Raw genomic sequence first — 144,179 nt, 5'->3', positions numbered from 1 at the left:
GGGTCTTTTTTTTTGCTAGTACCATGCTGTTTTTATCACAGTAGCTTTATAGTATAATTACAGGTCAGGGATTGTGATGCCTCCTGTCATAGTTTATGTTGTTGGCCCCCAGGCATCATGTGTTTGCATTATGCATTTGTGATTGTCTAATGCTTGGATTGATGGTGTCAGTGCTACACGCACCTAGGGATAGAGCCAGCATACAATGCAATGGCAGGAAGAAGGTGTGTCTAGCTCTTCTGCAGGTTTCACCTTGCTGTTTGCAGCTGCCACAAACTGAGGTCCCTCCTTGCCACCCTGCCTTGGAGCCAACTGAATATGGACTGAAACCTCCAAAAACTGTAAGAAATAAACCTTTCCTTTCCCAACTTTGGACATCAGGTATTTTGTCTCAGCCATGAGTAAAAAATAACTAAGACACCTCCTGTCTTGCCTTTGTTGCCTCGGATCACTTTTGCTATTCTAGGTCTCTTCTGGTTCCATATGAAGTGGAGACCAGTTGAGGAAAACATGTGCTGAAAACTAGGTGTCTGTGGCAGTGGATATATAGTAATACCAACCCTCCAGCCCTGCAATGTGCACTCTGGGTTCAGAATTCCTTGGCTGTTATTTACATCATCAAATGATAAGAATTGAAATTGTTTTCAAAATTCTGTATTTTTATTAATACACATTTGCAGTACATAAAGTTTACATTCATAATGGGAGTCGAGACAGGTACACAACACGTATTTTTTTGTATCCCCTGTCACTCTGAAATCCTGTGCATGCGCGTGCGTGTGTGTGTGTGTGTGTGTGTATTTAGTTAGGAGGGTCTTGCATGTAGTTCAGGTGGGCCTTGAACTCACTGTGTAGTCCAGGCTGGCCCCCAACTCCTAACAATCCTCCTGCTTCAGCCTTCCTGAGTGTTTACTTTGACTTCAATCCTCAGCTCATAGAGTTCACTGAGAAGCTGCCTGTGCACAAGCAGACTCACACACAGGCTCACACGTGCATAAACACCTCCAGGGGCACCGATGGGCCCATCATAAAGCTCCATCTCCCAGCCTAGGGTCCCTCCCAAGTCTGCAGGTGCGAAGACTGGGGATGAGGTCCTGGGGGCGGTGATGAGGGGCTCTGGTGGAACTAGGCAGCGGCGCAGAGACCCCAGATACGCATGGAACCAGGCCCACTGGGCACCACTCTCGAGTCCCCAAAAGGCCTAGAAAAGCTCCCCAGAGGCAGCGTCTTCTGCATTGCGGTTTGCAGGCCCGGGCGGAGGTGCTTGCGTAGAAGGACTGAGCCCGGAGGTAAAGGCCCAAGCGATAGTAAACGGATCAGTTCAGGGGTGGCGCTTTGGTTTCTGCCGCGCGAGGACTCCGCCCGGTGGTCCTGCTGCGGGCTCACGGCGCCCCCTGCTGGGTGCCAGTCGCGCTGCAGAGCTGCGCGAGGCCCCACCCCAGTTCCTGCCCACCTGCCCAGCGCTGCAATTCAAGCACAGCCACACCCGAGGGCGCCGCTTCCACGCACGCTGGGGAACCCTGGCTTGGACTCCCTGGAGGCTCGTCTTCCATCCCTAGAACCACAGAAAAGAACACGATGCATGCGTGTGCACACATTTTTAAAACAAGCATCTGCAAGGATAATACACTCAAAAATTGAGTATTGGTATTAAAGATGATTTTTATTTATACTTTTCCGTATTTCCAAATAATCCTACACAGTGAATGCACATAGTTATGTGATTTTTGTTTGCTTTGTTTTGTTTTGGAGGTTTTGTCGTTGTTGTTGGTTTTGATATTTTTGAGACAGGGCCTCACTATGTAGTCCAGGCTCGAATTTGCAGCGATCCTCCTGCCTTGGCCTCCTGAGTGCTGGGATTACAGGCATGAGCCACCGTGCCCAGCCAATTTTTTTTTCTTTTTAAAGCCAGAAAAGCTTTCTTAACCACCCAGGCAGGAAGGACAGAGAGGCTTAGAGGGTTGGCTCGAGATAGTAAGCAAGGAAGGAAGGACATCCACAGGAATCAGTCCTGGTGCTAATACATATCACATAACAGCGATAATACATTTTCCATGGTGTTGGCAATAGCAAGTTAACAGCGTGACCTTACCGGAGAAGCACAGGTTTGGACATGCATCAGGAGAACTGGTAGGAAACTGCTCCCTGTTCCCTACTCAGATAGACTGCAGTGGGTAATATAACGGGAAGATGTGCCAGGGTTTTCTTGCAAAAAGTTAGCAAATATGCAGTAACCGTGTGGTTTCCATCCTGTACCAACTCTATGCTAGCCGGTGGGGGCTCACGGACAAAGTTCCAAACCCATAGCCCCACTGCAGCAGCAGCAACAGCAGCAGCAGGAAAGGTCCTTGTCTCACGGGCCTGGCAGTCAGCTGTGGGCTCTCAGCGGCTCCCGGTGAGGTCATGAAGCCAGCAGGCTAACACATTCCACAGTGGCAAAGCACCAGGGATCTAGTCCCTCAGGTTCTCCCAGGCATGGAGCAGCACCGGAAACTGCCTGTGACTCTTTTGCCTTCTGAAACTTGGCAGAGTGGACTTTGCTAAGAAGCAAGCAGTGCAACCTGTTTTTAATTTCATTCTCAAAAAAAAAAAAAAAAAAAAAAAAAAGAATGAAAGAAAGAAAAAAAAAACTAACTTTCATCGTGACCCCCACCCCTTTTATCTTCTGGGAAATTAACTTTACAGTATAACTTTAAACATACATCGTTTTTGGTGTGACGATATAATCTATTTGCTAAACTATATTCTCAGTGATGTATTATCTGCTTTTTATTTTTGAAGTTCTTTAGTGTTCTAAACAGCAGCATAGAGCCAAAAACTAAGAAAAAAAATGTCTTATAAATTCAACGTGAGAACAGATTCAATGGGAAAAAAACTCTACATGCAGCAGATTGCAACGAATTACAAAGTTCCTTCAAAGTATGACTTAGAAGTAAATCATTAGCGGTATTAATTCATTAGGGGGAAAACTATAAACATGGATGGGGAGGAAGAGATGTTGTAGTCACTTCCCTTGTTGCTGGTACAAAATATTTGATACTCACAATTTAAGGAATCAGAGGTTTATTTTGGCTCATGTTTCAACTCATAGTGGTGACTACAAGGTAAGTGGCACGGCAGAGGGCCTGGCGGAAGACAGCTGCTCAGGGCATAGTGGACCGGAACAAGGAGGGACAAGAGGATGTGACACGCCCTCTGGGCTGCACCACTCTGGGCCACGCCCCCAGCCAGCCACCCCTCCCACCAGCCTCTACTTCCTAATTTGACTTTTAGCGTAAACTAAATGTGAGGGAGACAAATCCATTGGTGAGTGCCACACCCTTATGATCCAATCTCTTGGGGTCATCTAGATATAAACCCGTAAGTCTCCATAGCAGAGTTCTAGGACTGAGCAGGGCAGCACATAGGAAGACACAGGTGTGTGTCCTTATGCTCTCTGGTTTCTCCCTCTTTTTACAAAGCCACCAGAATTCAACTATGGGGTTTCCAAGATCCACCATGGTGGCACACGCCTGTAATTCCAGCATTTGGGAGGCTGAGGCAGGAGGATCCCTGTGAGTTCAAGGCCAGCCTGGTCCACATAAGCAAGTTCAAGGCCCACCCGGACTACATAGTGAGACCTGTCTCACAAACAAAAACCAAAACAAAACAAATCATAGGGACATTACCTTGCTGAATTTATCTAATCCTGAATGCCTCCCAAAATTTTTCCTTTAAATACCACAGTTGGATCCCTTTTTCCCTCTCTTCATACTTGACAGAGGAGATTAAATTTCAGCACAAAAACCCAGAGATCATACTCCAACCAAATCCAAACCACTGCAAACAGCCAGTCTCAAAAGATCACACCACTGCATGTTTCTATTTGTAGCATTCTCACAGCGACAAAATTATAAAGCTGGAAAGCAGATTAGTAGTTGCCAGAAGGGTAGGGATGGTGGAAGGCAGAGGTGTGTGTGACTAAAAGAGGTGGCCCTGGGGAGACCCAGGGGCAGCTCAGTACCTGCTGTGAGTGGTGGCTAAAACATATCGAGTTGTACCAATGATAATTTACTGGTTTTGATGTTCCCCAGTGATTGTGTAACACATAGGCAACAGGAGAAACTAGGGGAAGGGTACTTGGGCTCTCTCTGCACAATTTTTGCATCTTCCTATGAGTCCATATTTTGAAATATAGTAAAAAGTGTTCTTTAAAAAGTGATGCATAATTAATAAACAGCAATTTAGATTAATCACAAGTCAATTGTCCTGAGCACAAGAAGACAAATTAAAGAAGAATATAAACCAGGAGTGTTGGTGTATGTCTGTAATCCTAGAAGTCTGAGAGGTTGAGGCAGGAGGATCACGAGTTCAAGTGTGTCTTGGGCAACTTAGTGGCTTAGCAAGGCTCCATGCCAAAATTTTAAAAATAAATAAAAAAGACTGAGCATGTAGCTCAGAGTGAAGGTCTTAGGTTCAATTTCCTGTACTGAAAAAAGATAAAAATAAAAAGCACACAAGTGTGTAACTCCATTTGCTTAAAACTTTGGAAAGTGTAAATTGATCTGGAGTGACAGAAAGCAGCCCACTGATCACCTTGGTATAGGGGTAAGGAGCTGTTTGGGCAGAAAGGTTATGAGAAAATTTTGGGGGGGATGATGAACATGTTTGTTATCTTGACTGTAGTAAAAAAGTGGTCTCAAGGTATGCACATATATTAAATTTATAATTTTGTACATTTTAAACATTATGCAGTTTATTGTATGTCCATTTTTTCTCAAGGAAAGTACTGAAAATATTAAGTGCCCAAACCTATTAAAGATGTTTAAGGTCTTTACACATAAAAGTCTAATATGTGATTGTAAGACATGTAGGCAGACCTGAATAAGTGGGGCTCTCCTGGTTGTAGATTGGACAACCAGTATTATAAAGATGTCCATTCTCCTCCAAACTGTTCAAGATTTTTGGGGTCATTGTTTTGTTGATACAAGATCTCCCTACATAAGTCAGGCTGGCCTTGAACTCACTATATAGCCCAGGCTGGCCTTAAACTTGTGGTGATCCTCCTGTCTCAGCCTCCTGATGTGTGCACAGGTGTGCACCACTACACCGGGCCTTTTCTTTTTTTAGATAAGTCTATTTAAAAAATGTATATAGGAAGGAAAAAAGAGCCAAAAATAAGGCAAAATAATGTACATATTACCAGATATCAATTGAAACCATTAGGTCTCAATGAGATAAACAAATAGAACATGCAAACAATCTGCATCATCTACCATCCAGACACCCCCAGTTTCCACACATAGCCTTCTGTGAGACAACACTGGATCTCAGAGGCTGAGAGCTCAGTCCTACAGTACTGTCCCCGCTCAAGACCTGGTCACAACCCTAGCCTCCTAGAAATTCTAACCAACAGCTACAAATTAGGACTCCCAGGTATCCCATCTCAGTTTTGACTGACTTGTGAGAGCGGCTTACAGAACTCAGAGAAGCACTATCCTTACCTTTACCAATGTCTTATATGGGATTTTGTTGTTTCTGTGCAGGATTTCACTATGTAGCCCAGGCTGGACTTGAACTGTTGGTGAGCCTCCTGCTTTGGCTTCCCAAGTGCTGGGATTACAATGTCCTTTTGGTGTTTATTTGCTTGTCGGTTGGTTAAGACAGTCTTGGTATGTAGCCTATGCTGGCTTTGAACTCACAGGGATCCTCCTGCTTCAGCCTCCAGTACTGGGGACATAGGCATGCACCACCACATCCAATTCCTTTTGGGTTTTCACAATGACATGGGCATGACTGAAGTGTGCACAACTGTAGTGAGTAGGGTTGGACAAAGACTCTGGTCTAATGCTAGAACAGAACAAGGAACCCCAGCAAGGCCTGTAAGTTCAGATTCTTCAGCCCTCCTTCCAGAGGACACGGGGCCTCACTGCTTCTGAAATGAGGTCTTATCATTTACTATCAGGTGAGATGGATCACAGAACTCATCTATGGCCAATGGCTTCAAAGCTGGAGAATACTGGGATTTCTATCAACTGCCTTGAAAAAGAGAAATTCTATTTCCTGTGGCTTGTTGCAGGGAGGAGTATTGAAAGGAGACAGAGTGAAAAACCGACAGATAGACTGACTGACAGACCTTGCTTTCTGAAGCTTGCTCCTGAGGCTGCAGGGCTCTAACATTATTCTAGTCTTTGGAGATAATGAGGGCTGTAGCACTAATGAGCCAGAAGTGTGGAAAGAAATAAGAACTTTATCTATAGGTCATAGCACAAGACACTGTGCTAGGTTTTCCGAAGATACTGCTGCTTCCCATGACCATATTGTAAAGTGGGAATTATTTTCCAGGTATAGAAACTGAGGGGCCAAAAAATCACATGACTTGGCTGGACACAGTGGTGCATGCCTGTAGTCCCTGCACTTGGGAGGCTGAGGCAGGAGGATTGCTGCAAATTCAAGGCCGGCCTGGGCTACAAAGTGAGTTCAAGGCCAGCCCAAATTGCATAGTAAAATCTGTCTCAAAAAGACAAAAATGTTAAATGACTTGAAAAATTAAATGATTTACCTGAGGCCACACAGTGGGTGGCAGAAGTAGAGATTTGAAACCAATTCTTGAAGCCGTAACTTATTTGAAGTATGAATTACTGATTGCCCTGCAACAATCATTCACTCCTCTCCTGTCTTTCACAACCCTGGTTTTGTTAGGATGTCCCCAGCCTCTGTGCTATCTCACCACGGATGGCAAAGCAAAAGGGCTTCCTTCTGCTGGTGGTCTGGCAGCAGATTCTGGAACATCTAGAGGGTACCAAGCAGGGAGCACAGCTTCGCCCATCCCCTCTTTTATTTGTCCCAAGGGGCTCATGGGTTCTGTGCCCCTGCATTCTCAGGCTCAGCACTTCCTCCTGGTGCACAGCCAATGTGGCAAACCAGGGTCAGGGTGCTGTCACATCCCACAAGTTAAGAAGGGCCTTCCTCCCAATCTGTGCAGGAATTCTTGTTCCTATCAAGGGACTCTCAGGGCCTTCTCAATGTTTTGTTGCATATGTTCCCGTCACCCAGCTTTGAGACAGGCTTCAAGACTCCCCAGGAGTACTTTCAATATCATCATGCTCCTTCAACAGTTCTAGGTGACTTCCCCTATACTGTCTGGTGGTGCCATCATGCTGTAGGATAAGTCCTCATAACACCACTTTTGGATGACACGTTTTGCCCATTTGTGGTGACCTTGAGTACACAGCAGACTGAGCTGTGGAGCCCTAGGCCTCTGTTCATGGATTTTTCTCATTCTCACAGCACTTCCTCTGCACCTCCAAAACTTGACTTTGGAAACATTTTTTAAAAGGAGAATATATTTATTGGGGAAAGACAGCATTGGTCTCGGACAAAGGGAATCCTGAGTGGGTTGCTGAGGACCCTGCCTTTTCTAGGGATTTTTATAGAGCAAATCCACGAGGTAAGCCAGGTCCAAGGTGGAGGAAAATGAGAAATTAGAAGGTGTGCACGAGGTGGGACAGAGCTATGGTCAACCAATAAGATTACAAGCAAAATTGCTCAGGTAATATTGACTGAATGGGAAGCGAGTCACATAACAAGCGGGCATGAAACAGAACAGGAGCTCTTCCAGATGGGATGCCCTGGAAACATGCTTAAGGAGCCCTAGTTGACCTCCTACCTCATGTGACTATGCAGGTCCACAGCGCAAAACAATTAATGCAAACACCAGGCAGTAGGTTCAGATTCTCAGCAGAAACAGGCTGAACGAGTCAACAAAGTTGGGACCCCATCAGTCTTCTCTCCTGGCGGGGAATCCTGATAACCAAAGGCCATGATTAGGAGCTTGGGTAACTCTAAGTACATTTCTCTCTAGGAAAGGCAAAGCAGCGCAGCTGTCAACTTCACACCAACTCTGGGCTCCTGGGTTCTTCTTTCCCAAGAAAGCCCAAGTCTCTTCCTGTACAGACCTCTCCTTGTAAAGGGGTACCAGGGTCAGGTGGGCTGGGTGGGGTGAACTAGGGAAGGTAAGTGACCAGGATGGGGATGCATTGTGTGGGGGCCCTGAGGAGAATAAAGACTCATGAGGAAGATCAAGCCAGGGAAATAAAAGCCTGACTGCCAAGTCCAAAGCCAAGTGGAAATGCAGTGCACAGCCAAAGTCAGGAACCGGTAGAAGTGAAAAACTGGAAAGAGGCCAGGACACAGGAACAGGCAGGGCACGGGAGCTGCTGAGAACGGACTGGAGAGGGCTCGCTTCAGTGGCTCTTACCCTGCACTGCCACACAGAGGGTCACGACGAGGGGACGGAGTTGGGTTTAAGTAACAGCACCAAGTGGGAATAAGAGAAATCAGGGTTTCTCAACCCAGAACCATTTTACACAAGATCATGTGCCTTTATGCACTTCTCTTAGCTCGGCAAGGGGAACAGCACCAGCAAAGAGGAGATTTTAAGGCTTGAACGTTGAATCGGGCTGCCCTCGGTTTCCAGCGACGCCCAGAGGGGCTGAGAGCCTCGGCCACCAGAGGGCGAAGGACCCCTGCCTCGCGCGTGCGAGCTCCCGCAGAGGCTGAGCCTGGAAGCGGCGGCTTAGGAAACCGTGGAGGATGGGCCGGGCCGAGGGGGATTAACAAGACGAGTGCGACTCTTGGCAATCGCTGGACGACTGATCAAATGTCAACGCGAGGTCTGCCGGCTCCGTCACGATCTGCCTGTTTCGTTTCAATGGGGGAAGCACTCCTGTTCCTGCCCCACTATTTTTTTAAATGCAAAGAGATGGATCAACACTTGCGTCTTTATTCTATTTCGTTCAGGGCCGCGGAACCGCGACGAAGCACTCCCGCCCCATGACGTCATCGACACGCCCACCGCCCCGCCCCCTGCGGGGCACGGCGCGCCGATGTGACGTAACGCGCGTGTCAGCGTCAGCTCGCGTGGAGCCCGGAAAAGGCGCGGACTGTGAGCTGGTACTACGCTGCGGTGCGGCGCCTCCGTACCCATGGCGCTGTGGCGCGGCTCCGCCTGTGCGGGCTTCCTGGCGCTGGCCGTGGGCTGCATCTTCCTGCTGGAGCCGGAGCTGCCGGGTTCGGCGCTGCGCTCCCTGTGGAGCTCGCTACGGCTGGGACCCGCGCCACCGGGACCACTGTCCCCCGAGAGCCGCCTAGCGGCCGCCTGGGACACCCTCATCGTGCAGCCAGCCCGGCGCTGGCGCCGTGTGGCCGTAGGGTGAGTGCCCACGGGGCCTGGATCTCTGGGCCTTCAGGGTCAGCTTTGCAGGTCGGGCGGCTGTGCGGTCGAGAGGTCGAGACCCACGGGGTTCCGGCGTCCCCGGGAGGCATAGAACGTCTGGGATGACGCTGTCATCTCTGCTGCAGGGACCCAGCAGACTGCCAGTCCACCCCTCTGGCCCCGGTTCCTTGTCACCTTTGTGGGATCAGCATACGTAATCTCTTGCGGTTCTTTTCATGCCACCGTTCTGCTCGTACTTCCTGTCCCCAGCCTTCAACCCCTGCCCCTTGGTGACTGTTCTTGGCAGAGGTGCTTCATTTTCACATTTTGACGCATTTTTTCATTTGCTTCTGAACTTTTTGAAGATGAATGGCCTCTACCTTTACCGACTTCCTTCATGTCTTCCATTTCCATTGTTTTCCATTTCCATGCTGGGATGACAAGAGTGCGCCTGGCTGGTGTGTTTGGTCAAAGCCTTTCTTCTACCTGTCCAGGGCGGAGATCACCACTCTATTGAAATTCCTGAGTTTCAAATTCAACCTTTTAGTCTGCATATTCTGCTTTCTGCAGCCTTCTACGCGTTTAACACATCCTTTTTGAAATGGTTTTCTTCCACTTAAGTGACATTGCATATTTAAGGTTCTTGCAAATCACAGTGCTCCTGTCTTTGTACTCTTTTGTAATTATTTCCTTTTCACTAACTTTTGCCCCTGTCTCGATACCACTTGACTTTCGTGGCTGATTTCAAGAGCATTGTGCAAGAGCAGACGTGGCAAATACCCTCCGACTTTGTGGGAGTGTTGGAGCCAGGAGGGATCAGACAGAGCAGTTACTTTGCAGACTGAATGAAATAAGCCATGTTCTCTAACTAGCATGATGTCTGCTTTTGAAAGCCCTCAAATGTTATCAGTACATGCATTAGTCAAGGTGCGTCTCCTTTTGCCACTTTCAAATTCAGGCTGTTTTCACTCACCTTATTAGATCAGTTACCTTCCTTGTCATTATATGAGTACACTTAACGAATACCCATCAGCTGCGTGGTTCACTTAGGTCTGTGCTAGCTTCTGAGGACACAGATACAGGGAAGCAAGGTCCCTGCCTCATTTACTAGGAAACAGATACTGTATATGTGTTATTGAAGTAATCATCTTGCTGCTAGAACAATACGACAGGCTGATGACGTCAACAATAGAGATTTATTTTCTTTCAGTTCCAGAGGCCCATAATCCAAAGTTAGGGTGCTAGTGTGTTTGGGCTTTTCGCTTTTGTTTTTGTTTTATTTTGCTCACTAGCCCATTATGACCTTGGACTTAGCAGTCCCCCTTGCCTTAGCCTCCAGAATGCTGGGATAACAGAGAGTATGCCACCCTGCCTGGCTGGTGTGTTTCTTCTATTTGCAGTCTACCAGCTTCTCAGTGGCCTTTAGTCGTGCATGTGCCCCTCCCATGTCTCTTCCTCCTACGTGGACACTGGTCCTGACCTCATTTAACCTTCCTTACTTCTGTATCCAGATATAGTCACATTGAGGGTTAGGGTTTCAAAATAGGACTTTCTGATGGGGCAAGAGGGTACCAGTGTCTGTTACGAAGTTTGAAAAGTGCTTTACTGAACTGGTGGTAAAACAAAGGTGTCATGCTGACCCAAAGAAGGGTAACAGTTCTTCCCAGAATAGGACATTAGAAAATGCCCCAGAAAGTCACTATTGCTCTGGAGTGAATCAGCCCCAAAATTTAGTAGCCTAAAACAGTAACCATTTTGTGATCTTTTGTTGTTCAGTTTTTTGTTTCTTTGTTTTTGTAGTACTGTAGATTGCTAGGCAGGTCCTCTACCACTGAGAGCTGTATCTCCAGCCCTTTTTAAAATTTTATTTTAAGACGGGATCTGGCCTAGCTGCCTGCTCAGGAGGTTGGTTTGACTCACCAGAGCTGTAGTATCCTTTAGAGAGGTTCCCTCATGTCCTGGGTCCTTGTTGACCTCGGAAGACCAGGGACAAAATATTGGTTGTTTTCTTAGCCCAGTTACCTTTTTAGGTTTGGCCCCTAAGCCTTAGTTATTGAACACCCAGAAGGTCAGTTACACCAGTATCCAAGCAGGAGCCAGAGGTTTAACTGTCTTATCTGAATATTGAGCATCTTGGCTGAGTGTGGAGATGCATGCCTGTGATCCCTGCACTCAGGAGGCTGAGGCCGAAGGATTGTTGCAGGTTCAAAACCAGCCTGGGCTACAAAGTACACTGAAGGTCAGCCTGAACTGTATAGCAAGACTCTGTCTCACAAAGACAAAGAGGGGAAAAAAAAAAAAAAAAGAACATTGAGCATCTTGAAATTCAAAACATGGCCAGAGAACTTATTTTTTTTAATCAATCATGATTGTCTTAGTCAAATTTTTGTAGAATGCTAATGTAACAGTTGTAAAGTTTTACTAGAACAGGTTTTGGGAATTTTTTGTTTGTTTGTTTGTTTTTGCTTTTGTACCAGGGATCTAACTGCTAAACTTGAGTTTGCCAGGCAGGTGCTTGTACCACTGAGCTAAACCCCTGGCCTAGAACAGTTTAAAAGATAGTATTTTAGCATAACAATTACGGTGATATATTGGAACCATTGGGGTTTTTAAAACTATATTTAGATTAGCATTTTAGTAAAAGATAACCTTTTAATCACCTTTATCCAATTATATAAACAAACTTTATCCTTGTTTTTTTTTTTGGTACTGGAGATTGAACTCATGACCTGGCGCTTAATCAGGCACGCGGTTGTGCCACTAAGTAAATCCCCAGCCCGCCTTGTTACTTTTTCAAAAACAAAGAATCTTTTTAAGTAAGAGTGTACTTATTTACAGATACACTTAATGGATAACTACTGCCCAGTCTTTAATTTTTAGACTGACATTGTGTGGATTGGATATCATGTAGGCACATTTAATCCATCCACATAGCACTCCTTTGCCCATAAACCTGAAAAAGTCCATCACAAACAACTTTAGTGTGGAGGTCATCAATATAATAAGGTATCTTTTCAAGTTCTGCGTCTTAGAAGACCCATACACTTGGAAACATCAGTGTATTTAATATATCATGATGTTAGCAGTAATTATTATCACAGCTGTGCAGGCATCTTCATATATTTAATTTTTACTCTCAAGGAAAAATTTAAATTGTTTAAAAACAGGTGTATTGTGTATAATCACATTGATAAGAATTAAAATTAGGCTATTTACAAGTTTAGGAAATAGTGTCATCACAAATTTATTACATATGTAAGTACATCCCATTTATACAGTAACAAATTGTTTGTTTAATTAACTTCAATACATATATATCAAGATTTTTTGTTTTGTTTTTTGGTGGTACTGGGGATTAACCCAAGACGTGTGCATGCAAGTCAAGAGCTCTACCACTGAACCACATTGTCAGCCCTAGATCAAGTTTTAAATGGCATGCAAACTTAAAGAGATGCCAGAATTTTTCATCATTTTACATATCTAAGGTCTAGGTATCTATTGTACAACAGAATACTTATTAGTTACTTTACATGTACTAAAGTTATATGGTCTTAACTGTCAACTTAATAGCTTAGATTCACTGTACATTTTGTTTTTATTTGTTTTATTTTAGCTTACACACACACTAAAATTGATGTATTTAATCTTCAGTGAACACCCATTCAGCGGCCTGTGATAGATACGGCTTTTAGCCCTTTTTCCAGATTTCTGCTCGTACAGTATTTTGGGAACACAGAATATTTTGATTTTTAGATGTGTCTCTAGTCCCAGATATACTGTATAAGTCAAGTCATTATCTTTTAACTATGACAGTAGTTATTCATTTAACCAGTCACAAACAGATTACTGAAAACATTTTACAAGCCAACACTTAAATAATCTAACTCTTAAAACTCAGTTTTTAGTAACCAAAAGCTTAACAGTGGAAAACAGAAGATCTTAGTAAACATAGAACCTTTTTTTAATCTGGTTTTATAAATTTAACCAAGGATATCTTAATATGTTAACCTTTATTTAATAATTTATGAAAACACATAAAATACCAATTATTTTATAAACCTTGAGCTTATAAATACTTGTAATACTTGAATTTACATTAGCAGTTGATGACTTAGATGTTATTAACATAAGCATTAATTTTATTTGTACTTATTTAACTTATACATTATTTTGGATGACTCATGAGAACCAAAACATAGTACTGTTGATGTTTTTAAGCAATATAGTTTAATGTTTTGAACCAAGAAAAAATTATTGTACATTGACAACAATAGAAAATTGTATTTCTTTTTGTTTTGGTTTTTTTCTGAGATAAGGTCTCACTATGCAGTACAGGCCGGCCTTGAACTTGCTTATGTAGCCCAAACTAGCCTTGCACTCACAGTAATCCTCCTGCTTCAGCCTCCCATTGCTGGGATTACAGGGAGGTGGTACCATGCTCAGTGATGCATACATTTTTTATGGAATATATATTATATATAGTATTTCATATATATATGAAAGCTAACACAGAAACACATGCACCTAAATCATGTATGAACTTTATGCTATGAAATTTTAAGGTCTTTATTGTAAGTTTTATGTAAAACTCAAGCTAATCCTGCAATATTTTCAGTTTGAAAACCAATACTACAAGTGGTTTTCCACGGAAAGCCCAAAAAAGCTTATAAGGGAAAAGAAAATTGTTCAGCTGAACAAAAGACTTTTTTTAAAACTGAAGAACCTGCATGTTATTTTAACTAACTATTAAAACAGATTAACAGACAAGAAAACATACATACATAATATATTGGCCATGCCCAATTACAATAATATGTTATAGCTGTAGGTTTATAACTAGAAGTAGTCATTTAGAATCCCCTGAGGGGGGCTCAGCTCTCCTTTTTCTCCATGAACCACAATAGGATTGAATACTTTAAGCTATCTGAGGACCTCTGTCAGGTAACACTGGAGACCTGCAACCAGAAGTCAGGTGTCCAGGTGCTTTTTATCTTGTTTTCTCTACCCCTAGAGCTCCCAGCCACTGTGTCTAGACTTCCTGAAACATATTAATGAGTCTAATTATGCAGAGTAATGCTGGGCATGCAGTTGCCGTGGGAAAAGCTCTGGGGAAGGGGCAAGCTTGTGGAGGAAGTTACAGTTATGCTGGGTTTCAGAGGCAGGGACGTGGGCATTTTTGCAGGGTTTCCCACAAAGCTGCAGGGTCAAATGCTGAGAGTGAAGTGAAGTATAGCATCTGGAGAGCTGGGCTACAGATAGGGAGGTGGGCAGCACTTTGTCAAAGCCCACTTAGCATCTCCAGCACTGAGGACCCCTCCTCTGTTCCACTTTGCTCTCTGCTCCCTGCACGGATCCCAGGAAGCCCTTTCCTGAGCTCCTGCCTGGCAGTCCCTCCCTGCCTGCCTTCCCAGTTTCAGCCAGATCAGCGCTCTTAAAAGGCATGCAAGCCCGAGGTTAATCTGCAACTCTGCCCCTACGCTGATTTGGCTATCAGATAAACCTGAGTTGCGTTTAGGCTCCTTCAGTCTGTGGCTCCAGCATCCCTTTCTCAGTAGAAAGCAATGTGGGTGATTCCCCGTCAGCTGCTGTTCAGACTAATGTCTGAAAAGTCTGCCCGCAGTCACCTTTCTTGGTGCTGAACCCCCATCCAGGGTGGCAGTGCCCTGCTGCTCCAGACTCTTTGATTTCCCTATGGTTTTGAACCTTTTTCAGTCATTCCAATAATTTTTTATTTTGATCTTGTTAAACTGTGGACTCCAAAAGAAAGCCGGAGGCTTTCGAGCCCATGCCCCTCAGCCCATCCCTCTGCACTCCCTTCCTATCAGTCCGAGGCAGGCTCACAGGAGCCAGGTCCCCAGCAGCCACATGGTGGCCAAGCAGCAAGATCAACCTTATCGGCAAGATGCAGACCCGATACCAGGGCATCCTGTGTGCCATCAACACTGACAGCTGCACTGTGAGGCTGGCAAAAGTGAGGTCCTTGTCACTGAAGGCTGTCCCACAGCTCACCCCGACGGAAGGTCTGGGAGTTCATCACCTTTCAGGGCTGTGATACTGAGGATCTCACTGTGTGTGAGCTCCCTAGCCCTTGCCCACACTCCCTCAGGACACAGGGCTATGCCCAGGGGTGTAGCCCAGTGATCCCAACCCCCCCAACAGCAAGAGGCAGTGGCCAGGGGACTGCATAGCAGGGAATGGCTCCAGAGGACAAAACCAGCGGACTGATGTCAAGGAAACACAATCAGGGTTTTAGAAGACTTGAATTTTGAGAGTGCAAATGCCCAGTTCAACAGAGGAGCTTGATGAAGAATTCAAGATGAAACTATTTTAAAGAGGGCAGGAGGAGGGCCAGGCTGTGGTGATTCAGAGTGATGAGACCCCTGCAGAGGAAGATCTGGGGCCCAGCTGCTGTTGAGACAAGTCCAAATTATTCTTTGACAACACCTTTTCTGAATTCAAGAGCAGTTCTTGCTGGGTGACATGGGGTGAAGACAGGAAGCTGACATGGAGACCTTGGGGATCCAGGGAGGCTCCTATGTGGCAGATTCCAAACTGGCAGGGTTTTGATACACAGCCTGGATTCCTGCTGAAGAGGCACAGGTAATGCTGGGTACATAGGGACATAAGGAGATGCTGCACAGAAGCGGGTCCCCTTGTCTGCTGAATTCAGCAAATTCTATACTACACTTACGTTGGGACTTCACCGACCATGGACATGGTCTAAGTTAGAGCCACTTGTTTGGGGGATATTCATGGTAACCTTCTCCAGGTGTCTTGTCTTACGTTCCTTTTGAGTTATTCATAGCCTAATTCTAAGGTTTTTGCAAAGATGCTCCTATGATATTGGCTTGGTCTTTACTTTGTGACTGTGTCTTTTTTGAGTTTTCACTTTGAAAGCAGAATCAGCCCTCCTTTGGCACATGTGACAGCTGGGTGCATCTCTGGAACCTTTCGGTTCCCGGTGCTGCTGGCCTGGCATGCTCCTTGCTGAGGTTGGGATCTCAGGGGGCTGGGTGTGGGAGCTAGGTGGGCTAAGAGTAACCTATGGATCGTGTTGTGTGACGTTGTGACTCAGGGTTGGGACAGGCAGAATGCAGGTGGCCTCAGGAGTTGTGGAAGGGATGTACCAGCTAACTGTCCCGTGGAGCCTGGTTCTGTCCATAGGCACTGAGGCTGTCTGACCACGCTGGTCAGTGCTGGACTCTGGAGACCACGCCAGCAGACTTATCCATTGGAAATGAGCCAGAGTTTTTTTTTTGTTTGTTTGTTTTGTTTTATTTTTTCTTGGCAAGGTTCAGTGGACTTTATTTCCTCTTGACTAAATAGTGTGGTTTTGTTTTAAGATGAGTGGAAGGAGAGTGAGAAACACAAAGCTGTTGCATGAATCAATGGGTCAGACCTCCAAATATAGGCCTGCATCCTCTGACGGGGTTATTTTATTTAAAATTCCAAATTCCTTTAAGTAGCTTAAAAAAAAAAAAAAAAAAAAGCTTTCAGTTCCGTACTGATTAAACTGCTGTAAAAGTTTGGGTTTGTTTTTAATATGACTTTATGGTTGCAAACTAAAACGTAGCATGGGGTTGCTGTGTTGGAGAAATGAAAATTGTGTGGAAACCTTTTGGGGAGCGAGGAGCTAAATACAAAAATAAGCTACCAAGTGGACTGGAGATGTAGCTCATGGTACAGTGCTTGCCTGCGTAGTCAGGGCCCTGGGTTCAGTACCCAGTACCAAGCGGTAGAAAGGTAATTTTCCTTTGTAAGACTGTCTTTCTGCCCCAGTATTCCTAATGAAGTGAGGGGTAAAAATGTTTCCTCTGGTAATTGCATTTTTATTTTAACTTAAAACTAGTTCCACTGAGATTTATTTTTTTGTGTTGCCAAACATGGTGAACTTGGTTCCTTTTGTTTTCTGTGTGAATTTTGCAAACTGATTTTCCCCCTTCTCCTCTTGAAGAGCCAAATGTTGAAGATTTTAGCACATCTAGAGAAGTGGATAGTTTTTAGTTTTTGGAGCAGCAACATAAAAGTAACCCATGCTTGTAAAAACTAGAAAAGGGTCTAGTTAGAATTCTTTCTCTATCTCAATTGCATTCCTATTCTCAATGTGACTAGGTATATTAATTTCCAAACCAAGAGCCTTTGGAAAAGGACTAGATGGGAAACATTGTAAGCATGTGTTCTATGCTAAAATCCAGCCCCTTGGGCTTCTTTATTAATGAACTGTAACTCTGCCTCCCAGCCACCTCCCAGCTGCCTCTTGGGTAGCCTGCTGGGACCCTGTTCTTCTCAGAGGCCAGGAGCTAGCTGCCTATGGGGTTATCACCACAGTAGCAGAGTGACTTCTGTGGGCAGAGGTAAAGGTAACCAGTGGTGGGGACTCTTCCATCTAGCTGCGTTTGTTTAGCCTCTCAGTTTAAAGGAGGGCTGATGGTAGCAGAGAAACAGAACTTGATACAAGCACAAATCGCAGGTGATTCTTTAGTGACAGCTGTCGCTGTTCACTGTGGAGTTGGCCAAGTGCCACTGAGCTGCTGCTTTCTTATCAGAGTTTTAAGGTTCTGACTTGGGTGGGTCCTGGGGACGCCTGTCTACTGCTCAGCTGCTGCGAGCTCCACTCCACGAGGGTTCAAACATTGAGTGTCTGGGGCATCTTCCCACTGTCCTCTTCCATGGAGGGAACGTAGCTGATACTTAGCTTTTGGCCAGAATGACTGTTCAGCTTACTTTGCCTCAATTTCTAAATATACATTCATTCACTTCGTCTTCATAGCAGCTCTGCAAGTCGGGTGCTCCTATCAGGCTCATTTTAGACACAGGAAAACTAAGACTCAGGAATTAAAATGACTTGCCCAAGTCACACATCCAAAAAGTTTGACTCTGCAGCATTTTGTCAGAAATGCTACACTTTTTGTGGTCTGTTTTTTGAGACAAGGTCTCTGTGTGTAGTTCAGACTGGCCTTGAACTTACTATGTATCCCAGGAATTACAGGTGTGTGCACTGTGCCCAGCTCACCATATAATTTTGACCGGCTGTAAATTCCTCATGAGGCCCAGGCTCACAGTGATCCTCCTACCTCAGCCTCCTTAGTGCTGGGATTACAAAGGAGCATCACCGTGCCTGGCCAGAACGCTAAGTCTTTGTCACCATGATAGTGTCATCATGAAATGCTAGGCACCTATCTTTTCCCTTTGTAACTAGGAAAGTTCTGCAAACCCCTTAAGAGTCCCGTGCTCCGACCCTAATTGTATCTGCATAAAGTCATGTTTCTTCGCATGCGCTCTTTGTTTCTGGTGTGTTTGGTGTGGCTCTTCGAGGCTTCTCCCTACTCCCACAATCTTTCACTTGTGTGCTCCTCCCCCAACAGAGTCAATGCGTGTGTTGATGTGGTGCTCTCGGGAGTGAAGCTCCTGCAGGCCCTGGGCCTGAGTCCCAGGAGTGGGCGGGACCATGCCATTCTGCGCTCCAGGAATGACCTGGAAGAAGCCTTCGTCCACTTCATGCGACAAGGAGCAGCTGCTGAGCGCTTCTTCAGTGACGGGGAAACCTTTCATGACATTGCCCACGTCGCGTCTGAGCTGCCTGGAGCCCAGGTATGTCTGCCACCCGCAGGGAATAGGAATAGGTGGCAAAGGAGGCCTTGTTTGTCATTCTCCAGACAGCTTTTCCATAATGTGCCCTGCACGGTGATTATGGGAAATCCAATTCTGTGGTGTTACACCTTTTTTGTAAAACTGTATGTGATGTCTTCTTAACTCTGCCATTTCTAGTCAGTTTAATTCAGACAGCAACATTAAGCATATTTACTGAAACTTTGGTTTTGGCAAACTCTGTATCTCCTTTGATGGTGCCTGCCTGTCATCCCAGCGCTGGGGAAGCAGAGGTAAAAGGATTGTGGCAGGTTCAAGGGCAGTGTGGAATGTATACAGTGCCCTTTCAAAAGCCTCAGTAAAGTTCCCCATTTCTTCATGACGCCCAGGGAGCTGTAGACTCTTAACCTGCTGGACTTGTAGCACTTGCTTGTGATGACTTACAGTTGCCTTAATGTGGCAAGTCCTCTAGATCAGCCTTTGTGTGGGAAAGGGCAGGGTAGGGCCTTGTCATTCTCTGCTGGCCCAAGCACATGAGCAGGTTTGTGAGCAGGGCTCTGGTTGCCTTGTGGAATGGCCGGTACTGTGGCCAAGGCTGTCCTGGGCGGCAAGGACATTCAGCAGCCCTCCAGCCCTTTTCCCCAGCCGTGATGTCACTGCCCAGCATACCCTGTCTCTGGATAGAACAGGGGAGAGGAACAGAATCTGCCCTGGTTGGTGGACGGGCCACGCAGACTCCTGTGTGCGCTGTTGGAGGCCAGCTCAGAAGGTACTGGAGGGGAACCAGAATCCACCTGTCCAGCAGGCTCCAGGCTCTAGGGACTCTGCCGTAGCATCCTGAGAACCCCTGGAGTGTAGGGTGGAGCTGCCTAGGGGCGATGGGAGGGATATCAGCAGTCCTTAGCTCCCCTGCTAGATATAAACACGCCCTGGAGCCTAGATGGTCCAGGCACTTCCTGTAGGCTCACTGAGGCACAGCACTGTGGACTGGGTGAAATGCCTTTTATTCAGCTGCCTAGCTGCTCCTGTGGCCCCAGCCGCTGTATACTGCCAGATGTTCTTGGCTCCTAGCTGCTGATCTCAACAGCAACCCTGGGCCACTTAGCCCCCAGAGCCTGCGGGGTTTACTTCGTATGCCAGAGGCCACAGTAGTGTCCACATGTGCCTGTCTGGCCTTGGCTGTGTCAGGTGTTTTCACCGGCCAGCATCGTCATGGGTTATATCAGTTGTATACGCCGAACAAGGAGGTGCGCTTGCACTGAAATCTTGCTGATTTGGACTTAGTATCTACTGGCAGTCACCTCCCCCCAGCTTGAACCACATGCAACCATTTTAAGCTTCATTTTTCATAGAGCTGGGTAGAAACCCAGCTGTGGCTCTTCTGTGTCTCCCAGCATGCCCCTGCTGCCACTCCGGCTCCTCCTCCTGCCACTGCTGCATATGCCCCCAGCCTTCTTTGAGCTGACTTTCTGTTGGTTGGTTAAGCATTCCCACCTCAGCTTCTGTCTATCCCTAGTTGTGTTTTTATTTATTTTTTTTAATTTTATTTAAATTTTGAGGCAAGGTCTCACTTTGTAGTTCAGGCTGGCCTTGAACTTACTACATAGCCCGGGTTGGCCTTGAACTCTAGGCAATCCTTCTTTGTCAGCCTCCTTAGGCTTGGGATTATGGGTATGTCCCACCACGCCTGGCTAACAGGAGGGAGTCTTGATAGTGGGGACACGATGTGTCTGCTGGGCAGAATCTCTGTGATCGTGGTATTGCTTTCCTTTCTCAGATTCTCCTTTGTTTCATAATGAAATTAAAATTCTGCAGGAACCTTGTCATTTCTTAACATTCATAAAATCCCACAGTGTGTTAGTATACTATCTACTATCTACATTGCAGTTTGATACTTTTTCAAACGCCCTTAAGCAAAGGCAGGTGACCTGATAAATGACAGTCAGTGACCATTATAGGAAAAATCTGGTGTACATTTTGCAGCTGTCTTCATATTTCCCCCGAGAGCTTTTGGTAAATTTGTCTAGTCATCATAGTTAAATCATATAGCTTGCCACGTTAAGGGCCGAATCTCAGCCTTGCTATCATAGAACATTACTTATTTGTCTATAGAAAGATGCCCTTGTTCCACCTGACCCAGGAGGCTGTCTGTCAACCCCTGGGGGGAGGGTGCTGCCTTGTCTGTGCCCGCTCCTGGGTAAGGACTGGGAGGTGGTGTTTGCCCAGGCTTATTTTAGAATCCACAGTAACCTTGCTGCCTGCTGTAGGTCCCCAGAGCACTGCCCCCCCTCCCCCAACAACTGAACAGCAGGGTGCTTAGAGCCCTTTCCCCTTGAGGATTCTCTCCACTGAAAGCCTATGCATTTCCCAGCACATCAGCACTGTTTCTTCCTTTCTTCAAATGCATCAGACAGCGCCTGCTCCAAGGAGCCAGTCACCAATCCAAACAGAGGTCAAGAGCTCCAGCAAAGAAGGAGTAATTAGAGGCTTGTTTGGTTAGGGGTTCAGCAGGGACCATCTTCCTGCCTGAAAAGGGTGCTGTAGTAGCCAAGAGGTAGTGGGGAGGAGAGAGAAAGCAGCTGCACCTGGTGTGAGGAGGGGGTGTCCTGGGGTGGGCTGTAAGTGTGGTAAGCAGGAAGAGGCCTGGGCCAGGTGTGGAGGTGCCAGGAGATAGAAATAGAAAGAAAATCTTGAGTCCAGTGAAGAAAGGCCTTGTGAGGCCTCATTTTTAAGCAGGTACAGTCGCATGCATCTATAATCCTAGAAGGCTAAGGCAAGAAATGGCCACAAGTTGGAGGCCAATTTGGGCTGCATAGCAAGACCTTATTTCAAAAAAAATTTTAAAAGATATTTGAGCTGGGATGTAGTCTCATTGTAGAGCATGTGCCTAGCATGTGCAAGGTTCGATTTGATCCACAGAGAGTTTATCTGTTGAATGATTTTCAGGAGAGTAACCAGTTGTACACTCAATTTGGAAGATGAGACCTGACCCTCCCTTTCATTCTTTCTCTACTCTTCTGGTTGCCTGGAAGCTCCGCCAGATGTGGTCTGCAGAGAAGGGATCCTACTGATTTCCTACTTAGCATATTTCTTTTGTTTCTTTTTTTTTTTTTTTTTTTCTGACTTTTTGAGACAGGTCTTGCTATATAGTCCAGGCTGGCCTTGAACTCATTTTGTAGTCCAGGCTGGCCTCAAACTTGAAGTGATCCTCCTGCCTCAGCCTCCTGAGTTCTGGGATTATAGGCATGCACCACCACAGCTGGTCTTTTCTTCACCTTATGACTCAGTGCTTGCTTCTGTGTCTTACTAATGTCCCGATAAAAATGAAAAAGACAAAAAAAAACAAAACAAAACAAAAAAAAAACCTTAGGGGCTAGGGGATTTAACTCAGCGGCATAAGCACTTGCCTTGCAAGCAGGCGGTCGTGAGTTCGATCCCTGGTACAGATAAAAATGAAAAAGACAAAAAAAAAAAAAAAACCAACTAATGTCTGTGTCCTTTGTTGAAAGTCACCTCCAAATTATTTTTAGGGGGGAAATGGACTGTACCATTAAAAAGCCTGGCTAATGAAATTGTTGAAATTATCGGCTAATAGGCTTGAACTATTTTACAGCACTATGTAGGAGGAAATGCAGCTTTAATTGGACAGAAATTTGCAGCCAACTCAGACTTGAAGGTAAGTTACATTCCCTGATTAAAATCTGCACCTTTTGTGTTTTAATAATGTTAGAAGCAAAATTGAATATTTGTTTGCTTTAGTTTCTGGATCACCTGCTGAATGGTTCCCTGTCAGGAAGTAGCATGGGGTTAGCAGGAGGCGGACAGAAGAGCACTTTGTGACTGTCCCTTGTGTGTGTCTGACACTGAATGACCCTTGCAGCAGCCTGTTAGGCCACTGGGCACTGTAGGTGGCACTGTTGCTGTCCTGCCTTGAGGTGCAGAGACATTGGTCAGAGCTGGTAGGACTGGGGACCTGGCTCTGGCCAGCTGTGGGCTGATGGGCACAGGGTGAGTTTACAGCCAGTGTGTTGGTGACCCTGGATCCCTGGGGTGGAGACGAGAGCCAGTCTGAGTGGAATTAAAGCTGACTGCTACTTTGGAGATAAAAACTGAGTGAGCCAGTGGGGGCAAACCAGTGGCACGCGTGCAGCAACAGATATACAAAGCCCTCTATTAGCAGAGGAGCCACCTCACACCCACAGCCAAGCATGGGTAACAGCGTTTTCCTAAAGTAAAATCTCAGGGTTCGGGTTTAATTGCAGTGTTGGCATTTGGTGATAAGTAAGCGGGTTTCAAGTTGGAGTCTGGGCACCAGCCTAAATTACAAAGCAAGGCCTTGTCTCTTAAAAAAAAGAAGAAAATATAAACCAAGGATTTAGGTTTACTAAGGTAACCATTTCTACATGTTTTTGTTTTTTGAGATAAGTCTCACTTACCCTATGTAATTCAGACTGCTGTTGAACTTACTGTGTAGCCTAGGCTGGCCTTCAACTCACAGCAAGTGATCCTCCTGCCACAGCCTCCCAAGTGCAGGCACTGCAGGTGTGCACCACCATGCCAACCCTGATATGTGTTGTTAATCCTCGTTTGCACTCTTAGCCTATATTGACACTCTTATTTTGAAATGTTGTATTGTAAAAATTAAATATTTCAAACAAAAGGAAAAGAGAGAAAAGAAAGTAGTGGGGGGAGGATTTTCAGAAAAGGGAGAGGGGTGTGTTTTTACCCTGATGCTGGGATGTCTTAATTAGGTTTCTGTAGGGACCAAAGCAGTTCACAAGCAGGTGGCTCATTAGCATGAAAAATGCTCTCTGAAGTCCCTGGGTAGGCACATAGGACCTGAATACTAGTGACTGTTTCTGGGACTTCTGTTTCAGTCCTCTCCTAGACCCTCATTAATTAGGGAGTTTGAGTCCTGGCCCTGGTCCTGAGGGACACAGAAGCAGCAGCTTCTTACTGAGACTTCAGGGTAGCAGCTAAGGTGAAATAGCTTCTAGGAGTGGCCAGGGAGAGAGCCAGCTTGGAGCTGAAGAGCGAGTTTGGAAAGGAACTCGTTGATTTTCCTGGCCGGAGGTCTGTGTAGTCCCTGTAATGGTTAAGTAAAGAAGGGTGCTTGATCTCACAGAGTAGTCATCTGGTGACCTAGAAGCGCACATCTGTGCCTATCAGATTCAGAAAGCTGTTTCCATCGGGCAGCTGAGGAAAGCAGCAGCTCAGGACTGCTGCCTACACCAGGTGTCTTGGTCATTTTCCCACCTGTGACTGATTTGGGCTCTGGTTTCCGTCAGTAGTCAGCTGGCTCTAAGGTGACACAGGATGACAGAGGATCCTGGCAGAAAAAAAGGCACTCACTCCATGATGGTCAGAAAGCAGAGAGATAGGAGTGGGGACAAGAACACACCTTTCAGGGCCCCACCGCCAGCCAGGCCCTGTGGTCAGCCAGGCCCCACCTCCTTGCAGCAGGTTGAGCCGGAAACTCATTCATGGGTGAATCCACTGAGGGGTATGATGCCCATTATCCAGCCTACTTCCACATCCGAGAGGATCTGGGGACAGTTGAGATCTAAACGGTAACATGGGGTGTGAAGAAAAAGATACTATAGTAATAAAATAGAATGTCCTTGGACTGCCTGTGCTGTTATAGTAACAAATACCATTAACTGGGTGATTTAAATAGTTCTGGAGCCTGGAAATCTAAAACTGAGATTACATCAAGGTTAGTTTCTGGTAAGGGTTCTTTTCCTGGCAGGCATCACCTTGTCACAATGGTTGCCTTGGCCTTTCCCTGGGGTGTGTGTGTGTGTGTGTGTGTGCGCGAGAGAGAAAGAGAGAGAAAGAAAGTGTGTGTGAGAGAGAGAGATATCTTTCTCCCTTTCTTAGGACCACACTCAATCTTTAAATTTCCTAAAAGCTCCATCTCCAGATACCATTAGAGTGGAGGAGAGTCAGTGTGTAAATTCCAGGGGACAGTAACATTCTGCAACAGGGAGCATGGACCACAGCCCTTGCATTAGTACCGACTGTCTCTTTGGTCTTGTGTTCTCCCCTTTCCGAGTACTTGTGGCCATGCCCTCCAGACACCCCTTTGTTGCACATCTCTAAACCAAAAGCTTTTGACATGAAACTGGACTCCAGCAATTTTGTAATGAACAGAACTGGCCCAAAGGTAGTTGACCAGCTACTCTTCAGACTCTGGGGAAAGGCAGATTTCCTGGTACACTTACTTCCTACTGCTCATCTGCAGGTTCTCCTTTGTGGTCCAGTTGGTCCAAAGCTCCACGAGCTTCTTGATGACAATGTATTTGTCCCACCAGAGTCACTGCAGGAAGTGGATGAGTTCCACCTCATTCTGGAGTATCAGGCAGGTAAGGGAGGTGTGGAGCTGCCACGAGAGGGGGGTTTTGTGTGCTCAGCCTGGAGGTGACTGCCAGACACTGATCCTTGCGAGTTTGCAGGATCCTGTTTGCTTCCGGCCTGCTCCTCTCAGAGCTGCTGTTGCCACAGGGAGAGGCTTGGAAGCTTTACAACCCTGATGAAAACTCAGGAAACAGAGCTGGCCTGAACCTATGGAAAATTAGGCTGCAGAAAAGCAGACGTCTTGCATAAAAGGAAATGTGTGAAATGTACATTTATAAAGTTGTCCTTTATGATTTCAGAAAAGAGCCAGGCAAGGTAGTGTTTGTTTAACACTGCCCTGGGCTTCTCTGGCCTAGTTCCCCACGCTGTTAATGACTGGTTCCAGGTCTCTGGTGAGCATTCTTGGGATGCTTTATTTTTGCCTTGGACTGTGAACAGGAACGTCTTGTATTTAACATCACTAATGTTATTTTCCATTACGTATATTCCAATGTTTATAAACCCAGTGCCTTCACCCCAGCCCTCCCCAGTAGATTCTCTGTTTCAAAGACCAGGAGTCTGATTTCTGCAAGACTCTACAAATGTCCTTCTTGCTTTATCTTCCCCCTGCTGTGAACTCAGAGTCTTGAGTTTCTGATTCAGCACATTATTAATTTGTGTTAAAGTGTACACCATACAAACAGAATAATTGATAACCTGATACTTGTGGGTGAACTGCTTCCAGATGCGATGATTAAGAGAAGCTCACCTGCCGAAATAAGTAACTGTCATGTCAGGTGGGAAAGTGGAGCAGCTTGAAAGTGATACCGTTTTGCAGTGCAGAAATGAACTGTGGTTTGCTTCCATTTCTCCTTTGGGTGCTCTTAGCACATGGGAATTCAGGACAGGCAGGGTTTGCCCATCAGAGGCTGAAGGCTGTTCATACTGCACAGCACATGAAGGCTGAGCTCTTCTGCTGAAGCTCTGCCTCCTGGGAAATAGGAGCGCTGGTTTCCTTCCCCCTGTGTGTGGCAGTGAGGTGAGGGTTGGGCCCTGTGAGCGAGCAGCTGGATGAGCCTTCTTGCCTCTTTCTGCCGCGTGCCTCAGCATCCATAGCATGAGCCAGCTACCTTTGCGGTTTTTGGTTTCTTCGCTTCCCATGATGATTGCCCAATGGAGAGGCATGTGTCTTCAAGAAGAATTTGCTGCTGTAGTTTTGTTTTTGTTTATTTGAGACAGAGTCTCTCTATTCCAGGCTGGCCAAGAACTCACTATGTAGGTTAGGCTGGCCTCAACTTCACAGGGATCCTCCTGCGTCAGCCCTCCAGGTGCTGGGATTACAGGCGTGCCCACTACACCCAACTTTTTCACTGTGGGATTTGTAAGCTGGCCCCTTTCTGGATTTATAAACCTTGCATTCAGATTTTCTTCACTGTGTCCTGGCTTTCTTTGTACAAGACAGTAGGCTTTCATTAGGCTTTAGGCAAGGTGACATTTTTATGGGGGCGCATAGTCTGGTGGCAGCAGCTTTAGGTGAGCTCTTTTACATCACTCTGTCCCCAGCCTCTCTGACTTGGAGAGGTGCTTTCAAACAGGCTTTGTCAACTTGTTTCTGTGCCTCCCACAGCTCACCCCAGAAGCAGCTTGCTCACAGGCTGGGGCTGGGGACGCAGGCAGTGGCTACCCAGGTCTCACTGACCAAGCCAAGGGAAGGGCAGGATGCTAAACTGAGAGGAGAGGCTGCGCAGCAGTGCTCACAAAGCCCTGTGGGCAGAGGGCACTGTTCTGGGACAGGTTCCAACCTACTTGTTTCTCGGGCGACTCCAGTCCTGACTCCAGTCCTGCCTCCAGTAGATCCAGTGAGCAGCTCACTGTGGCCCCTCTTGAACTTGCCTTGTGGAAACCTGTTGATTTCCACCTGTCTCTCCTTGAAGCAGTCAGCCCTTCTTGGAGGTTGTGTAGCGCATTCCCCTGGCCTTGTGGGCTGCGTTTCCATGTCTTGCTGTGGCGAGGGGACCCACGTGTGCACTTTCCCATCGCACTGTCCTGTCCAATTGAGAGCTGTGGGGTTCAGAGTGCACAGCTCTGTTCATTGTTGTCACAGTTGTTGAGGTCCTCAGTCTGTGCCATTTGTGCCTTTGCTGGCCATTCACGCAGCTGTTGCCAATGCCAATGAGTTCGGAAGGATGGAAGCAGAAAATGCTATGGGCTGCATCCTCAGCTTGGGGCCCTTGAATGAATCAGTGTGTGCCAAGCGCCTCCCGGGTGCCACGGGGCCTGGGAAGGAAGCAGCCAGGCTGTCTGGGAAAGGCTGAGCATTTGAGGAGGCAGCCTTGGCTCTGGGCTTGGCAGCTGGAAATCACCAGGGACAATGTGAAGGCATCCTGCCCAGATTCCAACTAAATAGGAGTGCCATGGGGGACTGTGTTTCCACAGAGGCATTGTCACCCATGGGGGTGTGATTGGGGTGTGATGGTGTTCTCTGCCTGAGAGCTCGGCAGACTGCAGGGCTGCCTGCTCAGAACCATGGCTCCCTTCTGCTGCGATACTGAACACCTCTTCCTTTTCTTCCCATTGTGTTGACCGGGCTCTTGAAGGGGAGGAGTGGGGCCAGTTTAAAGCCCCCCATGCCAACCGCTTCATCTTCTCCCATGACATCTCCAATGGGGCCATGAACGCGCTGGAGGTATTCATGTCTAGCCTGGAGGAGTTCCAGCCTGACCTGGTGGTCCTCTCTGGCTTGCACATGATGGAGGGACAGAGCAGCGACATCCAGAGGAAGAGGCTCTTGGAGGTAATGACACCATCGGGGACTCTCAGGCTCCTACCTCATCCTCTATGACTTGGTCTGCCATAGGTTCCATTTCTCGGGGGAGGGAGGACAGCATCTCGGCCATGCCTCTGCCTCCTGCAAGCTGCAGGCACTGTGGTGTGTGTCTTCTATGTTACCTGTCCCATCGAGCTGCACTGTGGGGCCTGCACATCTGTCCAGCAGTTGGAGCAGCTGCTCAGTAGACCACAGGATGGGCCAGCAGCTCATACAGTTACAGCCGTTTGTTCAGCCTCTGACCCTGTGACCCGATGGTTCTCTGCAGAGTGTGCTTCCCTGCTGGGAAAGTGTCTGTGGCCTGCAGGTAGAGGACCTGCAGGTAGAGCACCTGCAGTTCTTGCAACTCAATGAGGATGCCGAGAAGGCAGTCATGAGGGGCCCCAGACCGTTCAGGACCTCCCCTTTTCTTCCTTCCTGTCTAGCTTTCTCCTATCCTGATGGCAGTCCTGTCCTCTTCCCTTTGTAGGTTGTCACTTCCATTGCTGACATCCCCACGGGGGTTCCAGTTCACCTAGAGCTGGCCAGCATGACAAACAGGGAGCTCATGAGCAGCATCATGCAGCAGGTAACCCCACTGGCCCGGCTCTGGCCGGCTGGCAAGGCCTGAATGGCTCCCTGAGGTGTGGGTATTGTGCCTCCAGACTGAGGGCCCAAGGGAGCCAGACAAGGCCCTACACCTGTCCCGAGCATGGAAGTGCAGCTGAGTGTGGGGCTGTGGGTCACATTCCTTCTTCTGGAATGGGGAGGTTGAGGTGAATGGCAGAACTCAAACAGGAAATCAAAAGCCCAGCTGAGTTGCCTTCACTTAAATCTTAGGGAGCAGAGAGTCAGGAAACTTCGGGTAACCGTGTGTGGCTCACAAGTGGGTACCCTGCCTCTGCACAGCAGCATGTTTGGGACGAATCTGAGTGGAGCACAGGATACCAGTGCTAGCACACCAGCTCTGCTCACCCACGTTATGACTCAGTTTACCTCTCCTTTCACTGTTATTTAACCTATTCACTGGCAACGTATGGCTCAAAAAACAAAGGTTAAAAAAACAGAAAAGATGCCCACTGGAGTCTCCCTCCTCCCCCTCATCTGCCCTTCTCCCTCCGGTACCCACCCATGGCCTCCTTACCAGCTGCATCTGGCTCTCTCCAGTTAATCTTGATGTGGATAAGAAACTGTAGGAACGTGTCCTTTCCACATGTGCCTCTGTACCTGGAGAGCATGCTCACCACCCTCACCAGCAGAGCCGCAGAGGGCTTCCCCCATGGCGAGCAGGTGTGGATGTTGCCCGTACTGTTTGCCCTGGGCCTCCCGGGGGAGTATTTTGGATGTCACTTCCTTTGCCTTCCACAGGGTGCTGCAGGGAATACTTTTGACATTGTTCTGGTTCACCTGTAGGTGAGCACAGACGTAGGGCCTGGTCTCAGAAGCCGAAGCACTGAGTGGAAGCCTAAGCGTTGGGGATTACACTCTCTAGGGAGCTCAGCAGTTCCCGTCCCACTGGCAAAACTGCCTGGCACTGGTGTCCTCATAGCCCTGCCCTGGAATGGGCCCAACATTTGTATGGGGGCAGAACACAGAATGTATTTGTGTTCATTGGCAGGTGAAAAATGGCAGTTTTGGTTTTGTTAAGTTTACTGGTGCAGCTCAGGCCTGCTACTGATCACTCTCAGTGCAGGGACACTGGGGCAGGATGCATCTTGATTCCTCTTTTTTCCCCCATCCCCTCCCCTCTACCCCTCCCCCCTCATTTGCAAAGCTTTGTTTCCATTTATCCTCTTTTTTATTGTTTTTTTCTTTTCCGCTTTCCCCCTGGCTAGTTTCCCTTTCTTTTGTGCCATTTCTTCCTGTTTCCCAATGCCTATTACACGTTTTGGTCCTTGGGTGTGGTACACTCAAGGTTTCTCACACCAGAGAAACAATGTGATATTTACACATGTGGCTGGTTTTTGCTTTGTCTCTTTTTTGCAGTGCTGGGGTACTGGGAGTTGAACTCAGGGCCTTGGACATGCTAAAGCAAGCGCTCTACCACTGAGCTGTATGCCTAGTTCACCCCCCCACACACCTTATTTGAAACCGATTTTATTTTGGGGGACAGTTTTTCCCCACAGGGTTGAGGGTTGAGACTGCAGAGCGGCCTCTGCCTGCTGTCAACACCTGTCACCATCACTGGGGAGGGCACCTTATCACCAGCAGCCCCACCCTGGCCTGTCCTTATCACTCGGTGTCCCCAACTGACCCTTGGGTTCATTTTCAGTGTTTCTCAGTGTAGTTCATATTTCTTTTTTGAGGCTAAGCATCTTCACTTTTTACAAATGAGCCATGGTTATTTCGTTGTCTTTGGAACTCTCCCTACCCTTTCTGAGAGTCCACCATGGGCAGGGGCTGAACCTGGCTGTCATGGAGGACACGCAGAACCCTCTGCCCTTTCTTACCAAGCCCTAGGTGTGAAACAGTATTGCCACAGCCTTGCAGTGAGCCCAGAGGTGGCTGTGGTGAGAGGCAGATTGAGGAACGATGCCCGCTGTCCCTGTCCAGTGGTCAGCGGCTGTGTCCTGAGCTCTCAGATGGGGGTGACCACCAGTGAGAGACCTGTCCTTGTTTCTGTTAGCAGGTCTTTCCTGCAGTGACTTCCCTAGGGCTGAACGAACAGGAGCTGCTGTTCCTCAGCCAGGCAGCGTCGGGACCTCACGCCTCGCTGCGTTCTTGGAATGGTGTTCCCGATGTGGGCATGGTCAGTGACATCCTCTTCTGGATCCTGCAGGAACACGGGAGGAGCAAAGGCCGAGCCTCGGACCTCACCAGAATCCATTTTCACACTCTAGTCTACCACATTCTGGCCACAGTGGACGGGCACTGGGCCAACCAGCTGGCAGCCGTGGCGGCTGGAGCGCGTGTGGCCGGGACCCAGGCCTGTGCTACCGAAACCATTGATGCCAGCCGCGTGTCTCTGAGGGCACCCCGAGAGTTCACAACTTCCCATTCGGAGGGGGGCTCTAGGGTTGTGCTAAACCCAAACAAGCCTGTGGCTGAGTGGCACCGTGGGGGTGTGTCCTTCTACTTCACACCGGTGCTAGTGTGCAAGGACCCAGTTCGAACCGTGGGCCTTGGGGATGCCATCTCAGCTGAAGGCCTCTTCTACTCAGAGGTCCCCTCTCTGGCCTAGGAGGGCAGTGGGGAATCCTGTCAGGCTGAGCACTGGCCAACCAAGGGACTGCAGGAGGCAGGCAGCTTGGAAAACAGGATCCAGGGTCAAGTCCAGACCTAACTGGAAGACAGCCAAAGAAACAGCCGCAGCTTCCGCTGTGCAGATACATTCCAGCCTGCAGGCAGGCCCGTCGGAGCATGTCGGGTTTGAACCAAGATTTAGCTCTTTCTTACTAAGACTGGGATTTCGTTTATGTTGTATGTTGTAGGAGTGAAAGCTTCAATTCCCAAATCTCCACCTTTGCAGTGTCACCCAGTATTTTAAGCCAAACTTCTTCTCCTGGGAGAGCTGTCAGGCAGAGAAAGTACCCTGCACACTGGGAAGCACTCGGTACCTCCCCAGTGCACAAGGCTTCCACTGAACAGGATAGCGACAATATTTAGTGAGCACACCTCTGTGGTCTTTTGCTCTCAGACCTAGGTCATGGCCATAAGTACAGAGAGGACAGTCCCTCCCTCCCATGCTTTGATGCAGAAGAAACAGGACCTCTGTGGAGCCTCCGAGCTGGTCACCTTGCAGGTGTCTATAAGTCTGAGTGCCACTTCGAGCTGAGGGATGGGACTTTCCTGCTTCGGCTCCCTGGATCAGAGGCTGCTGAGTCTCCCCACCCAGCTTGGCTGTGCTTTCTGCAACAGAAGCCTGATACCACATCTTTCTGAGCCTCGAAGGAGTTTGCTTTTACAACTGGAACGTACATCTGTGTGTAACAGACCATGTATGTTTCACTGTTTCAGCTTGTCATTGATGCACCCATTAAAGTTTGACCTCAAAAGAGCTCTGGGATCATGAATAACTGTCATGGTATATATTTATTTTTTTAAAAGTCAAGACTTCTGTGTGCTTTTAAAAATATTAAAAACAATGTACATTTCACAACTCCTAAGTCTGCCTGTAATTATTTTTTTGCACCTCACTCTGCTCTTGTGACTGCTGTGTCACTGATCTTCTTTGTCACTGGGTCAGGCTGTCCCTCATACTGAGCCTGCTGAGCAGGCCAGTCCCCTGAGGGTAAGGGTGATTGAGGCCACCAGGATGCAGTAGCTGAATTGAAGCTGGGCAGGAACCCAGCAGGTTCAAAGCACACTGAGCTGTGGTTTGTTCAGAGGGCAACATGGCCGTGGCAGTTAGTAATGGTTTGGTGGCAGGCCAGGCTTGTGGAGGGCCACACAGCAGCTCCTGGAATGTGACAGCTACCTCAGGCTTTTTATTTATGACTTTCGTTCTGCACAGGATGAAAAAATTTGATTTCTCTTTTTCCAGAGAAAATTAAACCTAGAGAATAGCACACCTTGCCTTTAAAAGTAAGTAACTCAATGAGGAAAACCCTGGTTATCAGCTCTCCCTTCTCTGCCTCCAAATTTAAAAAACAAACAAACAAAAAAAAAAAAACTAAGCACCAACTTTCTAGCCTAGTTGTATTAAAAAGGATTAAGAGATTACTGTTTTCCTAAGAACTGGAGTTCATCATTTCTAAATCTTCTAAACCTGTAACTGTTAATCGTTCTAAATTAGTACTCTAGTTTCTGTAATGTCAGTAAAGACCAGCTAAGAAAATGAGCTTTAGAGTCAGTATGTAGCCCTGCAGTGTTAGGTTTTTGGTTTGGTGTGGCTTTTGTAGTATGTGGGATTGAACCCACGGGCCTCGAGACATACCACACCAGCTCCCTGCCACTGAACTCCACCTCTAACCCCGGAGTGGTCTTTCTCAGATGAGCTTTGAGCAGTTAATAGTAGTAGCAGTTTCTAATCCAATTTGATGGTTGTCGCCAAAATACCTGAATGCATTGTATGCTGTAAGCAGCACAGAGGATCGTTGGTCAGATGTTAAATGTACATCTGGACGTGTGAGGACTGAGCATGCAAACCTCACTTTGCGGAGTGTCCCGCCTTCTCACCAGGTGAGCTAAGCATGGCTGGAGCTGTTCCTGAGGCCAGAGTTGGCAGAAGCCGTGGAAGGCATGGCAAGTTGAACAGGGCACTTTTGAGCCTCCATCCTGCACTTTAAGCTGCCGTTCCAGAAAGCTTGCCACCTGTGATTTTATGTAAAGCTGAGAAGTTGGAATACCCCTGGCTGAGACCTGGTGAGAAGCTGATCTTCTACATCATACCACGACCCAGAACGGGCGGGTTCAGTGCCCAGGTTTTCTCTCGTTTTGTCCCATTTGAGCAGGGTGGGGGAACTCCAGTAGGACACACAGAGGTCCATATAAGGTTTTGAGATGGCAAGCACTGTCCAGTTCTGGACAAGTGGCCCTTGATCAGTCTTCCTGTCTCTGTAAGTGGGCTCCTGTGGTGCCCAGCCCCCAGGCTGCTAGCTATGGGAAACAGATGCACAAAGTGTTCAGAACAGCAGGAATGTGCCATATAGTTATTGCTGAGCTGTGCAGAGGGTGCCTAGGTCCTCTTTAGGTGCTGCCTTCAATCATCTGAAAGCTACTGTAATTTCTATTGTAGTAATTTAACATTTCTGGTCTTTTCTAGATAAAATTTTTATACAGTGAAACAGCACACTTGGTAAGCTCTGACACGTGTTTTTCTCCAACTCAAGGCAGACTCTTACACGCCACAAACTTCTCTGCTCTTCCAAGTCATCCCAACTGCCATTTTTCTCATCATAAGTAAGCAGTGTCAGTTCTGAGAATAGTATCTTTCAGCATGTGGTTCTTTCATTCTGTGTTTTAGAGGTTAACCCACATTACATGTAGTTCACTGTTTCCTATGGATAAATAGTATTCTGCTCTATAGAAATTTCTACTTGAATGCTTTTAGGGATAAAGCTGTTATCAATAAGTGTATAGAGTTTTCTGCATAAAAATCTAGAGAATCTAGATAAAAATTTGGCCCTTTTCCCAGAACTGTTGGGCCACCTGACACTGCTGTCAAATGGTATATGATAGTTATGGTTATGTCATTCTTGCCAGAGTTTGGTGCTGTCATGGTTTAATTGAGGCCATTTTGGATTTCATGGTTTTATTTCCCATGTGACAGATGAATGCTTTTGTGCAGACTGCCCACGCATGTCTTTGTGAAGTACCCAAATCTTCGCCCACTCTTTTAGTTGCTTGGCTTACTAAGCTATAGTAATTCTTTTTATATTCTGAATACAGGTCTTTTTTGGGATATGTTTTTTTTCTCCAAGTCTGTGGCTCAATCCCCCCACTCTTAATGTCTTCTGTGTGACCTGTCATGAACATAGTTCCATATTTTCTTCTAGGAACTTCAGATTTTATATGTAGGGCTGTAATTCATTTTGGGTTACTTTGCCTTTGGGGTTTTTGTTGTGAGACAGGGTCTCACTATGCAACCCAAGCTGACCCCAAACTCAGTGATCCTCCTGCCTTAGCCTCACCCATGCTGGGATTGCAGGCATGCATCACCTTCCCCAGCTTGTTACTCTCTGCATTTAGGGTTATGCTGAAGTCAGGTTTATTTTACGTTTTACCTGAGAATTCTACACTGTATATGTGTTGCTTTGAGTACACTGTGTAGTAGTCCGGTCAAGCCCATTGACATAGGCATTTGCTGGCCTCTTTTGTGGTATGTGATGACAACACAAAATCTAATTTTAGTAATTTCCAAGAACACACTGCTGTTAACTATCATCACTGTCATTATCCCCACCTCACTCCACGTAGCTGGAGGCCGTATCTTCTTTCATACAGCTGTCCAGTCGTCCCAGCACCAGCACCATTTGTTGGAGACATTTTATATCACACTACTATGGTGCTTTTATCAAAAAGTAAAATGACTCTTGTGAAATCTATGTGTATGTTTTATTACATTATATGTATATTTTCTCTTATGCCAGTGCCACATGTTGACTTTATGTTATGCCTTGAAGTGAAGAAGGGCTTGTCTCCCAATGTTGTTCCAGATCACCTTAGCTGTGCCAGGTCTTTGCCTTTCCACAGAACTTTCCAATCAGCTTGTGCATTGCTACCCAGAAACTGCTGGAAATGTGACAGGACTCTGTAGGTCCACTTGGGAAAATTTACCTTGGCAGTATTTAAAGTCTTCTCTAGAATACAGCATATAGCTGGGTATGGTGGCATAAGCCTATAATCCTAATTCATACTTCTGCTTTCCTGTCTCTAAATAAAGCCATTGGAAACCACATCTGTTCATGTGATTATGTACTTGGCCCCAACTTTGTATCAGAAATCAAACTCAGAACCTTGCATTTGCTGTGCTGGTAAGCTAAATCACTGGCCCTCACTTTATTTTTATGAGACAGGGTCTCACTATGTAGTTCTTGGTAGCTTTGAACTCATTATGCCCAGCTTATAGCCACAAACTCACAGCATTCCTCCTGCCTCACCCTCCCAAGTGCTGGGATTATCCTTACTTTGAAAAACTGTGATACAAGCAACTCTCAGAAGTCTCATCAGGGCCAGCGGTATAGCTCAGTGGCACAAGCACCTGCCTGGCAAGTGCAAGGTTGTGAGTTCGATTCTCCTGTACCAAACCAAACCCTTAGAAGTTAGAGGAGTCCCACACACCCACAAGACAGGACGTGTGCAGCCTGCTTCTGACCATTCTTAGGACTAAGTCCAGGTGGGTGTGGAAGGCACTCTGCTTCCTGCTGCCCATGGGTGCCAGGTGCCATCTTGCCCCTGTAAGGTGGCCAGGGACAGCGAACAGCCCTGACCCTGCATTCTTTGCCTCTCACATACTTCACTTAGGGAAAAAGGGAGACCTCTGCCCTCTTCTGTCCTCAGTGCTCTTAGCTTGCAGGAATAAATTCAGTTCTGCCTCTCTTCTACTTCAAAGCTTTCTGAACTGAGCATCCAATTCAGTCTCCAAGCCTCAGCAAAGGTGTGACACTGCTAGATGACAGAAGAGCAGAAGCTTTGCATCAGAACCTGGATTCAAATCCTGGTCCTGGCACTTAGCGTGGGAAACTCACTTTGCCTCTTCCAGCCTCAGCACCCACCTCTCTGTGACTGCCAGTCACTTCCTGTGAACGGCCTGGCCTTCCCTTAACCACTCCGATTCTTCTCAGCCTATGCCTTTTCCTTCTGTTGCCTCCTTTGTAAGCTCTTCTGCTTTTCACTTCAATGTTTACTTTTCTGCTTTGATGTTTTGGGGTGTTTGTACTAAGGTACTAAGGACTGGATGTAGGCCTGGGCACTGAGCTATACCCCGACTCCAGTTTTTATCTTCACTTTGAGAGAGGGGGTGTCACCAAGTTGCCAGGCTGGGCTCACCCTTGATGCCCGCCTCAGCCTCCCAGCGTGCTGGACAATGCTAGCTTGCTCGGGAGACTCCTTTCAAATCCGTGATTTTCAGCTATCCATATCAGTCCACTCTTTCCACTCCTAAATCCAGTTATTCAGGGCTAAGAAGATGGCACTGATGGGCCACCTTGGATAGTGGGTCTAGGACAGGAGACTCAACAATTGGCTCTCAGCTCCCAGTACTCCCAGTCATCGGCCACATTCAGTCAACCTGTAATTTTTATTGATTTTAGATTTTTTGTTGTTGTTGAGACAGGGTCTTGCTAAGTAGCCCAGGCTGGCTTCAAATTCACAAGCCTCCTGTCTCAGCCTGTCAAATACTAGAGTTGCAGAGGTGCACACTGCCACACCTGGCTGTTGACTTTAGCTTCCAGATCTCTCGCGTTGCCCCTTGTCCAGCTGCATGAAAAGAAGTCTCTGAGACTTCTCAGTAACCACCCCCGGCTCAGTAACCAATCTGCTCTGTCCAGGCACAGCCTCCATGCAGATGCCGAAGCAAGCGGCCAAGGCTGAAAGCCTGTCCGTCCCACGCCTGTGGATGGCAGTGGCATCACGTCTGCCACCTACTGTGTCTCTGCTGCCGGCCCTGTCAGTGACTGACCCTGCTGCTGCTCCTGCAGGCGTGGAGACAAGTGAGGGCTAACAGCAGTCACGGATTTTTAAAAAGTGTTCATTGTGATCTCTCATTTTTTGCTATGTGAACAACAACTTTGCCCAGAGAAGCGTGACATGATCTTTAGAAGGACACATGACTGCACTGAAAGCAGCTGGTTAGTGGACAGCACTCACTGTCTCACACTAAATTCCTCTGCTAAGAGACTGATGGGCTTTTAATCCTTGCTATTGATACCAGGCCTTGACACCGTGATCCAGCCCTGGAACTGGGCCTCACCAAAAAGAAACTCAGGGACTTGTTCTGGATTCCCTTTGGGAACATGCATCTGGGCATCTCAAGTTTGAATTTCACCTTAGCATTCCTTCCCATCATTTCTTTCTTTTAGGCTATTTAGACTGGATTAATTCAAGATTGGTATCTGCCTGGTGGGCTGATAGCACCCAGGGCCCAAGGTCACAGCTGGGCCAAGGCTTTATCCTTATAAGGGTACTGACTAGCCATGTCCCGCCCAAGGGAAGTCCTCCAGGAAGCCAGCAGCACCGCGTTGCTTACTGACAGCTACACCTGCCTCAGCCTCGCCCTGTCTCTGCCTCTGGGGAACTGCTGCTCTTTGCTTCTTGTCTCCAGGCTGGTGCAGGCTGCGCGGGCACAGAGCTCCCCGGTCACAGCACAGCCTGAGCTTCTCAGTGCTCTGGCACCAGCCTGTAGCTAGCCTGGTTTTGTGACCTTCCTCCATCCAATGCAGCTTTTTCTTGGGGGACCAAGAAAACCTCGTACTTCTGTTGTATTGTTTGTTTTTTTGTGACAGAGTCTCACTTTGTACACTAGGCTGGCCCTGAGGTCCTCACTCAGCCTTCCACGTGCTGGGATTACAGACATGTGCCATCATGCCTGATGCTCTCATTTGTTCTAATGCTCTGGATTTGTTTCCCCCCTGGGCTCTGACTCCAAGGGAAGAGATGGCGGCTTTGTGAGTGGGGTTGTTCCTCTACCTGTACAAAACAGACAGCTGGCATCCTTGGTTTTGCCATTCCAGCACACATCTTTGTTTTTTGCAGTTGAATTTAGAAAAAAACCTTTCTGGGCGTGGTGGTGCAGGCTGTAGTACCAGCATTCGGGAGACAGAGGTTTAGAGCCCTATGGTGGCACACAACCTGTGTCCTCTCTGAACGCTCTGGCCTCTATACTTCCTGGCCATGTGGGGATTGCCACCAGTTCAAGGCCAGCCTCAACTATACAGCAAGACCCTGTCCCAAAAACGTCCTTTATTTTCTGGACATCGCAGGCCTATGTCTGCGGCGGTGAGGGAAGACTAGCTGAAGACAAAAAGGCTGCCTTCAGCTAGTTGCTGAAAGAAATCTATCTGTGCTGGGCCAACGTGGGAAGCTGTGAAGTGAAAGGAGGACCCAGTGACAAAGTGAAGGACTCAGTGAAGCCCAGTCTGTGGCCCATTCAACCAGTGGTGCTGGAGGTGTTATCTCAACACTGTTGGCCCCAGGCAAACAGGTGGCGCCTCACAGCCCAAGGCTGTCCTCTCTGAGGGGCTCCTACCTGTCGAGGAGCCCTGTAAGAGGCTGCCGAAGACATTGCCTGTCCCAGAGCATAGCTGAGCCCAGAGGCTGCTGGAGACTGGCAGGTTTGCTGGCAGAAGCGGTCTGGTACTTTGCTTTGAGATCTTTCATTAGTTTAAGTTCAGACCAGAGACTTGGCAGCCTGGAGGGCGGCTCCCAGCTTCTGAGCCATCTCCGTCATCTCCCAGGCATGACTGGGAGAGACAAACTTCTCTTCCAGGAACACCCGATGATAACACTTTCTGAAGACAAAGAGTGTTTGGGCCAGAAGCACTTCTCCAGGGAAGTCATTTTCAGACAGCAGAGAAATGGCTCTGCTTAGTGAGAGCAGGGGCTTTATCAGTATCTCAGAATCCCAGTTCAAGTCTGATGCTGACTGGACCACACCCTGCCTTTCCTGCAGTGGAGAAGCAGGACCACACTGGAAGAATAGGCCCCCACGCCACACAGGAAGCCTGCATTTCTTTAGTGTTTTCCACAAAAGCTGGTCTCAACCTGTAACTGGCAGAACCCCACTTGGCAAGGAATGCCCCAACCAAAAGAGGCATGAGCTTCTAATACCTTGCATTTGGACTACTGGGACTTGATTCAGAAGTGTCAGATCTTGCTTAGTGACTACTGAGAGCTAGTGAGATGTACCTCAGTGTCAAACTCTAGAGAGCTGTTGTCCTTGAGAAAGATGACTTTCTTCTCCATCACCTGCTACTGGGCCAGGGCACCCCTCTTCTTGCCCTGGTTGTACAGCAGCACAGTGAAATTCAGGTTTACCAGAGGGTTACACCTACAACAGACAGGGGCTTTGCAATGAACATTCACCTAGAGCACTAACCTTCCCATTACCCTCAAACACAGCTGATCGGGTAGTAGATTTCTCTGCAGAATGGCAGGGTGGAACACTCACACCATGGACCCTTGGAGACGACTCAGCCCACTGCCTACTGGAAAAGCAGGTACTGAGTGAGACTGAGTCTGGCCTCTCAGCCTTGATGGGACCTGCCCTGCTGTGTAACAGATGCCAGCAGGAAACAATGGAATGACATTTGGCTTAGATTATGCTAAAACCAGAGTCCTGTGTAATACTCCAGGTGAGCCAGCTTTATCAGCAGCCCACCTTGGCCTCCTGATGACCAAACATGGGACTGGGGGCTTGCCCTGCCCGCATGGGAGCCAATCCCTCTCTAGCTGGGCTTGTGTCCAGGTCCAGACTGCAGGGTGGCAACCCATCCCCCAGTACTGGTCCCACAGGGGAGCTCATTTGTCCAGGTGCATTGCTTCTGTGTAGGCTTTCTTGGCATTCTCCGTATCTTCCAGGTTAGTCAGGGCCACTGCAACACAGAGCATGGCTTAGAGGATAGAGCCCCCTATGGCTACTTATCCTGGTCTCCTGCCACCTCAGCTGAGACCTCTCTCTGTGTGCTGAGCTGCCAACCACTGAGCATCCTGCTTTTGCAGTTTTGTTTTTTTTAATTTTTAATTTTTGAGATGGGGTTTTGCTATGTAAGCCAGGCTGGCTTAAACTAAGCTGCCACCCCAGCCATGGTCAGTGTATTACATGTTTGAAAGTATTTGCCTGATTAACTCATTTTTTGTGATGAATTTTAGTACTTGTGTGGCATAAATAAGAGTTTTAGGAATGGAACCACACTGTGTAACATGACAAGCCTGACTTGGGACATCCAGGGACCAGTTTAGAGAGTAGTGGGAACAGTATAAAAGGCCAGCTATTCAACCCCAGCAAAGCCAAGAGCTGCCTCTCACTGTCGTCCCTCACACCTACCTGAGTCCATGCTGGCCGAAGTGGAGGCAGAATCCTCCTCACCTTGGCTCCTGACACTCCATCTCTGGGATCTAGCCGAGTCGTGTACATGGAAGGCGGGGTGGGGGTGCAGTGCTATAGCACATTGGCCTGGCACGTGCAAGGTCCTGGGTGTGATCACTAGTGCCTCTCCCACAAAGGAAAGCCAAGAGAACAGAGTGCTAAGAGATGAATGAAGGATGAGCTCAACGTATTCTGGCAGGATGTGGGAAATTCCTCCGGCAAGAAGCAAGCAGGCCCCCTGCCATCTCCTGGGCATGCACCAGATCCTTCCAGGGCGCCCAGGAATGGCTTATATGAGGCGTCTACCAGTGGCTGGCGCTATAACTCTTTCCCTAAGCAGACCCTGCCCTATGCATTTCTTACCAGTCAGGGGCATGCTGAGCTCCCCCATCTTGCGCTGGAAGTTGATGGTTGCGCTGAGGAAGTTGATACTGCAGCATGGTCAGGAGGATGAGGTCCAGGTTATACAGGATCTTCCAGCAGAAGGGGGCCAGGCAGTTGCCTTGCTTCAGGCAGCTGATAGCCTGTGGTGAGAGGGCCTCAGTGAGGAGTAGGGTGAGCTCTGCAGACATCACCACCCACCTCAGGAACAGACGCAAGCAGGGTCAGGGTACACTCACTGCCACGTATTTCTGCTTGCCAAAGAAACACGTTCCCATGTTATTCCAGAGAGGGGGACTTTCAGGGATGGCACAGGCCACAACTCTGTACTTGGTGAGGGCAGCGTTGAAGTCCCTGTGGGTCTGCATCATGCTGCCTGTCACCAAGATGGCCGGAGACAAAAGTCAGTCAGCAGACCCAGGGTGGTGGCAGACAGGAGCCACTGAGTGCAGGTCCACACTCCGCAGGCTGTCAGCAGAGTCAGACAGTACAACTAAGCCACGCTGGTGGGACAGACCCACTTCATGCTTCCCACTGACACGGTACTGGGGGGCGGTCACTGGCCTTACCCAGCTCGTTACTCCCTTGCTGCTATGACAGCCAGGAAAGCCTGTACTGCAGGAAAGTCGCCCTGCGAGTACACCAAGCAGCCCAACATCTCAGAAACTCCTGTATTTGCTGCTCCAAACCAGAGTGGTGCTCTTGCAGCCTCTCAGAGGTGAGCCAGTCTGGGCCTCTGGGGCTCTGCAGGGTGAGGGGAGATGGAAGGCCAGAGCCACACAGAATCCTGATGCCTGAGGTGGGGATGGGTCTGGTGCTGAGTGGCCCCACTGGCTGCATCTCCTTGGAGCCATTCATCCACCCCAGGCTCTGTCTTCTCCCTGGTCACCTCTTCGGCAGTCACTGTGGCTCTACAAGTTACACAGGCTTTGCTAGTTTCCCAAATAACATCTCCACACAGTGCTGTGACTCTGCTTTCCACGGAATCGTAGCCTGGCTAAAACAGGTTTTCTTGGATGCCACCAAACAAAGCACTAAAAGGTACAATACTTTCAGCTAAGAAAGGCTATACCTGACCAGTTTTTCTTTTGAAAAGACAACTTCTCAGGCTGGGTTACAGCTCAGTGGTAGAGCACTGGTCTAGCAGGGAGCAGAGGTTAAGTTTGGTCCCAGTGCTGCAAGTGGCAGAGGTAATAACCCATTCCTCAGGTCTCCCCACTGGCTTTCAGGGTCAGGTCAGCCCTCAAAATTCTAGCGCGCCGTACCTTGTAGTTGGTGGGTCGTACGTCAGTGCATTACCAAAATGTTCAAATGCCTCCTGGTACACACCAAGCTTGGGGAAAAGCAGAGAATTTATGTGAGGGAGGAGATGGCCAGCTGCATCCTGAACAGAAACACCTGCATGTTTAAAGAAAATAGAAGCCCCTGCGTTTGTGGGGTTTTTATTTTGTTGGCTCTTAGCAAGGGTTAAACAGCTATTTTCCTAACCTATTTCTGACATTTTTGTGCTGTTCCACAATCATACTCCTGGCTGGACATAAGCTGGCTAGTCTCATGTCCTGTGGCGCCAGCTGCCTAAGCTGGGACCCAGGGTTAAGCTTCCAGCTCCTGTTAAAGAGGAGCAGAACAGGTGTAAGGGCTACCACTGGTAGACTCAAGGAAGAGCCCTTTGAAAAGGGAAACAGAGTGGGCAGCCACAGCTCCAGGCCCCAGGCTGAGGTGGAGAAGCAATAGAGCTAAAGAACCACCTGCTTTAGGGAATGCAGGGGCAGGGCACTGGGGGCCAGGATTTCCCACTGTGGACAAAGTATGCTGTGCTGCCTCGGTTTCCCGTAAGACCCGGCCTGGAGGGAGCAGGATGCAAACAGCCTTTGCTGAGGCCCAGTGAGTGTTCACTTACAGTGGTTTCATCCCCAAGACTGGATGTGGTTTCTCACACCCTTTCCTGTTACATAAAATCATAGTTACATAAAGGCTACACAGAGTTCTTCTGATGTAAGTGAAGCAAATGCACTCTTCTGGCGAAGAATATAAAATAGAATATAAGATTCACGTACTGTGTGACTGCTAGTAAAATACATTAACTATTAGAGTGTAGAGGACTTCACCAGCATTTCCAGCACCCATGGGTGAAGACAGGGTATCCCTACCTGTAAGTAGAGCAGCCCCAGTATGGTGTTGAGCTCCGTGTTTTCCAGTGAGAATCTGTAACAGAGATGCTCTGAGGGAGGTGATGGTGACAAACATGGACACTCAGGCTGTTATGGTTTGTGTCTGGATGTCCCCCTGAGCCTCATGCAGTCATAGGGCTTTTTCAGAGGTGGATGAATCTAGCATGCGATGCTGGGATTAAGGGCATGTAATTAGTAAATCATGCCAGTAACTGCTTTGGCATAGTTCTGGCTAGGAGTAAGGGTGTGAATGCTACATCCACTTTGCAGGAAGTCTTGTCATACCCTTGTGGCTTTTCTGTCACCGTAAATGATTGCCTGTCTGTCATGCTGCCCTGCCATGGAATCAGCCAACTATGACTGACACCTCTACAAACTGTGAGCTAAATAAACCTCTCCCCTTTAACTTTGGGTATTGAGTGCTTTGTCTGAGCAACAAGAGAAAACTAAGACACATGCATAGCCAGCTGCCCTCGTGGAATTTGAGGCGCTGCCGCAACTCCTTTGCCCAAAGAAATTCATGTGAAAGTAGGTCCTCTTCAGCCAAACCCAGCTTAGAAAACTTAGCGAGACTTTGTCTAGAAATTTAAAAAAAAGATTTTTTTTTTTTTAAATGACTGCACATGTAGCTCAGCGCCAAGGCCCTGGGTACTACACATTTAAAAAGTAGGTTTCCTCAACCCTGGCTACAGCAAGGTTTGTATAGATAATTAAAAAAAAAAACCAAAACCCCAGATTCGTTTCTTAGGGCCATCATACTAAGAACAGACCTGTGGAATGTGCTGTGTGACTGCCATGACCATGTTGATGAGGAACAAGGCTTTACAACCAGGTGAGCATGGAGCATACAGCTTAAGCCAGTCTCCCTGCAGGATTTCTTTCTTGTTTCCACTGTGCTCACAATGCCATGCAGCATAATGTTCCATGTAATTTAGCACTGCAAGGCCTCTGATACTACTCTCCAAATTAAACAGGCCATATGCTAAACAGCCAAGTCAAACACAAGCAGAGACACACCAGCCACAGGGACAAAGCAGGCCCTGGAGGTAGACTCTGGCTTCAGTAAAACAGCGTCTACCTCTTCAGTCCCTATGATACAGACCTGGTCAAAAGCCACAGCAACACTGGGGACACTGCAGGGTCATCAGACAGAAAACCAGGGGTGCACAGCATGACCTCCTGCCCCTAAGGAGTGATGCAGGGTGCTGGTCATATGCAGCAGAGTCAGAGCCGTGTGAGTTGGCCATGCAAAGCTTTTGCAGGGGTGCCGGGAGGGAATGTGCCTTTCACCTCCGACATCACTTCTATCTCCAGATCACAAGTGGCACTTCCCAGGTTCCAGCAGCATCTTACCCACTCGACAGGACCACTCCCTCCACAACCTTGGTTGTCACCTGTGCTTGAGCAGTCACTGCACACGACCACCTTGGGGTCCGTTACATCAAAGTGACAACTTCCAGAAGGCAGGCACTGAGAATCCCAAATACCACAGAGTTCCCCAACCAATTACATGACTCTTCCCTGCTTGCCCGGGGAAACAGACTCAGTCAACAAGTTTATTGTTCGTTTTACTGTTAGAGACAGGGTCTCACTTTGTAGCACAGGATTCCTTCGAACTCACAGTGATTCTCCTGCCTCAGCCCTGAGTGCTGGGATCGCAGGCCTGCGCCACCACACCAACCTATAAGTATCTTTCGTAGTTTACCAAACCAAAGAGTTTTTCTGGATTTTTAAAATTCAAAGTGTGACTGAAAAAAATATAGAAAGCAATGTGACTGAAACAATCAGAAAATTTCCTGTCATAGTAGAATACAGAGGTAATTAATAAATTAATAGAAGTCTAAGCTTCGTTCATAGTCTAATTTTCAGGAGTAAGAGACCCTGAACTACAGACCAGACATCTTAAAAAGAGACCAAACAAATGAAACTGAGAACACTTCGTTACAGCTGCCTTACTTAAACCAAACCAAACCAAATCCTGTAGAGCAAAGAAGGATCACATGTGTACTGAGGGAAGAAACATGAAACTCCACTGCAAGGAAACCAGTCAGTTCCACTGCCAGCAGGGGTCTGGATGACCCTAGCAATGTTTTTAAAACGAAAACACACTGGCAAGGTCCTGTTCTTCTGTAAGCTCAGCACTGTGGGAGGCTAAGGGAAGAGGATTGCCAAATTCAAGCTCAGGATGGGCAAATTAGTTACATACTGAGACTATTCCAAAAAAACCATTTTTAAACAAGTGTTGTGGATATAGCTCAGTGTGAATGCCATAGGTTCAATTTCCAGTGCTGAAAATAAAAAATTTTTTTAAAAGACCAAAAAAAAAAAAAAAAAAAAAAAAGGAAAAGAAAACACTGGGACTAGAAGTGTATGTCAGTGGTAGAGTGTGCTTAGCAAGTGCAAGGCCCAGGGTTCAAGCGCCAGCACCAAAACAACCAAGACACTGCTGAGCCAGGAGATTCCGTCCCCAGTGTGATGTCTAGAAATACAAGATCTGTTGTAAAGCATGACACCAAAGTGGCAAACTGCCAGCTGCCCTAGACCTTGCCCGGTACATGTCTTGTCTGCTGCTTTTCTTGCCGCTGCGTGCTGCTAGGTCTGAAGTGTGTCACTTACACCCCACTTCCGGATGCTTACTCCCTGTTTAGCCTCAGGTGCCGTCACCCTCACCATTGAGTATGGGTCCGGGGCACTGAAACCAAGCGACACACAGCTGTGCGTTACACGGGAGACAGAAACAAGCTCCCCGTATGAAGCCGCTCACAGGAGCTGGCAACCTAAACTGCTGGCAGGACTCACGCACACACGTGCTCTCACTCAGGCTTGGGAGCTCATGTCCCCACTCTGTGTCGTCTCTCACTGCTCTAAACAAGGAAAGAGACACTCATTCCACAGCCTTCTTGTAGATCTTGATCGCCTTGTCCCGTCACCCTGCAGCAGGTGAATCTTCCCCAGTATGATGTAGGTCAGGTCGTGCCTGCTCAGCTGGAGCGCACTGTGCAGCTGCTTCTAGGCCTGGCGAGCGTGACGGAGGGAAGCGAGTCACTACCCGGGAAGGACGCTGCAGGGGCCCGAGTTTCAGCAGGGCCTCCACCTGCCTGACACCAAGACACTGTGCAGCTTGCAGTATGGGCCACCTGCCTCTGAAGCTGACTCTTGAGCACACAGGCGCAAGCAAAACCTCTCAACAAAACCCCTGATGCAGGAACCGATCCCATGAATCGGCAAATGGGACCACATCCAATTAAAAACCTTCACAGCAAAGGAAACAGTCACCAGAGTGGAGAGATAACCTACACAGTTAGAAAAATTGTGGACTCCTTGGACAGAGGACTGAGACTATATTAAGCTGAGTGGTGAGGCACGCCAGTAATCCCAGCATTCGGGAAGCTGAGGCAGGAGGATCAGAGTTTGAGGCCAGTATGGGCCATACTGAGTTCAAGGCCAGCTTGAACAGTGAGACCCTGTCTCAAAAACATGGCATGGATATCAGCTCTACTTGGTTATTATGCAAATGACTGAAAATACTCATCTGACCAACGGAAATCTGGGGTATTTCTGAAGTCAGATGTCACTTACTTTGGGTGCTTTAGGTGCCACTCTCCTTCTTCAGTGAAAAGCTTGGGAACCTGTGTTTTAAAAGTGAAGCCTTTACATTGATTATCCATGAGCACCTGGTATTTTTCACTTAAGCCCTCAGTATGTAGAATGCTTACTTATTAAACTAGCCACATACGAGCACAGAATTTATTGACAAGGTGCTCTCTTTTATTAAAGCCATGACACTGGTGGGTTTTCACTCATAAAATTTTGTAAAGAAGTTGTTAGGGATAGTTTAACGACATGCAAAGAGCAGATGATTGACTTTTTGCGTGGGTGATGAAGAGGGTTGTTCTCAGAGAGTGAAGTCATGGCAGTAGTGTCATAATCAAGAGGCTCATCCTGCCTTTGCCCGCGCTGGGCTGTGTTATGGCTCTGATTTCAGGACACTTCAGTACTCGTGTGACTGCCTTTCACATTGGCTGTCACCACATGCAGAATTTTACAGCCTGGCCTGTAAAAGGACGCGGCCCCTGGAACCGTGGCCATGGATACCTTCACCCCACCTGACACTGTCCCAGTGGGTTCCCTCCTCTGGGCAGGGTCACTGCTTAATGCAGGTTATAAGATTTGTGTTCAGATGGTGCCAGGGGTTTCTATGAAAGAACCTTGTGAGATAATTATCTGCTGCAAGTGTGCAAGTGTGGTGGTCCATGTGAACGTGCGAGGGTTCCACACACAGTAACACTTGCCCCTGTCTCAGTTCTCCTGCAGCTGGCGAGTGACGCTTTGCCCAGTGACATGACCTTGGCCCTCGCTTACCTCCTCGCCTTACCACAGGTAAGTTGGTCCTCACAAATGGAGAGTTTTAAAGAACCCAAGGGCTCTGTTCTGGGGACCCTTCTCAGTGGAAGTGTCTCGCCTGCTCATGCTCACCACAGCTGAGAGGACCCCGTCGAGTCTATGGAGGGAATCCTGCAGCCTAGTGTAAAGCCTGTCTTTCATCCACCTGTCCCTCAGAGCGCCTGCCTAATGGCGTCTTCTCAATTTTCACGCCATCACATTTAAGCGTAGCTTAATCTTGGGTGACGGGATGGAAGCTTGTACCAGATTCCTGGGGTAATGACAAGTGACGGAGTGGCTTGTAGTCTCCTGCTCACTTCCTTCATCCGCATTGACGACATCCCGCTCCTCCCTAGGTGTTAGATGCGAACAGGTACTTTGAGAAGCAGGCACACTCAGCCCTGTCCCTCCAGCTGGCAGTGTACTACTACAGCCTCCAGATCTACGCCCACCTGGTGCCCGGCTTCAGTGACAAGTGCCACCCTCTGTACAGAGTGAGTGCCCTGGCCCCACCATATTCCCGAGGCAGGTGGGTTCGAGCTCTTCCTAACCAGGTGCAGCCCACAGCCCTCGGGGCACCATTGCCATCCATCTGCACTGAGAAGTAGAGCTTCTCACACTTGCTGTGCCTGTGACTCTTCCCGGCTTTTCTTTGTGTGCTTTCTTTTACTGGGTTCTTGTTTGGGAAATGCTAATGCAGTGGAAGAGGCTAAATGGAGGATTGGTGCTTCAATTCATTACCCAAAAAGAAGGTGGTTGTCCTAATTCAAGAAAGGGGCCAGTGTGATTTTTTGAGAGTTCTGCACTCTATTTCTAAGCCAAGATATAAAAGTGATTTACAGATGGAATGTCGGCACATAGCATTCCTGCTGTAACAGGACTCCCCCAGCTTTCACGTCACACACGTCTTTACTGTTACCTTTTGAGTGAAAACCCCTTTGCACTGTGGATACACCAAAGTGTTCTGGTCCCAGTGCACAGGCAGAGTGGCGTGAGAGGCCTGGCCCTGCCACCCCCATCCTGTGGTGAACAGAGTCCGAGCTTCCCCCTAGTTGGGCATGGTGGCCCATACCTGTTACTACAGGAGGCTGAGGCAGGAGGATTGCAAATTCAAACCAGCCTAGACAACTTCATGATTTAGTGAGACCCTGTCTCAAAATAGAAAAATAAAAGAGCTGGGGACGCAACTCAGTACAAGGTGCTAGGTTTATCCCCCAGAGCTGCAAGAAAAGAAACAATTCCCTGGATTAGGAATGACATTGTCCTGGGGAAAGAAGCATCAGAAATAAGATAAGTAAATCAGATATATATTCAAACAGAAGCAAAGTAACAGGAGTGGGGTGTGAGAGAGCGAGGAGGAATGTGCTGTGAAAATGGGGTCTGGAGGGCGCTGGCCAAGGCGGTAGGAAGAAGACCAGATCATGGGAGCAGGACACAGGACACCAAGGACAGGAGATAGCACCAAGCCCCCGAGTGTCGCACTTGTGCCACTGGTACCGTGGCATTTTCTACAGGTATTACAGTTGGTGTCACCATCCCATGATGTCATGTTCAGGGAGAGAAAAGCACAGAAATGCAGTCAGTGACCGTCAGTCACTTACTGCGCCGGCAGAGCCCACAGGAGCTGGCACCTGAACCCTGCACATGACAGGTTGGGTCTCAGCGAGCCAGGGCTGCTTCTCCCACGTACTTCCTGACACAGCCTCCTTGGAAGTTGATATTTGCAACAGCCGCGTTCAGAGTTCTGGGTTTTGGGCCCTTTTGTGCATCTCTGTGGGCGCAGGTGTCATCTTGGCTGCTGCTTCTCCCCACCCTGGGCAGGGGAGGCCGACCCTAGGCTGGTTTTAGACTCACAACAATCCTCCTGCCTCTGCTTCTTGAGTTCTGGGATGACAGGTATGCACCACCATACCTGGCAGGATATACATATTTATATATTAGATGGAAGTTACATGTGTGCAGTACCTGGACTTTTCCCACTTGACTCTTACCTTTATAACTGTGGTAAAATATGTCCTGAAGTGTGATCTTTGTAGCATTCTTTGTAGGGTTTAGAAGATGAAATCAGTTAAAAATGGAAACATTTAGTTTTATAGTCTATAGTGTCTAATGCAGCAGAGGTAAAATTCAAACTTTATGGTAGACTGTTTCTAGAATGAGTTTTTTAAAGCTATTAATTGAAAATATTAAGTAGAAAATTATCTCAAGCAAAATAACAACCCTAGAGTGGAAACATACCACCTGTTTAAAAATTTCCAGACAATATTACCCAGAAATGGAGACCATTGAACCAGAATGGATTTAGTATCCCTACTAATGAGCAGTAGATCGAGTCAGCTTTCTGTTGTCATGGATATTTATGCCATATTTTGTTTTCAAAATGATTTGACCATATTCGCTAGAGAAATTGTATTTCAGTTACCCTCCTGAAGAACTGAATTGCCACATTTGGGAGGAAAATAGTGTCTTGGTTACTTTTCTCTTATTGCTGGGACAAAATACCCAACACCCAAAATTAAGGAAGGGAAGGTTTATTTAGCTTACAGTTTTTGGAGGTTTCAGTCCATAATCAGCTGGCTGCAAGGCAAGGTGGTGTGGCACTAAGGCAACACTTCAAGGCAGCAGCCAGAGCAAAAAGGAGAGAAGAACAAGCTTCTTTTCCTCCCTTACATTGTATACCAGCCACGCCCTCCCTCCAGGGCAGGTGTACCACTCACAAAGTCTCTGTGCCCTCCTCTTGTACAGGATGAGAATATTTACAAAGTAAGGATTCTGGCTCCTTGCTGAGTCAGTTAAACTTCTAAATCTCTGAAGTTGATACAGTGTATCAGCCATAATAACATAGAATAAGTCAGTTCATCCCACCTTACATTTTTAAGTTTTTGGTGTTTTTTATGCTTATATTTTTTATAGTCTGTGATATTTTACAGTATCACTCTGATACTGAACCACAAACAATTTTGAAACTTACCCATAAAGCCCTTTGCAGTCTTGCTAAGAGCCAAAGGCTTTCCTTTGACAAGTCTCGCCATGGAACTTGTGGAGGAAAGGGGTGTGTGCACTCTAAATGGGAACCTAGGTGTGTGGAGCAGATAGGACGGTGGGCAAAGGCAGCTGGCCCTCCCTGTCTCCAGCCTCTGTCCCCTCTGCAGTCACTGGGCAACTCCGAGGTCCAGTGAGAGCAAATGCTGTAGAAACTCAAGGATGCTGCACCTGCGGAGGTGCATGAGAGACAGGAAATGAGTGCTGGGTGGCCGGGAGGTGGAGCATTTTGAGAAAAGCAGTAAATATCTAGTAGAGGCAATAGGTGCGAGGCATAGACCTTCCTTCTTTCCACACCTGGAGGGATCCACAAGGATTGAGTTTATGGTGGTGATAGGAGCCATGGCAGGCTTCTAGTGTTGGGGGATCCTGGGTCAAAGTGTTTTGCCATCTGAGGACACCGTGTGCCAGAACTAGGCAAGGGCATCAGCTGAGTTCTGTGCAGAGCCCCAGGATGCTGGCCTTGGCCTGCCATTGCATGGATGGTGCCTACGCACGCCTCTGCCAGTCACTGCTTCTCAGTTCCTTGAGAATGAGCTCAGGTCCATTTGGTTAATAGAGTAACCAAGTTTCAATCTTGCCCTTCATGGCACCTGCCTGCCTTGGTTTCATACTCACTGCATCCCAGGACGCCTCAACATGGAAGCTGTGTGTCATTGCTGGTTTGCAGGTAACATGGTGGGGTTTGTAGTTATTAAGTCGCTGTACAAGGTCCCCTAGCTGTTAAGCTGGGCACACTGTGCTGATTTCCAGTGTTACTTCTTCAATGCAAAGAAGAGAGTGTCTCTTTGTGCATTCTTTCTGCCACATGGGAATATGAAAGTTGCTCTGCAGGGACCAGAAACTTTCTGCAGGGCACATAAGACCCTTGGTAGGTGTTGGCAGTGGCAATTATGCACATTCTTCTGTGCTGCCAGTTGGTAGGACTCCTCTCCACCTGGCCTGGAGGTTTGTGGAGGTTTAACTAACGGTCAACTTGAAACACGGAACTGAGTGCGGTGCTGGGTGTGGAAGATCCACCTGAGGATGGTTGCCAACAGCTAAAAAGAGAACTGGAGCAGAGATGGCGCACTGTTTGATCTTCTGGAGAAGCTTGTCTTGCTGGCTTTCCTGCTGTGAACTCAGCTGCTATCATTATTGGAGGAGCTTGGGTTCTTGCTGTCACTGGGGATGGCTATGGTTTTTTAAGGGAGGTCTGGTCTTTACCACATGCATTGCTTCCTTACTCCTATGCCGATCCCTCAGCCTGCTGGCTCAGATCCTTTGTCCTGCTGATGCAGACTTTCTAGCTTCCACCACTGAGCTTTGGGCTTTCCTACTGCTGATCTTTCATACAGACTTGGATGAGACTTTGTTGTGGGCTCGAGGCCTCCAGTTGGACTTGTGGGAGACATTGTTATGGGCTCTATGTTTTCATCTGGACTCGTGCAGGACATTGCCATAGGATCCAGGCCCTCAGCTGTATTCTTTGGGTCTCTAGCGTGTAGACAGATTTCTTTCACTCTTCTGCATTTGACTCTTTGGGTGAAAATTATAAAATAATCCTATGCATTATGCATCCTGTAGTAAATCTGTTCCTCTGTAAATACTGACTGCAACAGAGTTTGTATCACAAGTTACATCAGAATGCAGAGAGAATGTCAAGTGAGGTATTGTGCTGTGAGGCTGGTGATGAGTGTGGAGATACAGTGCACATCAGCCCAGCCTGCAGAGCTGATGTCAACAAGCAAGCTGGCTTCTGAGTGCTGTCCTTAGACCAGGGAGCTGCAGAAGTCACTGTGTCCATGGTGGAAGTTCAGAGTGGTCCCATGAGAGGTCCAGCCAGCAGATAGAAGGAGACTAAGTTAAAAGGCAGCCATAGCCACACTGAGAACTGAGGCATGGGAACCCCTTGTATCCAAATCCATTGCCAGAAGTAGTGTCTATGTAGCTGGTTCCTAAGTACTCTCCAGTTACAGTTAGATTTGGTTTGTCTACTCCATTTTTCCCTTTGACTGTAGCCACATAGGACTTAGCACATGCTCTAGCCTTTGCTAGAAGTTGTCTTCCTGTTTTTCGGTGACTGTATTTGTCACTTTTTCATCACTCAGGCAAAAATTCCTGACACCTGTAACTCAAAGGAGGATAGATTGATTTGCCTCACGGTTTCTGTGGGCTCAGTCCCTGGCTAGCTAGATCTGAGGCTGAAGGGGCACGGTACAACAGTGTGGCAGAGAAGGGCTGTTTGATCCATGGCAGACAAGAAGCAGAGAGAAGGGAGGAGCTGGGGGCATACCCTTCCAGGTCACACCCCAGTGACCACCTCCAACCAGACCCTGCAGCACGTTCAGCCCTGGACTCATCCGTGACGGATTCACAATGAGCACAGCACTGTGATCCATACCTTCTAGGTCCCCCATAGGGTTCAGTCTCGTTTGAACACAGGAGATTTTGTGGGGGACTTTTTAGATCTAGACCGTAGCACTGGCCTTTCTGCTACTGGTACCTGAGGACTTAGCTAAGATATAAACTCTTCTAAGGAGACTTCCTGACACTTGCCCAAGTCCCATTCTTGTAGTTCCCTAGCACCCTGTGCTTACTGTGTCACACTGTGTACAGTCAATAGCTCAGTGTCCTCCGAATAGACTGAGTTTCTGGGGGGCAGGGCATGTATGATGGTAGTGCCTCCCTTGGTACGTAATATGTGCACACAGAAAATTTTCTAAATGGATGAAAGGTGGCTGTCTAGCTTATTATGTATGTTATTCAGGTACAGGTGTTTTGACTGAAGATGTTTCCTTGTGATTTTTAGGAATAGGACTTAGTATCTGCATAGGGGTAGGGAAAAATTAAATAGAATAAGGTTGACTTGCTCAGTCCACCTGCTGCTGCATTTAAAGATTTCTTTAAATGGTTTTTACCCAGGCTTGCAGCTGTTTCCTTAAGAGGAGCAAGGGAGACTCTCAGGTGTAGCTGGCAACACAGACCGGACCCTGGTCAGTCTCTTGTGTGGGTCTGGTGTGTTAGGCTTGCTACCCCTAGAGATGCTGACTGCTTGCCTGAGTTAGTGGTGTGTTTCCGAGAACCAGGGTACATTCTGGGGGTTTCTGTCAGTTTGCTCATTGTACAACATGTCCTGTGCCTTCCCAGAAGTGAGTGATGGAGTTTGTGCCGGTCTGCCATGCTGCCTGTCAGTAATTCCAGAGTCTGCCTTGTGGGCACCCAGTGTACACAAGTGTGGCCAGCTCATCCTTCCTGTCCTTCCCTGTTAGCTCTTGGCTTCTGGGTTTCGTTCACTAGGATGATTTTACTGCTTTTGAGGAGTTGCTCAGAATCATGGAATAATGTCACACAGCCCTCAACCAGACAGACGGGGTAGGAGCTGGTTGGATGCTTTCCCAGGTAACCAAAAGTGTTGCCGATTTCAGGACCTGGGGTGGGCTTGGTTTTTGTTTTCCTGACTGCTCCCTGGAGAAAAGCCTCTGCTCTGTGGCTTCTTAAGCTGGGGCCATTGAACTGCAGCTTTTGTGTTGGAAGCATTTCATGTTGGACCCCAAAATGCATCTAGAGGCAAAAATGATGAAGTTTCCGCCAGTGGAGTTACTGTAAGTGATCAGGTAGTACAGGTGCATGCACGATGCTAGTTCAGAGAGGTCTTGCTTTAAAAGTGGGAGAGGTTTTCCAGGTGAGGCACAGAGCAGAGGCACTGAATGCGTCCCAGATCCACATCCTGTCTTCGCAGCCCGCTGTGCCTGCTATCTGTGCTGGCTTCAGGCAAGGTACGCCTTGGTTAGGTGACCACAGCTGAAGGGCCAGTGGGTGTGGGTGAGCACTACCCTCTCTGACCTCCCATGCTCATCTTGCCATAATACATGTCCAATGGGTCATCCATTCCTTCCGCAGGCTGACCCCAAAGAGGTGATCGGGATGGTCACCAGGCACGTGACTCACTGTGGACTCAAAGCCTGGCCGGAGGCCCTGGCCCCACTCACCGCGCAGCTGCACCACTACAATGAGCAGCTTCTGGACTTAACACAGGCACAGCTCCTGCAGGGCCTGGGGAAGGGCGTGGACGTGCAGCGCTTCACCACTGATGACCAGTACAAGAGGGAGACCATCCTTGGGCTGGCAGAGTAAGGGCACCTTTGTGTCTCGAGGGGCTGGGTCCGAGATGCGCACAGACGGAGCTGTCAGAATGCTCGTCTTAGTCCTCTGATGACCCATGAGTGCTGCAGCTGTCCAGAGCTTGGCCCCTCCTCCTGGCCATAGAAGAGATGCATATGTCTTTCCAAACAGCAGTAGATGCTTGCGACTCAGCAAGTGCTGAGACTGCTGGTTGTAAAGTTCCCCAAGCCTTTGATTCCCCTGTGCCAGGAGGATGACATGGTAGAGGAAGTAGGAGAGGGTCAGAGACAGGTGACATGATTACTGATGGACTTTTAAAAGTCAGATTGCTGAAAATCTCACTCTCCCAAGTACATGTCAATTAGGCATGGTGGTGAACGCCTGTAATCTCAGCTTCTGGGAAGGCTGAGGCAGGAGGATCTCGAGTTTGAGTGCTGGCAGTTTAATGTCTGAGTTGTGTATAAATTAGATCCCATTAACATAATATGCTAGGACCAGACGTGGTCTCTGCAGGTGCCTTTGCCTGCCCTGGGCTTCTGTAAGGAAGAGGAAGAGAGGCCACTACTCTTGGCACCTCTGTCAGAGGCCAGGAGTGGCTGTGCTTCTCCTATGGGCCTCCTCCCTTCAAGGGAGGTGCATTTTGATGCTTTCTGAGCAGGTGTTGCCTTGGCTTTGAAAACTTAGTGTATGTTTGCTGTCTAGTTTTGATCAGTGAGAAGTGCCCCTGTCAGAAGGGGAGGCTGCGCGCCCACCTTCGTTGGTGCTGGTTTGCAACCTGGGATGTTGTGTTTCTCACACCACAAGTCTCTGAACGCTTAGCAGGGTCAAGGCCTCAGGCGTACTCCAGAGACTTTATCTGTCACTCGTCCTCCTTGATGATGTTGAGATGGAATGTGGTTTCCCTGTTTTTAGCTGGGAGAGTAGGTGCTCAGGGATATGCAGTCAGTGGCCCAAGTTCTGTAGCTGGTAGCTTGCGTCTTTGAGCAGGCGCTGTCCTGAGTCAGAGCGTCACACCTCCTCGATGCCCTCTTTCTGCCCCTCAGGGCAGCACTGTGCCCGGCCTTGGGACTGAAGTGGAATCGCTCTCCACAGAGAGTGACTCTGCTCCGTCCATGGTGCTTTAAACTAACAGTGAGCCTGATGACAAGAAGGGTGGTCACCCATCTTCATTTACATCCTTGAGAAAGAAGCTGAGTTGTTGGGACAGCTGATAATTTCATACTGGCTTGGCCTTGTTTCCCACTAGAGATGCCTAGCCAGGACCATGCAGGGTGTGGGGAGATCCCAGGACCATGCAGGGGTGAGCAGAGATGTGCAGGGACACGCAGTCCCTGTCACTCACCCTCTTCTCCTGGAGGTTCCTGGTCGTATAGCCACTCAGTGCCTGGTTTGGCAGCTGTTGTACACTAGAAAAAAAGAGCTTCATTATCTTTGTATTATACCAAAATACCTGTAATGTGACTCTAACTGTTCTGTATAAGTTTTTCTTCTCCCTTCTCCCTCTGGGTGACCTAATTGATATGTTAACCATTGCGGCCCACTACAAATAACAGATGTGGTGCTAAAATAAGGTAACAAGGGTTGTTAATTGCTGCTAGACTCCTCTGTTCTCTGCTGAGGAAAACAGGATCTTCCCCATTAGCCATATCCTGATCCACGCCCACGACCCTCTTACTTTATAGTGATATATACTTAAAGGTGGCAAATATAGGGGAACAAGACACACAGCTTTTACAGTCTCCAACTGCACTGTGTCGCTGGGCCCAGGATAAATCAGCGCTGCCTTTTTAAAATATGTTTTTCCCTCATTTTTTGAACTCAAGTTTGGGGGCTCATTCGTGGATTACAAGAACAGCTACCGGCAACGCTGCAGCAACTCTTTTGGAGGCTCTCCGAGCTTTGAGGAGCTGGGCTGGCCACGCAGCCAGGTGCTGATTCTCAGCCCGAGCACTTCTCTTTGGTTGGCTCTTGAGCCTCATGCCGAGTTCCCGCACCTTCTGAGAGGTCTTTGTGCAGAATGAAGGCGTTCAGGGAGTGGTGTCTGAGATCCTTAGTTACATTTTGCTGGGCCTGTTTTCCTTTAAAGTGTCTAGCTAGCATATGCTGTTTGAAGCATGTCCTAGAGGACAAATACATGCTTTTGAGAAATACATAATAGACTCTCCTCTACATTCTGTTGCGTACAAAACCACACTGCGGTCTTTGGATGGCTTGTTTAAAATGCCGCAGTGTTCTGCAGGTTGGCAGTGTGGCCAGTTCTGATCTGGATTTCTGTGTCTCAGGTAGACGAACTGTGTAACCTACGCCGTCCTCTCTGCTGCTTCCCTCACACTGTGTCCTGCAGCTGCCTTGGTTTCCTTGCTCTTTGTTGCCATTTTTAACAGCCAAGTTCTTTCCTTTGCGTGCCTGTCTTTCACTGTCTGTACCTCTTGGATGACACCGTCTTAGTGGCCAAGCAGGCAGCGTTGAAGAGTGTGTGACACTCTGGTTCCTTCCCAGCTGTGTCAAGGGGTAAACGCATCCACACAGCTGGGCGTGGGGGTGCAGATGCCAAAGGCAGGAGTGCTGAGGCAGGAGTGTCTCGAGTTAGAGCCCAGCCTCTCAATGGCTTAGTGAGACCTTGTCACAGGGTGCAGCCCAGCACAGCTCCAGACAGGCCTGGGGACAGAGCTTAGTGAGCAGGCCCTGGGGGAAGGTCGGTTGGGAGCCACCCGTGTGGACCAGATGCAGGTGAACGGCTCTCGCTGCAGTGGGGAACGAGCTCTGAAACCCACTTCCTGCGAGGCGTCTTGAATCTGCACCCTCCAGTGCCCTCTGCCCACCAAGTCCTGTGTTTCTTTGCTTCCCTCCCCTGTGCCTGCCGGCTGTCCCGAAGAACGCTAGAGGAGACCGTGCATAGCCTTGTGCTCTCCCTGCTCAGCGCTGCGGCATCTCCTGCTGGGAAGTGTTCATGACCCACCTGGAGTTTCTGTTCACCGATAGCGGGTGAGTACCTGCGGCCATGCCCTGTGTTGGGAAGAATCTGGAAGTACTCGTCCAGCAGAATTTACAGTTTCCCTCCTCAGCTACAGTGATGTGTATCTTGGCACATTATCCTCTCCTTTACCCTTTCAGTACACTAGTGTACTCGCAGGCCTTTTTAACCTTTATTTTTCAGTAGCTCTAGTCTCACATTAGATAATTTGATCTGCTGTGTGTTTCACTGAAAGATTTTTTGCTGGGGTTCTGCTCCCATATTAGACACGACATGACGCAAGAGCCGCACTGTGGCTGTCTTGGAATGTGCAGTTTGCAGTGGGGGCAGATGGTGGTTATCGATGTCCTGACTCAGTGGGAAGTGAGAACTGAGTCCCCTGTGTGGGAGTCTGACAGTTAGGGCGCCACTGAGGTGCTCAGCAGTGATTGGAGAGTCCCTAGTCCTGCCGAATCCCCACCATCAGGTGTGAACAAGGTGGAAACAACCTGCCGGGTGGGCGGAGGGGAGGCTGTGGTGTCTGCTTGATTAAGCCTGCAGTGGCAGCCAGTGAAAGGACAGTGTGAGACCAGAGGGTGTAGAGACACAAGGGTGATTTGAAAAAGGGGGTGAATAACTACATTTTTAAAAGTTGGAAAAGGTACAATGCCACAGAGTCCCTTCGAAATTCTTCCCCTCACTTCAAACACACTCAGCCAGTGGTTCTTGCCACTTTCTGCAGCAGCTCTGAAAGTCCTCTCTCTGGGTGTCTTTAGGAGGTGTAATAAAAACTGCCCGCCTTAGCCATGGGATCTGGCACTATGCTACTTCCTGCTCCCTGAAAGCCAAAAGGACTTCGAAGGAGAAATGTATGTTTCTGAATCTCTTTGGGACACGGAGGTGGCCAGGACAGCCAGCTAAGAGGACTCTGGAGCTGCTGCAGGAAGTGGAGGGAGTATGCTCGGAGTGAGGAGAGGATTTTGTGGGGACTTGTGGTGCTGTGTCTTTCACTGTAACTAATTTTGAAAATGAAGCACACTCCATTTTTTGGTCATACCTTGCATGTGTGTGCATCTTGCCCTTTTCCATGAACTGCTTTGTGTACCTCAGGACTTGGCCAGTGGAGGTCATCCCTAGATGTCACTCAGAAGCTCTTTTTTTGGGAAAGAGCTCCACCTACTGCTTTTCTTTATAAGTGGCCTGACTCAGGCACTTTGTTTCAGTAAAGTGAAGAGCACCACTGCAAGTTGATACCTCGCTGCTGAGTGAATTCAGTACAGTTCCCTACACTCCAAGAGGAAGGGAGCCCTGCTCTAGGTAGATGATGTGCTGAGGCGTGGCAGATCTTCCCATCCTTCTCTTCCTGTCAAGACAGCAGGCTTCTCTGAAGGCCAGGCAGGGACCTGACCTCTACCTTCAGCCCCTTGGGTGGCTGCCGGGGAGAGTCATGTTCTCTTCTAGCCTTGGATTCAGTTGCAGGGCAGGCTCTCTGTTAAGAGGCTATTGCATGTGCTGTGAGTCTCTACAGTCAGTCCCAACTCTCTGGGAGTAACATTGTTTCAGTATTTCAGTGTTATGATGTTGTAAATTAAAACGGGAATACAGAATCAGGGAAGGTGCATGCAGAGTGAGAACGTTTCACACACATATGTGGGCATAGGTCTTGCTGATGTTAAAACCGAGCAGTGAGGGCTGGGGATTTAGCTCAGCAGTATAAGTGCCTGCCTGGTAAGTGCAGGGTCATGAGTTCAATCCCTGGTACCAAAAAAAAAAAAAAAAAAAAAAAAACAAAAAAAAAACAAAACAAACAAAAAACCAAACCCCAAAAATAAAAAACTGAGCAGTTAGGGTGGAGGTTGAATCTCCCCTTTCCTCCACTCCCTGCCCTCCTGTTCCCTTCCTTTCTCCTGCCCCCTGCCCCTTCCTGCACAGAGTAACCCTTCCCGTCATCTAAGGTGAGAGTGAGTGAGGAAAACTGGATTTAAAGAATTGTTTTCTTCTGCAAATGCAAGTCCTTTGGATTCGTACTGTTCTTGAATCGCCTATTGGGGTGACTGGCAACTTGAAGCCATCACAGCTTTGTCAGGGATTAGGACAGTGATTCTAGCCTTGTGCACTGAGTACGCCTAGTGCTAGCTTCTCTCTGTAGTTAATCTCTGAAAGCAAATATGCATCATACTTATAAACTGTGTTACAGCTAAAACGGGTTCAGAAAAAAGTACTTAAACCGTTTTTAAGGGCACTCACTAATGTGATTAGTTTTCATGGTTTCTCTTCTGGCTACTTGTTCTGAGGGAAGATAGCAGCTTCTTTCTTGGAAACGATTAAAATGGACTATTGATCACCAGCATCGATTGTAACTTACTAAAAAGGGAGGTTGGGGTGTTTATCCCATGTCAGCAAAGGTATTTACAGTCTTGACAGGTCCTGAGATAAAATTGCACAAGAGGGAGCCTGCATTGTAGGCGCAGAAGGGCAGGGGCATGGGCAGAGGAAGAAGTCATGTTGGTGGAGAGAGAATGGATTTAGAAGCCAATCAGACACAGATAGATAAACGGAGTCACCTGTTGCTAGTCAGCTGTTGCCCTGGTCACTAGGGTGTCAGGAATGAAATGTGACAGAGGCGCTCTTACAGATCATTGCCGTTAGCACAGAGCTGGTGCCCTGTGTGGAAGGAGCCCAATCTTCACAGTGGGCTTGCTGTGGCTGCTTGCCCTGCAGGAGGGGTGCTGTGGGATGTGGAGGAGCCAGCGTGCTCTTGACTGTGGGTGATGTGGAGGCTCAGGTGCAGGCAGGGCCCATGACTGCCTGTAGGGTACCACCTCTGTGCTCCCCAGTGATGCCCCAGCTTTAATTTCCTGGCGCCCTTTGTCAGGGAGAATCATCTTGCCAGGGAGACACAGTTTTACCTCTTTACCTCCCCACATTACTCTCAGGCCTCAGTTTGCAGGGGAGAGGAGCAGCAGGAAGTCAGTACACTGCACCGGCTCCTTCAACAATGGCTTTGGCACCGGAGCAGGGCAGTATCTGGGCTTCCTACCCCAGCCAGCGGTGTGTCAGGGTTCCCGTGCAGGCTTGCTGCTTTCTGTCTCTGCACTTTACCTCCCGTCATTTCTGTTCCTTTCCTCTCCGCCATGCCACACCCAGGTTCTGCCTTCACTGAGCCTTCTCTCTGAGCTGTCGCTTTCGTCGTTCCCACTCTGGCCTAGAATACAGGTTTGTGTCCTTTGTCAGCCTGCGCCATTGATTTGCACTGTTACTAATTGCAAGTATTTGTAACTGGACTGCAGTTTTCAAACCAGTGCTCTAAATCTTCATATCCTCTCCAGAGCAGGCACGGTGAGGATAGAGGACACCTGGTTCTTTTGCTTATCTGCCCAGCTTTGTGACATTCACAGGACACAACTGAAAGCCTCCTTCGTCCCCCTACCCTGAGTCTTGGCGTCAGAAACTGGAAACACAGAGGTGTCGTGTGTTCTGCGTCGCTGTCGGCTGCGCTCACTGGTCTATTGAGGGAGGCAGTCGATGATCAGCAGTGGAAATGCAGGTGCCATACACAGGCAGGCGTGCGGGGGAGTTTTTGTAGACACAGGCCATATTTATATAAATAAGTGTTGAAAGTATGTCTTAACAGAAAAAGATTTTTCTTAAAGTGAAAGTAAAAAGACCATTTTTAACAGCTCCCTGATATTTTGGCTGTAGTTGGCCCTTTTATCCTGAGAATTATTACAATCATAACAATTTTAAAACACAATTTATATTAACTTTGAAAACATGCCTTCTCACACTTTCTAAAAATAGTAACCCCTGGAAACAAAGTGTCTGTCTTACCTCACAGGTGCTGCTTTTACACCACAGGAAGCCTGAGGTTAAACAGAGGGCTCCAGAAGGGAGAGAAAGAAAAAAGAATCAAGTTCTGTCCTGTACAGATGCGGATTCTCTATAATGAATGTGATCATTATATGTACCTAAAACGAACTGGATAAAATCACTGTCTTTGAAAAATAAATAAACCGTAGGGAGCCTGACCTTGGTTGCCCCTGCGCTTCCTGCAGCTCTGCCAGAAGCACTGCTGTGGATCCCAGGGTAGCTGGCGGAGGCTGGGGAGCTCACTGTGTCTGGGAGAAACACAAAGGGGACTCTCGCTCCTCTGCTCGCTCTGAAAACCCCAGCAGATGGATCGGCCAACCAGAACGCTGCATTTCTTTTTGCCTCTTCTTACACTACAGAGACCTTCAGTTACATGAAAATACCCAAGAGAGAGCTTTCATTTGGGCAGCACTGGTGTAGGCGATTCAGGTGGAAGTAGTTGCTTACCTTTCCTGTTTGAGTTGAACATGGTAATCGGAGTCTACGGATTATCAATCAAGACTCTCGGCTATTAAATTTATGCCTAAAAGTTGGCATCTTCTGCCCTTCCTGTGTCCCGAGCTCTGGGAGAACAAGGTCGGCATGCAGTTCTTCTCAGGGAGGCGAGGATTTATTAAAAGAACTACAGAAAAACCTTAGATAAGGGAAGTGACTGTGCACAGCTGATGGGAAGCTCAGGAACATTGTGTGGATGAAGCCTGAGTGCAAATCAGAGGCTCTTTCCTTCAGTGACTTGACAAATGCTGAAGTCTCCCCACTGCATTACATCCTCCCTCAGAACAGAAATACACAGCTGGAAACAAACCTGAGGGCTCACAATCTAGGGAGGCAGAAAACTCCTCATCACACAGTCATATGACCATCGTAAGTCTACAATCCCCACACACTGGAGGCAGAGATGGCAGGATCAACATGAGTTTGAGGCCAGCCTCGTCCCCTACTGAGTTTCAGGTCAGCCTTGACTCCATGGTGACACCCTGTCTCAAAAAATGCTTTTGTTGGTTTATCATGCAAAAAAGCCCAAATGTGCAATGGGAAAATGGTGAAACAAAGCATGACAAAGTCTCATGATTTAATATACAGCTGTTGGAGTTGTTTCTAATAGTTGGGAAAGGATTACAGTAACCCTGGGAGTTTCACAATGGGATGTGAGGTTCAGAGGGTCCCCCCGTGTATAAAGTCCCTGCTCCTCTTACACAGAAAAGCTGCACATGTTCCACACTGAATGGTGCCTGCTGCTGGTGCTGCTCAGGGCTCACCCTCAGGAGAGAGCTGTGTCCTTTCCAAGAGGCCCACGGTTCTGCATAACCACTGTCTCTGCAGTGAGGGCTGGGCATGCTCTAGACGAGGGACTAGCTTTAATGTGGCAGGTGCAGGGTGAGGGTCCTCGATGCCCTTCTTGTTGGGACTCAGAGATGGGTTGTGTCCTGTGGTGCCGTGCTGCCCTTCACTGACAGCTCCACAGCACTCATCTCTTTCTCTCTCTCTATTGCTGTTATTTGCTTGCTATTTCTGAAGACAAAAATGTGTACCAGATGTGCTTCTAGGGATGCAGTGAAAATCTGATTTCTGAGTGTTCCTGGGCATCTGATTAAACTCCTTTGTCATTAATCCAGGCCCGATGTGCCCATGAGTTGCCCCCTCTGCTAGAACTTACTGACAGTGGCTGTTTATTTGGAAATCTTTCCCTTTGAAGTCAGTGGTATGCTATTATATTCATTAACTGAAAATAAAGGAAAACCTAATTGCATGGCTTGGATTTTTATTTTTTAGAACAGCTTGAAGGTCTTGAATAAACATTAAGAAGTAGTGAGGTCACACACAGTAGTACAGAGGTCACACCCAGCAGTACAGGGTAGGGCATATGTTACAAACAGGGAGGTGCTAGCTTTCCTGTGACCTGGAAAGCTCTCTGCTGCAAGAAAGTTTCCCTCTGTGTGCAGTCACTTGCAGGGGCCACTGCAGAGGAGGCACCTGTATTGGACTGAGGGTGATGATGCTACCAACATCTCCTCTCTGCCACGTGAGACTTGCCCTGCTTTGCAGGTGGTGTCCCCATGAAGTTGGGGCTATATTCACACTGTGAATTGAGGAATGCTACTGGTTTCCTTGTGCCTCAGGTTGTGTGACAAGAGGCACCTTTGAGGCCTTTGAGGCTTCCAAGACTTCATCGTGAGTCTGGTGTAATTTCAATCCTGAGGATGGGAAGCAGTTGGCGTCAGGATACCGCTGGCCTCTGAGAACACAGAGAGTGACCTGGGAGAGGCCCATGCCTGCTGAACCTGACCTGGTAGTGGAGAGGTCTATGTGGAGAGGAGGCACAACAGCCAGCGTGTCTCTTTATGGACACTGCTCCTGCCATACAGAGCTGCAGCTTATGTGGAAAGAGCAGGACTGTGGCATGTGCATGTCACCCAGCTGATGGATGACAGTTTAATAATCACCTTATCAATATACAACCTGTCCCACCTGTGGTTGCTCTTTCCTGGCAATCACTGCTCTTTTTCAAGGACAGTATCAGGCACAGCTGAATCATTGCTAAGAACAGCAGAAGACTTTCCCACCTTTTCAGTGGCATGTTTTTTTCTAATGGAAAAATATTTTATTCAGTAGGAACCCAGAAAAAATCAGGAGAAGCTATTTTAATTTCAGATAAAGTGGATTTCAAGGCAAAACTGATCGAAAGACCAAGAAGCTCACTACATATTGGTTAAGGAAATAATAAAACAGATAAACAGATAAACATATATGCATCAAATATTAGTGCACTCAACTTTTAAAAAATTTTGAAGAAAGACTAAACAAAACAGAAAATAGGTAGAAATACTACATATATTCAGAGAGAAAAAAACCAGTAAGAAATCACTAGTTGATGTTTACATATTGTTGTTTTACAAATAGTTGTTCAAGATATAAAAATGGAACATGTAAAGTAGGAATTCAAACAGCAAGACTGCAAACAGTTCTGTTCAACTGTCCAACAAAACTTAGTAACACTGTTGTCAGTCCTATACACTTAAACATCCATATCTTCATTTATGTTTAGATTAAACTAAAGCAGGTTAAAATCATTCTGAACAAAGAATAATAGTATTGCTGGATTTCACATCATGACACTCCGGGATCAGCACTGGGTACTGTAGTGTCTTTTTTTAAAAAAATTTAATTTAAAGAAAGACTGAACAAAACAGAAAATGCATAGAAATAATACATAGTGTCAAAGAAAAAAACCAGAAATCACTAATTGATTACAGATTGTCTTCTTACAAATAGTTATTCAAGATATTAAAGTGGATCATATAAAATGGGGATTCAAACAGTGAGACTGCAACCAGTTCTGTTCAACTATCCAACAAAAACTTAGAAATATGGTTATCAATCCTATACACTTAAACATACATGCAGGTATCCATATCTTCAATTATGTTGAGATTGAATAAACCCAAGCAGGCTAATATCACTCTGAACAAAGAATAGTACTATTGCTGGGTGTCACATTATGACACTCCGGGATCAGCACTGGGTATTTTAGGGTCTCTTTTTCTTCAAAGTATCTGTTCATTTCATCAGGTGTCATAAGATCAGTTCTAGTAAACTGTTTATAGATTCTACACATGTATGAGTCTTAACATGTATTTCTATCCTTTCTATATTAGAGGGAGAAACAAAACAAAGCAAAACAAAACATATTCCTATAAACACATGGAAAGAAAAAGACATAAGACCGTTGTACAATGAGTTCTACCATAGTTCCTGTGTTGTCTCTTGTTATATCCAATAGAATTGGCTATCTCATCACACATAGTATAATTGAATATATAAGCATATAATAAAAACACAACATTGTATATAGTATAGAACTTCAGAAACCGGCAGTTATCAAACCAGAATGTGCATTGTAGAGTCTTGTTATCTTCAGTGTAGTTGCCTATACTCTCAGACTTGATACTATCAATTGGATCAGTTTTGAGTAAAACCTTCTCTGCCTCATTTCTGTTATGCTCTTTTTTTGCCATCAGTTATCTGCTTATTTCTTTATTCTGTTTTCTGCTCCATGCATTGAGGCCTCTCTGCCACTGTTCCTGGAATCCGAGTACTTTTTTCTGTCTCTAGAATGCCCTGCAGTATTCTCTGTAGAATTGGATTGGTGGTTGCGAATTTTCCAAGTTCCTCTTTGTTTTGGAAGCATCTTGTTTTTCCATTAATTTCTAGAGAGAGTTTAGCAGGGTATATCAATCTGGGATGGAGGTTATTTTCTTTCAGGGCTTGGAATATTTCGCTCCAGGCTCTTCTTTATTTTTATTTTTTAAAATTTGTTTAAAAGGAAAAAAAAAACAAGACAAAACAGTGTAAGAGTACAAGTAATACAGGACTACAAAAAAAAAAAAAAAAAACAGTAAGAAATCACCAGTTAATAGATTACACATTGTCACCTTAGAAACAGTTGCTCAAGTCACAGGATTAAAGCATACAAAGTGGACATTCAAACAGTGAGACTGCAAACAGTTGTGTTCCATGATCCAACGTCAGTAATATGGTCATCTATCTAACACACATAAATACACTTGCAGTTGTATCCTTTAGAGCACTTTTTTTTCTCTCTCTTTTTTTTACAACATTTTACACATTTTGGGTTTTATTACTCCCACAGTTCTTATTACTCTCCTTTTGGAAGAAAACAAAACCAAATATGACAAAACAAAGCAGTCAGTCAAAACCAAGGATAGACATAGTACATGATGTTAAAAACAGACTACAAGGTTATCAACAATGGTTACCATAATGTCACCTGCTTCCCTAAAAAGAATTGCCTATATCATTAGGTATAATTAATTTGAACAAAACAGTAGAGAACAAGACTAATAAAACCTAAACATTGTAAACATTACAGGACTTTAAAAAAAATAATAGTCAAACCAGAATGGGCATCATAGTGAATTTTATTGCCTTCAAAGTAGTTGCCTATACTCTCAAACCTGTTACTATCAAACAGAGGGGAACAGAGTCTGATGAGTCAAAACAAGATAGTGGGAGTAATACAGGACTTTAAATCAAGTTAATAGGAAATCAAAAAAGTTGCTATAATACATCCTGCTAATTTTTTATTTTCCCCTTAATTAAAAAAAATAAAACAATAAAAATAAATAAATAATTTTTTAATGAATGAGGGGGAGATTGAGATAAAAGAGGACATAGCAAAATAACAATACAGGTCAAAGCAACCTACTGCTTCACCACCAAATAATCTGACTTAATAGTAGTTACCATAGTGTCTTTTTCCTTGAAATATTTGAATATAACTTTGTATACTATAGCATCAGACATATCAAAACAGTGTGAAACCATTCAAGTGAATGAAAGTATTACAGGGTATTTAGAACCAGCTAACAGAAAATGAACAATGGTTTCTATATTATCTCTTTGCCTATAAAAATTTTTGTTTATACTATCACATATAATAAAATCCAGTAAGATACAACATGATAAAACCAATGGAGACAGAAGAGCAACAGTTTGGTGGGACATCAAAACAAGATGATATTAAATCAGCACTAGTTATTATGATGTCTTATTTTCAAAATAGCTGTTCATTTCATCACAGGCAATAATATCAAGCAGCCCAGAATAAAGCCATTCCAGTTAATGAGTGAAAGTTTTATAAGGCTTCAAGGCCACACAATGAGGAATTATGATTACCACATACTTTTATATATTTGAATCATTTCTTATATTATTCACACATGGGAGATTAATTTATTTCACTTATGAGTATGGTCTCAAGCTGCGCCCATTTATTGATAAATATCTCAATGTGATCCCTCTTTATAGATGAGTAGTACTCCTTATATAGAAGTGTTGTGGAGTACCACAACTTTTTTATCGATCCCTCAGTTGATGGGCACTTGGGTTGTTTCCAAATCTGGCGATTACAAATTATGCTGCTATAAACATAGGTGCACATATATCACTGTGGTATGATGCTTTCAGTTCTTCTGGGAATATGCCTAGAAGTGGAATAGCTGGAACAATTGGGACTTCCAATCCCAGCTTTTTGAGAAATCTCTAGACTGACCTCCACAAAGGTTGTACCAGTCTACACTCTCACCAAAATACACAGAGCATCTTGATGGACCCTATCTCCTGATCTATTCTGCCTGTGTTTCTTTTCATTAGTGTATCAATGCTATCTATTTTAGAGATTACAGCCAACCTTCTCTGCCTCATTTCTGCTATGCTGTTTTTCTGCCATTGGTTCTCTACTTTTCCTCTTCATTCCACTATCTGCCCCATCATTGAGAACAAATTTAAATAAATGCAAAAGGGTTGAAATTATCCCTTGCATGCTATCGGACCATAGCACTATGAAATTAGAAATTAATGATAAAAGATACTGCAAAAATCCCACAAACACATGGAAACTGAATAACACACTCTTGAGTAATCAGTGGGTCACAGAGGAAATTAAAGGAGAAATTATATAATACCTGCAAACAAATGAAAACACAAATACAACTTACTGGAATCTGTGGGATGCAATGAAAGCTGTCCTCAGAGGAAAGTTTATTGCACTGAGTTCCCACATCAGAAAAACAGAACAAATACAAATAAATAACCTTATGTTACACCTCAAACATCTAGAAAAAGAACAGCAAGTCAAGCCCAAAGCCAAAAGAGAAGACATTATTAAAATCAGCAGAAATCAATGCAATAGAGACTAAAAAAGCAATCCAAAAAAAAAAATCAATGAATCAAAGAGTTGGTTCTTTGAAAGAATAAATAAAATCAATAAGCCCCTAGCCAACCTTATTAAAAAAAAGGGAAGAAAAAGCTCAAATTCATGCAATAAGGAATGAAAGAGGCGAAATTACTACAGACGCTATAGAAATACAAAAGATCGTCAACACTTATTTCAAAAACCTCTACTCTTAAAGGTTTGATAACACAGAGGAAATAGAAAGATTCCTAGAAGCATACAAAGTCCCAAAGCTAGGTCATGAAGATGTAAAACTACTGAGTAACCCAATTTATATTAATGAAATTGAAAACGTAATTAAATCTTTACCTACAAAGAAGAGCCCAGGCCCAGATGGATTCACTGCAGAATTCTACAAGAAATACAAAGAAGACCTAATGCCAACACTCCTCAAACTCTTCAATGAAATTGAAAGGGAAGCAATCCTTCCTAAATCGTTCCTAGAAGCAAATATTACTCTAGTACCAAAACCAGAGAAGGACCCAACTGAAAAAGAAAACTACAGACCAATCTCCCTCATGAACACAGAGGCAAAAATCCTTAATAAAATATTGACAAATAGGATGCAGCAAATCATCAAGAAGATCATAAACCATGACCAAGTGGGATGCATCCCAGGCATGCAGGGATTGTCCAATATATGTAAGTCAATAAATGTAATACACCATATTAATAGAGTCAAAAGTAAGAATCACATCATTTCTGTAGATGCAGAAAAAGCTTTTGATAAGGTCCAACATTCATTTATGATAAGAACCTTGCAGAAAATTGGAATAGATGATCTTTACCTCAATATAATTAAGGGCATCTATGACAAACCAACAGGCAATATCATATTAAATGGCCAGAAATTGAAGGCCTTTACTTTAAAATCAGGCACAAGACAAGGATGTCCCTTATCACCGCTCCTATTTAATATAGTACTGGAAATATTGGCCAGAGCAATTAGACAAGAGAGAAATAAAAGGCGTTAAGATAGGAAAAGAAGTTAAATTATCATTATTTGCAGATGATATGATACTCTATATAGAAGATCCCCAAAACTCCATTGAAAGACTCCTAGATATAATAAATAAATTCAGTAATGTAGCTGGATACAGAATCAATACTCAAAAATGAATAGCATTCCTATACACTAACAACAAAATCACAGACAGAGAAATAAGGGAGGCCACACCCTTCACACTAGCAACCAAAAAATGAGATACTTATGAATTACTCTCACAAAAGAAGTGAAAGACCTATACAGGGAAAATTATAATACACTGAAAGATGAAATTGAAGACGATGTCAGAAAATGGAAAGACATCCCTTGCTCATGGATAGGAAGAATAAATATTGTGAAAATGGCCATTCTCCCAAAACTGTTATACAGATTCAATGCAATCCCGATAAAAATACCATCAACATACTTCATAAATCTAGAGAAATCCCTCCTAAAATTGATCTGAAGCGAGAAGAGACCTAGAATAGCAAGGACAGTTCTAAGGAGCAAAAGCAAGGCAGGAGGTATCACAATCCCTGACTTGAAGTTATACTACAAAGCAACTAGTAAAATCAACATGGTACTGGAACCAAAACAGAGCCAAAGATCAGTAGAATAGATTAGAAGATACAACCACAACTACAAACACTCAACCACCTTATCTTTGATAAAGGGGCCAAACATGTTGACTGGAAGGACAACAGCCTCTTTATTTAATAAATGGTATTGGAAAAACTGGCTCTCCATATGTCAAAAACTAAAACTAGACCCATGCCTATCACCATGCACTAAAATAAAATCTAAATGGATCAAAGATCTAAATATTAAAACAGAAACACTGAATCTATTGGAAGACAAATTGGGTAAAAACCTTGAAGACATAGGAGTAGGTAGAGAATTCACAAACAGGACTCAAACCGCACGGGAAATACTTCCCAGAGTCAATAATTGGGATTGCCTCTTATTAAAAAGTTTCTGCACGTCAAAAGAAATCTCCAGCATAGTGAAAAGAAAACCCACAAACTGGGAAAAAAATCTTAGTGAACTGCCCCTCAGGCAAAGGACTTCTGTCTAAAACATATAAAGAATTAGAAAGAATCAGACCCCCAAAATTCAAAGATCCAATCAAAAAATGGGCATCTGAGATGAATGAACAATTTTAAGATGAAGAAATGCAAATGGCAAATAAATAGATGAAAAAATGTTCACCATCACTGGTCATTAGAGAAACGCAGATTAAAGCAACACTGATGTTTCATCTCACTCCTGAAAGAATGGCCAAGATCAAGAAAACCACCAACAACAAATGCTGGAGAGGCTGTGGGGAAAAAGGAACTCTCCTGCACTCTTGGTGGGAGTGTAGACTAGTACAACCATTGTGGAGGTCAGTCTGGAGATTTCTCAGAAATCTGGGACTGGAAGCCTCATTTGACTCAGCTATTCCACTTCTAGGCATATTCCCAGAAGAACTGAAGGCATCATACCACAGTGATATATGTCAACCCATGTTTATAGCTGCACAATTTGTAATAGCCAGATCTTGGAAATAACCTAAGTGTCCATCAACTGAGGAATGGATAAAAAAATTGTGGTGTTTTTATGCAATGGAGTACTACTCAGCTATAAAGAATGATCACATTGAGATATTTATAAATAAATGGACGCAGCTTGAGACCATACTCATAAATGAAATAAATCAAACTCGCATGTATTAATACCAAATAGTTTCCCTAGTATAAGAAATGATAAGAATACATAAAAGTATGTGGTAATTATGATATTGGTTTGAAGCCATATGATATTTTCATTCATTAATTGCAAAGGTTTTAACCTGGGTTGTTCAATTTTAGTATCTTTTTAAAAATAGCAAGAGGCATAATGGTAACCATTTTTGATCACCTGATATTCTATTTTTGCATCATGTACTATGCCCATCCTCTTGTTCTAACCGACTCTGTTTTGTTTAGTTATGTTAGGTTTTATTCTCTTCAAAAAAAGTAATAAGAACTGTGGGAGTAAAAAAACCCAAAAAGTGCAATTGTTATTGTAAAAAAGAGAGGAAAGGAAGGTGGTCTAAGGGATATAACTGCATGTATGTTTGAGGTGTAGAATGGAAAACCATATTACTAAGCTTTTGTTGGATCATTGAATGGAACTGTCTGCAATCTCACTGTATGAATGTGCACTTTATGTGCTTTAATTTTATAATTTGGACAACTGTTTCTAAGATGACAATGTATAACCTATTAACTAGTGATTTCTTACTGTATATTTTTTTCTAGAAATTCTGTATTATTTGTACCCTGTTACTGCTTTGTTTTTTTTTTGTTTGTTTGTTTGTTTGTTTCCTTTCTTTTTTCTCTTTAAATAAAAAAAAAACATTATAGCTGGTTTGTAAAGTGTACTGGTTTTAGGACATGTTTTTTACAATATTCTATTAGATAACATGTAAGTCAACCTTTGTCTTGTTTCTACTGACTAGTGTGTGCTAAAAGTGATGTCTTGTGGCTTCCCAAACTAGGTGAAGAATGCTGTCTCACACTGTTGACCAGATGCGGAGGAAGACACTTAGAGCACCTGCCTGTCTCGGATATGGTTCCAGCCCATGGCCACCACACTCAGACCCATCAGTGAACCAGCCCTCGATATTCCAGATCTGCAGCCTCCAGCTTGCACCAATGAGCTTAGGGAAGCAGAGACATGTTGTCCTCACCAAGCTGCTCTCAAGCCCTAGTGTTGGGCAGAAGATAAATACTGTCTTAAACTACTAAATTGGGGGTAATTTACTACAATCCAGCATAAGTTTCATGTACAAGGAGGGGAAAAAAAGAAGTTTTTAAAAACAGACAAGAAGAGGGCTGGGGATTTAGCTCAGCGGCATAAGTGCCTGCCTTGCAAGCAGGCAGTCATGAGTTCAATTCCCGGTACCGATAAAAAGGAAAAGAAAAAGAAAAAAAAAAAAAAAAAACAGACAAGAAGAAAAAAAATTAATCAGAAATTAGCCCCCTAGTAGGTTCTCACAAATAATGAGGCTCATTTATCAATAACAGTGCTAATATGATCAGCTTGAATAGAAGATAAATGTTGAGATGACTGAGGAAGAAGGCTTTCTAAAGTTCCTTTCAGTTGTAGGTTATTACTAGGAGGAAAACTGGTTTCTTTGGACTTTCTGATCAGTTAGGAGACATGAAAGAATGGAAAGCACATGAAAAATAATAGTTGAAAAGCAACAAAATTATTTGGTTTAATACTCAAAATCAGATATAAAGATTTCAACTACTGGGTTCTAAAACAGGTACTTCTGTATGCTTAGTAATTTGGTATTAAAACTTTATTTTCCTTTCTTTAATGAGGAAAAAGGAACACTGTGGAGCAATTTTTAATCTCAGAAGTACAACAAATGTAGTGTCCTTAGAAAGGGAAGAAAAGAAATACAGCTTTTCTTTAACCTGTTCAAGTGTGTTCACATGCAGAAGACCATATAACAACATTTCCCCATGGGATACAAATAGGCTTTGGAATTTTAAATTCATATCACTACTTTGACTACTATCTGTCTTTGTCAAACTGCCTGAACACTGCTTGATTTTTATGAACTATACTCTTGAAAAATTATTCTTGGGCTGAACTGTTTAATCCATGAGCCCTGTAATGACTGATAATGGTTGCAGTGGCTGATACACTGTTTTAACTTGAGAAATTTAGACATTTAAGGAAGTGACTCAACAGAAGCTCCATGTCCTCACTGTGTAAACATGCTCATCCTGTACAAGAGGGCACGGAGATGGTGTGAATGCTATACCCACTCTCGGGAGTGGTAGTCTGATTACAATACAAGGGAGGGAAAGAGGCTTACTCTTTATTCTTTGGCTCAATGAAGCTCTTGCTGTCTCCTGTCAAGTGGAACTCTTGCCCCTTTGCCATGTCACTCTGTCCTTGAGCCAGATGATTATGGACTGAACCCTCCACAAACTCTGAGATAAATGAATCTTTCCTCCCTGAATTATTAGGGTTGAGTATTTTGTCTCAGAAATAAGAGAAAAGTAAACAACATGTTTATTGAAGGATAAAGCAAGGTTAGGCATCTCTGCTTATGGGAAAGGAGATATGTGTATGCATGAAACTGTGGTTTCTGGCATGTAGAATCTGTGCCCCCAAAAAATCAGCCCCAGTGTGGTACACATGAACCAATAGCAGGGCAAATGAGGATGGGACTGTGAACTGTAAGGTGACAGTTGGCTCAATTTCTAAAGAAAAAGGCTATCCCCTTCTAGCTTCATTTCCCCCCTCCTAGTTGTTAACAATCTAGAGATAACTGTGAATGACAAAGAGTTAATGAAACATGCAGTGAATAGCATTCTGAGTTAGCAGATGCTCTGCTAAGATGGAGGAATGGGAGATACGAAGGATGCCCTGGATGGAAGATGAAAAGTTTGCATGGAGAAAAGGACAGCAATGGGCTCTGCTTTGTCAGCCTGACTTCCCTTCATGTCATGGAGTCAGCAAGACATGAACTGGCCAGTGTCCTACAGAAAGAAAAATATCTCCATAGGAGTAAAGACAAAGTAGTCCTACCGCAAGAACTGACACTTACAGGGTCCAACAGGACTAGAAAGTGAAGTGGTAAGCCACGGAGTGACAGAAAATATCTGACAATCGTGTATCTGATAAAGGATTTATATTTTGGATATATAAAGGACTCAAAAAGCAGAAAAGATAACCCAAAGCTGAGCATGGTGGCATACACCTGGAATCCCTCCAAAGGCTGAGGCCAGATGTTTTTCAGGACTTCAAGGAAAGCCTGAGCTACACAGTAAGACCCTGTCTCAAAAAAAAGGAAAAGGGAAAAGGTAACTCAAACTGAAAATGCAGAAATAACTGAAGTATACATTTGTCCAATGAAGATACACAAATGTCAATCGGCTTGTGAAAACACATATGCCCAACACCACGCCCTTACTCACCAATAGGGAAGTTGCATTATAAAAGTAAAATGCAAATGCAAGGGAAAGTCACAATCAGATTTCACTTCATTTGCATGGAATCTTTCAACCAAAAAGAATAAAAACTCTTGGCAAGGATACAGAGATGCTGTAACTCTCATACAATGCTGGAAGAAGGTGAAATGGTGCAATAAGTTTGGAAAATGGACCGGCACTGCTAGTTTCTCCAAAGGTTAAGCACAGAGAGTTACCACATGACTCCACACAGAAGCCAAGAGAAATGAAAGCAGGCACACACAAAATGCTGTACATGTATTTGCACAGCAGTATGAATAACTGTTGAAATGGAAACTACTGCAAGTCCATCAACTGCTTGATGAATTAAAAATACACACAAGAGGACATTACTTAGAAGAGAAAATAAAGTACAGATACCTACAAAATGAATGAATCTTGAGAACCTGCTAAGTGAAAGAAGGCAGTCCCAAAAGAAGCCAGGACACATATTGAGTATTTTGATACAAAATGTCCAGAAGAACACAATCTACAAAGTATATCACTGGTTCTTTAACAGTGAGCCAGGAAAGAGGTAGGCAGTGGTTGAAAGGTCTGAATTTTCTTTTTAGAATGAAAGAATTTCCTGAAATTGGGGTGATGACTCTGAATATACTGAATGCAACCAAATTGCACATTTTAAATGACTGAATTTCAACCTACGTAAACTATTTTAATAAAGATGCAACCAACATCCCAAAATTCATTTCATACACATGATTTGAGGTTATGTGATGGTCTATATGTTGGCTTTGTATCATTGGCCAGGGCTTAAAACAACAAGATACCCTTTGAATTGAAAAGGAGTGATTATATCAAATAAAAGTCAAAAAATATCCTTCCCTTCACTGATTAAAATGCAATGATGTATAGTTCCCCAAACTAAGTAGTTATTGTTCCCAAAACTACTAAGAAATTACCTTGTAGATTAGCCTGGTATTTGGAATATTCACTTCAAGTGCACTGGAATTTGTATCTCCATGGAAACAAAGGTCTCCACTTCTGTGCTCATCTAACTTTGTTTCTTTTCTTTTAACAAGTTTCTTATATCTGCAAGAATGTACAGAGTGAAATTTGAAGTTTTACCTCTTGAAACAGATATTATATTCTAACATGAAAATAAGTTTAGAAATTACTATTCTCTTTCATTTGTTTCAATCTAACAGTATTTGAAAGCATTGACAGAAATATAATCTTAGATAAATAATATGCAGTAAAAGTTTATGCTGTATATGTGACAGTAAAGAGCTAATACTGTAACCATGCACAAGATTCATATAATTACTATCCTCTTTGGTATGTTAACATAATACACTAACTTATTCATCTTAGCTAAAGCCCAGAGATCAGAAACCAAAATGAAGAAAAATATACTTACATGTATTTGAATGTTAAAGATTTTAAAAACATAATTAGGTATCTGTTAACCATGGTGAACAAGAAAAGAAAGAACACACAAAACTCTGAAGGTGGGCTGGAGGTGCAGCTCAGTGGTAGAGTATGTGTCCAGCATGTGCAAATATATAGGTTCAGTCTCAAACAAAGAACAAAAGGAAAGCAAAGCAAAGAGAAGAAAAGAAAATATTGAGATTATTGGAAACAGAAAAAGACAAGAAACATCATCTTTGAAATCTGAGTTGAAGAGGAAAAGAAGCAGTTTAGGAGAAAGGAAATCAACAGAGGAATAATAGGTAGTCTGAAAGTGTGTTTTAGGAACAAATTTCAGTCTTTGGTACTACCATGCTGACAAAATGCAGGAGGTACAAAACTGGAAAGACAGACAGTTAAGGAGATGCAAATATTGGCTTGAATCATAACAGCCTCAAGCTCTCCATTAACCAATGGTAACCAGCCATAATGGGGGCTTCAAGACACTGGAAAACACTTTTTATTCATTTTTAAACCATTTTATTCTTTTTTCGGGTAGAATCATTTGCATCCGCAAGGCATACATATTTTTGTGTGCAGGAGACTTTACAATCACCCCTTTCTATCCTGCAGGTTCTGTTTTCAGGAATTCAGTCAACAGTAGACTGAAAATACTCAGGAAAAGAACTGCATCTGTACTCAACACATACTAATTTTTTTGTCATTACTCCTTGAATGACACAGCAAGGACTCACATAACATTTACCTTCTATTAAGTGTTAATAATCTATCAATGACTTAAAACATAGGAGGATTCAGTAGAGTATATGCAAATGCTATGCAATTATGTAAAAGAGACATGAGTATCCAAGGAGATTGATATCTAAAGAGGTCCTGGGACCAATACTGGGGGGTGATTGTATAGTATTTACACACACACACAGACACACAAACACACACATATGTATATTTGTATAATATATAATCTTGAATGAAGGCACACACACGATAAGTGGACAGAAGCTTAGTAACACATATACTGCATGCACACATGGGATTACTCATGGAAGAGAAATGTAGTTGTTGACAGATTTTATAGCTAAAAGAGAAAGAGGTACACAGAAAATATGAGACAAATGAAGATTAATGTTAGTGTTATTAAAGAATGACATAGGCTGTTAAACACAAAAATATATTTTAATGCTAGCTGGAAGGATATTACCAAAAGAAGGTAAGAGAGAAAAAAACTCTCAAATAAAAATTCAAGTAGATAAAAAGAGTGAACTTCATATTATTGCCAAGCACTCTCATGTGTTTGAAACCACTAGAGTAAATAACATATGGCATTCACAAAACAGATTATGCTGTGGGTCACTAAGGTAAATTTTAAAATATACTAATTTGTGTATTGATTAAAATGCAAATAATAAATTCACAATTAGTTTAGTAAAGTTAGTGAAACCATTCATGACTGGTTGGTACGGTTTGACATATGAAAATCTTACCCTGCTAGCTCTGATTCCAGTTCATGAATTTTCTTCTTGTCTTGACCCGAAGCACATTCCAGTTCATGAATTTTCTTTTCTTGACCCAAAGCACATTCCAGCTCATGATTTTCTTCTTTTCTTGACCCGAAGCACATTCCAGCTCATGAATTTTCTTCTTGACATGACCCGAAGCACATTCCAGTTCATGAATTTTCTTTTCTTGACCCAAAGCACATTCCAGCTCATGATTTTCTTCTTTTCTTGACCCGAAGCACATTCCAGCTCATGAATTTTCTTCTTGACATGACCCGAAGCACATTCCAGTTCATGAATTTTCTTTTCTTGACCCAAAGCACATTCCAGCTCATGATTTTCTTTTTTTCTTGACCCGAAGCACATTCCAGCTCATGAATTTTCTTCTTGTCTTGACCCGAAGCACATTCCAGTTCATGAATTTTCTTTTCTTGACCCAAAGCACATTCCAGCTCATGATTTTCTTCTTTTCTTGACCCGAAGCACATTCCAGCTCATGAATTTTCTTCTTGACATGACCCGAAGCACATTCCAGTTCACGAATTTTCTTCTTGACTTGACCCGAAGCACATTCCAGCTCACGAATTTTCTTCTTGACTTGACCCAAAGCACATTCCAGCTCACGAATTTTCTTCTTGACTTGACCCAAAGCACATTCCAGCTCATGAATTTTCTTCTTGACTTGAAGCGAAGCACATTCCAGCTCACGAATTTTCTTCTTGACTTGACCCGAAGCACATTCCAGCTCACGAATTTTCTTCTTGACTTGACCCGAAGCACATTCCAGCTCACGAATTTTCTCCTTGACTTGACCCGAAGCACATTCCAGCTCACGAATTTTCTTCTTGACTTGACCCGAAGCACATTCCAGCTCACGAATTTTCTTCTTGACTTGACCCGAAGCACATTCCAGCTCACGAATTTTCTTCTTGACTTGACCCGAAGCACATTCCAGCTCACGAATTTTCTTCTTGACTTGACCCAAAGCACATTCCAGCTCACGAATTTTCTTCTTGACTTGACCCGAAGCACATTCCAGCTTAGGAATTTTCTTCTTGACTTGACCCGAAGCACATTCCAGCTTACGAATTTTCTTCTTGACTTGACCCGAAGCACATTCCAGCTCATGAATTTTCTTCTTGACTTGACCCGAAGCACATTCCAGCTCATGAATTTTCTTCTTGTCTTGACCCGAAGCACATTCCAGCTCATGAATTTTCTTCTTGTCTTGACCCGAAGCACATTCCAGCTCATGAATTTTCTCCTTGACTTGACCCGAAGCACATTCCAGCTCATGAATTTTCTCCTTGACTTGACCCGAAGCACATTCCAGCTCATGAATTTTCTTCTTGTCTTGACCCGAAGCACATTCCAGCTCATGAATTTTCTGCTTGACTTGACCCGAAGCACATTCCAGCTCATGAATTTTCTTCTTGACTTGACCCGAAGCACATTCCAGCTCATGAATTTTCTGCTTGTCTTGACCCGAAGCACATTCCAGCTCATGAATTTTCTGCGTCTTGACCCGAAACACATTGCAGCTCATGAATTTTCTTCTTGTCTTCACCCGAAGCACATTCCAGCTCATGAATTTTCTTCTTGACTTGACCCGAAGCACATTCTAGCTCATGAATTTTCTTCTTGTCTTGACCCGAAGCACATTCCAGCTCATGAATTTTCTTCTTGTCTTGACCCGAAGCACATTCCAGCTCATGAATTTTCTTCTTGACTTGACCCGAAGCACATTCCAGCTCATGAATTTTCTTCTTGTCTTGACCCGAAGCACACTCCAGCTCATGAATTTTCTTCTTGTCTTGACCCGAAGCACATTCCAGCTCATGAATTTTCTTCTTGACTTGACCCGAAGCACATTCCAGCTCATGAATTTTCTTCTTGTCTTGACCCGAAGCACATTCCAGCTCATGAATTTTCTTCTTGACTTGACCCGAAGCACATTCCAGCTCATGAATTTTCTTCTTGACTTGACCGGAAGCACATTCCAGCTCATGAATTTTCTTCTTGACTTGACCCGAAGCACATTCCAGCTCATGAATTTTCTTCTTGACTTGACCCGAAGCACATTCCAGCTCATGAATTTTCTGCTTGTCTTGACCCGAAGCACATTCCAGCTCATGAATTTTCTGCGTCTTGACCCGAAACACATTGCAGCTCATGAATTTTCTTCTTGTCTTCACCCGAAGCACATTCCAGCTCATGAATTTTCTTCTTGACTTGACCCGAAGCACATTCTAGCTCATGAATTTTCTTCTTGTCTTGACCCGAAGCACATTCCAGCTCATGAATTTTCTTCTTGTCTTGACCCGAAGCACATTCCAGCTCATGAATTTTCTTCTTGACTTGACCCGAAGCACATTCCAGCTCATGAATTTTCTTCTTGTCTTGACCCGAAGCACACTCCAGCTCATGAATTTTCTTCTTGTCTTGACCCGAAGCACATTCCAGCTCATGAATTTTCTTCTTGACTTGACCCGAAGCACATTCCAGCTCATGAATTTTCTTCTTGTCTTGACCCGAAGCACATTCCAGCTCATGAATTTTCTTCTTGTCTTGACCCGAAGCACATTCCAGCTCATGAATTTTCTTCTTGACTTGACCCGAAGCACATTCCAGCTCATGAATTTTCTTCTTGACTTGACCCGAAGCACATTCCAGCTCATGAATTTTCTTCTTGACTTGACCCGAAGCACATTCCAGCTCATGAATTTTCTTCTTGACTTGACCCGAAGCACATTCCAGCTCATGAATTTTCTTGACTTGACCCGAAGCACATTCCAGCTCATGAATTTTCTTCTTGTCTTCACCCAAAGCACATTCCAGCTCATGAATTTTCTTCTTGTCTTGACCCGAAGCACATTCCAGCTCCTGAAATTTCTTCTTGTCTTGACCCGAAGCACATTCCAGCTCATGAATTTTCTTCTTGTCTTGACCCGAAGCACATCCCAGCTCATGAGTTTTCTTCTTGACTTGACCCGAAGCACATTCCAGCTCATGAATTTTCTTCTTGACTTGACCCGAAGCACATTCCAGCTCATGAGTTTTCTTCTTGTCTTGACCCGAAGCACATTCCAGCTCATGAATTTTCTTCTTGACTTGACCCGAAGCACATTCCAGCTCATGAATTTTCTGCTTGTCTTGACCCGAAGCACATTTCAGCTCATGAATTTTCTTCTTGACTTGACCCGAAGCACATTCCAGCTCATGAATTTTCTGCTTGTCTTGACCCGAAGCACATTCCAGCTCATGAATTTTCTGCGTCTTGACCCGAAACACATTGCAGCTCATGAATTTTCTTCTTGTCTTCACCCGAAGCACATTCCAGCTCATGAATTTTCTTCTTGACTTGACCCGAAGCACATTCCAGCTCATGAATTTTCTTCTTGTCTTGACCCGAAGCACATTCCAGCTCATGAATTTTCTTCTTGTCTTGACCCGAAGCACATTCCAGCTCATGAATTTTCTTCTTGACTTGACCCGAAGCACATTCCAGCTCATGAATTTTCTTCTTGTCTTGACCCGAAGCACACTCCAGCTCATGAATTTTCTTCTTGTCTTGACCCGAAGCACATTCCAGCTCATGAATTTTCTTCTTGACTTGACCCGAAGCACATTCCAGCTCATGAATTTTCTTCTTGTCTTGACCCGAAGCACATTCCAGCTCATGAATTTTCTTCTTGACTTGACCCGAAGCACATTCCAGCTCATGAATTTTCTTCTTGACTTGACCCGAAGCACATTCCAGCTCATGAATTTTCTTCTTGACTTGACCCGAAGCACATTCCAGCTCATGAATTTTCTTCTTGACTTGACCCGAAGCACATTCCAGCTCATGAATTTTCTTCTTGACTTGACCCGAAGCACATTCCAGCTCATGAATTTTCTTGACTTGACCCGAAGCACATTCCAGCTCATGAATTTTCTTCTTGTCTTCACCCGAAGCACATTCCAGCTCATGAATTTTCTTCTTGTCTTGACCCGAAGCACATTCCAGCTCCTGAAATTTCTTCTTGTCTTGACCCGAAGCACATTCCAGCTCATGAATTTTCTTCTTGTCTTGACCCGAAGCACATCCCAGCTCATGAGTTTTCTTCTTGACTTGACCCGAAGCACATTCCAGCTCATGAATTTTCTTCTTGACTTGACCCGAAGCACATTCCAGCTCATGAGTTTTCTTCTTGTCTTGACCCGAAGCACATTCCAGCTCATGAATTTTCTTCTTGACTTGACCCGAAGCACATTCCAGCTCATGAATTTTCTTCTTGACTTGACCCGAAGCACATTCCAGCTCATGAATTTTCTTCTTGACTTGACCCGAAGCACATTCCAGCTCATGAATTTTCTGCTTGTCTTGACCCGAAGCACATTCCAGCTCATGAATTTTCTGCGTCTTGACCCGAAACACATTGCAGCTCATGAATTTTCTTCTTGTCTTCACCCGAAGCACATTCCAGCTCATGAATTTTCTTCTTGACTTGACCCGAAGCACATTCTAGCTCATGAATTTTCTTCTTGTCTTGACCCGAAGCACATTCCAGCTCATGAATTTTCTTCTTGTCTTGACCCGAAGCACATTCCAGCTCATGAATTTTCTTCTTGACTTGACCCGAAGCACATTCCAGCTCATGAATTTTCTTCTTGTCTTGACCCGAAGCACACTCCAGCTCATGAATTTTCTTCTTGTCTTGACCCGAAGCACATTCCAGCTCATGAATTTTCTTCTTGACTTGACCCGAAGCACATTCCAGCTCATGAATTTTCTTCTTGTCTTGACCCGAAGCACATTCCAGCTCATGAATTTTCTTCTTGACTTGACCCGAAGCACATTCCAGCTCATGAATTTTCTTCTTGACTTGACCCGAAGCACATTCCAGCTCATGAGTTTTCTTCTTGTCTTGACCCGAAGCACATTCCAGCTCATGAATTTTCTTCTTGACTTGACCCGAAGCACATTCCAGCTCATGAATTTTCTGCTTGTCTTGACCCGAAGCACATTCCAGCTCATGAATTTTCTTCTTGACTTGACCCGAAGCACATTCCAGCTCATGAATTTTCTGCTTGTCTTGACCCGAAGCACATTCCAGCTCATGAATTTTCTGCGTCTTGACCCGAAACACATTGCAGCTCATGAATTTTCTTCTTTTCTTCACCCGAAGCACATTCCAGCTCATGAATTTTCTTCTTGACTTGACCCGAAGCACATTCCAGCTCATGAATTTTCTTCTTGTCTTGACCCGAAGCACATTCCAGCTCATGAATTTTCTTCTTGTCTTGACCCGAAGCACATTCCAGCTCATGAATTTTCTTCTTGACTTGACCCGAAGCACACTCCAGCTCATGAATTTTCTTCTTGTCTTGACCCGAAGCACACTCCAGCTCATGAATTTTCTTCTTGTCTTTACCCGAAGCACATTCCAGCTCATGAATTTTCTTCTTGACTTGACCCGAAGCACATTCCAGCTCATGAATTTTCTTCTTGTCTTGACCCGAAGCACATTCCAGCTCATGAATTTTCTTCTTGACTTGACCCGAAGCACATTCCAGCTCATGAATTTTCTTCTTGACTTGACCCGAAGCACATTCCAGCTCATGAATTTTCTTCTTGACTTGACCCGAAGCACATTCCAGCTCATGAATTTTCTTCTTGACTTGACCCGAAGCACATTCCAGCTCATGAATTTTCTTCTTGACTTGACCCGAAGCACATTCCAGCTCATGAATTTTCTTGACTTGACCCGAAGCACATTCCAGCTCATGAATTTTCTTCTTGTCTTGACCCGAAGCACATTCCAGCTCCTGAAATTTCTTCTTGTCTTGACCCGAAGCACATTCCAGCTCATGAATTTTCTTCTTGTCTTGACCCGAAGCACATCCCAGCTCATGAGTTTTCTTCTTGACTTGACCCGAAGCACATTCCAGCTCATGAATTTTCTTCTTGACTTGACCCGAAGCACACTCCAGCTCATGAATTTTCTTCTTGTCTTGACCCGAAGCACATTCCAGCTCATGAATTTTCTTCTTGACTTGACCCGAAGCACATTCCAGCTCATGAATTTTCTTCTTGTCTTGACCCGAAGCACATTCCAGCTCATGAATTTTCTTCTTGACTTGACCCGAAGCACATTCCAGCTCATGAATTTTCTTCTTGACTTGACCCGAAGCACATTCCAGCTCATGAATTTTCTTCTTGACTTGACCTGAAGCACATTCCAGCTCATGAATTTTCTTCTTGACTTGACCCGAAGCACATTCCAGCTCATGAATTTTCTTCTTGACTTGACCCGAAGCACATTCCAGCTCATGAATTTTCTTGACTTGACCCGAAGCACATTCCAGCTCATGAATTTTCTTCTTGTCTTGACCCGAAGCACATTCCAGCTCCTGAAATTTCTTCTTGTCTTGACCCGAAGCACATTCCAGCTCATGAATTTTCTTCTTGTCTTGACCCGAAGCACATCCCAGCTCATGAGTTTTCTTCTTGACTTGACCCGAAGCACATTCCAGCTCATGAATTTTCTTCTTGACTTGACCCGAAGCACATTCCAGCTCATGAGTTTTCTTCTTGTCTTGACCCGAAGCACATTCCAGCTCATGAATTTTCTTCTTGACTTGACCCGAAGCACATTCCAGCTCATGAATTTTCTGCTTGTCTTGACCCGAAGCACATTCCAGCTCATGAATTTTCTTCTTGACTTGACCCGAAGCACATTCCAGCTCATGAATTTTCTTCTTGACTTGACCCGAAGCACATTCCAGCTCCTGAAATTTCTTCTTGTCTTGACCCGAAGCACATTCCAGCTCATGAATTTTCTTCTTGACTTGACCCGAAGCACATTCCAGCTCATGAATTTTCTTCTTGACTTGACCCGAAGCACATTCCAGCTCATGAATTTTCTTCTTGACTTGAACCGAAGCACATTGCAGCTCATGAATTTTCTTCTTGACTTGACCCGAAGCACATTCCAGCTCATGAATTTTCTGCTTGTCTTGACCCGAAGCACATTCCAGCTCATGAATTTTCTTCTTGTCTTCACCCGAAGCACATTCCAGCTCATGAATTTTCTTCTTGACTTGACCCGAAGCACATTCCAGCTCATGAATTTTCTTCTTGACTTGACCCGAAAAGCACATTCCAGCTCATGAATTTTCTTCTTGTCTTCACCCGAAGCACATTCCAGCTCCTGAAATTTCTTCTTCTCTTGACCCGAAGCACATTCCAGCTCATGAATTTTCTTCTTGTCTTGACCAGAAGCACATTCCAGCTCATGAATTTTCTTCTTGACTTGACCCGAAGCACATTCCAGCTCATGAATTTTCTTCTTGACTTGACCCGAAGCACATTCCAGCTCATGAATTTTCTTCTTGACTTGAACCGAAGCACATTGCAGCTCATGAATTTTCTTCTTCACTTGACCCGAAGCACATTCCAGCTCATGAATTTTCTTCTTGACTTGACCCGAAGCACATTCCAGCTCATGAATTTTCTTCTTGACTTGACCCGAAGCACATTCCAGCTCATGAATTTTCTTCTTGTCTTGACCCGAAGCACATTCCAGCTCATGAATTTTCTTCTTGACTTGACTGGACCCAAAGCACATTACAGCTCATGAATTTTCTTCTTGACTTGACCCGAAGCACATTCCAGCTCACGAATTTTCTTCTTGACTTGACCCAAAGCACATTACAGCTCATGATTTTTCTTTTCTTGACCCAAAGCACATTCCAGCTCATGAATTTTCTTCTTTTCTTGGTCCAAAGCATACATCACATTTTGAAAACCCTCAGGGAATTTCATGAACTGTTCTTTCTCATTTTCAGACTTTGAAAAAGAATTTATAATTAATTTCTAAAACTCTAAAGATTCATTCCTTAACAATATTACTTCACATGTGCTCATGAATGTGCAAACGCAAAGTATAAAACTGACGCCAGTAAGAACAGACTTGAAAACAGCAGCTTCTCTGAACACAGCTCAAGTTAACTTGTGCTTTCATCATTTTGTTTTCATCATGACGGTTTATGAAGTGTGTGCTGCCAAACTTTGTTAAAAAAGAAAGTTTTACACATAAGCATTGATGAAAAATATATGAAAAGAATTGTATTTCCATTTCACTTTCTAAAGATATTCTAGAGGTCTTTCCCTCAATAGCTCAACATATTCCAGGGTTATTTAAAACATATTTTATCAAGACAAATTCTGGAAACCTCGATTTCATCCCAGTTTCGAACCTCACTCGACTTTGGAATGAGATAGATGTTTATTCTCTCTAAGCATCCTCTCAGGAATTTTGTTTTGTACTCAAGAACCAAAACCTGAATCCCTTGCTGGCTAGACAGGCGCTGTGCCACTGAGCTATGTGCCCAGCCCAGAATTATTTTTTCTGCTATTAAACAATTGTCTTTTCAGTTTCTCTTTTTTGTAATGTGCAGAAGCCTCACTTCTACATGGTTCTTATGGCTTTTCTATCATCTTGTTTCTTGCCCTCCAAAGGACTCTTACATTTCTGATACATAGTCTCATGTGCAAATCTAATTTTTCATCACTGGAGGACATTAAAATCTGATTTTCATCCTGTATTTCCAATAAAGTAATGTGAAAGTCACCGAAGACACTTGTTTCTGGAGTTCTCATCCTGCCCACTGCTCAGAGCTTCTGCTCACAGTGACTTCTCTCCACTTCTCTCCACTCCGAGCTCCACTGTGCTCCTAAAGGCAACTGCTTAAGGCTTATGTCCACTACAGTTCAGATTCCCTCAGGTCCTAAATCCGAGCCTTTGACTCTGATAACCTAATCCCCATTTCCAGATGCAGCCTCTAGACAGGGGTCATTTACACTTTCCCTTCTTCCTTTTAGTTTACTTCTCCCAGGACAAAACTTCATCAGCCATTATTTAGTATGGATTCCTTCTGCACTGAGTCCTACACATTGCATAGTGAGTCACATGGGTTTCAATCTGAATTTTGTGATCTTCTAACATGGGGCTGATGGCCTCACTGTTAGAATACCACCCAGCATAAGTCACCCTGTATTTCTTTTATACTGTTGCTTTCCTATGGGTTCATATTGCTTTTTTAAATATTTTCCAGTTATATATGGTACCACTATCAATTTTTCAACATCTCAATACATTTGTATATGACACTTAAAGTAAGATGATGGCCCCTGGCATTTTAATTCACAAATGACACCTTATCAACATGTCAGCATGTTATGTGTATGAAAAGTATAGTACAACAACAGGACTAATTTATTTGAATTCTAGAAAAAATTATTTCTCCATATTTCTTCAGAGAAAACACTAGCCAGAATTCTGTAGCTCCCTTATAACAAGTCTTTTCTTGTTGTTGAGACAAAATACCCAGACTCACAAGTTAAGAGAGGAAAGGCTCAGAACTCACAGTTTATAGAGGTTTCAGTTCATAGTAGGCTGGCTCCAGAACAGGGAGGCATTGCAGAGGGGCATCACAGACCAGAAGACAAGCAGGAGCAGCAGCAGCACCAGCAGGATCAAGCTTTTTTCTGTCCCTACATCTTATCCAGGTACTCACCTTTAGGGCAGGTAGCACTCATACCCTTAATCTTAACATCACATTCTTGATCCCAGAACTATGCCAAACCAACCGGTGGACCAACTTGGTAATCACATATCCTGAATCCCAACATCATATTCTACAGATCTAGTCACCTATGAAAAACACCCATCTATAGCTCCATGAGAGTTTGGGGGACAGGTAGGCAGGAGACATAGCAACAAGCATCTGTGTAATGGACCTCGATGGATCAAATTGCTGTGACTTTAAGAAATCAGTCAGTGGAAGGAGCCACCTCACATCTCCACTTCCATGCACACAATGTGTCCTTGTGGTCCTAATTCCCACACAGGAGAACACGGGCCACAGGAGAATCTGCTCTGCCTGGTCAAGAGGTACATGGTTTTCATTACACATCAACAAACTGTCACCCAGTCTTATGCGTTACTCTTAGACTGGACAAGTTTAAATGGCTGATAAACACTAATCAATGGGGAAAAATCATGAAACTGCAATGCTAGGACCACTAGTTCCTCAGTAAGACAAATATCCATTTCTACTTTGTTACTGGCATTTTTTTCCTTGCTTACAGTTAAAGAAAAATACAGTGTCTCTGGGGAAAATGCTTATGTAGTGCCCTACTATCCATTCTTGGTGACCATATAAATTACAAAATATCATGGAAAAGCTTTCATTGCAACAGATATTCAAAGTCTTAGATTCAGCAATTCAATTTCCTGGAATTTGAAAAGTTACTGCATCATATTAGCTGAGACTCATGACACACAGTAATATATCAATGTCCAGATCAGCATTATTCCCAAAGAAGTGTGGGAATAACTCTCAAATCCTTCAATGGATAATGGATAAACAAATGTGGTATGTGTAAAATAGGGATTTTAGGCTATAAAAATCTTTTGTATTAAAATATCACTGCCAAAGTCATGAATTGCATGAAATCATTTATCTTCCATAAAGGTAAGAGGACTTCACTACTGCTAGTAAGGAGGTATCAATACGATTACAACAAGTGTTTTTATCAGTAAGATTTTTATAGTGCCTAAAATATTCCTACATACTAGCAGAGGAGGAACTGCTTTCTAGAACAATAGAAATTAAAAAGAAATGCCCTTACCAATTTCATGCTCAACAAGTGTTTCTGAGCTCGTTCAAGTTTACCCCTTAGCTTTTGAATTTTCTTTTTCAGGCTGAAATTCTCCAATGTGAGTGTTTGCAAAGATCTGTTTAAAAAGTCACATAATCTTTGAAAGACTACTCACAATTTTAAAAGTTAGAAAAAGTAGATGACTTGGCAAGTAAGATTTTTCTCATTGTGCTTGTTGATGATTTTTCTTTTGCATTATTGGGAGTGAACACAGGGCTCCACGTGGAAAGCACATGCTCTCTCCTCATTGTACTATTTCTGCTCCCCTAAATTACTCCTTTCAGGTACATTTATCAAAGCTAGAATTTTCCCCTGGCCTAATGAAGATTTAGTACTTATATAACTGCAATATGTCTCATATTATGCTGCTGATTTCCTTTAGAGATGCTCAAGTCATTTGGTTAAGCCATACCTGTCTAAGGGTTCTTCCATTTTTTCATCATGTTGCACAGAGCTTGTACCTTGATCTTGTGCTTCTGTCAAGTGAAAATTAACAAAAATGTTTATTAATAACCTGCCCATCCCTGGTGTTTGTTTCATAACTGTAGTGGACACAGCTATAATGCTCCACCTCCGTATGGTTTATAGTTACCTCTGTGCTGTGTCTACACCGTTAGCTGAACTGCTGAAGCAGGGATCCAATGGCCCACACCTTACAAAATAACACACTCTCCCCACTACTTAAGTTACCGACCCCAGCTCTAGGTCTCAAACATATTACATTCCTGATTTTAGGCCTGTTAGCAGGTCCTCAAACTGACAAAACTAGAAGGTTAGCACAGTGCTATGGAACTGCATTCCTGGCTGCTTGGTAAGCTGATGCTTGAGACCAGCCTGGGCAACTGGGGGAGACAACTCTTTTGCAGGAAACTATAAAAGTGAAAGTTTTGGTAAAATGGAGAGAAAGAGGAAGTCCCTTTACTTGTGCTGTCCTTTTAGTTGTATTTTTACATTCCACGCATTACATCCTACTTTATGGATTCCAAGTACTATTTATCAACTATGATATGAATAATGCTTATATGACTAAGAGCAATGCCAATGATAATAATGCAGAAATGACACTGCAGTAACATCTAGATGTCTCCAGGAACTCTTGCAGAAACAGTATCTAGACAGACACCAGCATGCCTGGGCCAGAGTTCCAACTCCACCAGTCACCAGCAGTGGGAGCTCTATAAAATCTTTCCTATTAGGTATTACTGTGTTTTCTGTTTTGATACAGTTTGATATTGTAGGAAAGCTGAGGCAAAAGTTTCCTCAGGTCAAGTGCAGTCTTGATAATTTAGTCAGAAGATCTCTCAAAATTTAAATCAGAAGCTGGGCTTCGTGTCACACAGCTGTGATTCTGTCACTCAGGAGGCTGAGTCAACAGGGTTACTGTAACCACGAGACCACCTTGGAGAGGCACAGTAAATTCAAGGCCAGCCTGGGTTACGCAGCGAAACCCTGTCTCCAATAACCCAAAAGAAATTAATTAATCCAGGTATAGTGGCACATGTCTATAGTCCTAGCAATAGGGTTGGCTCATGTATGAGGCTAGTTCATTTGAGCCCAGGGCAACTTAGAGAGGCCCTCTTCAGAAAGAAACAAATATGGCCCATGGATGAAGCTCTGTGGAGTACCCTGGGTTCATTCACCAGTGCCAGAACTGTCTGGAAGGTGAAGAGGAAATACTGGAGTTTTCAGAATGGCCCAGGGCTCTGTACTGGGCTGTAGTGAGAAAGGCACAGGTGAACAGGAGGAAGGAAAAAGGGAGATACTTTCCTGCTCCAAGGGGCCTCCTCAGCTGACCTCAGGGGAGACAAAGCAAAATGTGATGTTTTTGGCAGGTGGTGGACAATCGGACAGGCTTTTTGTGCAAGCTGAACTGGTCACTCATGATGAAGGTGGCAATAAATGCAGGGTATGCAGCCCAAAAGACATCCCTGCAGTCCCTTGAGACTCATCAGTTAGCTCAAGTAGTCAGTGGCACTTCATTTGTAACAACTCACAGCTTATTCTCACATAGCAGTGCCCAGTGGGCAACGATCACGCAAACAGTGCTTCCTGGGTTAAGCAGTATGTACATAACATGCCCATGAGAGGAGGCTAACCCACTGAGCTGAGACTATTGGGCCCTGCTGCTAAATAAAGGTCCTCAAATCAATTCATTTGTAGCAACTGCTAGGCCTCTTCAGAAAGCAGTCTGATGTTCAAATGAACGGTGTGGTATGGTACTTCACAAGAGCTTTTAGGTTGGTCAAATGCTGGTCTGTGAATCCTGCGCATAGCTATGTGATGAGGGCAAAACTCCACTTTTTCATGGTAAGGAAAATATGATCAGTTGACATGAAATTCTCCATTAGATTGCGTACTTTCAATTTTGTATTTCTTAAAGTATTGTCAATGCTATTATGTCAATGTTTCAAAGAAATTATCGGTTATAGTATAATTAAGTCCTTAATAGTTTTTTGAGCCACAGTCTTGCTATTTCATGCCACCTGGCCTAGCACTCATAGCACTCACCCTGTCTCAGCCTCCCAGGACTGCGATTACAGGTGAGTGCCAACATGCAAGGCTGTGAATATTAAATTGCATAAATGAAACCTAAAATTTGTTAAAGAGTGAAAGCATTTATTAAATATAGGCACGAATGGTATAAAATAAAATTTCATTAAGAAACACTTCACTAGCTTCAAAGTTAGCTAAATCATAAGAATACTCAAATTGACACTTGTGTTCATGATTAAACTCCTTTCATTTCTTTATTCAGTAAACAAACTGAGCTATTAGATGTCAACATTTATAATAAATACAGTTAGCTGTATATGTGAGGTTTTCTGAGGGTGATTTAACATTTTGTTTTCAACCCACATAATAGGGACGTGTGATGTATAAGAATGTTTTGTTCAACACTGGACTGCATGCTCAACTATGGTCCTTGAAACGATATCACCCAGTGATGTGGGAGATGTAAGTGTGGGTGGCCACCTGCTTACATTTGGATAATAATGAAAATAACAAACCACACATGCTTTGGATCATATTCTCAATGTAAGCAATGCATGAGTAAATATGCAATCAAAGAAATACTACAATGCTGATACAACAGCAATATAAAATTTTCATCAAAGATTAATTTACCTGATTCACTTCTGAAGCTTTGAATTCCATTTCAAGTGTTGCATAAGAAATTTCAAGCTGTTGTTTTGTTTCAACTTCTTGCAAACATTTTTCCTCAAGACTTTTTTTCTTGTCCTCTTCTTTTAAGACAAGTCTGAAGTGAAACCAGCTTATTTAAAATGTATTTTTTAAGTGGATCAAGAAGCCAACCCCTTCCTCTGAGTCAGTGACAGTCACAGGCCAAGGGAAGTAGAAATATGTAGCCAATGGCTTCCTGTGAGCCAGCAGTTGGGCTGGGAGATAAGAGCTGAGCCCCTCCCAACCCCTGCAAGCAACCAGCTGATCACAGACATACAGGCTGGGATAATAGCTACTGAGGCAGGAAGAAAAACAACTTAAGCCTGTAGTGTTTAGCATTTCACTTTGCAGGCCTAGCCCAGTGCTCTGAGCATTTACTTGGTGGAAAATAATATGCAGTATAGCAGCTATGGGAGAGTTCCTTCTAAAGGTGAAAGCCACTGTTAATTCCCTATTATCTTGTTTTAAAGTTCTGTATCACTTTCAGGGTTTTGTTTGGCTTTCAAATATTTTTCCTTCCTATCTGTTATATTTTATATCTTTCACTTTAATCTCTTCCAAAGGGCACACCTACTTGAAGTGTGTGTGTGTGTGTGTGTGTGTGTGTGTGTGTCAAACACAATTCTGAGAGGTAACATCTTATTTTATACATCACTAAGGTAGGTGAAGATATAACAAGTACCTTGCACAGGCGCAAGTACAGACAGTAAGAATTTAAACCCAGGAATGTTCCACAGTACAGTGGATCCCCTAAATGCACAGTACTGTTCCTAGAGCACTTGCAATTGCGAAAGACTGCAAATTTCAGATATGATCATAAAAATGCTTATCAATGCCTTTTTTATAGTTTAAACTCTATAAATATGCTATGACTTCTGGAATTATGTAATTTAATAAAATATTGTATTGATGAAACCTTAGTGTGGGGCATTTTGGCAGCATCATTGGGATCTTAGGGTTTTTAAGAACACAACTGACAACAATGGAGACAGCCGCATGCAGTGCATCAACCTGTTACAATGCAGAGATGGGTTACAAGGCAGCAAGCACTCCAAAGCCAGAAGAACTGAGTAACGTGTGAATGCATTACTCGCAAACCTCCTGCCAAAAACTCCTTGTGGAGGATCCCTGTGGTTGCCATGCAACTGTGGGGAGTTCTGTGAAAAAATGTCAGGATCCAACTAAAACTCAGTCAAAGAGTGAGGCTGAGAACTCTGAACTGTGACATCGTGGGAGTATACCTTATGTTATGAAATAACTACCTTTAAGCATTTAGTGTTAAGTGATGTTAAGACCACATTGACATTTCCCATAGCTTCAAACACTGATGGCACAGGCATGACTATCCTGCTGGGCAGCACTGAAAGGCATGCAAGTGTGGCTCCACTGTGATTGTGTTAATCCATATCAGCATCCATTGTCAGTTATAATCACATAATTTCTGAGTTTTACAAATATTCTTAAAAATTAAAATGAATAAACATATCTTTCTCTACTGATGGTTTCTAGTGGTGTATGCATACACTCTAAAATCTTAAGAAAACAACTCTTAAATGCTGCATTCTTGCTCAGAACACCTGCTTCCCTAACTTTCCCAGTGAAAGGTGTCTAGTGTTGTCCGATCGTCCCCAGTAGTCAGCTTCCTGTGTGACCAGTGTTGAAACTGCTCTTTGTCAAATTCATTTGTGCTTCTCTTAGCCAATCTTTCTGCAGCAATGATGAGGCTGGGTATCCTCTTGCTTTCCCTGTAGACTACACTGTTCTGTTTTATTTCTAGAAAAGCAATTCCTGCTAACATTCCGTTAAAGGAAAATAAAACATTTACAGAGGTTTTAACTTCCTCCATCTTTGACAGTGTCTTGTAATCTTTAAATACACATCACTTGTTGGAGACTAGCAAACAGGAAACGGGCCTTGTTAGACACTAAGGAAGTCACAGATTCTGTGGAGTGCTGCTGTTTATGTTTATTCTTTACTTTCCTCAAAGGCACGTTGGGTCCACTGCTTTAAAAATAAAAAGTCATTTAAGCAACTCAATTCAAAAACAAGGTTACAACTCTAGAGTATGAAATTGTTCATTTTAAGCAGTAGATGAAAAATAATTTTTAAACAAAGCATTGGGTTGAAATTAGTCCAAGCCTACGAAAGGACTGACTGGAGTTGTGGCAACCCCGTGTTGATTCAGTCAACTGTCACTGGCTTCACCCACCAAACAACCAAGCATCCAACCAAACAACCACTTAATGCTAACACTTTGCTTCCTGCAAGGCACACTAATATAGCTACAGATGGAAAATCACTTTCCTTCTGAAGTTTGGCCAGTTTTTAAATTCTACTCTTTGCAAAATCATATACAATGGTACCTGGGTTCACAAACTCAATTGTCTCCACAATCCTGATGGCAAAACAAACTGGACAAGAACTAAATCAAATCTAAACCAATTAAGATCAACACTGAACCTACCCACAGAACAAAAAAATTTTAGAGACAGCATCTTACCATGAGGTACAGGCTGGCCTAGAACTCATTTATGTAGCCAAGACAAGCCTCAAACTCACAGCAAGCCTCGTGTCTCAGCATCCCAAGTCAAACTTGCTGGATTGCAGGTGTGTGCCACCATGCCCAGCTCAACCACTAACTTTTATTTGGTTCTGACTCAACTCAGTTTGCAACCAGAATCACAGAAAAAAATCAAGATCAAGAACTGAGGTAGCACTCAGGCACCTGTGTTATAACAACACCATGCCCAACCAGCATAGCTCTCTCTTTCCAGAGGAAGCAACACAGTACATTCCAATTTTGTCTTTTAATTTCAGTTTAGAAAGTTTTAGTCCTTTGGCCATATTTTTTGAAGCCTATTAAATTTAATATCTTTGTGTTTTATTTTTCTTAATAAACTACAAATGAAGCCTGCAATTCTTTTAATCCACTGTACTGTAAGTGAAACTACCCTAAAAGAATGAAGAATCACAATATTCAAAATTTCTTCCTAAATGAAAAAAATATTAATGTAGAGTAAAAACTAAAACTTTCAGAATGAATTTTCTTCCTGAACCCTTTTTTCTAGTACAGGAGGTTGAATCAAGAGTGTCCTAACACTGAGCGCTACCCCCAGTCCCTTTCTATTTTGAGGCAAGGACCTGCTCAGCTTCTTAAGCAGGATTCGCTTTTGCAATCCTTCTGCCTCAGCTTCCTAAGTCAAACTTTTGTAAGTGACAAATTAGCCTACTGTTTAAAATAATACACAAGGAGTAAACTCTACTCACACTGAGTAAATTACTGACTAGCTACTCACTGTGTGCTACACCTTTTTGTATGCACTGGTGATATTGTAGTAAATACACACAAATTCTATGGACGACAGTAAAGTATACACTCCACAACAACAAATAAGACAGGAAAAACATAAAATATGTATGAGGAAGGGAAATAAAGTAACTTTAATTTATAAATTGAATTTTGTAAGTTTTCTATATTCACTGCTGAAAAATACAGTGGAGTGCATTATCTGTAAAAATGAGACAATGATGTACACGTGGGAAACTTTAAAAGACTGGCTTAGTACATTAGCAGCAAACTAGGGTTTAGCATTAAGGTTTAGTGAATCATTGTCAGTGGAGCAATTCCAGTCTATCATCTAACTTTAAAATAAATTCTTCTTTATTGGCAGTGCTGGAGACGAATCCCAAGGCCTCTTGTGAGTTAGGCAAGCGCTCTAATACAGAACTATCCCTCAGCTCTGTAGATCAATTTTGCTGAAATGTAGCCACAGACATTCATTTGTTGTCTACCTCAGATTCTAGATGACCACAAAAGAGATTTCATGCCATGAAGCCTAAAATATCTACTACTTGATCTTTGCAGAAAAAAGTTAATTCTTGATTTACTACTAAAAGACCCTTTGGTGACATTTTAAAGGATTTTTACCTAATATACTGAAAACTAATCAATCATGGATCCTCATGCAATCCTTTGGCAATATTCAGATGAACATGAAGGTCCAGATTATAGTACTTATATCCTGAGAAAAAGCAAAAGTCTAACAGCTACCAAATTTCTTGGTAATAAGATCTTCAGTGCAGCCTGCAACTTTCTTTGGCAACTTAGCACATATAACAAGTATTACAGCAAATTTGCTGAAGACGTATTATTAAACAATGCTTTAAAAATATTTTGTGAAATAATCACAATGAATATTATCTAAAGGCTCCATGCTATATTATTTTATGGATATAGCAATTCAATTATTTCCTTACTGCTAAGCATCTAGACTATCTCACACTTTATGAGAATGTTAATAGTTAATCCTTCAACATATGAATGTATATAGGTAACACATTTACATAATTATTACCAACCTGTTATACCAGCTTAATGCTCATATTATGTATATGAAGTATATACACTCACCAATTTTAGCCTAGAGGATATGTACATTAAATGTCTTTAATAGCTATGTACATGTGTGTGATCATGGATCTTGTATTCCTTTCCAAGAAGGATTCAGTTTCATAAGAGAAGGCATTAGATTAAAACAATGAAATCATTGAGATTTAATTAATGCTATTAAATTGTTCAAATGCACTTAATAATTTCACTTACTAACAGTACATAATGATGTCTGTTTCCTCAGACTGGCTAATTCATCCAAATGTTTAAAAAACATTTCTCAAGATAATTGGAAAAATGATATCTAAATTGTCTGTATTTTTCTGACAGTCATTCAAAGCTGAGTATCTCTAGTAAAAGCAAATAACTTCTTAATCACAAATACAGGCTCACGTTAGATTTTGTTGTACAGAACAGTAACTATTTATGGTCAAATATTTCCATAGTCTTACCTATCATGTTCTTCTTTCTTCTCAGTAGGCAACTGCTGGGTGTCAGTTTTTCCACTCTTTCTTTTTCCTTCAACCTTTAAAGAAAGTTTGATGTAAAGGAAAACTTACTTTTCACTCACTGACTTTATTAAATATTTTGTTCTTTATATCACTTGACTCAGTTCAGCTGTCATTATTTCAGTCCAGAAAGACATGTATTTTTTTCTGCAGCACTGGTGATTGAAGCCAGGACCTTCACCCTGAATTATATCCTCCACCCTTTATATTAAATTTTCTGACAGGACACCACTGGGATCATGTCACCAAGGCTGGAATCAAACATGTGATCTTCCTGCCTCAGCCTTCCAGGGTATTGGGAGTACAGGAATGTGCCACCACGCTGAGGCATAAACAATATTTTTGTGTCTACCTTATCATTACAGGTCAATGAAATTTTTGCACATTCTGCTCCATTTTTGTTTGAGTGAAAGAAACAGAACTTTCCAAATTTTGAAAAGCACTAGGTTTTATTTTCACTCACCTTGCTATCCAACATTTTCATCCCCTGTATTATTGGTAGAAATAAAAAGTCAAAGGCATAGTGGGTCTTTTGTTTAGAGAATGTGTTACTGTAGGGCTTTCTGGAACAAAAGACTCTTACAATTTCAGGATCAAGGTATTCTTTCCCTTGCCTTTCACAATTCTTTTTCCATTTGGATACTCTAACTGGGATTTCAAGACAGTTGTAGGTACTCACTGAAATATATACTTAAGCCAACACAACAAACACAGGGAATCAGAAGTAATTCAGATTAAATGATTCCTGCAAAGCTTCTCAGTGGCATTTCCTGCACCTCATGACACCAATAGAGAATACAATTGTATAATGCAGGAATGGACAGATTACCAGGTGAACTCAAAAAAATCAAGCCAATAAATTACAAGTGTGATTATTCAGAAATAAAATTTAAGAGCAGTAATAATAAATATGTGGAAATAGGTGGTCATCTTGGAATTACACAGTCCATGAGTGATTTGAGTAAAAAGGTAAATTTGCACACATGACAGTAGAAAAATGGACTCATTTGACTAGGAAGATTCACAGCAAATCTCAAACATAGATAGACTTTTAAATCTCACTCATTGCTTCTGTTGCATTTCAACTTCTTTTATGGTGTAAACATAGCAAATGCAATTTATCACTAAAGTAATAGACAAATAAAACTTCAGATGTTAGTTTTTGCAAGCAACTTGCTCTGTGTTTATCTTGGTTCAGGTCACAAGGTAAGGGCACTAATACTGTCCCAGGTTACATGCAACTTGGGAGACTCAGAAAAACGCTGATGAAGGAACAAGGATCACAAGAATGGTTTCCCAAATTCCCACTATTTAGATAGTAGAAATGAACTCTTTCTGGACATATTTTCATATTTAGATAACCTCATTTTATATGTGAACTCTTCACAAGTGGAAACCAGAATGTAACTAGTAAAGAGCAAAACCGACTAGCACTGTGTAAACTACTCTTCTATGTTCTGCAAGTGCTCTGCCACTGAGCTATAAGCCAGGATGGCCTTTTTATTTCTAGAGGAGATAGGGTCTTACTAAGGTGCCCAGGATGGGATTGTAATGGGAGTCCTCTTGCTTCAGCCTAAGGAGCTGTGAATACAAGTGTGTATTCCATAACCATCCATGGTTACCACAAAATTTTGCAGAGGTGAGGAGGGTATAACCCTGGGATGTATCTGTTATATACATTTTCAATGCTGAGACAGGGTTTTTCTAAGCTGTTAAGATGCTCCCTTTGGGCTCAAACTTGCTATCTTCCTGCCTTGGCTTCCCAGAGTGCTGGGTAACAGGTTTGTGCCACCAAGCAAGGTTTACTTAAATGTGCCTTTCTACAAAGCCAAGAAATCTACTTGTAACATGCCTATTTCATGCTTAAATCTTTTCTATCCTGCAAAATCACCATGGACACTGGCAAGAAAAAAACCTAGATTCAAAGTAACAACTTTGAAAACCTCTATTTAATAAATTGTCAGACTATAGAAAAAATAGATTTCTAGGCACATATGAATGACCAAAATGGAGCTAAGAAGATAGCCCAGTAAAAAGCAATGAAATGGTGGCAGTAAATGTAAACAACCAAGTAATTCAGAAATCACTTCTAAAGCCCAAAGAAGGGAGGAAATTATAAAGGTCAGAGCAGAAAATAATGCAATAGAGACTAAGTAAACAATATGAAGAATAAATGAATAACAAAGTTGGTTCTTTGAAAGAATAAATAAAATTGACAGGCCTCTAGCCAACCTTATTAAAAGTAAGGAAAAAACTCAAATTCATGTAATAAGGAATGAAAAAGATGAAATCACAACAGACCCTGTGAAAATACAGAAAATCTCTTTTGAAAACTTCTACTCTCATAGGCTTGATTACACAGAAGAAATGGAGAGATTCCTAGAAATACATGAATTACCAAAGCTGGGTCAATAAGATGTAAAATTTCTGAATAACACAATTTCAATTAATGAAATTGAAAATGTAATTAAATCCCTACCAACAAAGAAGACCCCAGGTCTAGACAGATTCACTGTGTAATTCTACAAGAAATTCAAAGAAGATTTAATGCTGACATTCCTCAAACTCTTTGATGAAATTGAAAGGGGAATAATTCTCCCTAACTCATTCCTGGAAGCAAACATTACTCTAATACCAAAACCTTATACCAAACACCCAACCAAGAAAGAGAATTATAGGCCAATCTCCCCAATGAACATAGATGCAAAAATTCTCAATAAAATTTAGGCAAACAGAATGCACCAAATCATCAAGATTATTATACACCATGACCAAGTGGGGTTCATCCCAGGAATGCATTCCAGGAATGCAAGGAACAATGTGTATGTTCAACATACACAAATCAATAAATTTAATCCACCATATCAATAGAGCCAAAAATAAGAACCACGTGATCATTCCTACACATACAAAAAAAACTTTGATAAGGTCCAACACTTATTCATCATAAAAAAAAAACCTTACAGAAAATGGGAATAGATGGTTTTTACCTCAATATGATAAAGGCTATCTATGACAAACCAACAGCCAGCATCATATTAAATGGCCAGAAAATGAAAGCCTCTACCTTAAAATTAGGCACAAGACAAGGATGTCCCTTACCACCACTCCTATTCAACACAGTACTGGAAATACTAGCCAGAGCAATTGGACAAGAGAGAGAAATAAAAGGAGTAAAGACAGGATAAGAGGAAGTTAAATTATCATTATTTGCAGGTGACATGATACTCTACACAGACGACCCCCAAACTCCATTGAAACACTCCTAGGTATAATAAATAAATTCAGTAAAGTAGATGGATACAAATTCAACACTCAAAAATCAATAGCATTCCTATACACTAACAACAAAACCACTGAGAGAAATAAGAGAAGCCATACCCTTTACAATATATATCAACAACAAAATGAAATACTTACGATCTAATCTGAAAAAAGAGACAAAAGATCTGTCCAGGGAAAACTATGATACCCTTAAAAAAGAAATTGAAGGGAATCTCAGAAAATTGAAAGACATCCCTTGTTCATGGATAGGAAGAACGAGCATTGTGAAAATGGCCATTCTCCCAAAAGTGTTATATAACTTTAATGTAATCCCAATCAAAATACCATTAGCATACCTCACAGGTCTAGAGAAATCACCCCTAAAATTCATCTGAAACCAGAAGAGACCCAGAATAGCAAAGGCAGTTCTAAGCAACAAAGGCAAGGCAGGAGGAACCACAATCCCTGACTTGAAGTTATAGTACAAAGCTACTGTAATAAAATCAGCATGGTATGGAATAAAAACAGATGTAAAGATCAATAGAATACATTAGAAGATACAATAACAAACACACTCAGCCACTTTTTCTTTGATAAGGGGGCCAAACATGTCCACTGGAAGAAAGATAGTTTCTTCAATGAATAGCGCTGGAAAAATTGGCTCTCCATAGGCCAAAAACTAAAACTAGAACCATGCCTGTCACAGTGTACTAAACTAACTAAATGCATGAAAGATCTAAAAATCTTAAGACAGAAACAGTAAGTTTGTTGGAAAACAAAGTAGGTAGAAATCTTGAATACATAGGGGTAGGTACAGAATTCATGAATAAGACTCAAACTGCATGTGAAATGCTTCACAGAATCAATAACTGGGGTCACGTCCTATTAAAGAATTTTTACATGTCAAAAAAATATCCAGCATAGCCAAAAGAAAACCCACAAATTGGAAAAAAATCTTAGTGAACGGTCCCTCAGACAAAGAACTTCTGTCTAGAATATATAAAGAATTTAAAAAATCAGATGCCCAAATTCAAAGACCCATTCCAAAAATGGGCATCTGAGATGAACACACACTTCTCAGATGAAGAAATACAAGTGGCAAATAAATACATGAAAGAATTCAGCATCATTGATCATTAGAGAAATGCACATTAAAACAACACTGAGGTTTCATCTCACTCCAGAAAGAATGGCCAGGATAAACAAAACTACCAACAACAAAAGCTGGAGAGGCTGAAGGGAAAAAGGAACACTTCTGCACTGTTGGTGGGGATGTGCAACCACTATGGAGGTCAATCTGGAGATTCCTCAAAAAGCTGGGATTGGACATCCCATTTGACCCAGCTATCCCACTTGTGGGCATATTCCCAGAAGAACTGAAATCATCATGCCACAGTGATACATGTGCAGCCATGTTTATAGGCACAATTTGAAATAGTCAGATCTTGGAAAAACTTAAATGCCCATCAACTGAGGAATGGATAAAAAAGATGTGATATTTTTATACAAAGGAGTACTACTATGCTATAAAAAATGATCACATTGAGATATTTATAAGTAAATGGATGCAACTTGAGACCATACTCACAAGTGAAATAAATCAAACTCACATAGGATTGGAACAATTGTGAATATTATTGAATAGTTATCTGAGGAACTCTTGAAGATCGTTACATAAAATAACAACCCTAGTTATGCTCCTACCACCTTGTTTTGAAGGCCTATATTTTCAGTGTTCTAGGCTCTTTCTATTGTTGTCTATATGTCTTTTTTGTTTCAGGTTTTTCTAGTAATTTGTTTTGTTTTGTCTTGTTTTGCTTTTCCCTCTAATACAGAAAGGACAGGTATACATGCAGAAACTCATGCATGTGTAGAACTTCTAAAAAGTTCATGAGAGTTGATAATATAATGCATGATGAGATGAACAGCTACTCTGAAGAAATAGACACTAAGGTTACCAGTGCTGATTCCATAGCATCATGATGTGAAATTCAGCAATACTATTATTCTTTGGTCAGAGTGATTTTAGCCTGTTTTGTTTTGTTTAATTTCAACATACATGAAAGTATGGACAGCTATTTTGAAGAGAGTAAGAGACGTTATGGCAGCCATTGTTGACTTCCCTATTGTCTGGTCTTAAAGACCTAAAATGCCTTCATCATCCTGTTCTGATCAGTTCTATACGATTATGTTTTGTATGCATTCATTGTATGTGGCGATATGGACAACTATTTGGAAGAAAACAAGAGAAAAAATGATAGACAGTGAAGATCTCCAGTTGTCTTGCTTTGCAATCTGTGTCTTTTATATTGTTATCTTATGATGTTTTGTTATGTTTAATTTTACCCTCTTTTTAAAAAATCAGCAAAATAGACCCCCCACAATAAAAGACTCAGTTTTAAAAAGGGCAACTGAAATGAGTCTACTTTTCAGAAGAAATACAAGTAGTCAATAAGTACATGAAAAATTGTTGAAAATCACTGATCATTAAAGCAATCCAAATTAAAAATTAACAGTAAGACTCCAGATTATTCCAGGAAGGATGGTTATCAAGAAATCAAAAACAGCAAATGCTGGAGAGGTTGTGGGAAAAAGAGACCATTTTACATGGTTGGTGGAATGTAAACTAGAATAACCACCATGGGAATCAGTATGGGGATCCCTCAAAAACTAAAATTAGAAATTCCACTTGTTCTAATTATTTTCTTTCCAGGCATCATCCCAAAAGAGTTAAAGAAAATATATTACAGTGATACATGGTTATATGGCTTTTGATCAATTTTTCTTATACTTTTTCACATAATGAGTTCCCAAGTGTAAAGATATATCCAATCTCTCAAAATCTATAATGGTTTCTGATTCTTAAGAGACTTTTTCCAAATGTAGAAGTGGAAGATTAGTTTCCTTGGTCTGATTCTCTGATGCCTTTTCTTCAGGGGAGCATATTTTTAACATAATATTCTTCTTAAGAAACCACAAAGTTTGGAAAAAGGGAAAGTAGAAAATTAAAATTTAGCCTGTCTCATTGATGACTTAATTTACATAGCTACTTCTTCCTCAGTGGACTGCAACAAAGTGGTTGAAAAATAATCTACCTTACCTTAAAACAAAGAGAAAAACATGAACCAACACCTTTACTTTATCTGTGTGTAGACTAAACTTATGTTCTAAATTTAAAAATATGTACTAAGTGATCTTTAATATTATAAATCTGTTCCCATATAAAGATATTTTATCTTACCATTTGTTATGGCTTGGGCCTACCTGTCCCCTCAAAGACCCATGCAGTCATAGAGCTTTTTCAGAGGTCACTGAATCTAGTTTGTGGTACTGGAATTAAGGGTGTGCCTGCTACATCAATTCACTGATTGGTTTGGCATCACCCTAATCCTAGTAGTCTGGATAAGATAAAAAGTGAAGACCCTATTCAGGTCTTCTGCTGCATTTGATGTCTTCTGGCAACATGCATGTTTGCCCCTCTGCCATGCAGCCCTACCTTGGGCCCAACAGATTACTGACTGAAATCTCTACAAATCATGAGCTAAATAAACCTTTCTTCATTTTACTTTGGGTGCTGGGTATTTTGCCTTATCAATGAGAAACTTAACTAAAATGTCACCCTTTAAACAGCGAATCCTTCATTAAAAAGTCCTTTGTTCTAAAGCTTACTAACTGGAGTATAGGTAGACTTTAAATTACTAAGAGACAAGGTCACCAGTCAGAGTGATTCAAATTTATACCACAAAAGTGTTGCGCATCCATGTGAACTACGTTTGTTAAATCCACTTCTAATATATTCTAATGTTTACTACACAGAGTGGATGAAGTACTTACTGATTTCTTACATTGAAGTAAGAAATTATTGTTTGTACCCTAACACCAAAGTCTCAGTTGGGAAGGTATGAGTCTCTGCAGCTGGGTTGACTTTATGACCGTTCAATGTAGGCAATGGAGTTAGCTAGAGACTAGAAAGTACAATTCAATTCTTTTTTTTTAATTTTATTTAAGGAGAAAAAAAAGCAGAGAAAGGGCACAAGTTATACAGATTTACAGAAAAAAAATGAACAGTAGGAAATCACTAGTTAATGGATTACATATTGTCATCTTAGAAATAATTGTTCAAGTGACAAAATTAAAGCTTGTAAAGTGGACATTCCATCAATGATACTGCAAACAGTTCTGTTCAATGATCCAATAAAACTCTGTGATATCATTTTCTATCTTATACACTTAAATATACATGCAGTTATATAGTTTAGAGCACTTTCTTTTCCTCTCTTTTGTACAATGACTATTACACATTTTGGGTTTCATTGCTCCCACGGTTCTTATTACTTTTTTGGAAGAGAGTAAAACCAAATGTGACATAACAGAACAGAATCGGTCAAGTCAAAAGGGTGGACATAATAGATAATGTGAAAACATAATACAAGGTGATCAACAATGGTTACCATAATGCCTCCCGCTATCTCTAATAGAATTGCCTATATCGTTAGTTATAATACAATTGAACAAAACAGTAAAGAATAAAACCGACAAAACCAAAACATTGGAGACATTGGGGGTCTTCAAAAGTAGATAAAAGAGAATGGGCGTTATAATGAATCTCATTATCTTCACAGCTGATGCCTAAACTTTTGAACCTGACACTATCCAGCAAAACAGAATAGGGGAGCATCAGTTAAAAACCAGATGGTGAGAGTAATACAGGGCTTTAAATTGAGGTAATGGAAAGTCAAAGTGGGTTACTATAATATATCCTGCTATTTTTTTCCTTTAATTAAAAGGATAAAAATAAAAAAGTAAATAATGGAGTGGAGATTGAGATAAAAGAGGGCATAACAATGAAACAGCGCAGATCAAAACATAACCATTTAAGCAGAATAGTGTTTCACCACCAGATAATCCTGACCTAAAAGTAGTTACCATGTTGTCTCTTTCCTTTCTAACAGGACTCAGGACTACATTGCTGAGGCTCTGGGAATGATCACCATTTGTTGTGCATCCAACAGTGGTCATCACTGTTCCACTGGCCCTAACATGAGCTGCTTAACAAAAGGGCTTGAACCTGGACTCCCTTTCTTCGTCATTTAAGAACATTGCACACATGGAAGCACTTTTGCCTTAAATCTAAAACTTAGACATAAGTTACTATAGATTCTAAGAATAACTTGTTTATAACTGGTTAAAAGTTTTTTCTTTTGGAGGGGGTCTCAGGAATCAAACTCAGGGGTATATGCAGGCCGGCATTTGTGTCACTGAGCCACGTCCTTGGCATGACTGAAATATTTTCAAAAGTAAATATTAAATCATAAACTACTGATTCTAAAATGTGAGTCAGAAAAGTCATTTCATTTGGCTTATACTATATTATTAAAGAAAACAAAACAATGTTAAACTAGGCATATAAATTTACATTTTTACTTACCTGGTCCTGGCTGTTTTCACTGTCATCACGTCTTCTCAAATCTTCCTTTAATGTCACTTCTATGTTCAGTTCTTCTGAAAAATTTATATATTTATGTAAAATAAACTACTTAGAACAGATAAAAAGTGAGTTTTTATGAAATAGAAAAACTAATACAAATTTATTTTTATTTTCCAGTTAAGAATTAAATAATTGAATTAATCCTAATTTTTGGATATTTACATAGAAATACTTGTAATTATCCCCAAATTAACAAATTATTTGGAAAGATATTAGATATCACTATATTGAAGATATAGGGACCTCTTAGAGCTTCATCATGAATTTACTCCCTAAGCATAGATGGAAGTCAGAAATATTTCAAATACAACAGAAACATATAAATCCACTCTATGCATTATTCTCCCACACATCTTGGCTACTTTTAAACAGCTCAGCATGTTATTATTAAAGGTCTGTAAATTACTATTACCTTTACATGTTTATCAGTGAACACCCTTTTCTTTATGTCTGCAATGTCTTCATCCACTCTTCTGGCAACATTTTAAAAAATCTTTTAAGACTCAGTTTATAATGTGAATTATTTCTTGATTATGTTTACCTTCTCCACATAAAACAACTGCTTCTTTCTTTGGGGCTCCCTTTCATCAATGTTTCCACTGTATCTTTACCACACAAACAACAAACTTACTTCCTTATTAAACTTTTTGATCCTGTATTGCATGGGACAATCTTTTAAATCTTCTTTGTATACAAGTCTTCCTTCATCTTACTCAAAAACTATTTATGGAATTCTTGCTAAGTGCTAAGCACTGGGGTTTAGAGAGCATAAATAAAAGGTATCGGGAATGGCTTTTCTAGAGGTAATGATGAGCTTAGAATTAGAGTGAGGTTAGCCAGACACAAGGCAGGGAATTGTGGGAGTATGAAAGGTAGCAGCAAGAGAAAAAAATATTAAATGGGAATGATACTGATCTAAAAATAGAGGAATCACAATGGAAAATATCACTAGCTGTTTAGGAATGCCTGAGATCAATGAGGGCAGACAGATGAGAAGGCTGAACATACAGAAGTAGAAGTCAGATCATGCAAGCCTAAAGGTAACTTTGAGATGTTTGCGCATCAGTGCTTTGAACAGTGGCTCATGGTCACATCTGTTCCAGAGATCAATCACTCTCAATAGTCAGGAGGATGACTATGATGGCCAAATGAATAAAGGGAGGGAGATGAATTCATAGAAGGAACCAGTGTCAAGTAAAGCTGATGCAGGCCTAAACCTCTTAAACAGTCCATAAATTCTATTTCCAGAAATATTCAGATATGAAATCATGAGTACCCGTTATAGAATGAATTTTTATTAAATAAATAAATGTATACAACTGCGTCCTTGGAGAACAACACTCTACTAATTATTTTTCAAAAGATATCATTTCACAAAAGAGTTGTGAAATGAACTACTTAGATTTCTTTAACTTGCTTGAGTCTACTCTGTAATTCTTACTTCACCTGTTGCGATGTGGAAGGAACACATTTAGTGTTTTGTGTAAAATGCCCTGCTTCTTGAGGTTACCACGTACATTAACACATAAGAGAAGGGCTGAAGGTGAATTTCAGAGGTAGAGTACGTGCTTAGCATGTGCAGGGATCTGAATTTATTTGAGATTAGTCTCCAGCGAAAAGGTTGGGGAGAGGAAGGCAAGGAGAGCAGGAGATGCAAAGAAGTCACATCTGTGGGGAAATAATTTTGGGTTTATAGCCTATACCCATTAATTTAGGAGATAACTAGTAGTCTATAAGATATGGTAAGGACATATACATTATGTTTCAAGATTTCTTATCAATGTAATCACATGATTAAGGGCACTAATTTAGCTGCTACATAAAGTAGAATACATATCAGGTGACACCAATGAATAGATTGTCCTACTAATTGAATTTAGTGATTTAATTTTTTAGAATGGTAAAGCAAAGAATGGAAGTTAAGGTTTATTCACAGGAAAATGCAAGATATGAGATTCCACATAGTGCTAAGAAACCCTTCAGAGGATAACCTTCATATAATATTTACAGTTTGCAACTGTTCAAGTATAGTTTCATTGTGAAAAGTGCTACAAACACAAATCACATTTTAAAAAAGAGTTCTCAGTAGAGAAGCAGACAAACTTGTGCCAAACGTAGGACACAAGAAAAATTGATGCGTCCCTCAGCTGCATGCGTAGAAGATAAAGGTACCAGGAGCCAAATCCTAAATCCGGAAAGTGCAGCCTTCAGAGGTAGTTTCTGGCACAACATTTTGATCTTGCTCTACATACTTCTCAATCAAGTTTAATGAGACCTTATTCACAGATTCATTCTCACGGTCTCGTAGACCTTCAAGCTTGCCAAACGCCCGCATTCTTTGATCATTACACTAAGCTGCTCAGTTTTGCCTAGATTCTAGCAGCCTGAAAAATATTTGAAATGGCATCCAGAAGAACAAAAATAATTTTCCTATCTTTTGCAGTTATCAATGGTTCTATTTTACTAGACTGCACAAAGTATAAACCTGGCCAACTGCCCCATGGTTCATGTAGTTGGTCACGGCCCACACAGCTTTCTTCTGAGTCATAAAGTCTGCCTTAGGACACTGACAAGGAAAGGGACTAATCCATGATGGACAACTTGCTGTATCTGGTCCTGTTGGCCAACTGTGATGTTTGACTCTGTCCATGTAGCTTCCTTTTGAAGATTAGTTTTGGGGTGAATGAGCAGGCTGGGAAAAGCAGCAGATGATCCTGCATCTCTCACAATCTGAGTCTCTTCTTTTCCAGTGACATTATTCCCTATGGCTAGTAGCACGGGAGGCAGAACGGACAATTCACTTGATCCTAGAAGTTTCAGCAGATGGTGCACAACTCCTGTTTTTACAACTACTTCAGTGCGTTCATTTGGACCACTGGTAAGGTAAGAAATAAGATCACCATCTACAGGAGATGAACCAAGAGAGAAAGAATTTGCTCAACAGTATCTAACAGCTATGCAGGATTCTCATTGCAGCAAAGGTATGAAAGTGTCCAGATAAGATTATGTAACCACCTTCTAATGATGACATACAAGGAACTTCAAGAAGAGCCAACAGTGGTTCAATTGTACCATGTTAGGTAACCAAGACTTGGAAAACTGAACCATCACCTGCAATATTTCAAGAGCACAGACAGACAGGTCACTGATGTGAGCATGGGGAAATGCCAAGACAGAAAAGAATGCTGAGATAACACCTCCATCCAGAACATCCTTGGTCTGTCCTGATGACCCAGAAGTAATATTAGTGAGTTCCCATGCAGACTCAAACTGAGTGAGACGACAGTCAGTCCTGCCCAAGCAGGACACAAATTGTAGAATCAAACAGGCCCAGATTATGTGATCTATGGGAGGCTGTTTTCCTGAGAAAACAGCTGCCTGGCAGCTTGAGTAGTGGGAGCTCACTTTCCAGATTATAGCTTTTCATATCTTTGTGCAGCTATAAACATAGGTGCACATATATCACTGTGGTATGATGCTTTCAGTTCTGGTAATATGCCTAGAAGTGGAATAGCTGGAACATATGGGACTTCCAATCCCAGCTTTCTGAGAAATCTCCACACTCACCTCCACAAAGGTTATACCAGTCTACACTCCCACCAACATACACAGAGCATCTTGATGGACCCTATCTCCTGATCTACTCTGCCTGTGTTTCTTTTTGTTAGTGTATCAAGGCCATCTATGTTAGAGATTATAGCCAACCTTCTCTGCCTCATTTCTGCTATGCTATTTTTCTGCTATTGGTTGTCTACTTTTCTCCTTCATTCCATTGTCTGCCCCATTCATTGAGGCCTCTCTGCCACTGTTCCTGAAATCCTGGGTTTTTTTTCCTCCCTCTCTAGAATGTCCTTCAGTATTTTTTGTAGGGTTGGATTGATGATCACAAACTCTCCCAGTTCCTCTTTGTCATGGAAGCATCTTGTTTCTCCATTAATTTTGAGAGACAGTTTTGTAGGCAATATCAGTCTGGGTTGGAGGTTATTTTCTTTCAAGGCTTGGAATAGTTCACTCCAAGCTCTTTTTGATTTGATGGTTTGTGTCAAGAAGTCTGTCATGATTTTGACGGGTTTTCCTTTAGAGGTGATCGTTTCTTTTCTCTGACAGCTTTCAATGTTGGGTACTTGTGAGGAATTTCTGGGATCTTGATTATGATATGTCTGTGTGTAACTCTATTTTGGTTGTAGATTGCTGGAGTTCTGCATGCCTCATACATCTGAATATCATTTCCTTTTCCTATGCTTGGGAAGTTTTTCTTAATTATTTATTTGAATAGTCTGTATTTGCTTTGTGTTTACCCCTGCTTCTTCATTCACATTTTTTATTCTTTTTTTAAAATTTTTTAAAAATTTTATTTAGGGAGAAAAAAAAAGCAGAGAAAGGGTACAAGTTATACAGATTTATAGAAAAAAATAGTAGGAAATCACTAGTTAATAGATTACATATTGTCATCTTAGAAATAATTGTTCAAGTCACAAAATTAAAGCTTGTAAAGTGGACATTCCAACAGTGAGACTGCAAACAGTTCTGTTCAATGATCCAACAAAACTTAGTGATATCATTATCTATCTTATACCTTTAAATATACATGCAGTTATATCATTTAGAGCACTTTCTTTTCCTCTCTTTTGTACAATGACAATTACACATTTTGGGTTTTGTTGCTCCCACAGTTCTTATTACTTTTTTTTTGGAAGGGAGTAGAACCAAATGTGACATAACAGAACAGAGTCAATCAAATCAAAAGGGTGGACATAATAGATAATGTAAAAGCATAATACAAGGTGATCAACAATGGTTACCATAATGTCTCCCACTATCTCTAGTAGAATTGCTTATATCATCAGTTATAATAAAATTGAACAAAACAGTAAAGAACAAAACCGACAGAACCAAAACATTGGAGACATTATAGGTGTTCAAAAGTAGATAATAGTCAATGAGAATGGGTGTCATAATGAATCTCACTATCTTCACAGCTGTTGCCTAAACTTTCGAACCTGGTACTATCAAGCAAAACAGAATAGGGGACATCAGTCAAAAACAAGATGGTGAGAGTAATACAGGGCTTTAAATCAAGATAATGAAAAGTCAAAGTGGGTTACTATAATATATCCTGCTATTTTCTATTTATTTTCCCTTAAAAGGATAAAAATAAAAAAGTAAATAATGAAGTGGAGATTGAGATAAAAGAGGGCATAACAGCCAAACAGCGCAGATCAAAACATAACCATTTAAGCAGAATAGTGTTTCACCACAAGATAATCCTGACATAAAAGTAGTTACCATATTGTCTCTTTCCTTGAAATCTTTGAGTATAACTTCGTATACTGTAGCATCAAATATATCAAAACAATGTAAAACCATTTAAGAGAATGACAGCATTGCAGGGTATTTAGAATCAACTAACAGAAAATGAACAATGGTTTCTGTATAATCTCCTTGTCTTTAAAAGTCTTTGCTTATACTATCATACATAATAAAATCCAATAAGATACAACCTGTTTAGACCAATGCAGACAGAAGAACAAAAGCTTGATGAGACTTCAAAACAAGATGATACTAAATCAGTATTACCTATTAAGATGTCATTTTCTCCAAAATAGCTGTTCCTATCATCCAATCATCTCTGCCTCATTTCTGTTGAGCTCTTTTTCTGTCATTAGTTGTCAGTTTGTCTTCTTCATTTTGTTTTCTGCTCCATTCATTGTGGCCTCTCTGCCACTACTTCTGGATTTTTTGTATTTTTCTTTTTTAGAATATCTTGCAGTGTTCTCTGTAGAGTTGAATTGGTGGTTGCAAATTCCCCCAGTTCCTCTTTATCCTGGAAGCACCTTGTTTTTCCATCAATGTCCAGGGACAGTTGTGCAGGATATATCAATCTTGGCTGGAGATTATTATCTTTCAAAGCTTCAATTATTTCCCCCCATGCTCTTCGTGATTTCATGGTTTGTACAGAGAAATCTGCTGTAATTCTGATGGGTGTTCCCTTGTAAGTGGTCTGTTTCTTGTCTCTGACGGTTTTTAATATTCTGTTCTTGTATTGAATTTATGGAATTTTTATTATTATATGCCTGGGTGTTGCTCTGTTTGGGTTGTAGGTGGCTGGGGTTCTGTATGCTTCATACAACTGAGTATCTTTACCTTTTGCTAAATTAGGAAAATTCTCCTGGATTATTTCTGTGAGTAGCTTTTGTAGTTCATTTGTTTGTGTCCCTACTTCTTCTTTTATGTTCTTAATTCTTAAGTTATGGATCGTCTTATCATCTTCTAGTCTTTGTATTATTGCTGTTTGTTTCTTTGTTACTTTTAAGAAGTTTTTCATTTCATTCTCCCATATTACAAATCTGCCCTCCAGTTCAGATAGTCTGTCCTTAGTTTCTTTCAAGCTGTTATGCCAGTTTTCGATAGACTTTTTAGTTTCCTGGTAGTCTCTTTGAACCTGCTTCATGTATTCTATGCTTTCTCTTTTTTCTCCATCAAACAATTCTCCCCTCTTTTTCTGTTCTTCCATTCCACCATCCGTTTTTTCTTGGGTGGTGCTTAGCATTTCTCTAACTATTCTGCTTATGTCTAGCTTCAGGCCATTAATAACTTCATTCTTGAATTCATCTATGAAGCTCTCTAGATGGCGCTTTATGTCTATTGGTGCGGTGTCCGCTCTTGCCTGTTTCTCAGGATTGGAGGCCGAAGGGCCTTTCTTATTGCTCCCTCTTCCCATATTCTTTGTTCCTTATATATGCAAGCGTATATAGGAGGCCCAGCTTCCCTCCCTGTCAGCTACAGCCTGATCGAATTGCGCCGACTAGGTGTTCCCGCCCACCGTAGCACACCAGGAAGTTGCAGACCAGGCAGCCTACGTGGGGCCCGCCCCTCCAGGCCACCCTCAGGCTCTGGGATCTGGGTTGTGCTAGCCTACTGGGTCTCGGCCAGCAGCGTCACGTAGGCTAGGCACTTCTCACCAATCCCGCTTGAGAGGGGGATAGGTGGCTGAAGTCGCTGCAGCACCCCGCTCCTGCAAGTCTGCCCAGTCCCGGAATGTCCTCTGTTGGAGTCTCCTGGACCGTGGGAGAGTCCCAGTTTTCCCTCACTCACCAGAGGTGGATGCATGGCTCCCCGCCCGTGCTGTTTTTAACTCCCTTTGCTGATTCCTGTTCTCAGAGCTTCCTTGCGTCTCTCTCCCTGCCGAGCCAATGTAGACGCAGCCGCCACGTGGTGGGAAATCCAAATCGTGGCTTCCAATGGCCCAGGCTTCAGCTTCCACACTGAGGCTTTTCTGTTCCTGTTATAGCACCAGGATTGCATTCCAAGTTGGTTTCTCTCAGCCCGTTCTTGGGTCAGCAGGGCATATCTCCTCTTGCTTATGATTCCTTACTCCGCACCATTCATGAATTTTTAGCTGGGTCTTTCAGAGAGCCTCTGTAGCTGCTGCTATCTGTCCGCCATGTTCTCCCAGAAGCCCCACATTTTTTATTCTTAAGTTATAGATCCTGTTGTCATTTTCTAGCCTTTGTATTGCTATTTCCTGTTTCCTTGTTACTTTTAAGAGACCTTTCCTTTCATGATCACATATTGCAAGCCTGTCTTCAAGTTTTCATAGTCTATCTTTAGTTTATTTCAGGCAGTTTTGCAATCTTTCAATGTAGTTTTTAATTTCCTGGTAGTATCTTTCAATATGTTTCATGTATTCTACACTTTTTTATATTCTTCATCAAAGGTTTCTCTCCTTTTTCTGTGACCCTCCATTCTTCCATCTGTGTCTTCTTGAGACGTGCTTAGCATTTATTTTATTAGACTTCTTATATCTTGCTGTACTTGTATTAGTATTTCTGTTTTGAGGTCTTCTATAATGTCACAAAGATATTTCTTTATGTCAGCTGATGCTGTTTCCAATACTTCATGTCTGCTATCCTTGATCTCTTCTGTAATTACCTCTCCTAGACCCATACTGTTTGAATTGGTAGCTGAAGACAGATTTTTCTTTCTTTCTCTTGTTATGTTTTTGGTTTCTTCCCGACAAGTGCATAGTGTGGGTCCCAGGCCCTTTCTGTATTGGTTATGATTTCTTTGAAGTCAATGGTGAGGGATTTCTGCCCTCTCCCATTTGCTGTTGATCAGTGAGGTACAAGCAGGGGTAGTGCAGGCTGGCCCCTCCCCTCTGAGCCAGTCAACCATGTGAGTCTTCACCATCTTAGTGTGTACTGCACAGATGGAACTGGCTCAGGACTGTTTCAGGGGCAACTTCATCTCTGGCTATTGGGTCCCGTTCCAGGGGCATGACCCAGTTGAAGCAGTTCCCACCAATCTGCTCTGCATCAGGAGAGGCCAAATGAAGCAACTACAGTTCCAGATTCAGGCCCATCCTGCCTGATTCCAGCATGTCACCCAGCTGATCACCACCTCCTGCAGGAGGACCAAATTCCAAGCACTCACCACAGGCTAGTGTAGATCTCCATGCCAGCTCCATTCTCTGTTGTTACACACCTTCCTACTAAGGTCCTCAGGCTCAAAAACCCCCAACTTCAGCAGGACTGTGAGTTGTTGGACTCCAGGGTGCTTAGGGCAATGTGGGAGCACTTCTGTTGAATGAAAGTGCATCTGGATTCAGGCTTCCACCCATGTTTTTCTTTCATTTTTCCTTGGCTTTTTCCTGAGTCATGAGAATCCCTCTCCTTTTTTCTGGTCTTCTCCATGGCATTAAATTCTAGCATCTTAGCTGTTTCTCTCAGAGAGCCTCGCTATCTTGCTACTTATTGATCTGCCATCTTCCCCGCTAGTCTATATTTCTCTTTTGAGCATCCGTTCTTACTTCTGAGGCTTCCTCAGATCCACATGAACTAATATTCATTGCCATTTCATTTTGGTATGGTATTTTCCATTGTTCTTGAAGCTGTTCAGCTATGCAGCCAGTGAATTAGTATTTTCACTGTTGAAAATGGTTATGAGATACAGAAAGCTGTGAAGGGACAGCATGGGAAACTGAGGGCCTCATCAACAGGAGGTAAGGTGCTCTCAAAATTTCCACAGAGGTAGAGCTCATAAACATTGGGTAAGTATTATTTTTATGTGCCACAGCAAGCTCTTTGCTATCCCTGAAAGCCCTAGAAGTTTCTCCGTTTCTGATCTAGACCTAGACACAAACAAGTACCAACAAGTGCAGAGTGCTAGGAGACAGGAAAAGAAAGCATAATGAAAATATACCCTTTTTCTTTAGAAACCACATTATCGGATTTAAAAATTTGAAGATAAGTGGAAGAAAACAGGAGACATAAGAGTTTAAAAGACAATTCACTGTGAAAAATCTCTTTGTCATATGGCTTTCATGGACTTCCCATACTGTAGGAATGGTGGTTTAACAGTGAATTAAAATCTATGGAGTATAACGTTGTAAGAGGACCAATCATACCAAAGGTTATCTGTCATTTCACGCTTTTTCTTTCTTGTTGGGGCATAGCACAGTGAGGTTTTCAGATATATAATGTATCACATGTCTCAGTTCAAATGATTCATGAATCACAGCTCTAATGGATGCTGGCATATGTGCTGCATGTTGCTATTTTGCCACTTGTTTGTTTCTTTGTTGTGATACCTAAGGTTGAACGCCTAAACTTGCACTTGCCAGGCAGATATGTATCTTGCTGAGCTAAATCCCTGCTCACTGTATTTTGCCTCACTAAGATTCAGTTTCTACTAGTGTCAATAGAGTCAACATTCTTATAAAAAAAGCTTCTGTATAATCTGTAAGAAAACTTCCTACTACTCAAGGAATTCAGGCCTAAGATTCATAATCACTGTTTTGAATAACTGTATCTACCAGTCATTAAGGAATGATTGTAGACTACTTTCTTAACAATCAAAATATGAGACACCATACATACATACTTGTAAGAGTCTGCTTTTGAGAAAATCTATCTGCTTGCAATCAAGAACATATCAATACTGAGATGAAATGAAGTGGAAACACAGTGGGCTTGTTCGTAAGGAAAGCTTAGTCTGGGTAAACATCAGACTTACTGGAAGCACTTTTCCTCACTGTGGTGAACTGAGAGATGTGATGGTGGGGACCAGTGAACCTCTTGCCACAGCCTCCTGAGTTAACTGGGACTCAGGAAGGTGCCAGAAGGATCAACTCTCCAGCAAGCACCCACAAACTTGAGAACAACTTGGAATTTTATAGTAAGTTTTGTGGATACCTGTGAAGTACCCCGGGTCCAAGCTGGTAACATAGGGTATTGAGACATAAGTAAACAACACATTAAAAGTTGTTTTCTCTTATGCATATCAGCACTCTATTTGCAAGTATGGACAGCAATAATTACATCTGCACTGTTAATGTCAAAGCCTTCCAAACATTTGGAGAAAAAAACTGACATGATTCTGAGCACATCAAACACTTTAAGGTACTGTGATTTTTCCAGAGTCATCTGTATTGCTTCATTTACCTAGTTGGAATGTCGGTATAACTTTCATTCTTACTGCTTTCTTCACAACAGAATCTTTTTCTTCCATGGCAGCCTGAATGGGTTTTAAAGCAAAATGGTTAGTAAACACTCCACGGCTCCAAACTATGCAGTTAATTCAGAACACAAATATACAGTCATTACCTTCCCGTGAAGATGTGTGTCACCTGATTCTGTAAAGGAAAAAGGAAAAATAAACTTTATAAGGAAATATGGGAAAGCCAAAGACACATTCTTGTACTGTGAGGCTTTGGCTGAATCTTCATGCTTTGTTTTGGAAACCCAAATCATGCAACACAGTGAGAACAACTGCCTGACACAAACACAGGTCTGATATTCATCAGTTTTTACCCAGTAAGGTTGACTCACCAGATTCTGGGAATGCTGATGGACTCTTCATCACGGATTCTGCCAGAAGTGGATGTTGATGGCCAAGCATCAATTTCTCAGATCTCTTCAGAGTCTCATTAGACTCGGTGAAACTCCAATCTGAATCAGAACAAAAAGTTTTACTTATTAGGATGTAATGACAATACAAACATAATTAATATATCAACCCTTTCCTCAGAAGTACTCTCATGTATTTCTCTGCCCCACAGTCCAATAATTGTTCCACTGCTTCTGTGCTTGACACTCACTAAGCCAAGTCTGATTGTTACCATCATCTCTCTTTCTTCTGTTTTAACTTAGTAGTATTGTGATTTTCCAACAATCTCTTTAATTTTTTTTTGTTTTCTTTTTTTGGGTGGGGTATACCATGGATCGAACTCATGACCTTGTGTTTCCCATGAAGGCACTTATACCACTGAACTAAATCCCCTGCTCCACTCTTTAGTTTTTAGTACTCTTGATTGTTAAAACTTTAGGGATATGAATTATATTTCACTGCTTTGAGATGTTAAGTGTGTAAAGAATGAGCAAAGTGTATAAAAGGCATTGTGAAATAGGGAGCAATTCTTCTAGAGAAAGGGGAAGCAAAGAAGAGGCAGGGTGGATGGAAAGAATGGGGACAAAGACTCCACTGGTTAAGTGAAATGAGTCACAAGCACAAATTTCAATATCATATTGTTTGCTAGTGGGAGAAACTGAAAAGTGTAATGGCCCAACTGTGCAAAAGATAGAAAATATTCAAATAGAAATGGTAAAGTGGTGGGAGGGTAAGGAAGTAAAGGATGTAAAGGGAAAAAAAGGAGCAAACAGAAGAAAATGGAAACAAAATTTTTAAATAAGGACAGTAAGATAAGGAGTTGAAGGGAGAAGAAGTGACTAGGGGAAAAATAAATAAGACTATCAGGTACAGGGAGAAACTTCCTTTAATGAATGTGATCCTTATGGATATCTAAAATGCACCAATGAAAGCAATTTGAAAAAATACATGAAAATTATCCACTTGAATATAAACACACTATTTTTTCCCCAGTCAAAGGTATGGATGTGAATGAATATTCTACTTTCAAATGGGGAACTACAATGAGATACATTCTTCAATACATCAGTGTTGTGAGAATTCCCTTCTCCGGGTTTTGATAACATCATAAATTCCTAAGAAAAGTGCTAGCTTTCAGTGACCTAAATGTGCTCATGTGCAAACTGGTTTATTCCAGGTGAATCGTGGTGAACCTTTGGCACATGTTGCACAGTGGGCTCTTTGCCATCATTGAAAGGCCTAGAAGTTTGCTGTCTCTGACCTAGGTTCACATTAGTGAATGCAGAGCACCAGGAAACAGCAAAGGAAAGCATAATGAAAATATATCTTTTTTTCTTTATAAATCACATTGGAAGATTTGCAAATTTTAACACAAGTCAAAACAAACAGGAGACATAAGAGTTTAAAAGGCATTTCCCAGTGAAGAAGTTTTTTATCATATGGCTTTCGTGGATTTCCCATGTTTTTGGAATGGTAGTTTAACAGTGCATTAGAATTGTTGGAGGCTTAGGTTCTAAGAAGACCAATCATATGAAAAGTTATGTTCCATTTCATGCTGATTCTCTTTCTTGTTCAGGCATAGCACAGCGGGTTTTCAGAGATGTAATATGTCATGTGTCACAGTTCAAAAGATTCTGAATCACAGCTCTCATGAATGTCGACATATGTATGCATGCCACTATTTTAATGCTTTCTTGCTTGTTTCTTTCTTTCTTTTTGCACCTTGGATCAAACTCATCATCTTGTACTTGGCAAGCAGACACTCATGCTGCTGAATTTAATCCCAGGTCTCTATATTTTACCTCTTTCAGATTCAGTTTCTTCTACAGTGTCAATAGATTTCAACATGCTTAAAAATAAAAGGTCCTGTAGAATCTGTAAGAACCTTAACTACTATACAAGGAATCAGACCTAAGTTTCACAATCACTGGTCTGTAAAATTCTATCTAGCAGGCACCAAGGAATGATTATAGACCCCATTCTTACTAATCAAACTGTTACACACCATACATACACATTCATACAGTCTGCTTTTGTGAACATCTGTCTGCTTGCAAACATGAATATTCTAATAATTAGATGAAATAGAATGGAAATGCATTTGGCTTGTTATTAAGGAAAGCTTTAGTCAAGGTACAAATCAGAATTACTGGAGGCATTTTTGCTGGTGGTGTTGAACTGAGAGATAAGGTCCTGGGTACCAGTGAACCTCTTACCACAACTTCCTGAATTAATAGGGACTCAGGGATGTGCCAGAGGACCCAGCACTCCACCAAGAATCCACAAACTTTCAAACCATCTTCAAATATTATAGTTAGATCTGTGGATCCCTGTGAAATATAAGAATCCAAATTGGGAGAGTTTAAGATCATTGCTCCCAGTGGTTAAGTGCCTGCCCAGCTTCCAGCCACACTATACTGATCTCTGCAGCTTTCATGGACTCAAATGGACTATACGCTGTGACCTTCTTCAATCAGTGGAGATGAATGTATTGGAGGTTAGTTCTAGCACATTGGTGCTAGCCTAGGGAGACATTTGGACCATCCCTAACCCTGATTAGGAGCTCACCCAGCTTTCTGAAACACTGGAGATGGCATGAAAGTTCCTGTGGGTATGACTGGACCATGATCTCCAACCTCCATTCAGTCCCAGGAGCCAAGGGCACAGGAGACAATTACCAACACACCCAGGGGAAGCTTTGGAACATCTTTTGAAACACAGAATTCTAGGAAAATGACAAGACAGAAGACCAAAATGCAATATCAAACCTCCAGCCCATCCCAAGATAGCCTGGAAACCATATACATAGAAGAAAATATATGCCATATACCTGAAATATCTGAAATAATATGAAATGAATTAAAGAAGCAACTCTGAGAAGTTTTAAAGGAATTCAAATTAGAAATAATCTCTCAAGTAAAAGAAGAAATGATAAAGGTAATAAAAGAAATGCTGAACATATCTAAAGAAGACACAGTTAAATAATTAGAGGAATAATGTAAAAACATAGAATTCATGGATGAACAATTTAAGAAACAGAATGCATGAAGCAGATTCAAAGAGATATACAGGAAAACAAAAATTTCATTGAAAGTTGTCAAAACTGTCACAAGGAGTGAAGATAGAACTTCAGACCTCGAAGACAAGATTTCAGCTAGTGAACAGGAAAGATATTTTAAAAATAACAAGGAATCAGGAGATAACAATTCAAGCAATGCAACATGATGCAAATAAAAACAAGAGATTGATAGGGATAAATGAAAAAGAAGGGGACAACACAAATGATATGAAGAGGCTATTTACACAAGTAGTAGCTGAAAATTTCCCAAACATGAAAATGGAAACTGACATATGGATTAGTGAAACATATAGAACTCCAAATAGCCATAACCACCCAGACATATAATAATCACCACCCAGAAATCAAACATAAGAATAGAATATTAAAAGCTGTTAAAGAGAAAAGACAGACCACCTATAAAGGAAAACATATAAGAATCACAGAAGGCTTCTCAACACAAACAATGAAGTCAAGAAGAGCATGGAGCGAAGTATTTCAGATCCTAAAAGAAAATGACTTCTAACCCAGACTGATATACCCTGAAAAGCTGTCCTTCAAAATGGATGGAGAAATAAGATACTTCCATGACAAAGAACAGCTGACGAACTTCATAAATACCAAACCAATCTGGAAAAGAATACTGAAACACATTCTAGATACACATAGGAAAAGACTACTAAGCAATATTTACCTCGATATGATAAAGGACATCTATGACATACCAATTAAACAGAATAGAAAGGTAAAGATACAACAGCAGAAAGAAAACATGTCAACAATAAAGCAGTGTAGAACAGCTATAACCATTAATGTAAATGGAATCAATTCATCCATTGAAAGAAACAGACTGGCAGAATGGATTAAGAAACAACATCAAATCAAACTCTGTCCACAAGAAACCCATCTAACCCAAAAGGAAACTCATAGACTGAAAGTCAAAGGATGGAAAACAATACTTCATGCAACAGGAATTTAAAAAATTAGGGGTAACTATTCTATTTGCAGACAATGTGAACTTGAAACCAAGAATAATCCAAAGAGATAAAGAAGGTCACTACATAGTAGTTTGGGGAAAACTTCAAGAGGAAGAGATAACAATCTTAAATATACATGCACCAAATTCCAGAACACCCAGCTATACAAAGCAAATATTAGCAGAAATGAAAAATCAAATAAGTAATAACACAATTATGACAGGAGACCTTAACACACCCTTGGCACTAAGGGAGAGATCAACCAGACAGAAAATCAGCAAACAAATAACAGAACTGAATCATAGCTGTGAACAAATGGATTTGATAAACGTATACAGTGTTCCATTCAACAACATCAGAATACATATTCTTATCAGCCGTACATGGGACATTCTTTAAAAGAGACCATATACTAGCCCATGGAACATATCTAAGTAAATGCAAAGGAGTTGAAATTATCCCATGCATTTTATCAAATCATAGGACAATGAAACTAGAAATTAATGATAAAAGAAATGGCAAGAATCCCCCAAACACATGGAAATTGAATAATACACTCTTGAGCATTCAGTGAGTCACAAAGGAAATTAAAAGAGAAATTAAACAATACCTACAAGCAAATGAAAATATAAATACAACTTACCAGAATCTGTGTGATGCAATGAAAGCAGCCCTCAGAGAAAAATTACACTGAGCTCCCACATCGGGACTATAGAACAAAAACAAGCAACTTGATGCTACACCTCAAACATCTAGAAAAAGAAGAGCAAGTCAAGCTCAAAGCCATAAGAATGGAGTAAATCATAAAAATCAGAGCAGAAATTAATGCAATAGAGACTAAGAAAACAATATAAAGAATCAATGAATCAAAGAGTTGGTTCTTTGAAAGAATAAATAAAATTGATAATCCACTAACCAACCTTTTTTTAAAAAAGGAAAGAAAAAACTCAAATTCATGCAATAAGGAATGAAAAAGGCGAAGTCACTGCAGACTGCAGAAACACAAAAGATCATTAACACCTATTTCAAAAACCTCTACTTTCATAGGTTCGATGACACAGAAGATATAGACAGATTCCTAGAAACATATAAACTACCAAAGCTGGGTCAAGAAGATGTCAAACTGCTGAATAACCCAAATTCAATTAATGAAATTGAAAACATAATTAAGTCCTTACCTACAAAGAAGAGCCCAGGCCCATGTGGATTCACTGTGGAATCCTACAAGAAATACAATGAAGACTTAATGCCAACACTCCTCAAACTCCTCAATGAAATCAAAAGGAAAGCAATTCTTCCCAAGTCATTCCTGGAAGCAACTGTTACCCTACTACCAAAATCTGAGAAGGACCCAACTAAAAAAGATCTTCCTAAAGAACATAGATGCAAAAATCCTCATTAAGATATTGGCAAACAGGATACAGCAAATCATCAAGAAGATTACACACCATGACCAAGTGGGATGCATCCCATCCATGCAGGGATGGTTCAACAAACATAAATCAATAAATGTAATCCTACATATCAATAGAGCCAAAAGTAACAATCACATGATCATTTCTATAGATGCAGAAAAGCTTTTGATAAGATCCAACACTTATCCATGATAAGAATCTTACAGAAAATTGGAATAGATGGTCTTTACATCAGTATGATAAAAGACATCAATGACATACCAAGAGCCAGAATCATATTAAATGGCAAAGAACTGAAGGCCTTTACCTTAAAATCAGGCACAAGACAAGGATGTCCCTCATCACCGCTCCTATTTAACATAGTACTGGAAATACTAGCCAGAGCAATTAGACAAGAGAGAGAAATAAAAGGAGTAAACATAGGAAAAGAGGAAGTTAAATTATCATTATTTGCAGATGACATGATACTCTACACAGAAGACCCCCAAAACTCCATTGAAAGACTTCTAGATATAATAAATAAGTTCAGCAGTGCAGCTGGATACAAAGTCAATACTCAAAAATCAATTGCATTCCTATACACTAACAACAAAATCACAGACAGAGAAATAAGAGAAGCCACACCCTTCACACTGGCATCCAAAAATATGAAATATTTAGGAATTAATCTCACAATACAAGTAAAAGAATTACAGGGAAAATTATAATACCCTGAAAGAAGAAATTGAAGACATCAGAAAATGGGAAGACATCCATTGTTCATGGATAAGAATAAATATTGTGAAAATGATCATTCGCCCAAAAGTGTTATATACAGATGCAATGCAATCCCAATGAAAATACCATTAACAAACCTTACAGATCTAGAGAAATAATGCCTAAAATTCACCTGGAACCAAAAGAGACCTAGGGTAACCAAAGCAGTTTGAAGTAGCAAAGGCAAGACAGGAGGCATCACTATCCCTGACTTGAAGTTATACTACAGAGTTTCTGTAATAAAATCAGCATGGTACTGGAATAAATATGGATCTGAAGATCAATGGAATAGATTATTAGAAGACACAATCATAACTGCAAACACACTCAACCACCTTATCTTTGATAAAGACATGTTCACTGGAAGAATGACAGTCTCTTTAATAAATGGTGCTGGAAAAATGGCTCCTCATATGCCGAAAACTACACCTAGACTCATGCCTATCACCACGTACTAAACTAAAATCTAAATGGATCAAAGATCTGAATATTAAAACAGAAACACTAAATCTGCTGGAAGACAAAAATCTTGAATCTTAGATAAAAATCTTGAAAACATAAGGGTAGGTAGGGAATTCATGAACAGGAATCAAACCACACAAGAAATACTTCCCAGAATCAATAACTGGGATGATGTCCTATTAAAAAGTTTGTGCATGTCAAAAGAAGTCTCCAGCAGAGTGAAAATAAAACCCACAAACTGGGGAAAAAAAATTCTCACTAAACTGTCCCTCAGACAAAGGACTTTTAAAACATATAAAGAATTTTTTTAAAAAAATGAGACCCCTGAAATTCAAAGACCCAATCCAAAAATGGGCATCTGAGATGAATACACGTTCTCAGATGAAGAAATGCAAATGGCAAATAAATACATGAAAAAATATTCATCATCATCAGTCTTTAGAGAAATTCAAATTAAAACAACACTGAGATTCCATCTTACTCCAGAAAGAATGACCAGGATCAAGAAAACTACCAACAACAAATGCTGGAGAGAGTGTGGGGGAAAAAGGAACTCTCCTGCACTGCTGGTGGGAGTGTAGACTGGTGCCACCACTGGGGAGATCAGTCTCGACATTCCTCAAAAAGCTGAGATTGGAAGTCCCATTTGACCCAGCTATTTCACTTCTGGGCATATTCCCAGAAGAACTGAAAACACCATTCCACAGTGATATATGTGCACCCATGTTCATAATAGCACAATTTGTAATAGCCATATCTTGGAAACAGTCTAAGTGTCCATCAACTGAGGAATGGATAAAAAAGATGTGGTATTTCTATACAATGGAGTACTACTCAGCTATAAAGAAGGATCACATTGAGATATCTATAAATAAATGGATGCAACTTGAGACCATACTCATAAGCAAAATAAAAACTCGTATTTAAATACCATATAGTCTCCCTAATGTAAGACATGGTAAGAGTACAAAAGGATTTATGGTAGTCTTGATTCCCCATTACATTGCTTTGAAGCCTTATAATGTTTTCATTAATTAGTTGGAATGGTTTTATTCTGTTTTGTTTGATTTGATTGTGTGTGATGGTATGAACAGCTATTTTGAAGAAAACAAGACATTATGGCAGCCATTGCACTGATGTAATATCATCTTGTTTTGAAGCCCTACTATGCTTTTGTTCTTATGTTTCCATTGGTTCTATCATGTTGCGTCTTATTGGATTTTAATATATGTGATAGTATAAACAAATTTGCTATAGAAAAAGAGTTAATATCATAGCCATTATTAATTTTCTGTTCTTTGGTTCTGAATGCCCTATAATACTTTTATTCTCCTGAATAGTTTTACACTATTTTGTTATGTTTGATACTATTATATGTGAAGGTATACTCAACTATTTCAAATTTTGGTTGCTACTGTTACTATCCAGTTGTCTTGTAGTGAAGTGCTGTATTGCTTACATTGTTCTGCTCTGACCTGCTTTGTTCTGTCTTCTTTTGTCTTAATCTCTTTAAAATAAAACTTAAAATTGTCAATAAAAAAGGATGCAAACTGGGAACATTGGGTATTGAAACATAAGTAAACAACACATTAAAAGTTGTTTTCTCTTGTGCTTTTTAGCACCTATTTGCAAACACAGACACCAATACTTACATCTTCAGTGTTTATGTCAAAGCTTTCCAAAATTGGAGAAAAAATGGAGATGATTGTGGGCACATCAAACACAGTAAGCTACTGTATTTCTTTCCAGAGTCATGTGTATTGCTAGATTTACCTGGTTGAAATGTCTTTACATCCTTTATTCCTACTGCTTTCTTCGCAACACAATCTTTTGCTTCCATGGCAGGCTGAATGGGTTTTAAAGTCAAATGCTTAATGAACACTCCACAGCTCCAAAATGTGAAGTTGATTCAGAACACAAATATACAGTCATTACCTTCAAGTGAAGATGTGTGTCAGGTAAATCTAAAAAGGAAAATGAAAAATAATCTATATAAGAAAATATGAGAAAGCCAAACATACATTCTCACAGAGTTAGGATACATGCTTTACTTTGGAAATGAGTTCTTCAGATTTTTGACTTTGCTTTCCCATTGGTCGGATCAATATGAGAGAAAAATTAGAATACAGGTTGAACATGATTTCCAATGTGACATTATTCTTCCAAATGCCATAACTAAACAGGAAGTGAGTATATACCAATCTATACATGTCGGGTGTTGTGAAAAAGTGATTTTGGGATCCATCATGACCCTGAGAGGCTGACTGTCAAAGCTGAAAGAAGAGAACAGCATATAAATTGAACAAACCACATCATCCATTGGTACAGCATTGCACTACACGTAGGTGCTCTCGAGACACCCAGCACAGCAGAGCTCACAAACGGTGTGTCAATGCTATTTATGTTTTAAAAGATGAGGTTTTGTTATGCTGCCAAGGTGCCCTTAAATTCCTGCAGATGAGTGATCCCTCTCCCTCAAATTTTCAAATAGCTCGAACTGAAAGCATACGCACCATGCCTAGTGAGATTTTTATACACTACTCATCAATATCATTACTCCTTACACAAGCAGGTTTTGTGAAAGTTGGGGACATGGCTGAGGAGAAGCTACGTGGGAATTTCTCAGTGATTTCCACTGATACCGCATTGAAGGAATGAACCAAAGAGTGTCTCTATGTTACTTTTTAAAGGATTTGTGTGAAAAAGCTATTTTATCACAACTTACTTATCTTAAAATGAGTCAATGCTTCTATGTGTACATTAATGTCACTTGAATAATTATCAATTTAACAGAAATCTCTGATGCCTGATAGTTTAGGAGGGGAGGGAAGTACCTACAGTGTAAGGCAAGTCTAGCCCTTGTCCCTGCTTCTAATCATCTCTGCAGCAGCAAGAATTGACTTTGCCATTTGTGAGCACAAACACTGAAGCTGTGAGGAGTAAGTGCTCTCATGTTTCATCATTTGTTCCAAAATTATGTTTAGCTTTGTTATTTCCTATTTTCTTCCCCCAATAAATCCCTGTTCCTCTCCCAACTGACCTCTAGTTCGATGGTCTTGATTGTTTCCATTTACTGCTTTTTATGGATTATTCCTACCATTCCTTTCTTTATTTGGCAGAAATGGCAGTAGTATCTTAGAATTACAATTTGTTTTTCATCTCTTTACTCTTTCCCCTTTGGCTAGAAATATTTTCAGAAATAAAAACAAGATTTATGGGATGAGGCTGAGGAGGCATATGATTCCCATTCAGTCTCTGGTCCCAGGAGGGAGCTCTCTAGGGGCACGACCTACCGCAGCAGTCCTGCCCTGGGGGAGTGCTGAGCTGTGGTGGAGCTTAGGACGGGGAGAACAGGTCAGACACTGGGAGCCTCATGCATCTGCTCTGTTACCTTCACTGATACCACTTCATAAGAGTCCAGAAGGGTGGCTTTTCAATTGTTCCACCTCATTGCCTCTTAAATTTGCCTTTGGGGACTTGCAGATCCAGAGTTCCATTTGGCTTCTATGTCTTCGCATTTTCTATTTTTATTTCAGTGAAATTGCTGCACTGATCCTTATAAATTGTTTATGGTAGTTATCTTTATTGCTGCTATCAATAGCAATGACTTGGGAAATTACTACTCCTCAGAGACATCTTCAAGTTGTAGCTGACTTTTGAGTGTTGATTCTGTTATAAGATTGTCCTTGTTCAGCAGTCACGGGAAAGATGGTGGATCAGTAAGTAACAAGGTACAGAGCCTCTCTGGGAGAAACAGCTCAGACACTTAGAATTTACCACCATGCAGAAGACTGGGTGAAAGGAAATGGACTCTCAATGACTCAGGAAGAAACTGAGGAAAAAGATTTTTAAAAAAAGAAAAGAAAAATGTGGACAGAAGGCTGGAGCCAGAAGCACGCTCACCAGAGCCAGTCCAACTCACGGGTGTGGCACTCTCACCTGAGCCAGTTGGACTCGCGTGGCAGTGCTCTCACTGGAGCCACAGTTGTGCTGAAGTCAGGGTTTGGTAAGCCCAATGGAGGACAGAGCCAGTGTGGAGACCTGCACTAACCTGCAGTGAGTGCTCAGAATCTGGCCCTCCTGGGAGAGATTAGGTGACCAACCAGATGACATATTGATATTGGGCAGGATGGGCCAGAACAAGGAATGGCAGTGACTTCAGTTGGCTGCTCCCTGCCAAGAGCACATGGGTGGGATCTGACAGGGCTGGGTCATGCCTTTGGCCAGCACCCAATAGCCAGAGTTGAAATTGTCCCTGACATTTTCCTAAACCAGTTCCATCCTCGCTGCACAAACTAATGTGGTGAAGGCCTCCACTGGTTGACTGGCTCAGAGGGTAGGGGCCATCCTACACCACCCCTGCTTGCACCTCAATGACCAACAACAAAATGGAGAAGGCTGCAATCCCTAGCCAGCACACTTCAGAAGAACCATAACCAATAGGAAAGGGGCTGGGACCTTCACGATACACCTGTATTGAGGAAGCAAGATACATAACAAGAGAAAGAAGTAAGAAAAAGCCTCCAGTCAAACCAGGGAATATGGGGGCCAGGAGAGGTATATACCGAACAGATTGAGGGCAGCAAACATGAGATATTTGACATGGTATCAGCTGACATAAAGAAATATCTTCGTGACATTATAGATGAACTGAAAACTGAAATATTAATACAACTACAGTAAGATGTAAGATTAATAAAAGAAATGCTAAGCCCCTCCCAAGAAGACATAGATGGAAAAATGGAGGAACATGAAAAAGGAGAGAAACCTTCATAGAAGACCATAAAATAAAACTAGAATACATGCAACAGAGTCAAAGAGATTACCGGGAAATTTAAAACTACATTGAAAGATAGCAAAATTGCCTGAAGGAAACTAGGGATACATTAACAACACTTGATAGGTTTGCAATGTGTGATTGTGAAAGGAAAGATCTCTTAAAAATAACAAAGAAATAGGCAGTAACAATACAAAGGCTAGAAGACAACAAGAGGATGATCCATAGTTTAAGAATAAAAATGAGTGAAGAAGCAGGAGTAAACACAAAGCAGATACAAAGGCTATTCACAGAAATAATTAAGAAAAACTTCCCAGGCATAGGAAAAGGAGATGATATTCAGCTATTTGAGGCATACAGAACTCCAGCCACCTAAAACAAAACTGAGCTACCACCCAGACATATAATAATCAAGATCCCAGAAATTCATCCCAAGAACAGAATATTGAAAGCTGTCAGAGAAAAGAAATAGATCACCTCTAAAGGAAAACCCATCAAACTCATGACAGACTTCTTGACACAAACCATCAAATCAAGAAGAACTTGAAGTGAATTATTCCAAGCCTTGAAAGAAAATAACCTCCAATCCAGACTGACATACCCTGAAAAACTGTCTCTCAAAATTAATGGAGAAACAAGATGCTTCCATGACAAAGAGGAACTGGGGGAGTTCGTGACCACCAACCCAACCCTACAAAAAATACTGAAGGACATTCTAGAGAGGGAGAAAAAAAACCCAGGATTTCAGGAACAGTGGCAGAGAGGCCTCAATGAATGGGGCAGACAATGGAATGAAGGAGAAAAGTAGACAACCAATAGCAGAAAAATAGCATAACAGAAATGAGGCAGAGAAGGTTGGCTATAATCTCTAACATAGATGGCCTTGATACACTAACAAAAAGAAACACAGGCAGAGTAGATCAGGAGATAGGGCCCATCGAAAATTTCCTCTGTGTGGGAAATATAATTAACGTGAAAGAGGGTTTATGGACCAAAAGTCAAATATGAAAAAACAATGCTCTATGTGACAGGGAACCAGAGAGAAATAGGGGCAGCTCGTCCAGCACCTGAAGATAGCTTGGAAAGACATGACACTTGTGCAGTGGAGAAGAAGCTATAATGAAGCAAAAGTCTTGAGGCTTTTGTACGTGCAGGAAACCAACTTAAGATCAAGCCCAGGGGTAAAAAGTTTCAGAACCACTTGGGTAAATAACAGCTTGCATCCCTAACCTACAAACTAAAGGGAGTTAGTGGGAACCAAAATGTACAATGTAACCCATGAAAGTGAAAGTAAAAGGGAAGGAATTGTCTAAAAAGGAAGGCAGAGGACATTGTTAATAGTGTACCACGATTTAAAATCCACATTGTTCTTATCATTTTGTTTAGTTTGGTTATATTTTATTCCAGCCAGTCTACCTGTAGTAGACTTAATGGCCAGACAGCTACTCCAAAAATAGCAGGATATACCACAGTAACCATCCTTAATTTCCTATTAAATTAATCTGAAGCCCTGTATTACTTATACTGTCTTATTATGACTGATCTTATTTGAATCTGGTTTGTCAGATCACTGTCTCGTCTTGACTGATCTTATTCAAATCTGTTATGATTTGATAGTATCAAGTCTGAGAGTATAGACAACTACACTGAAGATGACAGGATTTACTAGGATACCCACTCTGGTTTGATTATTACCTGCTTTTGAAGTCTTATAATGTCTCCAATGTTTTGTTTTTATTAATATTGTTATATACTGCTATGTTCAATTATACTATGCCTGATGATATAGACAATTCTATTGAAGATAACAAGAGACATCATAGTAACCATTGTAGGTCACCTTGTGTCATGGTTTTATATGACTTTTTCATTTTGTGTTTTTCTAGGAGTTTTTGTTTTGTCTTGTTTTGTTTTTCCCTCCAATACAGAAAGGATAGCTATCCATATAGAGACTCGTGCATGTGTAGAACTTCTAAACAGTTTATGAGAACTGATTATATAATGCACAATAAAATGAACAACTACTTTGAAGAAAAAGAGACACTAAGGGACCCAGTTCTGATTCTGTAGCATCATGATGTGAAATCCAGCAAATTATTATTCTTTATTCCAAGGGATTTTAGTCTGTTTTGTTTAATTTCAAAATGCATGAAGGAATGGACAGTGATTTTGAAGAGAATGAGGAACACTATGACAGCCATTGTCGATTTCCTTATTGTCTGGTCTTGAAGACGTAAAATGCCTTCACCATCCTGTTTGGATCAGTTTTATACTATGTTGTTTTGTATAAATTCACTGTATGTGAAGATATGGACAAGTATTTGGAAGAAAACAAGAGAAAGTATAACAGGTAGTGAAGATCTACTGATGTCTTGCTTTGAAATGTGTCTCTTACACTGCTTTCTTATGTTTTGTTTTGTTATCTTTTTTTATGCTTAATTTTACTCTGTTTAAAATAAAATTAAGAAAAAAAGATTTATGCTCCCCCTTGACCCTGTTATGTCTTGATCTAGTTCTCAACTTATGGTTCTTCTCCAGATTTCTCTACAGGAAACTTGATATTGGGCCACCTCCAGTGGTCTGAGGATGAGCGGTGTCAGCCTTTCCAGAGAACTTACTACCAATACACTTCCTCAGTCCTTGTGAATCAAATATGTGGTGTAACATGTTCCCCAACAGGGGCTTCATTTCTTCACAAAAGATCTGGCACACACATTCTCTTCCAAATCCTCTTCCCTTCCCTGAGTCTCTTTCAAATCCTCTTCCCTTCCCTTCTTTCCCGTTTTGGAAAGTGGTGCTGACTTCCTCCTCATCATGTCACCCAAATTGAAAATGCACGAATGTCAACCACTTTCTTATGGACTTTTTACTGAGACTATGACTTTGCTGATCTCAAAAAGCATTCCTTTCTTTCTATTTTTTTACTGTCTCATTCTGGATACACTACATGATGAAACAGCAACTCTTTTTAAGTGGTAAAACTGTAAATGGAATTCTGCAACCAGCATTGTGGGAGAAGTAAGTGCATGAACCAAGGTACCAGTGAAACTACGCATATAGCTGACCTTGCTTGTTTATTCTGATCTGTAGTGAATAAAGAAGAGCTCTGCATAATCTAGTACTTCAGTCCTTGATGCCTTTCCAGTGGTAAGAAGACAGGGAAAGTGAAAAACTTCTGCTCTACTTCTCTATCAAGTTTTGCTACTCAATGCTCAATTGATACAATTTCTACACTTCTGCTACCTTGATCTTCCTTCTCTTAAGAATTACTTCATTTCAGGGGCTGGGGATTTAGCTCAGTGGCATAAGTGCCTGCCTTGCAAGCAGGCAGTCGTGAGTTCGATCCCTGGTACCAATAAAAAAGGAAAAAGACCAAAAAAAAAAAAAAAAAAGAATTACTTCATTTTTCCACACTCCATACTTTGTTTTCTTTGTTTACTCCCTGTATTATTGCTTTCGCATTCTTCACTCCTTTCTTTCCTATTAATTTTCTAACTTCCCTCAGACATTAGAATGCCTTGAAATGGTGCTAACAAGGTAGCTCCCTCAGTGACCCTCAAATTAACCTATTACTTAAACTTCAAAGTATATAAAACTTACTACTGATTTACTTCTTTTTTCTTACTATCCAACTCATGGGTAGTTTTTTGACTATTATAATCCAGCAATGCTCTACTTTTAGCTAAATAACTATCAAATAACTTCTCTAAATAAATTACACATATTTCCTACCTTTTGTTTGTGTATTTCCTGCATGTTTTCCTCCATCATCTGCATCCCCAGGAAAAGGATCGACAGGCTGCTGTGGAAGATTCTCAGAGATACTCTGTGAAAATTCATATAGCAGTAATGAGTTACAGAAGCATTTCTTACTCATTTCCAAAGAAACTATCTGATTTTTACCATCTTAAGGCAAGCAGGTTTAATAATGGGAAGCATATACTGAGAACCAAAATGTCTCCCATATGAACCTTATGACAAGCCCAGCTGCTGTCTCCATATGGGTGCTGACTTTGTAAAGCAGGCATGGAATGCTACAGGAAGGATTCAGAGACAAAATTCTGTCTGACAAACCTATTTCATCCTAGCTTCACAAGAGTCAACGGTACGCTGCACTCTCCAATGAATGTAACATTGAAACATACAGATTTACATGAAGCCATTTTTATGAGTGCATGTTTGTGATATGTAACAATTACACTTGTTTTGGGGAACTGCTACATGAGTTATCATTTCTTGATTACCTTGGTTCCCTTTATACCCTAATATCACTTTCCCTTCCCTGAATAAACAAATTCTTATAAATATACTTGTTATTATTCAGCATTAAGCATTCTATTCACAGAAGTCATGTCACTGTTAAGATACTCGGCCAGTAAGAAACTTCAGAGAGCCATGCTGAGTAAAAACATCATTGCAGGCACTACTTCACTTGTGTAAACAAGGACTTGAAAGAAAAGCAATTCTGAGATAATATTTTTACTGATAGAAAAATGTTTGAAAATAAAAATATACTGATAACTTCATGTTATATTCAAGAAATAGCACATGAATATGAGATGTTATATACAACTCTTTCCCAATTAAGAAAAACTTTGAAAAAGTATGAAAAAAGACTGCAACATAAAAACTTTTTTTACAAAGTGCCCCCAATTTACAACATACCGACTTACACATTTTCTTTTCTATCTGTTACAAAACTGTAAATAACTGTGAGGAAGTAACTGCACTTCCTGCTTCCTGGTCACTGTAGGGTGCTGCAGTGATGGACAGACAGGGCTCATGGTCCTGCCCACAGTGTCCTCCTGGACTTTACTGTGCTGGCTCCTGTTCACTCTTATATTAGCAGCAGTTCACTCTCATTCCCATCTGTACTGAAACCCCCCTCGAAAATTCTTTAACATTTGCAGGGCTAGTGGTGCACACCTGTAATTCCAAACTTCTGGAAGGGTAAGGCATGACAAGCACCAGTTCAAGCCCAGTCTTGGGAATGTGGTTACATAGAAAGACCCTGTCTCAAGTCTAATATGGCTGGTGGTGTAGTGCCATGGGAAGGCCACAGGATGGATTCAAATTAATGAAATAAAAAGTGCTTCTTGTTCATTTGACTGCTCTATCATGATAACATAAGTCTTCACCTAAGATATTCAGTATCTCACTACTTGGTACACAGTGGTACTCTAAAACAGAGATTTATTCAAGTTCACATTTAAAATCTCATCAGGGAAGCCTCAAGCACCAAGCCACTCTCTTCCTATATGCTGTCTCCATCAACAGTTTTACTAAGAGTTTTACCATTTACAAACCAGCAATCTACATGCCCCTCTCATCTTTCTTACTCTTTTCTTCACATTATTATTTTGCTGATCTCATGTTTAGGAAAAAATCTTCAATATTTATTCAGGTAAAACCTTTTATACTTTCAAAGTATTTTTATAATTTTTATCACAAATTTCCTATGACATATAGAAAGCATCACATAAGTAGTAGATCATGTGCCATCTTCATGGTATAATAAGGTCACCAAAAGCCAAATTCATTAAATTATGTTTCCAAGATTTAGCAGTTACTAACAGACAGAATACTAACACATCTTGTGACTTCAACCACCATCCTGGTACCACAATGCAGGAGCTGCATGGAACAAAGACATTAGCCCTTTCCCAAAATGCTCACTCTAGGGCCAGGGATTTAGCTCAGTGGCTGAAGTGCCTCTCTGGCAAGCACAAGGTTGTGAGTTTGAACCCCAGTAACCGAAAAACAAAACAGAACAAACAAAAAATCAAAATGTTCACTCTAACACAATTTGTCATTATTTACATTTTTATCAGTACAAGCATGGCTGCCATAAAGAGACTCACTGCATTCCACTTTCAAAATTGGTTTCTGTTTTTTCAAATAATATAACACCAAACTGTGAGTATAACACCATGTATTTACATCTTGAGTCCTTGATTCTATTGAATTACTACGTTCAGATCGACACCAGGAAACCCAAACATATTAACTATTGCAATTATCATTTATTACTCTGTCAAGTAAAAAACTGTAAAAATTATGATCCAAACATTTTGTCTGAATCTCAGCAGAATTTTCACCCATTGGCCATAGACTGACTGGGAAGAATTCCTCAGTTTTTGCTCAGCTTAGTTTCAGAATCCAAGCTGATTGCTTATGACATGTTGCTCCTAGTTTTTAACTGCACTGGCTTCCTTAAATGAATCTTACACAGGTAGCAAAGGTGTGCTCAGACTCCATTCATTTATTCCTTCACCTGCAGTACAAAGGATTCAGCACAGGGCAATTGCATTCATCTATGAACCCAGTGGCATTAACTCTTTGAGACATAATCATACTAAACAGCTAAGCTACACAGGAAATTAGGAACTGTGGTTAAAAACTGTAAGGAAAAATTTCTTACAGGTATATGAACAGGTGAGAAAGTATAGTCAAATTTTCCCATTATATTTCAACCTCAACCAATATTTATTTCAAAAATAATTACAGGCAATACCTCAGAATCCCAAGGAGATTCATCATCTGTCTGTGCTTCCAGTGGCAACACAGTATCTATAAAATGTAGTCACAGACACATTAGTTATATTCACTACAATAAATTTTACTCATGTATGCAAATCCATCTGCATTCATGAATATTTCACTAAGATACAAGTCAATGTGAAAAGAATTTCAGAAACAGGTTCAGAAATATGTTGGTGGAAGAAAAATAAGACAATAAAATTTTAAAAGAAATGGATATTATGTTTTGGATCTACACACATTTGAAAATAATAGCATATGAACAAGAACGATTTTCATAGCTAGTCACTAACTTACCAGTTTGAGGAGTTTTCTTCTCTTCATCCACATTAGTCACATTTTTGGCTGTTTGCTCTTCTTGTGTTTTTACAAGAACAAACTTACCGTTTTCCAGCCATATAATTTTTGGCCTTTCTGCTTCTTTCTAACAAAAAAAAGGCAGAACAAAAACAAAAATAGCATTACAAAGCATGCAATTGCCCAGTGACCCACTCAGCATAATGGAAACAATCGCGGGAAAAAATTTATCAAATCACAGTGACTACTCTGGGAAAAGCTGAAAACAGAAAGCACATTCTGCTCTGCATGGAAGTAGATGCAGATACATGAACACAAATGAAAACAGTGAAATGTGTTTCATTTATTCTACAAATGAGGTACAAAGATACACATCCAAATCAAGTACAATCAGTTCTATCTGGGAAGCTCAGGAAAGGCCATTTCTTTTGAAAGGGAGAGAAAGCACACAGGAAGGCTGTCTAGGGAAGTCAAATTATCACATTTACATTTAAACCTCAACCAATACTTATTTCAAAAATAATTACAAGTGATAGGCAACACCTCCGAATTCAAGAATACCATTTCATTTAAAGAACAAATGAAATACCTCAGAATTCAAAAAGGGACACCAGAAACAAAAGGATGAGGCATGAAACAATGCAGCAAAAGAGGGCTGCCCAAGGAAGATGATACAACTAGAATAGTTTCCAGAAGGGCACAAACAGATAAAAAGGAGCAGCAAGGGGAACCACACAAGACTCATCTCAGGCTGGAATGGGAACTTTCCCTTTGTGAAAAGGGAATCTGCAGATTCTTGGCAGCAGTGTAAGATCAATGCCAGAGTTTAATGGGCAGCAGAGCATAAAAGAATATAATGTCTACATGATGGGTGAGAAAATGAGTCTAGAAATGAAAAACAGTTCTCAGAATGTAAAGAGTAAGAAAGACTCGATAGTCATCAGAAGAGTGGCTGGGGCCAGGAATTCTCAGCTTCAGAGGTCTGGAGCCATCCAATATCATCGCGGAAAGGTCACAGTCAAGGCCTGCAGAAAGACATCAAGCTGGAGGCCTGGGACTGCAGACACATTGTAGGAGGAGGGGAGAAGATGACCTCACTCAGGAAATCATATCAGTTCAAAAGGTGAAGTATTTGTAGAATACAGCAAACTGAGGTAGTAATGCTAACTATGCTATCCATGGTTCTGAAATTCCTCAAATGAAATCAAGGAGATGCCATTTTTCAATGATATACACTAACTTTTTTTCAGGAAATGAGCATAAACTTTTATTGATATATGTAAATGCTGACTTCTGGGACACTACATAAATATGATTTTAAAATTTAATCATAAGATTTAACACTAAAATATCCATTGAAGATTTTGCCAAAGATTCCTGTTCAAAGAAAAATCTTCCAGGATTTAATGAAATGGAGGCCTGCTGATGTGCACCTGTGTCCTGTGCTAATAGGGCAGCTGAGGTACGATGGTTCCTGAAGCCAGGAGTTAGAAGCCCAACTGATAAGTATAACCAGGTCCATTCTCAAAAAGGGAAACATATTGTAAATTATAGAAGGGAAATGGTGATATATTTACAGAATAAGGTATTTTTGCATACTACTATAACATGAGGGAGAAATGTAAAACCTTATTTAAAAATTCCTATTCTCCCAATAAATGGCATATCCCAATACTTCTAATTTTCTATTTATACCATATGCAATGACAGTTACAAATGGAAGAAAGGTTGCATGCTATTTACCACTACCTGAGAACTGAAGCATTTATAGTAGAGAGAGAAGAAAACACAGTATGTTCCATGAGTTTTTCATTCAGAGAAACAACTGCTAATCAGGATTCTATAGAAAAATTACACTTTGAAAAGATGCACCTAGTAAACATGGAGCTGGCTAAAAGAAAAGATTAATAAATTTTAAGATGACATTCTAACCTATGTTCAGAGTTAAAGGATACTACAATGTACTGTGTGTATCATACCTATTCATTCCTCTGATTTGTTTCCTTATTTGACATAACATTAAACATAACCTGAAATTATATATCCTAAGCACAGTAAGGAAATATACACTTTAGGGCATATTTTTAGAAACTCAATGTACTTATTTATTACATAAATCATGCATACATTACTTGAAAAATTCTACTAGGTAGAAATCCATTCATTAACATTCAAATGGTATTAAAATGCCTCTTAATACAAAACACCGCACTGCAGGTCTTCAGAATTCACACAACATCTTTCTAATCTCCAGAAACTCACAGTACTGCGGGAGTTTTAAATGAATATTTGGAAGTACAAAAACTTCTGAAACTTGAAATGTCAGAAAGATTTGGACACTTCAACTGTATATTTTAAAAACTATAATGCTTACAATTACTTAATCATTACCACTTGCTTTTTTAGACCATCTAGCTCTAGGACTGGTCATTATTTTGACCACAACAAGTATTCTTCAAAAAGATGAAAAATTTTAAAAATGTTATCCTCTTAATGGAGGAATCACTTAGAAAACAAGGTGCAGGCAGGTGTAGTAGCACATTCAACCCAGCACTGAAGGTGAAGCTAAAGATCCCAAATTCCAGTCCTGATTAAAAAACAAATTCAATTAATTAAAAAAATGAGGACCAGGGGTAGACCTTCTTGCACAGGCCCTGTGATCAACTCCCAGGAACAAAAGAAATAAAATAGCAACAATGAAAATCCTGCACTTCTAAAGTTTGAAGACACAGATACAGATAACTTTGATGAAACATTTTAAATTTCTAAGCTGTCACAGTTTCCAATATTATTTTAGTCCAACAACAGAACCAATAAAGGCAACAGAAAAGCTCTCATAAAAACTGTATGACAGTAAAATAAAATATACTTAAAGGAAAAAATGTTTTATCTCTAAGTTGCTCAAATGAAGGCACCAAAGTTCCCTGATTATTGAAAGGACTAATAAGATCATAAAATATTTATATAGGTATGAGTGCTATGAAGATCTTGGTAGTAAGATTTTCAAGCCATGGCAAGGTCCACTTATCCAAATGATCCTTGACCAAATTTTGTATTTCCGCCATCATGGCAAAGGTTTGACAGACACAATTTTCCTGTCACTGTATGTTTTCTAACCCATTAGTTTTTTCAGTCACAAATACGTCAAAGTATGTACCAGTTATTTACCAAAGGGGTGGAAATTCTTTTTGACTAGGCATAGTTCTCTAAAATGAACTTCGCGGATCAATGTTCCATATAAATTCAGGGTAGCTACACCACTGTTAAATTTGAAGACTAAGTGCAATACAATGCAAAACTAAGAGGAAGAAAACTAACATTACGAAAGAGACTTACCTTGTTATCCAGAAGAAAGTCAGTGTCATCTGATTTAGGCCAGAAATTAACAAGACTGTGTTTGCTGGAAGAGCTGGGGAGCAAAAACACACAATAGCAGTGGGTGAGTTTCATTCTTTAAAAACTGGTGAAAGCTTGGCTATCTGTGTATCAAATGATGGTTCGTGGTTGACACAACTAAAATTTGACTTGTAGTTTTGAAATATTTTAGATGTTTCCTTCTGTCTTCACTTATTCCAATCTACGAAACACTCAGCATAGTCTCACTTTCACTCCCAAAGCGTGACAGCCAAGAGACCAGCACAGTCTAAAAGTCATTTCTCTTTACAAATTGCCTCCTCTGAAGGCTGAAGTGAAAATGCAATCAATGGCCAACAAAAGTTGTTACCTGGACTCAAAAATGCCTGGTAACCTCAAGGTGAAAAGATTCACCGTCCCCTTTCCCTGGTCTGTCTCTGTTTCAATGACTAATCTGGTTGTGATGGTTTTGGTTTAAAGTGTCCCCTTTAGTGGGAAGGTGTTTGGACCATGGGGACCCTATACTCAGCATGCCCTCATCCATCTGCAAGTTCAGTAGCTCACTGTGCCCTTAGCAGGTTGGGTCTGCTCTGAGGCAGACCACTGGGTCCTGACCTGGATGGGTGAATTCTCACCCCTGGTTCTTCAGCCCTCTCACTGCTCCTGCCTGCAGGAGCTTTCCTCTACCTTGTCTCCCTGCTAAGGAATTTCTTCCTTGGAGCCTGAACTGAGTCAAAATAAATCTTTCCTCCTTTAAAACACTGGGGTTGAGCAATTTCCCCCATTAATGCAAAAGTTAGTGAAAGTCAGTATGATGCTAAGTAACTCTGGAATGGCAGTCTTTTTCTACTATCAAAGCCCCTTACAGTAAGACAACTCTGTTTCTTCCCTTTACCATAAAAACAGGACATTGAACTATAAAAATATCTGAAGGTTAAAAGTATGGAAATCAAAGAAAAAAATGTGTATGTGAGTTGATAAATCTCTTCCCAGGGAAATTAAACTATTAAAAATTATAAAATCCAATTATTTTTCCTGTATGGCTTTGCTTTTTTCACCTACACATAAATTGGTGAAACTTTCACAGACACACTGACATTCAAGCAGGATCTAGCTGGAAAATCAGCCCTGGTAGCTGCTCCTCTGTTATCCTAAGTCTAATCTAAAGTCCTTCTGAAAGGGCTCCTACTCCTGGGCTGCTCAATGGAGGGCTCCACAAGAGTCTTCACCTAAACTTTTCAGTCTATGAAGGCATAGATTCCTGCAACAAGGATGAACTCAAGTAAGCAACAGTAGCTGTTCCTGAAAAGAAAGCTATTTGTGTCACAATCACCTACCCTCAGCAGAAGCAAGGTACTGATAATCAAATGGGCACGTCTGACTTCCAGGCCTACCTTCCATCTACAGGAAGCACATCAGCCAATGGAGTAAAGAGGTGGAGGTGAGAGACATCTGTCCTGGGTCACAGGCCCATGAAGTTCAGCAACTTATGGTTCCCAGTGGACTTTGGGGCCTGAGCCACCCTACATGAACTGAGAAGGAAGGTGGCCATGGGACATTCCTCCCTGCTCTAGAGACTTCCCAATGGCTCACATTACCCTAAGCAATCCAACACCAATCTTCAAGTTTCTCAGTTTCTCCAACTGAACAAAAGGGCAACAATCTTTTCAGGTATCTTTAAACCTTCACTTTTAATATGCCTTTTGAAACAAAGCTCACTAATTTGGGCTTCAATTTCTGTATTATCTTTATTAAACTTGTGACAAACCTCAACTTTCTGATTTCTAATACCCAAGTCTTGCCCAATTCGACGCTGCTCTTCAAACTTGCCTTCCCTCATGAATTCTACTGTCATGCTCTCCCACTGGGCATGCTAGACCTGCTCCTCTCTTCTGCTATGGAAACTCTCACAGAAGGAGACATGAGGAAGTGTATTAGTCTCAGCAACGATAGAACCTGATTTCAATTTCATTTTTACCATGAACTATATTCAGATAAGTCACTTTAATATCATTGTGCTTCAAATTCTCTATGATACAACCATGTGGCTAGAATGTTAAGCAGGTTGAGGCAATAGAAGGTATTTTTATTGGTCTCTTAGATTCCTTAGAACCTGAAAGTCTACTTATTTTTTACTCTGCTTAAGGAACAATAAGAAATACTAAGCAGCATAAGCACTTGCCTTGCAAGCATGCAGTCGTGAGATTTGATTTCTGGTACTAAAAAAAAAAAATACTAAGGCAGCAGAAATAAAAAAAAATACCAAGTAGAAGAAAAATTTTTTAAAAAGTCAAGAAAATATTTTACTTAAGAGGAAAAAAAATCATAGAACTAGGCAATAGTAATAGCCTGAAAGGAAAACCAAACTGGGAAATTGGTGAATAGACACATGCATTAAAAATGTCATTGCAATAAACCCTCAACATAAATAAGATGATTTACATAAAGATAGTCTTAACTACCACATCTCCCCTAAGTTCTATAGTGGTAAAAACAAGAAACTGGCTATCAATTCAATCATTATCTTTAGAATAAACTCACCAACTTCTCAGGAAAACTAAGCAGACTTGACATGTCCCTTATGGTGACTTTCTACATTGATCTTAAATGACCTGCATTTGGATCCCAGCACTGCAGAGGGCAATGGAAGGCATCTGGGAGCCAGGCAGGCTAACAGTCAACACATGGGTCAGTTACTTCTTAATTATGAGACCATGGACCATTTAAATAACCCCCATTCATAACAGCAGCCAAATTAATAAAACTGGATTAAAACAGTACAGGTACTTTGTCTGGCCTGGAACAGAACACTAAAAAAGATTATTTTCTTTTTCTGCACTCACTAAATAGTCACTGTATGATATTTAAAAACCTGTAAATTCTTACCTGGTTAGAGATTCATCTTCAGAAATAGCAGGTGCTATTAAAGAAAAAGGTAAAATATATTTTGAATTAACAAAAATATAAACTATTAAAGTATAACTCTGATGTTTTGACACAAAATAGTCTTTTGGGCTACATCTGTAGCCCATTCTACAATCAGTATTAATTATGCTATTGATATGCAATGCATTAAGAAATCTCACTTCCTATTTTTTATTTAAGAAATGCAGGGAAGAAGAGAATTTACCTACATTTGATAGCTAAATGAGCAATAGTGCTGTGCACAATCACATCCTACCTGAAGGTATTATATTGACAGAAATGGTACCATTAGCAGTATCGCTGGCATAAGCTGACATGGCAAACAAAGAGCATGACTTTCCTAGAGTAGTGGCACTAGGAACGATCATAAAAGATACACTTATTTTCTTAAGACACAAGGCAGCTGCTGTAGCATTCAGTTGGAACTGTAGAGTTTGAAGAGGAAATACTTTAGCTCAAGGAAGCTGTAAAGGGCATTCTAATTTGCAGCATGGCAAAATATGGGAAGCACACCTGAAACAAGCACCATTGCAATGATTTCCAGCTCTCAGTGGAGAAGAGCTCAGGAGAAGTCTGTGCACTTACTCTTGCTATTCCTCTCCTAGGGAAGATGCTAAGGAGCTCCCTTAGTTCTCCCTGGTTTCTCTGACATATGTGTGATGCAAACAGGGCTCAAGTTCATCTGCTATCTTACTTCCCATGGAAAGAACCACTTCAGAGCTCAAGCCTTTACAAGCTGGTCCAGTCTGAAAAGCTTAAAAGCCAGCACCGGGGAGGTTGCAACCAGCTGCCAGGGAGCACTATCTTACATGGAATAATGAAAACATACAAATGAAACCACTAACTCACTGAGCCTCTCAGAATGTGACAAGTGAAAGACAAAATTTTACGTCATGTAAACTTTGGGAAAAAAACAAAACAACACAAAGAACCAAAAGCCTCTGATTTCCCGTGACAGAGAACCTATTCATACAAAGTCAGGGCTGGGGTTGGACTCAGTGGTAAACAGGTGTGCACAGCACGCACAAGACCACTGAGTCCCTAGTACTGAAGGAGTGAGGACCAATAATAATAATGATAAAATCGGTCATGTTTTACTAACTTAACATGACTTGCACTCAAAGGAAGAGGAGCATTTTGACTCACCTATAGCTTTCATTACTCCCTCATCTTACTTCCCATCTCCAGGTAAGAATGAAAGACCTGAGGCACTTTGAGAAGCACAGCACTCGCCAGTGTCTGCCTCCATTCTCAAAGGTTCTGTCTGGACCCAACAGAACAAGGTGGTGCAGTTCGTGCTCTGAAGTTCAGCATGATGTCACTTTTGGCAACCCTCCTCATGATGAGGAATCCACATAGAAAGCAGGCCAGCTCAGCATGTGGAGCACATGCCATCAGCGCATATTCATACAAGCATGAAAAACACAAAAACTAAGGCTGGAGGTATAGCTCCATGGTAAATCATTGACCTGGAATGGCCAAAGCACTGGCTTCGGTCCCTAGGAACATCCCCAATAAGAGGAAGAAAGGCAGTTCAAGTAACAGCTTTATTGGCTACATTCAGTTAGCTTGAACAGTTATTGCTTTTAATCTTCAAAAATTATCCACTGTATCATTTCAATGAAGGAGCAGATCTGCTAAAATGATCACTGCCAGGAAAATGAAAAGTTCAGTGGTTGCAGTATTGGTGGGGTGGTGCAGGGCCAGGGAGGCAATGAACAAATAGCACAAAGGAGCTGTCTGAGGCATGACACTGCTAAAGGAAACACACAACAAATTCCAATCCACCATCACATGAAGAATGCTAACAGTGAAACTTAGTGTTAAATGCAGACTTTGGATGGGAACCAAGGACCAGTGTAAGTCATCGTCTATAACAAGTGTACTACTCTAGAGGACAGCACTGGCCATGGAGGGAGGCAACTCGTGTGAGAGGCACACAGTCTACTGGAAATCTCTGGAGCTTTCTTTCAATTTTGCTGTGAACTTAAGCCTGATATTTTAAAATGTTCATAGTGCAAAGGGTACAGTTCAGTGGAGGGGCACTTGCCTTGCATGAATGGAGTCCGAGGTCTACCAATCACTGCAAAAAAGAACGCATAGAAAATAAAAGAGAAGAAACAAAGCTATTCATTAAAGATAGTTACTAAACCCAGTACTGCAGAAGATACGGAAAGTCAGTATACCCCTGGAGATAATTACAAGATCAAAGTAGCACAGACTAGATATCATCTCCTAAACTAAAGAATAGGAAAATACGGAGAACAACATAAGTTACAAACTTGGGTGGGAAAATAATGTATAAGTGACTTAAAATTTTATTTTTAGTCACAAAAATCACTTCTCAGTGATAAGGTCATGTAGTAATATGTTATTTACTAAGTCTAATGCATTTATTGACATATTAAAACTTTATTATATGTTATTACACAGACAGTAAACATAGTGATTTAAAACTCTTTTCATGTATAGGATTTCAGAAGTAAAAATTAATAAATGGAGTATTTTGAAATAAAAATTTTCCTATACTTAATTTCTTAAATACTTCTGAATTCTGCAGTATTAAGAAAAAAACAAGAACAAATATAAATGCAGCAGTAAATATACTACACATTTGAATAGACCCATCAGATGGAGAACGCCAACAGTTTGCCCTAATGTTAACTGCCAACGTTAGATGACAACGTAACGATGGACCACTGTAAGTCATCATCTGTAACAAGGGTACTCCTCTAGGGGCGGGCACTGGCCATGGAGGGAAGCAAAACACTTTGTGTGAGAGGGACATGATCAATCAAAGCCCTCTGGATCCTCCTTTCAACTTTGCTGTGAACCTAAGCCAGACATAAAAAACAAAGTTCTTAGTGAAAAGGGTGCAGCTCTGTGGTAGAGCACTTGCCTGACTTGAGTGGAGTCTCGGGTTGAGTGGCAACCACTGCAAAAAGGAAGACAATGGAACAGAAAAAAAAAGAGAATAAACAAAGAAACAAAGAAAAAAGGTATTATTTAAAGAAAGTTAATGAATCTACTAATACTATGATACAGAAATTTAGTATACAATTGGAGATAATTCAAAAACACAGTAACAGTGTGTAGATATCACCTCCTAAACCAGAGTAGGACATTATACAGAACAATACAAATTACATACTTTAGGGGGAAGATAATAATTGTTAAGTGACTTAAAATTTTATTTTTAGTCACAAAAATCACTTTTCAGTAATACAACCATGTAGTAATATTCTTTTACTAAGTCTAACACATTTACTTAAAAAATTAAAAGTTTACTCTAATGTTAGTACACACAAAGTAACCATACTAATTTAAAACTATTTTTCATGTATAGGATTTCAGAATTAGAAATTAAAGAAGTGTAACATTTGGATTAAAAATTTCCTATAATCATCTCCTAAATTCTTCTGAATATGGAGTATTAACAAACAATTAAGAACAAACATAAATGCAACAGTAAATACCCTACACATTTGAATAGACCCATCAGATGGAGAACACTAACAGTGAACCCTAACATTAACCGCAGATTCAGATTTTAAGGATAAGGGTAGACTCATGGTAACTCATCGTCTATCACAAGTGTACTACTCTAGGGGAGAGCACTGGCCATGGAAGGAGGCAACTTATGTGTGAGAGGCACATGATCAACTGCAAATCTCTGGAGCTTCCTTTCAATTTTGCAGTGAACTTAAACCTGATATAAAAAAGCAAACTTCGTAGTGTAAAGGATACACCTCAGTGATAGCGCACTTGCCTGGCCTGAATGGAGCCACAGGAAAAGGTTGAGGCTCTGCAAAAGGGAAGACAAAAGAAAACAACACAGGAAAAAGCTGTTAATTAAATGTAGTTACCGAAACTACTACTACCATGTTACAGAAACTCAGTATATACCTGGAGATAATTACAAGATCAAAGTAGCACAGAATAGGTATCATCTCCTAAACCAAAGAATAGGAAAATATATAGAACAATATAAGTCACATACCTAGGCAAGAAAATAATTGATAGGTGACTTAACATTTTATTTTTATTCACAACAATCACTTCTTAGTGATACAATCATGTAGTAAAATGGTTTTACTAGGTCTAATGCATTTATTAAAATATTAAAACTTCACTATAATGTTAGTGCACAGATACTGGACATACTGATTTAAAATACTTTATCATGTACAAGATTACAAAATTGAAAATTAAATAAAAGGAATATTTTAAATCATAATTTCCTATACTTCATGTCTTAAATATTTA

General features: G+C 42.1%; 3 protein-coding genes and 1 pseudogene across 6 annotated transcripts; 2 read left to right on the top strand and 2 right to left on the bottom strand.

Moving 5' to 3' along the window:
* Positions 1-8,878: 8,878 nt before the first annotated feature.
* On the top strand, positions 8,879-32,025 carry Adpgk (ADP dependent glucokinase). Of its 3 annotated transcripts, none has more exons than XM_005000068.4 (7): positions 8,879-9,193; positions 18,562-18,787; positions 22,398-22,460; positions 25,029-25,149; positions 27,718-27,914; positions 28,417-28,515; positions 30,706-32,025. In XM_005000068.4, the coding sequence occupies exons 1-7, from the start codon at positions 8,967-8,969 to the stop codon at positions 31,105-31,107; spliced, it is 1,335 nt and encodes a 444-aa protein (XP_005000125.1). In that variant the 5' UTR covers positions 8,879-8,966; the 3' UTR covers positions 31,108-32,025. The 3 variants fall into 3 exon arrangements, with proteins under 3 accessions (XP_005000125.1, XP_003462245.2, XP_005000124.1); XM_003462197.5 differs by having other exon boundaries at positions 30,556-32,025; XM_005000067.4 differs by having other exon boundaries at positions 30,553-32,025.
* A 15,114-nt stretch (positions 32,026-47,139) lies between these two features.
* LOC134474780 (NBAS subunit of NRZ tethering complex-like) lies at positions 47,140-74,734 on the top strand. Of its 2 annotated transcripts, none has more exons than XM_063243429.1 (5): positions 47,140-47,324; positions 47,684-47,821; positions 54,252-54,481; positions 57,349-57,458; positions 71,557-74,734. In XM_063243429.1, the coding sequence occupies exons 1-4, from the start codon at positions 47,286-47,288 to the stop codon at positions 57,425-57,427; spliced, it is 486 nt and encodes a 161-aa protein (XP_063099499.1). In that variant the 5' UTR covers positions 47,140-47,285; the 3' UTR covers positions 57,428-57,458; positions 71,557-74,734. The 2 variants fall into 2 exon arrangements, with proteins under 2 accessions (XP_063099499.1, XP_063099500.1); XM_063243430.1 differs by lacking the exon at positions 71,557-74,734 and adding an exon at positions 61,265-63,046.
* Positions 64,111-139,996, bottom strand: LOC134474779 (uncharacterized). Its single transcript, XM_063243428.1, has 16 exons — positions 139,875-139,996; positions 136,971-137,043; positions 133,635-133,761; positions 133,312-133,367; positions 130,530-130,623; positions 123,956-123,984; positions 123,794-123,866; positions 115,295-115,414; positions 115,070-115,098; positions 114,908-114,980; positions 104,406-104,479; positions 95,657-95,730; positions 90,758-90,890; positions 88,044-88,107; positions 74,953-75,082; positions 64,111-65,587 (listed from the first exon to the last, which is right to left on the bottom strand). Exons 7-14 carry the CDS (start codon positions 123,858-123,860, stop codon positions 88,048-88,050), a joined length of 630 nt encoding a protein of 209 aa, XP_063099498.1. The 5' UTR covers positions 123,861-123,866; positions 123,956-123,984; positions 130,530-130,623; positions 133,312-133,367; positions 133,635-133,761; positions 136,971-137,043; positions 139,875-139,996; the 3' UTR covers positions 64,111-65,587; positions 74,953-75,082; positions 88,044-88,047.
* Positions 106,609-112,743, bottom strand: LOC106026136 (importin subunit alpha-1-like; annotated as a pseudogene).
* Positions 139,997-144,179: the final 4,183 nt, after the last annotated feature.

The sequence above is a fragment of the Cavia porcellus genome, unplaced genomic scaffold (genome assembly GCF_034190915.1).
Source record: "Cavia porcellus strain 051 isolate PalLab524CR breed Dunkin Hartley unplaced genomic scaffold, mCavPor4.1 scaffold_38, whole genome shotgun sequence".
In the NCBI taxonomy this organism is placed as follows: Eukaryota; Metazoa; Chordata; class Mammalia; order Rodentia; family Caviidae; genus Cavia; species Cavia porcellus.
Note: the sequence above shows the minus strand (reverse complement) of the source record. Positions and strands in the feature narration are given on the sequence as shown.

What these genes read in the sequence shown, in the direction of transcription:
- Adpgk (XM_005000067.4), top strand. Translation starts at nt 8,967, where the DNA reads ATGGCGCTGTGGCGCGGCTCCGCCTGTGCGGGCTTCCTGGCGCTGGCC. An exon ending in CAGCCAACTCAGACTTGAAG is followed by an intron (nt 22,461 to 25,028) that starts GTAAGTTACATT and finishes GCTCATCTGCAG; the next exon opens with GTTCTCCTTTGTGGTCCAGT. An exon ending in TGAGCAGCATCATGCAGCAG is followed by an intron (nt 28,516 to 30,552) that starts GTAACCCCACTG and finishes TGTTTCTGTTAG; the next exon opens with CAGGTCTTTCCTGCAGTGAC.
- LOC134474780 (XM_063243429.1), top strand. Translation starts at nt 47,286, where the DNA reads ATGACCTTGGCCCTCGCTTACCTCCTCGCCTTACCACAG. An exon ending in AGTGCCACCCTCTGTACAGA is followed by an intron (nt 47,822 to 54,251) that starts GTGAGTGCCCTG and finishes TTCCTTCCGCAG; the next exon opens with GCTGACCCCAAAGAGGTGAT. An exon ending in ACCATCCTTGGGCTGGCAGA is followed by an intron (nt 54,482 to 57,348) that starts GTAAGGGCACCT and finishes GCTGTCCCGAAG; the next exon opens with AACGCTAGAGGAGACCGTGC.
- LOC134474779 (XM_063243428.1), bottom strand. Translation starts at nt 123,860, where the DNA reads ATGGAAGCAAAAGATTGTGTTGCGAAGAAAGCAGTAGGAATAAAGGAT. An exon ending in TATACCGACATTCCAACTAG is followed by an intron (nt 104,480 to 114,907) that starts GTAAATGAAGCA and finishes TAAATTTTTCAG; the next exon opens with AAGAACTGAACATAGAAGTG. An exon ending in AAGAAAGAAGAACATGATAG is followed by an intron (nt 90,891 to 95,656) that starts GTAAGACTATGG and finishes GTTTCACTTCAG; the next exon opens with ACTTGTCTTAAAAGAAGAGG.